This window comes from Varanus komodoensis, unplaced genomic scaffold (genome assembly GCF_004798865.1).
Source record: "Varanus komodoensis strain SLA01 unplaced genomic scaffold, ASM479886v1 scaffold3, whole genome shotgun sequence".
NCBI classification, from domain to species: Eukaryota; Metazoa; Chordata; class Lepidosauria; order Squamata; family Varanidae; genus Varanus; species Varanus komodoensis.
Window position 1 is genome coordinate 12,838,905 of NW_025335761.1, and position 111,346 is coordinate 12,950,250.

General features: G+C 45.0%; 4 protein-coding genes across 7 annotated transcripts; 2 read left to right on the forward strand and 2 right to left on the reverse strand.

The window, feature by feature from the left end:
* Window positions 1-43,031: 43,031 nt before the first annotated feature.
* SLC39A13 (solute carrier family 39 member 13) lies at window positions 43,032-60,540 on the forward strand. 3 transcript variants are annotated; one of them, XM_044436691.1, is made up of 11 exons: window positions 43,032-43,167; window positions 48,056-48,189; window positions 48,353-48,655; window positions 50,002-50,115; window positions 52,057-52,178; window positions 52,955-53,107; window positions 53,231-53,320; window positions 54,035-54,085; window positions 55,268-55,400; window positions 55,532-55,631; window positions 56,515-60,540. In XM_044436691.1, the coding sequence occupies exons 3-11, from the start codon at window positions 48,388-48,390 to the stop codon at window positions 56,588-56,590; spliced, it is 1,107 nt and encodes a 368-aa protein (XP_044292626.1). In that variant the 5' UTR covers window positions 43,032-43,167; window positions 48,056-48,189; window positions 48,353-48,387; the 3' UTR covers window positions 56,591-60,540. The 3 variants fall into 3 exon arrangements, with proteins under 3 accessions (XP_044292626.1, XP_044292624.1, XP_044292627.1); XM_044436689.1 differs by lacking the exon at window positions 48,056-48,189; XM_044436692.1 differs by lacking the exon at window positions 48,056-48,189 and having other exon boundaries at window positions 50,005-50,115.
* Window positions 60,541-67,380: 6,840 nt separating this feature from the next.
* LOC123026270 (transmembrane protein 178B-like) lies at window positions 67,381-79,874 on the forward strand. Its single transcript, XM_044435694.1, has 4 exons — window positions 67,381-67,774; window positions 74,174-74,287; window positions 77,448-77,585; window positions 79,630-79,874. The coding sequence occupies exons 1-4, from the start codon at window positions 67,381-67,383 to the stop codon at window positions 79,872-79,874; spliced, it is 891 nt and encodes a 296-aa protein (XP_044291629.1).
* A 1,878-nt stretch (window positions 79,875-81,752) lies between these two features.
* Window positions 81,753-89,732, reverse strand: PSMC3 (proteasome 26S subunit, ATPase 3). The gene is made up of 12 exons (XM_044436694.1): window positions 89,603-89,732; window positions 89,324-89,404; window positions 87,882-88,007; window positions 86,846-86,950; window positions 85,904-85,966; window positions 84,889-85,026; window positions 84,266-84,409; window positions 83,833-83,981; window positions 83,063-83,159; window positions 82,766-82,911; window positions 82,168-82,249; window positions 81,753-81,974 (listed from the first exon to the last, which is right to left on the reverse strand). Exons 1-12 carry the CDS (start codon window positions 89,627-89,629, stop codon window positions 81,864-81,866), a joined length of 1,269 nt encoding a protein of 422 aa, XP_044292629.1. The 5' UTR covers window positions 89,630-89,732; the 3' UTR covers window positions 81,753-81,863.
* Window positions 89,733-93,183: 3,451 nt separating this feature from the next.
* Window positions 93,184-110,640, reverse strand: RAPSN (receptor associated protein of the synapse). Of its 2 annotated transcripts, XM_044436447.1 has the most exons (8): window positions 110,136-110,640; window positions 107,211-107,549; window positions 104,702-104,860; window positions 103,773-103,871; window positions 103,542-103,664; window positions 101,353-101,406; window positions 98,092-98,291; window positions 93,184-93,359 (listed from the first exon to the last, which is right to left on the reverse strand). In XM_044436447.1, the coding sequence occupies exons 1-8, from the start codon at window positions 110,349-110,351 to the stop codon at window positions 93,287-93,289; spliced, it is 1,263 nt and encodes a 420-aa protein (XP_044292382.1). In that variant the 5' UTR covers window positions 110,352-110,640; the 3' UTR covers window positions 93,184-93,286. The 2 variants fall into 2 exon arrangements, with proteins under 2 accessions (XP_044292382.1, XP_044292383.1); XM_044436448.1 differs by lacking the exons at window positions 101,353-101,406; window positions 103,542-103,664.
* Between the last annotated feature and the right edge of the window lie 706 nt (window positions 110,641-111,346).

Sequence of the window (111,346 nt, forward strand, 5' to 3'; positions counted from 1 at the left end):
GAAGGTGAGTTCCTTCTTAGACTTGGAAGTCCAAGTTTTGATGGTGGCCAGGAATGCTTTTGCTTAACTGAGGCTGGTACACCAATTATTTATCTTTCTAGAGGTGTCATATCTGATAAAATTAAATACTGCTTTACTTGCTAAATTATGTTAACCTTTTAATGCTGTCTTTACATTTTGTATTAATGAAAAATTAATGTTTGGTTTTATTGTATTACTACCCTGCTTAGAACTGTTGAAATCCACCAAGAGAGCTCTGGCTAATGGGCAGCACAGATGTTAAATAAATAAATAAGACAGGGTGCACAAAACTCCTAATTTACAACAATGACTCTAGCCATTTCCATTTCCAGTCCATTTCCAGGCATAACTCAAAATGCTAGTTACAACTGCTGAAGCTCTAAACAGTTTGGGACCAAGTAGCTTGAAGCGTCACCTTCTTCTGTATGAATCTGCATGGGTGTGCAGATACTCCAAAGAGGGCTTTCCCTCTGTACCACCCACTATCTGATCTATATTTGGTGGGAGCTCAAAAAAGGACATTCTTAAATATGGTGCTCAAACTCCTGAACTGCCTTCTGAGCCAGAACTGCTAATCTGACCTCCTAATTTACAGCCGTTGCAGAAACAGATATTTAGCCTACTTGTTGGATGCCTTTTTCTCTGCTACTCTGTTTGTAGCTGTGTTTTTAATGTAACTGAGTTTCTAACACTATCTGATATTTCTATGACATGGTTTAGTTGTTTGTGGGTTATTTATCTTTATTGTGGATTTAATTGCTGTAATCTGCCTTAGACTTTTTGATGTAATTATGGGGTACAACTGTGGCTATCTATTTAGGATACCCACAAGTTCAGAACAAGGCCATGCCATTTCTTTATTATGAATAGTTCTTTGACTCTCTCATCCTCACAGGAATTTGGTTAGGAAGGGCAGCACATGGTGGTAGCAGATGTCTACCTTAGAGACATCCATTGCTGCCACACAGCAGCAAAGCTGCAGGTTGAGATCATTTTCAGCCAAGAAGCAGTGAGTTGGAAGAGGGTGCTGATCTTTTTCTCACCCCCCCCACCCCACCAATCTCTTCCACAAGCTAGCTTTCTCCAGTGAAGCTAATTTCCGTTTGGGAGAAAAATAGCTAATGGGAGACATTGCTGGGAAGAGAGACAGTGGGCCTTACTATGACCTACCAATTCTTTCAGTGGCTGCTTCCTTTTGGGAGGACATAATAATATGGATAAACATTGTGATGGCTCTCTAATCTTTACTGATGTTCATGTTCTTCTCAACTGTCTACCTGATTCTTGGAACTTAATGCCAAAATATATGTGTGAAAAAAACATTAACTGTATTACAGCTCCAATGAGTGACTGATTTAGCTTATTGGAAAACACATTCTGGCATCCAATAGACTTGAAGCATCAGTTTTTGCTGAGTTAAACATAACTGGAGCTCCATTATTCCTTGTGATATACATCCCAACAAAGCAATTAATTCTTTGGACAAAATACAGTACTCCAATTCATTGTTCCATTGTTCATTGTTCTTGCTGAAGACTATGTTTATCAAATTTATTCAGTGATAATAGATATTTATAAATGTAGATTGGTTTAGATGTTCAGCCTCAGTGAAAACAAAGGGGGAGATCTGCCTCCAAAGCTGCAGAAGCAGCTCACCAAACCTAGATTCAATCAATTGTTTCAACGGCATGCACTGGCATTCAGCTGTAGCTGTCAAATTATATTTATTTATTTATTTATTAATTAAAACATTTCTATGCCGCCCCTTGCCGAAGCCTCGGGGCGGCTCACAACATAAAACACACAATAAATTAAAACAATAACAATTAAAATATATACAGTAGAATAAAATAAGCCACCCTGGCCAAATAAAATTCAATAATATTAACATTTAAAATGCTGCTTAAATAAAAAGGTCTTCGCCTGGCGCCAAAAAACAAATAACGACAGCGCCAGGCGGACCTCTCTGGGGAGCGCATTCCATAACTTAGGTGCCACCGCTGAGAAAGCCCTCCTCCGAGTAACCACCCTCCTAATTTCCTTCACTGAGGGCTCCCGGAGGAGGGCCTCTCCCGCTGATCTCAGGGGGCGGCTGGGCATATATGGACGTAAGCGCTCCTTCAGGTAACCAGGACCCAAGCCATTTAGGGCTTTATAGGTCATCACCAACACCTTGAATTGGGCCCGGACTTCAATGGGAAGCCAGTGAAGCTGCCGGAGAACTGGCATCATGTGAACATAATGTCCAGTTCCCGTCAGCAGCCTGGCAGCTCTATTTTGAACCAACTGAAGTATCTGGACCGTCTTCAAGGGTAGCCCCACGTAGAGCGCGTTACAGAAGTCAAGATGGGAAGTCACCAGTGCATGAGTCACTGTCGCGAGGCAGTTGTACTCCAGATAGGGGCGCAGCTGATGAATCAGCCGAAGCTGGAGGAAAGCGCTCCTCGCCGCTGCTGTTACCTGAGCTTCGAGTGAAAGCTCCGGGTCGAGGAGCACTCCCAAGCTGCAGACCTTATCCCTAAGAGGGAGTGCAACCCCGTTCAGGACAAGGTTCAATTCACCTTCTCCGAAGCCTGAACCACCTACCAACAGGACCTCCGTCTTGTCTGGATTGAGCTTCAGTTTATTGGCCCTCATCCAGCCCATTGCCTCGGCCAGGCACCGGCTCAGTACAGCCACTGCCTCACCTGGATTGGTGGAATACGAGAGGTAGAGCTGGGTATCATCAGCGTACTGATGATTCCGCTGCCCACACCTCCTGATGACCTCTCCCAGCAGTTTCATGTAGATGTTGAACAGCAAGGGGGACAAAATGGACCCCTGCGGTACTCCATGGCATAGCTGCCATGGCGCAGAGCCATAGTCCCCCAGCACCACCTTCTGGAATCGGCCATTGAGATAGGAGCAGAACCACTGCAAAGCAGTGCCTCCGACCCCCAATCCCGCAAGCCTATCCAGAAGGATACCATGGTCGATGGTATCGAAAGCCGCCGAGAGGTCCAGGAGAACCAACAGGGACGCACTCCCCCTGTCCTTCTCCCTGCACAGGTCATCCTACAGGGCAACCAAGGCAGATTCAGTACCGTACCCGGGTCTGAAGCCGAACTGAAATGGGTCCAGATAATCAGTTTCATCCAAGAGTGCTTGGAGTTGTCCCGCTACCACTCGCTCTAACACCTTGCCCAGAAACGGGATGTTGGCCACTGGTCTATAATTAGTGGCCATCTCTGGATCCAGTGACGCTTTCTTCAGGACCGGTCGGACTACCGCCTCCTTTAAAGGGGCAGGCACCCGACCCTCCCTCAGAGAAGCGTTAACCACTTCCAAGATCCAGGTTCCAATCCCGTGCTTGGAATCCTTTATTAACCAAGACGGGCAAGGGTCCAAAAGGCAAGTGGTGGGACGTACTCGTCCAAGAACCTTGTCCACATCATCGGGCCGCAGTAACTGAAATTCATCCAATAATTCTGGACCAGACGGTAGCATTGGTGTCTCCCTTAAGACCTCTGACTCAATAGTGGAATCCAGCTCGTGACGAATCTGAGCGATTTTCTCCCTGAAATGCCTGGCAAAATCGTCACAGCGGGCCTTTGAGCGTGGAATCAGATCTTCTTTCGGGCCTGGGCGGACCAGGCCTTGCACCACTCGAAAGAGCTCCGCCGGACGGCATTGTGGGGAGGCAATGGAAGCGAAAAAAAATCTCTTTTTCGCCACCCTCACCGCCACAGCATAGGCCCGATAGTGGGCTCTTAAGTGTGTTCGGTCAGATTCATCCCGTGATTTCCTCCACCTACGCTCTAGCCATCTCCCAACCTGCTTCATCGCCCTCAGTTCTGGAGTATACCAAGGGGAAGAGCGGGCTCTGCCCGGTGGGAGAGGGCGCTTAGGAGCGATTGTGTCTACAGCCCTGGTCATCTCCCCATTCCACAGTTCGACCAGAGCCTCGACAGGAGCACCCGTCTTGTCAGCCGGAAACTCCCCCAGAGCCTTCAGGAATCCTTCCGGATCCATCCGGCTCCGGGGGCAGACCCACACAATTGGGTCCGCACCCTTACAGAGGGAGAGGTCGCTCTTGAGCACAAACCTCACCAGGAGATGATCTGACCATGACAGGGGAGTCAAGCATAAATTCGTCACCCTCAGACCACCCTCTTCCTGCCCCGTTGAGAAAACCAGGTCCAGAGTGTGTCCACGTTCATGGGTCGGGCCAGTGACATGTTGAGACAGCCCCATGGCTGTCATGGAGGCCATGAAGTCCTGAGCCGCCCCGGTCAGTACACAAAGCAGAGAATGGCAGGAAGTTATTGTTGGGAGCTAAAAGCTGGTCCAAAGTAAAACCCAGCCTGACTATTGAAGTCCACCAAACAAATATTTTCATGTCAATCTTTAAATCTGGGTCCCCCTCCCCAAAGTTCATTTTACCTGCAAAAATTAATCAAACTGCAACTGACATGAAACTGCATGCCACGCCTCTGTTACTCTGTAATTTTGGAGGCTTCCTATCTGTTTTAATATATCAACATCCACTGTAGCCCATTTGGGAGAGGATCCAAGTATGAAGATTCCAAAAGGAAAAGTCTAATCTGAAAACAAAAGAGTACAAGTCAACCAGCAGGCTCAATGATATGAAGAGAGATCAGGGAGGTCAAATTGATCCTCTTTAAATGAATGTTTATTTATTTAACAGTTGCATCCTTTCCAAAGATATTTGTGGGGAATAAAAGTTCATAACAATAGAGTGCTTTTAGAAAGGAACCCCAAAGCTTCAGAGCAGTCATGAAGTGGAACCTCCAACTTTTTGGCTCTAAATGGTCCTGTCCCCTCCTCTCAGCTCAGCCATTGTGTGATCTCCTTCTCTTCAGTGTGAGATCCTCAGTGAAATGCAGGTGACGAATGTAGTTTCCTTCTATGGGGGTTTTCTCTATATGTCTAGGTCCCCTTACAATATGGGCCTTGGGGAACGTCTTGACCTCCTTTGCATAGTTCAGAAGCTCCTTGCAGTCTCTGTCTACTCAGTTATTTGCCAGATCACTATTCTAAGCCCATTAGACTGAATTTAATAGTAAGCATTCCATGCAAGTCTCTGTTTTTATGGATCAGGAACATAAGGCAACAGTTATATAGCTGGGAACTTAAGATACTAAAAATTCACACAGCTTTTTTCTTACGCATGAGGTAACTGCTCCGATTTTGCACAACTATGTTATGTGAGTTCCAGGATGAAGCAAGAGTTCTCTGTAACCAACGCAGAGCATAAAATTAAGGGCTACTTTCAAGCATCTGTGCTCCTAGGGTCAGTTCACGAGTAACAACAAACCATGTTTTTTTCATGGATGGGTCAGTATGCAGATAACTTAGGGACACTCTGTGGTGGAGCAAGCTACCTTGGCTACATGCGAACCAGCCCCAGATTTGTAGTTTTACTGCCAAACCAGAAGCACATGTGGGATGGCCCTGAAAAAAGGGGGTTGTTCCATGTAGGCTTTTCTCTATGTGGTGGGAAGTTCAGGGGAAACTTTGTATAGTCAGCCTAGGGGCAAACTAGACATGACAGACAAGGCATTTTAAACATCTAAAGTAGATGTGGGAGTGTGAGGTACTGTTGCTCTCAGAGCAAAGGGAGTGTGCTGGTAAGGGGAGATGAATTGTCCTTGTGTCTGCTGTTTACCTCCATGTAGCCTCTCCTTACAAGAGCCAACCCACTCCTGGTATGGAGATGCAGTAGAGATAGACTGCAGAGCTGTACCCCATTGAAGGAGACCAAGTTTATCAGCCTTAGCTGGTATATCCTTTTCGTTCTACAAATCTGATCCATCCACCCACTTGAGAATTCAATGAGGCTGACCTAGTTTTAAACCGGGGTGGGCAACCTGTGGCCCTCCAAGTGAGCATGACTCAAGGTCCACTGTAGTTGTTTATAACAAAGGGCATGCTCTATTGTCCTGCATCAACAGTGAGGCCAAACCAAAATCAAAGAAGAACGTCAAGCATTGGGCTGTCCAACAAGATCCTGGGCTTCCGAGACGTGGTACGACATTAGACAATCCTATGCAAGCCATGAATCATACACACATAGAAACACAGAAACATAGAAACAGAGCGAGTCAGAAGGGACCTCCTGGCCCATCTAGTCATCCTGATGTAGCAGTGGCTCATTCTGTCCTCTCTTGCCCAGTATCATTTCTGTCTGCTATATGAATGGGAAACCAGCCTACCATGGAGTGAAGGGTCCCTTCCTATGCATTTGTTGGCTAGGGAAAGTCAGAACATTTTTCTGTCTTTTTCTTTCCATGGTGCATAGGATTGCACCCGAATATGCATGCCTGGCACACAGGGAATGAATGCGCAGCCCTACTGCATGCGTTTCCCCACCCCCACCCTGTCTTCCACCCTGAGAGCTCTGTAAGCTGCCGAACCCAGAGGGAGCGTCTAACCAAGCTGACAGCAGGAGGAATCATGGTTTATAAAAAGCTACAGCACTGCTGAGCTGGTGAAGAGAAAAGAGGAAGTGACAGCAGTGACAATGGAGCGCGTACACACAACACACACCCAGCATCGCCTTTAAATAACCCTGGTTTTGAGCTGCTTTTTTTTGGGCTTTGGTGGGGTGACAATACCCTTCAACCCCCAGTAGCCAGCCACCTTGTCCTTTCCTGAACTCTAGATTCATCCCCATTCCATCTTCGCCATCGCTGTGAAGGAGTGATCTGGATAATGCGCTCACTCATGAGCAACAGAAGACATGGTGTTCCTTCACTGTAAACATAAAATTACCACACCGCTGTCAAGTATTCCCCAGAGTACTTTGCACTGCTGCCGAAGATTGTCAGAGGCACACCTGTGTGGGAGAACTTAGTCTCCACCGGCCTTGTCTGCTCTCATCCTCCCCCCACTGCTCTTCAATATACTTCACCCTCCAGTCTAATTCTGTGGCCTCTCAGTTCCTCCATTCTGATTTTGCCTCTCAACAAAGCTGGGGGCAAGCTCTATGCAGGTTTCAGCAGAAAAAAGTCCACGGGGCTGAGTGAGGTGAGGAGAAAGTGGAATGTGTGTGAGGTGCATGGATAGGAAGCAAGAAGCTTGTGTTTCACTGTTTCCTGGACAGCCAGGAAGGGCCCAGGATAGAATTCAAAACACAGTTGGTCACTAAGCCATACAAGATGCACAGTAAGTTTTTTTTTAAGCAGAGTGGAAAGAAAATAGAAGCAATATGAAACTTCAGAGCAATTCACAAACAGCTATGACAAGGCCAAACTACAACTGACACTGAGTCATGTGGATCTTTCCCCCAAATTCTTGCACTAAACCATGGGTCCTCAAACTACAGCCTGGGGGCTGGATCTGGCCCACCATGGCCATTTATCCGGCCTGCCTCAGAGGTTTTCAACGTGCTGCGCAAGCGCCCCCCCCCCCCGCCATGGCCTTCCTCGACCCCCGCGTGGGGAGGCGGCGTCTTGCTTGCGAGGAGATCGTTTTGGACTTGCTAGGAGAAAACGATCTCCAAGCGAGCAAGCCACTGCATTGTGGGGCGCGTGCCTGCCCCCACCTTGCCTCGCCTCCCCTCGCCGGCACCCGCCCACCCGTATCTTGCCTGCGTCGGCCCACGTGTCCCACTGGCACCACCTTTCCAGCCTGCGCCCAGCTCCAGTATCAGCAACTTTCAACTGGCCCCCTGGTGAAAAAGTTTGATGACCCCTGCACTAAACTGTTGTTTAAAACTGTGGAGACCGGGATCTGAGGCAGAAGATTAGCATGGAGGGAAATGAGCTTTTAAACAGTTTTCTCTTGGGTCATTTTTCTACTGAAAATCACATTCCCCAAGCTGCTTCTCCCCTCCCTCTGCTGGGAAAGGAATGATGGATCTGCATCAGATAAGTTCAGTCTGTCCTCAGTTTACATATATGTATCAGTGAGGTGAGGTGGTGTGCACATGGGTTTATTTTTAATTACTGTTTGCTCCCTATCTGCTCTTGGGGGGGTAGAATGTAGGCTGGAAGTGTTCCTGACAGTTAAGACCCCTAGGTATGGAATGGGCTTCCATGGGAGGTGGTTGAAGCCCCATCGGTGAGGGTGTTTCGGACAGGCTGGACATGCACATGGTAGGCATGCCATGAGTGGAGCCAGCTGGAACTGGGGATCAGACTAGATGGCCCAGGAGACCCCTTCTGACTCGCTCTGTTTCTATGTTCTATGTTTCTGTGTTTCCTTGCTTTGTTCCCATCCCTGCTTCACTGACATGATCTGTGCTATGTGAGGGTCTAATTGGACATAGCCAATAGACATTTACAACTGAGCAGACCCTGAAGGGCAGCACCACATTTGACAGTGGACAATCCCTCGCTATTCTGATCCCCCAGGCTGGTTGATAGGAAAGGGGTCATGGAGGAAAGACTTTGGTTTTTGTCTCTTTTGTGTACTCTCCGTTATCAATGCATCTCCTTAAGAAGAACCCTTTTCAGTTTTGTGGTGGGGGCGTGGGTGGCGAATGGTACTGGAGAACCATAAGGACAAAGACTTAATATTAATCACAATTTCTTTTCTCCAAGTGAAACTTTCTTTTTCTTGCCAGCTCCATTGGATAGAGGGGCCAACCATTAATATTTTCACAGAGCTGGATGCCTTTCCCAGTCCCCACTCTTGACACAAGACTGAACTACTCTCAGAGTGGTTTAGCCACACACATCACTACCCTGCATATCTTTGACCCGGAGGCAGATAGCCGAATCTGAATTCCTACTCTGGAATTATTTGGGGGGGGGGGAGAGAGAGAGAGAGAGAGAGGGAATGACCATGTTGATTCATTATTCCTAACGACTCTCACAAGGCTATCATGCACATTTCAAAATCATCAACTCCGCCAGCTAGACTCCATCAGTCTTGAGAAAACAGGAAGCACCATCACCACAGGAAGCTGTGAGCCCTGACACCCTCCCAATGAACTGAGCTGCAGAACCTGTTGCAAAATGTTAACAGAACACTTGACAAACTAGAGAGAGGGAAGGGTCAGGCAGCAGTGAAAATTCCACGGATCCACCAGCCACTGTGCAATTCTAGGCATCATCTCTCCAGGTCCATGATACACTGTCAGGTCAGGCTGTTGCTTGATGGTTAATAATCAAACACCACTGTTCAAGTAGTTGTATAAATGCCTGGTATATACACTGGGAATTAAAGTGGCATTTCAGAATTACCATTTGCACCATGCATCTGACTCCACTAAGATCTGAATCAGCCTGCTGTGCTACAGATGTGTTGGACGATACCTCCCATCTCCCCATCAACATGGCCATACAGAATGCAGATGGTAGGAAGTGTTGCCCAACACATCTAGAGAAAGGCTGATAGAAGGAAACTTCATTGCTTTAGAAAAGTACCGCTCTTTTGCTTCCCTTCTTGGGTATGCATGAGCACTATTTGCCTAGAAGTTTTCTTACCCAGTTCCCAGCTTGTGGCCAGCCCCTGTTAATACCAACCAAGTTTTCATGGGAGTAGGAATTCTGCAATCTCATGGGAGTTCAGCTTTGCACTTTTGCAACCCACTGTGTTGGAGGGTAAAGCAGGCGCATATGGAACACTATAGACTCAAGACTGGCTGAAACAAATTCATAACTTTGTTGATACACAGTTTATTGAAAGTAATATGCTCTTCATATAGAAGACAATAACAATAAATGTGTGTACTTGCAAATAGGCAGAAACTGGTATGATTCTAAACACTCACAGCAAATCAATACACATGGCCTGTGGTTGGCATAAGGACGGTTTTAGAGTGTCGCAAACATGGCAAAGTAACTCTTAGAAGCAACCCCACTTAAATTATAGCTCAGGATCTAACTTCTTTCTTTGCCCTCTCACCTGCCCCACTGCAAATCTGCATAAAACCACCTTTACCCAGACAGAGCGGTGGAGCCAGGTCCAACATCAAGAGTAGGCATGGTGGGGCACCTGCCAAAGGCCCACACTCCAGCAGGGCCCCACTGACAAAAACTCCCTGAAGTTCTTCTTCTACTTCACCATTGCAGCCTGCTAGTTCTCGTGCTTCTTGCTCCAGCCCAGACAATGGCATGGCACGGAGCATTTGCGTGGTGCTCGCCAGGAACTCAGCCTGCACAACTGCTGGGCAAGGAGCAGCCTTTTCTGCATGTGCGATCTGTGGCCTTTCTTTGTGCTTCACAAGACATGGAAGAAGGATGCCGGTTGGGCAGCCAGAGTTCTGCATGTGTTTGTGGACTTCTCAGCTCAACTCGTTTTCTAAGACAGGGCCAAGCATAAGAGGAAGACTGTGACCTGAAGAGGGACAGATTCTGTGGAGCTTTGTCACAACACGAGTAGTGATGCCAAGCAAGGGCAGCAGGTGCCACTGCCTGCACATTCACTGGCTTTCTGCCTGCCAGGCAAACAAGTGGTGGCACTGATGGAAAGGTGGATGAGAAAGAAGAGCAGCTGGTGACAATAGTACTGAGAAGGCAGAGTCAGTGAGTGAGAGGGTCCATTGAGGTGGGTCCTCAAGCAACCTGGTGCTTGCACTGAGTTGGGCATAGGATTCCCATCCCTTCACCCCAGACATCCCAGCAGGGGTGTGGATGGAAGAAGAAGCAGTGAGTGTAGCAATGACAGTCATCTTGGCAACAGCATGCGCCCCAGAAAAACATAGAAACATAAAAACAGAGTGAGTCAGAAGGGGTCTCCCAGGCCATCTAGTCTGACCCCCAGCTCCAGCCGGCTCTGCTCACAACATGCCTGCCATGTGCATGTCCAGCCTATCTTTGAACACCCTCACTGATGGGGCTTCATCGACCTCTTGTGGAAGCCTTTTCCATACCCTCGGGGTTCTAACTGTCAGGAAGTGCTTCCTGGCATCCAAACGGAACCTTGGCTCCCCGAGCTTTGCTCTGTTGGAGCGCATCCTGCCTTCCTCTGCAGGGGAGAACAGGTCTCTACCCATCTCCATGTGACATCCCCTCACATACCTGTATGTCACCAACATATCCCCTCTGAGTCTCCTCTTCTTCAGGCTGAAGAGACCCAGTTCCCTCAGTCTCGCCTCATACAGCATCCCCTGCAAACCGGCCACCAACATTGTGGCCCTATGCTGCACTGACTCTAACCTGGCTATATCCTTCCTGTAATGAGGGGCCCAAAACTCAGCACAGTATTCCAGTTGCAGGTGCACCAGAGTCATATAGAGTGGTAGTAATACCTCTCTTGATCTACAAGCCACACTTCTGGCTATGCAACCAAGGATGGCGTTCGCCCTCTTGGCCACCGCATCACGCTGCTGACTCATGTTTAGCCTGCAGTCAACCAGTACCCCGAGGTCCCTTTCACAAGTGCTGCTCTCCAGCCACTTATCACCTAACCTGTTCTTATGACAGCTATTCCTATGCCCCAAGTGCAAGACCTTGCACTTATCCACATTGAATGCCATCCTGTTGTCTCCTGCCCACTTCCATAGTCTGTCCAGATCCTTTTGGATCTGGAGTACCTGCTCCTCAGTTGTGGCCACTGCTCCAGTTTTAGTGTCGTCTGCGAATTTGATCAGCAGACTGTTCACCCCTTCTTCCATGTCATTGATGAAAAGATTAAACAGGATCAGCCCCAGTACAGAGCCCTGGGGGACCCCGCTTGTCACTGGCCGCCATCCTGATGATTCCTCACTAATGGTTACCCTCTGCTTTCGGTCAGTCAACCATGCCCTAATCCACCAGACAGTGCTTTGGTGTATCCCAAAACTCCTCAGTTTCTCCACCAGGATATCATGGGGCACTTTGTCAAAGGCCTTGCTGAAATCCAGGTAAACCACATCCACTGCATCCCCTCCATCTAGCCATCTCGAAACTTGTCATGAACAAGAGGGAAAACCTTATATAGTGATCAGGACAGTATCAGGGTTTGTTCTTGAGTGTGAGTTTTACATATACCCAGGCAAGTCAGCCTACACATAGATCATGGATGTCTGTAATATCTCTGGCTGGTGGGATGGTAGGACCAGAAGCCTCTTACTTGACTAATTTCTGCTCAGGTCATTTTGCTATACTTCAATATATTCTTACAAACAATAACAAACATTGTTTCTGATTCATCAATCTCTGTGATTATGTTTAGGTACCTGTTAACTTATTATTGAGTTACTAGGGCCTCACCATCAATTGACATACCAAGGTCTTAACTTCAACTGACACTGAAATCATAGAATCATAGACTAGTAGAGTTGGAAGGGGCCATGAAGGCCATCAGGCCCATCCTCCTGCTGTTGCAGGACACCAAGTCACACCATCCCCCTCAGACGGCTGTCCTGTTTCTTTGTGAATGTCTCCAGTGTGGGAGAGCCCATCACCTCTCTAGGCAGCTGGTTCCACAGTCGTATTGCTCTGACAGTGAGGAAGCTTTTCCTGATGTTCAGCCTGAATCTAGGTCGTTGCAACTTGAATTGATTATTCTGTATCCTACACTCTGGCATCAGCAAGAAGAGATCTTGACTTTCCTCTTTGTGACAGCCTTTGAGGTACTTATAGAGGGATATCATGTCCCTGCTCAGTATTCTCTTCTCAAAGCTGAACATGCTCAGTTCTCTCAGTCTATCCTCACAGGGCAGTGTTTCCAAACCCTGGATCATTTTTATTGCCCTCCTGTGGACCCTTTCTAATTTTCCTGCATCCTTCTTAAATATTGGTGCCTAGAACTGGACACAGTATTCCAGATGAGGTCTGACTAGTGAGGAGTAAAGGGGAACTACTACTTCTCATGATTTGGAAGTAATACTTCTGTTGATGCATCACAAAAGATCCAGCCAAACTCCAAGCAGCTTATACAGAGCAAGATTTTTTTTTTCTCACAGTGCGTGTCCATTTTAATACATCATGGATGCTCTAGAATTTGCAAAATGCAGTGGTCGCTCAGGCCTAGCAAGGCCAAACCAACAAGGAACACTTTTGTGGGGCTGTGCCTTAAATTTGTAACCAGATTTGAACAGTAGTAATTAGCTAGAGACTGAGATTATTTCCATTTTCATGTTTGCTTCATTAACATTTAGATTTAGATAACATCACATCAACATTTACATACTATCTGTCCCAAGAAGAAAAAAATGTGATTGAAAATTAAGCAATATAATTGCGTAAAATACAGCCTATTCAAACTGCTGGTACTTACTTTTTAATTCAACATGGCTTGGAACCTAGGCATCTTAAGGAACGTAGTTTTCCACAACACTTGCCATGCACTGTCATCATCTTAAGAAATCACCCTCTGGGTGCTCACAACCATCTGGGGTCAAGCGAGTAGTGACTGAGAGAGGACCCTCTTGGATGTGGCACCCTATTTCTAGAGCATTATTTCTAAGGAGTCTAGTTTGGTGCCCAGTTTGATGTCTTTTGAACCTAAGATCAAGACTTCTTTTAAAAAAACACTTCCTGGCTCATGAAAAGGTAGTACTGCTAGTTTTTTATTTGCTCCTTTTCAAATTGTTCCATTGTGGCTTTATGATTAGATTGTCTTTATATCATTTTCACATATTGTAAATCATTCTGGAAATATTTATGTTGAAAGGTGGGATTAAAATCCACAAAACAGATGGCTGCTCATAAACTCTTACAAAAAATATGAAGTATAGGTGCTTACATTAGACAATCAGGGTAAATGTAATTTCACCATACAAGAAACAGAATGCCATATATCCCAAGTCTCATATACATTTCTTGTTTCATTATGCTTTTTGTAATGTCATCCTATTATTTTCTATGAATAAACACAGAGGTCACCCTGAATCTCCTTTGGTATGCAGCACTGTGTACCTGAGCAAATATTGTTATTGGGATAAGTCTGTACCAGATTTGCATGCAATTCATAAATCTGTTTTCATTCCATTCCTGCATTAACCTGCACTTTTAAAAAATACACAAAATCACATGATTTTAATTCACAAAACATGCATTATGTAAGCATTTCACACTAAAATATGCATTTCATATGCATTTAAACATCAGACATGTATCTTATATGCATGTTGTTATGATTTTTGAGCTGAGAGCAGTACTGCAAGATTCAGAGATATGATCTACGTATTAATCCAGAAATGCTCTTAGAAATACAGACTGAACAAACTCCTCCACCATCCCTAACTGCTTACACATAAGGCACAGTCCTCTGCATGGTTGGACAGATATGGGTGCAATCCTGTGCAGAACAGAAGGAGTGGCAAAGGTGATCTTTGCCTCCCTGCTCCATCCACTCTACATTTTCACTGGACAGCTGTTCTTCTTCTTCTAACCAATGGGACTTCGTGGGTGGAGGAAAGTGGCTGGAATAGCTTTGGGGTATTACTTATCTTGGCCTCTCCAGTTTCCTTCTGCCCCCTTTCAGCCCTCACTGAGATCATTCTTCTAGCATCCAGCACAGTTCTTTCCAGGACAGCTGCTAGGGAGTGGAGTCAGTGGGCTGGAGCTCTGATTTCTGTTTACACCTTCAGTAAAACTTTCAGTAATGTATTGAGTCCATCCTAAATTTCTTGTGGACTATCTTTAGTTTTGCCTATGGTAAAGCCTTCAGCTATATTATAATTTTGTTTTGTCCCCAAAGGCTTCTTTACTAGGATGTGGTTAGCAGAAGTATCTTCAGTTGTTAATTAATCACTTAGCTCAGCAGAGTATTGGGTTCTGTTTGAAGCCAAAATGATGTAATCTTTTGTTTGAAGAATGGGTAGCATAACATCAGAATAGCAGAAATGAAGTCAATAAGATCTTCAACTGTTGGGAGGTACAGAAATGAAATGACTATTAATAATAACAATAATATGGAAGACTGCTTTCCCTTTGTCTGTAACAATTAACCATCTGAGGACAATATATTTGTCTGCTTGTGGGATTGTGGGAGAGTTTGATGAACTGTGTTGGAAAAGCACTATTTACCTGCAGGTAGAGGAAGACAACACATGGCATTATTGATAGAAGAAGAAAGTTCATGACAATTCTTAGAAAGTCCTTGAAAGTTCACTGAAATTGGGTAAGGTAAATAGGGAATGAATGCAGGGTTTGGGGATAGAAAGCTGTTCATCACAATCTGATCCTACCTTTTCCTTCGGAGACTTAGAAAGGTGTATGTTGGCTGGTCTGATGACAACCTTTAGGTTGTGAAACCTTCCATACTCGGGTGACAAGTAAGCTTCATAACTCTGTCAATATTTGAATTCAGGACTCTATGGTACAACCTGCTGTGTACTACTCTACAGTGGCCAATAAAAGACACTGGTTGCTTCTTGAGAAGATGGACAGTAGGTACTGACCAAAATAAGGTGGGGGAGATTGTAAAACTCAATATAGCATATACTGTAGTTAAAAAGCTGGAATGCTTTAGTTAAGAAATAACAGAAAAATATTGATTTGGAGGAAAGAAACTAACTTTATGAAGAGCCTAGTTGTATGAAGATACAAGATAGGGTATGGACAATGCTTAACTTGAAGAAGAAAAGCACGAGAAGAACATTATCTGGAATCTGCAAATCCATATTGTTTAAGACAGGCTTGGGTTCACATTGTTTTTATCTCATTTTTTGCAACAAAATAACCAAGATGAACATTGCAAAGGCCTATCATGTGAGTTGGTTCAGCACAAATTTGTCTATCCAACCCTAACCCTCTGTATTTTGAAAAACAAAAAACACAAACAAAACTTGACATGTTGAGGGGAGAGGTAAGAATGTTGAAGTCACCCAACTGGGTGCTGTTTGGAACTCTCCCTAGTGGTGTCAAGAAAAGCATAACAACACCCAAACAATCTTAAATAGGGTGGAATATTCTTAAATAGGGTGGCTTCAGTAAACCATACAAATGCCCCTGCCCTTCAGATATAAAATGCAGTTTCCTTGAAACAATAAAAGTGGGTGATGATGATCACTAGATGCTGAGATAACATGACTAGTTTATTAAAGGATGTGTTTTCTAGCACTCTTAGTAATAGCTACGTTGCTGTTTCCTTCCACCTGGACCCTTACATTCCTTTTTCCTGCTGACTTAGCTGTCCTTTATAAAGATTCTTCCAGTTAATTTCCACAGGGGTGGCTGATGGGTCCTCTGGCAGTGGGACTTCTTACGCATGTCAACTTTCCTTTTGAACTTTATAGGGGCTAACCATAGAGCTCCATGGTGGACATATTTGGGGGATGGAATTCAAAGGAAAAGCTGCAGTGGATGAGGAGCCCTACTGACATGGGAAACACCGTCTCCCCTGAATTTCCACAGGATCAGTTGAACATGCATCCTTGCGTTAAAACCCTATCACTATAGCATTAACTCAAGGGATTACACAGGGCACAAAGAGCCAGTACAAGACAGCTTCCTGCCTGAAAGAGAGTCCAAGGGGCACACCTTTCTCTCTCTCTCTCTCTCTCTCTCTCTCTCTCTCTCTCTCTCTCTCTCTCTCACACACACACACACACACACACACACACACACACGAGCAACAGTTTGAAGAGTCTTGCTGCACCACTCAACTGCATATGGTTTAGGTTTCCCACTTGAAGTTTAACTCTCCTCCGGCCTTCCCAGTGTCAACTAGTTTTAATTAGAACCCCCAGACTTTGGGACAGTCACAGGCTTTCAGCCGAGCCTACCTCATAGGTGAGGCAGGGGATAAGACTGTGAGCAGCAGGAGAAGAATGACATAAGCTGCTTTGAGTTATTTAAAAGAAAAAGGTGGGCTATAAATCTAATAAATAAATAGTTCCAACACTGCATTTGGACTAGAAGGATGGAGGGCTTTTCCACATGGGGCATATACCACAGTGGTTTATTGAGGCTTTTCTTCCTTTGCAGGAGGAGCAAAGCATCCTCTGCAGGTGGAGATTTTTCCTGGAAGTTTTGCTTTCCCGGTTTCCTGCATGTTCCTACATTCTCCAATACACATCACAAGCTGGTGCTGCAGTATAGAGTGGGACTGTAAAAATGTATAGGCTTCTGTAGCAAATGCTAGTGCCATTCAGGAAAACAGTTGTGAAAATGCCTGGAAAAACTCAGGAGAGGGTTTGGAGGAGGGCGACAGTGTGAGAAGGCCCAACAAACTACTGTGGGTGAGGAATCCAATGAGCACAAAAGATGCCTTGTGCAGAGAAGGGTTGTGTCTCTTATCTCCAGCTCTCTCACACTGAGAACTTAACACAGGACACCCTGTGATGCCTTGAAGCCTAAGAAGTTCATTGAAGCACAAGCTTTTTCAAGGGCTCCAATTTATCTAGTGTGCATATATGTACACACACACACACACACACACACACACACACACACACACACTCCTTTACTGTATCTATGAAAATTCATGCCACCCAAAATGTGGGCCGTTAAGGTGATGCAGTATGTTTTGTCTTTTCCCTTGTTATGGACAGACAGAGCTACTTCTCTGGATTCCAGCTGTAATCGCTTAATTCTATAATGGAATGGAATTGGAAATGCACAGCTGGTTGCCTCAGCAAAAGGAACTTATCAAACCAGTGCTGATCTGTATCGCTTAGCCACATGAGGTTATACAAAGAGCAGCCAATCGGCTGGGGTGTAACAGTTGGTCTGTTCATAACCTCAGACTCTTATCTCTCACAGACAGCTCCCGGTTACTCCACTTACCACAAACTTTGCTGAAATACAGTTTTTCAGAGGCCCGTCTCCAACTGGTACACATAGGAGGAGGCGAGCAGAAGACAGTACATGCAATATGCAATTTGACTCTGGATTTACTGGTTCAGATTGGTCCCCTCCCTTTCTATCCAGGCCACTCCAGATTACTGCACAGAATGAGCATAGGGGTGGTGGGGCCCTGAGACAGACTGGATGGGAATGGGGGCTCCAAACTTCTGTACTAGAGTCTAGGGCAGGGTCTAGGGCAGTGTCCCCCAATCGCCAGGTGGATTAGACTGCAAATGGATTCAGGTGCACCTCCCAGGTGGATTGGATCACAACTCCCATAATCCTCAGCCATTGTGGGAGTTACAGTCCAAGCTATCTGGAGGAAACCATTTTGGGGAGGCTGGCCTAGGGCATTACCTGCATTCCCATTTGATATCAGGAAATTGGTACGCCTCTTCAGTATCAGGGATACAGTGGACTTAGAATACTAGACAAGTCAAATACTAAACAGGTTGGTGGTGCTGTGAGGGCAGGATCTGGGCAAAGTAGTCCAGTGGAAGGAGGAGGTAGCCCCCAAGTGCTGCACATTCACACCTTTGGAAGTATGTGAGAACTAGTGCAGAGCAGTGATTTGCGCGTTGGACTGGGACTGGGGAGGTCCAGGTACTAGTCTCCACTTGCCTGCAAAGCTCCCTGGGTGTCTCTCGGTGGGTCATTGACTTTCAGCCTGGCCTACTTCACAGGGTGGTTTCTCTGAGGAAGAAAATGGAGAGGATGAGAACCTGGTAAGTGGCCTTGTGTTCCTTATAAGTGAAAGAAAGGTGGGTTATAAATGTAATTTAATAATGATAATGATAATTGATTAAATATGTGTTCCCATGTAAAGGCAACGGTGATTCTCTTTCTGTCCATAGTCTAGCATTACTTAACTCAGCCTTCCCCAACCTGGTCTCCTCCTTCTAGATGTTTTGCACTAGAACACCCATGATTGTAGTTCTGTTTACTATTACTTATGTACATTGTACTATCCTACAATAGTATGTATGTGTGTAGGTATGTATTTATTTATTTGATTTTTATCTCACCTTTTTACCAAACATGGCACTCAAGGGAGTTTATAATCACAGTTAAACGAAACTTGATAGAAACTATAATAATAAAGCAAATACAGGAAACTTACGCACGCTTTTACAGAAAGAAGTCTCACAAGTCCCACTGTTCCTTAGCCAGTGGTGTGACCATTGTGTGCTGCCTCATTTCCACAAGTCACATTACTTTTCTCTAAACATGCAAAGACTTGTACCCTAAAACAGAATTAAAAATGGAACAACAGACTAACAACAGCACCCACACCAAGTGACCTACTCACACTCCACATGTCTGCTTAAAGAAAAATGTCCTTTGCCTTAGGTGTGAAGGATACCAGAGAAGGGGCCAACTCAGCCTCCTTTGGCAGGAGGTTCCACAGCCTGGGAGAAGCCACCAGTCTTGCCACCAAACATGCCTCTGAAAGTGGCAGTAGCAAAAGAAGAGCCTCTCCCAAAGATGTTATGAACCAGGCTGGCTTATAGCAGTATATGGTTTTATTAGTCATAACCATCACATGGAAAATCCCTAACTGGTTCAACACACACACACACACACACACACACACACACACACACACACACAAATAGATGATAAACTATTATAAAAAACAGGGTAAGAACAATGTAAAATAATGCCCAGGTTAGGAAAAGAAGCAACAGGGGCCCTGCATGGCCTGTCTCACACACCACCGCATTGCTGTATCTACCTGTGCCTGCAAGGCTTACTCTTCCATCTGAACCCAGTGAGGAGGGGGACAAGAGCAGCTTCTAGATCACCACATGACCCATGGCATGTTTCTGGGTTCTGGTGTGGTTTGAAAGCTCCCCACCTCACTGAGTTCGGACAACATGACAACCCACACCAGATGTAGGCAATTCTGCCTGGAGGCAGCACACACCTGCCACATGTGAAGCAGAGAAGCCACTGCTGCTTCATTTGCTTCTGCGATTGTACAAACCCAGTCAGTAAGTAATTAAAAACACCGCAGCAAAGACAAGAATAAGAGTGGTGTCACAGCATATTACAAGCCAGCTAGAAGCAGCTGCCTTTGTTGCAAGTCCAGCTCAGCATGGTCTTGAGCTGACTTGCCAAGCACATTCAAAATTGTTTTCTTCAAACTAAACATTTCCCCAAAATGTAAAAAGCAAGTTTTCACACCCAGATTCAGTAGATATGTTAAATCACAGACCCAGAACATTAAGATATTGGATGCAACCAAGCAATGTGATGACATCCAGATGGTCAGTGCAAGAGAATGACCAGATTGGGGAATAAGTAAACAGTGGTATTTCCACAGAAATGGATACATGCTTAAGTTCCAGGCAAAGCACACTGTTGAGAATCTAAACCCTATGGATTTCTATCTAAATTTAAATAACATGTTTATTTAAGCCTTTTAACCCACCTTCAGATTCTACTAATTTCAAAGAGCAGTTTGCACAGCAATTGAAAATCCACAACAAAAACTACAACATAAAAAGACAAGACCATAGCAGTAGTAATCCAGAGAAACTGAAAGCCACAAATAAACTTGCAGAAAAACATAGCAACAAATTGCCAGAACAGAGTCCCAAAGGAGATCAAGCTAGGCATCTCAAAAGCCATCAGCAAATGAGATGGACTTCCTTGGGGGACACCTCAGAGAAGATCTGGTCGGGGCTCAGCAGCCAAGCGCTGCATCTCAGATGGCGGGGTCACCAGGAGCAGTTCCTCTGAGAGGGAGCACTGTGTGTTTGGGGTCATCTGGGGTTGTACCCTTTCATGTAAGTGCACTCCTTACCCTTACAACTTCTCTAAGGCCACCTAGTGAGTTCACAGGTGAGGTGAAATTTGCTTGCTTGCTTCTTAGCAGGTATATTAGGTCCGTTCTACAACTCTTTTCCTGTGTTTTTCCACCAACCACAACATGTGGCTTAATGCATGAAAGAGGGACATTTTGCAGCAGCAGGAGCAAATCTTGTGCTGCTGGTTATGACCTATAAAACTTATACCAATATTGTTGCAGTAAGCTGAGCCAAGGTGAATAGAGAATAAGTTAAAGAATGGCAATTTAGAATTTCAGGTTTTTTATACTTGATATTTTATGTAACATTTGTTTAAGATCTCTTGCTATTTTTCTGCCACTTTTGGAATTGTTTTCTTTCTCTTCTTTAAGCATCACTGTTCTAATAGTAATAATAATAACTATAATAAAAATGTATAGCTTGTGATCTTCTAGCTACTGAAGGGCAGTCTTCCCATCAAAGCCTGCCTGGTCTTTAAAATTTCCAGAGAGGACCTTCCTTTGAGGCAGTCACTACAAGAAATACATTCAGTGGTGATCCAAGAGAGGGTCTTTTCTGTGGTCTTCCAGGCTGGGGAGTTCCCTCCCAAAAGAAAACAAAGTTTGCCTCATCTCTCTAGCCTTCTAGCAGCAAGCAAAGGCTGATTCATTCAGCAAGGCCTTTGGCTTGTAAGAGGTCAAAGGGAGGTTTGGGTCCGATGCTGTTCTTATTCTCTGATTGGTAGTTTTAATATATTTTCATGTATTTTACTGTTTTAATCTTTCCAAACTTGTTTTTGTAAGCCACCTTAAGTGCAGTTTTTGCTGGAAAAGAAGGTTATTTTGCAAATAAATAGGTGAAGAAACTTCAGCGAGATGTCCATGTCCCTTATAGCAAAAGAGTTGCAAAGCCGTGCTGATTTCCTGAACAAGTAATTCTAGAAATCTAAAAGCAGTGCATCCATATGTGGGGGTAGAGGGAGGGTTTTGTCTGAAATGCAAAACAAGGCCGTCCACTTTTAGACAGGAAACTCTGAAGGGGAGGGCGTAGAAAGATTTCATTCCTCCAGCATAAATAACTTTCCTCAGACTTTCATCTCATGATTCAGCATCTCTCGTGCCAATTTACAGTAACAAGAAAGACAAGAGGTGGCCTGTATGGGAACAAGTGTTGACAAAGCAGCTTCTTGTACAACTTCCTCTGGACTGTCAAGATTCGGTTAGCTGCACAGCATATCTTCAGGCTCAGAGAGGTGCGTGTGGCCAGAAGGAAAGCTTTGGCCACTGGTGCTGTGATCTTTATGAGTGCAAGATGAGTTGACTCGGGCTGAAGATGGGGAAGAAGGAAGGAGGTCAAACTATTGTTCCCCCTGCTGTAATGTGTTTCAAGTCTTCCATTCCATTGTCAGAGGAAGATCAGATTCATTCACCCACTCTGTTATTCACAAGATGTATATATCTGCTGCCTTTGGTTGCCCTGCAAAGGTCAATGACCAAATCAGGCAGCTACAAAACAAAAATGGCCACTTTGAGAACTTGATTGACAACTGCCTGGTTTTCATATATCACATGATGGAAAACACTGATAGCATGCTTCCTTCCTTTTGCTGTATTTTTTTCATCTTCTTAGAACACGCTGTTAATCAGCTGTTGTACCTACTTCCAGGTTCTTTGCAAAATCAAGATCCAGCCACTGCACATGTAGTGTTGCCTTCCCTGTTTTTCTGCTACAGGATCTCTAGGTAGCACTGTGGTGTAGTCGAACAGAACAAATACAAGAAGGAAATTATGCTTTCTTTCTCTTTCACAATTAAATACATTTTCTTGCTCTAAAAAAAAGCTCTTGGGAACACTGGATAGACACAGAAGTGAAAGTGGACATTCATGATATTTTTTAAAACCCATTAACAGTTGTGAGTACAGAATAACAAGCTTATGATAAATGTCTCATATGGAAAAGTTCAATATCTCAAGAGTTCCTGTGCTGTAACTATCATACTTCATGGCATAGAGTTCATGTCTTTGAGGCTAGCAAAGAGTCTTGGGCAGCCTTTGCCTTCTTCCCCTAACGCCAACTAAATCTGCTTTACCAGGAAGTAATATATGCATAATCTGTCCTTTTGCAAATACTGTTTCACCAGAAAATATAATAGTTATGGAAGAAAAAAAAATCCACCCACAGAGGAAACAGAAACTCTCATTAAGGGTATAATCTTAAACATGCTTAGCCAGGAAAATATCATTTTTCTCTCTAAATATGCATAGGATTACACCTTTATTCCTTAATTATAAAAGCAGTTCTATATTGCCTTTTCCTTCTAACAAGAATCCTCAAGGCAGTTTACCAAACAATTCAGGATTATTCAATGGTTCCCCCAGCACACACACATCAGAAAGGAATAAAATGGGTTCAGCATACAAGGAGGAAACTTTCTGGTAACTCATGTTGGATAGAACTTATGTATGAGTAAACATTGTTGGAAGACCTTGGTCATGGGGGACGCCATTGCTGGATAATGCACTGCAGTGTGTGGAGGGCCTCTATTATAATTCTCCTTCCAGCTACTTGTGGAATGGCAAAGCCTCAGCGGGGTTACAGGGCTCTGGTGTGGAAGCAGTCCAGGCCATCTTTGCTAGGGAACTGGTGGAGCTGGGCAGAGTGGAGAAGGATAGCTTTACTGTATGTCATGGGTGAGCTGTGCCTTTTTCCCAGAGCAACTGGATCTCTTCGGTGTAGAACAGAAAGAAGGCACAGCTTCCAACGTGAGTCAGGAGGCTCCCTGAAGTATGGAAAGCCGGAAGTCACTGTGTAAGAGGGGTTTTGTTAATACTGCTTAAATAAGATGAAATTAATTGAGGTTTTTGCCATTGTTAATTAACTATGGGATGCTTTTCTATCTCCCTAGTTGCATCTGTCTCTTCTGACATCCAGTCAATATTTTTCACACTTTCTGTCTTTCATATTGTCTGCTGCAAAACCCTTGAGAACTGTAGATGATTCGGAAATCTATTCTAGGACACACACTGATACCATGTTGACAAAACAGCTTCTTGTACAACTTCCTCTGGACTGCCCAGATCTGGTTAGCTGTGTAGCCCAACTTCAGAGCTAAGAGAGAAGATGTGCGGCCAGGAGGCAAACTTTTGCCACTGGTGTTGCAATGTTTGTGATGACAGGATGAGTGGGCTTGGGCTGGGGATAGCAGGGGAGGGAAGTGATTAAAGTATTGTCCCTACTGCTCTAACGTGTTCCAGGTCCTTCGTTGTCAGAGGAGGAGTGAATTCAACCACCCACTCTGTTATTCATGACATGTGCGACTCAATCGTCAACAGTTGCTCAAGCAAGATTTGCAGAACAATCCCAAAACAAACAAAATTTTAAAAAACAGATTTTCCCACCTACTAAATACAATCAAACACACTTTGAGCCATGCAAATAATATAGTGAAGTATGAAGCTTGGTTTCGCTCCCAGGGATGGCCCCAAGGTTTATCTACACCAAGGACAGGGCATCTGTGACCATCCAGATGTTTCTTAACTGCAGTTCCTGTCAAACTCTGCCAGCATTACCAATAGTTAGAGTTAATGGAAGTTGCAAACCAGCAACCTCTAGAAGGACTCAGCTTCCCTGTGTCTACTGTAGACTTTTAGCACAGTAGTAGCAACAGTGTTTTTGCCTGAAGGCCTGGCTGATCTCCCAAACTTGCAGTATTTGGAGCCAGACTGAGGTTTCAGTCCTTCATTCCTACTGTACAGCTTTTCTCTGGTTTAAAGGAAGCTTGACATCCAGGAGTCTTGACAATGCTGTCAATACATCAAACTCTTACATCACAAAAAGTCATGAAATTTTAAAAAAACACATGCAGAATTCTTCTATGAAATCCTTTTTGATTTTCATTCGGCATTTCACCTGCTTAGGCTCATATTTCTGTTCAGATATTTCTCTCTAAAACCACAGAACAAGTTACTTCTACTTTAAATGAAAGCAGAAATACACAAGCATCTCCATACCCTCATATCTGACAGACTGAGCAAAAAGCAAAAGGCGTAAGCACACATCTCTGGGAAGGAGTGTCTACTGCAAAACCAAAAGTATAGGAAGCAGGAGTGAGAAAAGAAAGTAGAATGAGATGCAAAGTTTTGTTTTGTGGCCCAGCTCCTTTCCCAGCTTTGAAACCTACACTCGCTAGGCACATGATTTCCTTGTGACTCTCCAGAGGGGGAGCATTGGTGCTCTGTTGCAACAAAAACAACGAAGAGGGCCATGTTACTTCGAAGATAAACAGAACTGCTGTGTTATAAATGTGGGCAGCCAAGAGCTCTCTTCTTCTTCAGGTTCATACTTCTGATGAAATGGCCTCCAGCCCATTTAAGCTTATTGCATAATAAATTGTTACATCATCAAAGTGCCACGATGCTCTTGGTTTCCATGGTTCTTTGGAGTGTGTTGGGAGAGCAACAACACAGGCTGTGCAATTTAACAAACATTCTGTAGGCAAACATATTGTTGTTGAATACATATTTCAATAAGTTTATACCCATTTTCTCATGAAATATACATTTCTGGGAAAGTGATCCTCCACTTTCCCTGGAGTGTTGTACTCTTCTTCATATCCTGACAGTTGCAGGGCACAATTGCGGTGGGAAGTAGGGCTTCCTGGATATGTTCTTTCTCCAGGGATGGAGGAAAAAAACCCCCATTCCTCTCAGTGGGAGGGAAATATTTAGATGGGGTCTTGAAGTGGTCTAACTTTGTCTAGTGACAAGGGCATGGTCAGGAGCCAAGAGGGCATGGCATCCATACCCTCTGCCACCCCACCTACTGGCATGTGCCCAACACACCTCTTTCCCCTCCTCTGGAATCTCGGCTCCAACCTCATAGAGGGAGTCTCCAGAGAGGCTTCTGCAGTGGCTGGCCAGAGCCTGAAGGGCAGCTCCAAAATCAGAAGGGAAAAACCCAAAGATCTCAGAGAGGTTTTCCCTATTAACCCTATGGTCCTTCGGATGTGATCTATGGGCCATAGAAATGTGGTCTAGGACTGCAATACTATTGTGCCTTAAGTATATTTTCCCTGGAAGTTTGCCTCCATACACTCGTTTTATCCAGTGAAAGGCATTTTATATGTATTTTGTTCATCTTCGATCCAAGTAGTGCATCGCAAAATTCAACATGGCACACAATCCAAAGGATAACTGTGTTCACATCAGGACATGTGGACTGGGTGAGTTCACTTCTGAAAGCAGACAGAACAAAATCCTTGAACATCCCTAGCATGGGTATGTAAAGGATCCAATACACTTCATGAGTCAACCCAAGACCACTTGCTTGTTCCTTCAAGGCTCTGCAGAGATCCAGGTGCCATTTTTCCTTCCCCTTCCCCCCTCCCCCCAATGTATGTTGCCAAGGATTCTGATTTTTTCTTCTGTTTTGTCATTTCTTGGCTTTGTCAGCCTGCTGAAATAGATGCAGAAAACAGTCTGAGCACTCGTAATTTAAACTGTGGGCAACACATCCTTTTCTATGGGCAACCACACAGGAAGTTTGTGTGAATTTTATTTATTGATTAGATTTCTATCCCACCGGTTTTCTTACAGTGAGCCCGAGTAGCTTACCTATTTCTCCTCCTCCCCACAATCTTATCCTCACAACAACAACACTGGGAGGTAGGTTGGGCTGAGAGTCTGTGACTGGCCCAAAGTTACCCAGTTGTCTCCATGGCTGAGTAAAGACTAGAACCCAGATCACCTGAGTCCCAGTCCTACACCACTACCCCACTCTGGTTCTCAAAAAAATTTCTGAACAAAAAACAGGGCAGCACAAACATAAACTATATGGATTTGACCTTGATTGGATATACAGCAGAGTGCATGCAACTGCAGTGTGTTTTATGCTCCTGGGCCAGTTCTTACAGGCGTCACAAAGTGGGAAGGGATCAGAGTAGTTGAGATGGGTTTCACGAGGAAGAGGTGGGATTCAGGAGGAAGGGGTGGGATTCACAAGGCTCTCATGTTTCTGGAAGTGGGAAAGCTTATGCTGGACTTTGTTGGAGAACATCTGGAGGACTTCAGGTTGGGGAAAGCTGGTCAAGGTTGTGCAATTTGCACTGTTCAGCAGGAATGAGACAAATGTAGGGTTTTTCAATATTCCATCATTCTTTCATAACAGGAAGAATTCTTTCCTCCACTCCCACTTCCCCAGAAGGAAAGAAAGGATATTAATTTTGAAATATCATTCAGAAGTATGACATATATGGGAACACAATGTAACAATATTTGAAAAATTGAGTGCCCGTCATTTGATAAAACACTTTTTTATTTTTATTAATTTTTTTTTTACAAAAGTTCATGCTTACTCAGACGTAAGCCACATTAAGCTCCATGAAGCTTATACTCTTTAGAAAGTAGGAATGCTGGATTAGAAGCTTGAAGATACAAACGGATATGGAACAAATACAGTGATCAGTATGTCCCTCCCATTACTGGTATAGTTAAAAATGAAAGTGTTGACAACTACTTTTATGATCTTAACTGTCTCATGCTGACAAGAACACTAACTGCTCTACCCTGTAATGCAGTGCCTTCACAATTTCTTGGGGAAGGATATTCAGTGGGTGTTTCCAGATGAAATTTATCTTTCCGCATTGCCCTGCCTCATCCATATAACACTCATGGCCCTTGTGTTTTATCCCACTGCTTCTTCCATCTTTTCCCTTACTGTAGAAAATACATTAGAAAAAGGCTGAATCATTGTACAAGGCCTCTAGGGGTCCTCCATCAGGAATCATCTAAGTCTCCCAAGGTGCTTCCAGAAGGACCTAGGGCCACCAAGCCAAAGTTGGTGTGCAGCTATTCCATTTGTTCCTCCTGAACAGATTTTCTGTGCTAAGAAAAAAGACAGAAGCAGCAGGTAGAAAACATGGGTCTGTTACAGATAGACTTCCTCCACCCCCCCCCCAAAAAAAAAGAGACAAGATGATTGCATAATAAAACCCTCATCAACCGTTTATTCATATGCAGGTCCCAAGAGGCAAAAGATCTGTGCCACCATGCTTAAACTGTTGCCAAAATTCTGTACAATCTGCAGGAAGTAACTAAGCGAAATATTCAGTAATTAAAAAGAGGTTCATTCTCCCCTGAAAAATGAAATCAAAAACATTGCTAATGGGAGGAGGTTGGTTTGACTTTGATGCTGAAATAGGTTTGCTTTCCTTTCTCATCTTCACAGGTTGTAAATTGAAATTGGTGTTTTAATATCATTGCGTTCAATTTTCCAGCTCACCAATGGCAGCCAATTTGGGTAGGGTGGGGGGACGACAAAATGGGGAAATTTGGATGGCAGCATCTCCAGCATTCTAATTTCGGTCAACTCAGAACACCAACTACAAACCAAACTTTCTCCCTCAACAGATAATATTACTCTCACCCTTTCAGAAGTCTCTGTACTGGCTTCTTATTGTGTTTCAGATCACTTTCTTTGATGCTTTGCTCCTCATCAGTATCACTTGACTACATTTCCTTTAGCTAACTGTTTTATTTTTCTCTAATGCACCAGTACTGCCTGTTTTTTAAGAACTGCAATGCCCACATTACTGTTTTTGCCATTCTGTTCCATGTGGACAGAAGAAACCTCTTGCAATCAAGTCATTTTCCTGCTTTTGTTCTTTCTGTTAAATTGTAAATCTGCAGACAGGATTTTTTCTTGCTTTTACAGAACTTTGATCACCATATAACTTAGAGTGCAATCCTATACATGTTTAGAGTGAAGAAATTCCTACAAATCCAAGCACGCCCAAGCTAGCAATGCTGGCTGAAACATGCTGGGAGTTGTAGGGCTTTCTTATGTCTGAATGTGCCAAAGCGTGCATCCTAAAATTTCTCCTTTCCACTTAGAACCTGACTGCCAGTGTCAAATAGATATTATCCATCACCCAGTTAATATTTCTTGAATGGCCAATATGTGATATTTATGCTGGAGCAGTTGCTAGGTCTGACTCCACCCCTGACTCCTATGCCCTAGGCATTTTCTGATCATCGCAGATCAGAGACTGGAGATTTATGGTTTTCTTTTCTTTTTTTCATAGTCACAAGAATGGTTTTAGGAATCTGTCAAAAAAAAAAAAAAAAGTATAGCCATAATTTAGTTTTTTTTTTATTTGTCCTTTTTTCCCCTTTTTTTTTTTTTTTTTTGTAAAAATCAAGGCACTGGTGTTCTTTGGTGTCAGGTTGTCTCCAAGGAATGAGTGCTGTTCAGAATGCCCTGTCCTTCACAGCTTCCTTTCTGGAATTGATGCATGCCATGGTTGGTCCGCCTCTTCTTCTGCCTTCAACTTTTCCTAGCACTTCTGTCTCCTCCAGTGAGTCTTGCCTTCACATGATGCGCCCGAAATACGACAGCCTCGATGTTGTAATTTTTGCTTCCAAAAAACAAAAGTCAAGGTAGAAATCAAAAATATCAGATGGGACATGTTAGCTGTGACTAAGGACTTCTGTACACACAGCATTTGTTGTGTACTTGTGATCATGACGTTGTTGTCCTCCCCGCTCTTCTGAGTTTTCCTGATGTTTTTGCAGGTTTCGCTAGGGCAGGAAAAATCTGGTATTGCATTTTAAATTAGGACAAGGGGAAACAAAAGCCTCATGAAATGACAAACATCTGCTAGACTGTAGTTATGCCAGAGCGCCACCTTGTGCTTGATTAATAGAATAAATAGAAAGGCAGAGAAAGAAAAGCACTGGGTAAAAGGTGCAATTTTTCTTTCACATTGAAAGCAGATGAAACATTTGTAGAGAGGCATGTTTGAACCCTCGTGTAGATCAGCCATAATGTAACTGTCATTAATTTCTGTGGCGCTGAAGCACAACTAAATTTCTCTGGATGAGATTTTGATTCTGAGCCCAAATAAAACTAGGGAGGATACTTAATCATTCCTTTTGCTTCAGATGATGCTTTTTTTTAAAAAAATTATCTGTATGGGTGGGGTAGCAGCCTTTGAATTACAGAGAATCCTCTCTAGTTCATAAACAACTTCAGCCTGAAAAAAAAATGCTGTGTTATGCAACAGGCTTGCTACCTTGTCAAAAAAAGCTGATCATTATCTGAACCACTTACAAGCCACTTTTCTCTCCTGTTCCATGTTTCCTATTAATGAATCCATTAAGATGTAGTCAGCTAAAGGAGCTGTTTGTTTGTTGTTGTTCTTGTTAATTTCAGCCTGCTCTGATCAAATTTGGAGCTCACTTAAGCTGTTTTTAAATAAACATAGCTGATAAATCATTCATGGAACTCCTACATCTCACACAGGTTAGTTCTCACAAGAAGCCCAAGCACAGACTCTGAGTCCTGATACAACAGAAAGGGAGGTGGGAGGGGTAGAAGGAGGATCATATATTCACATGTTTCCCAGTCCATGCAGAGATGGGCTTCAGCCCTGCAGAGGGGAAATGGGCAGCTTTTTGGCCAGGTTGCAGTTCAACCCCTCTGGAGAACTAAGATGAGCAAGGCTAGAAAGCCACATTATGTGCAGTGCTCGGTAGTGAGCTGTTTTGAGGAAAGCCGGCATCTCTTCATACAAATAGTCATGCTTGGAATGCTCAGGAAAATGTGACATGAGAGAGGCCAGGAGGAATGAGGCCTGGATCATACAGAGCTGATGATTTCACAGCTCTGTTGTCCTTGCAAAGACCCTCAGATGAATGCAGCACACCAACTTCAAGAGTTAATGCACTGACAGAAGTCTTGAGGTTTACATCTGAAAAACCAACTATAAAAATAATACGATGAGTAAGCCTAAAATTCCCTGCCTTGGGTTTCCAAGGGGCAAGCAAGCTCCCCCTTCTCCGAAGCCAACTTCCCCTTTTCTGCAGTGAATCCTGGAATGAGTCAGAAGAGCACAGCGAGCCCAAGAACTCAGACTGTTCTCCTCCCACAGCATCTGTGTGCTCAGTCTTGCTGCCTCTGGCCTCACGGTACCTGGAAGATCCATCACTGAATCTCCCAGCGTTGTTGGCATTCTCTGAATCATTATCTTCTTCATAGTGAAAATCAGCTTCAAGGAGGGAAGCAGGTTGTAAAATTGATCACAGCAGTGTCTTCTTGCTCAGAGCCATGCCCCATGAGAGTCTCCTTGTCTGGCAAGGAAAAGGAAATATGCAGGTCCCTTTATTCCCCTGGCCTTTGCATACCGACAGAAGCCTTGGGAAAGTGTGCTGTGATTTTGATTAGGGAAAAGCTACAGGGGGGAAGAGTTAAACACCGACCCCCTTTCCAGCTGCCCCTAGTCAAATTTATACCCTCCTGTGGCTTCATTTTGTTGAAACAAATGAACAAACAAAATCATTTCTTTATGAAATCCAGTCATGGATCTTCCGTGTAAAGCAGCAGTGGGCAACTTGTGGCACTCAAGAAGTCTTGCTCTAGAACTCCCGCCGGTCTCTTAGGCCATACAGTCATGATGGAAGTTGCAAGGAAAAACCTCTGGAAGGCCACAAGTGGCCCACTCCTGCTAGTTTTGCTCTTCAGTTCCTGGCAAGCCTCTTCTTTCCTTGCTGTTGAGAGCTTGGCATTAACTTTCTTCTGGGAAAGAGGCCTGCTTTCCTCTCCCCTAAGAATGGCACGTCCTTTTCACAAGGCTTCCCCGATAACCATCCTTGCGCCTACATGTCATGAGGACACGTCTTATTTTACAAAGCAATGGGCAGTTTTTTCAAACCTGGAAAAGACTGTAAAAGCCACAGATAATTTGCATATATCTACCCATACAATGGCAATGGATTTTGGACTGTATTAGTGGTTACACATGCATGTTCTACTTTGGTCATGACATTTATTTTCAGAATGAGATTAATGATTCTTTTCTCAAGCAGCTTGGGTGAATGACAGCTTTGCTCTTGCTCATCCCAACAATTAAAAATAACCAAAACCATCAAAATGCCACAGATGTCCCCGAAACCAACAGACTGAATAACCTTCACAGAATTAGATGTTTTATTATAGGAATTAATATTTTCTAGTCTTTAGAAAAAATTATTATCCCATGTAATTTTCTTCTCAGTTTCCAACAGTTAGGGGAAAAATGTTTTAAAAGGGCAGGTTGAGATTCTTTCCAAAGTAAGGCTGACTTTTTTGAGTAGCACAGTAGTTTATACAAATAGCGTAGGCCACTCATGTCTTACACTGACAATTCCAAGTAAGTAAGAAACAAATGTTTGAAGACTGTGTTGCTCTTCTATATTCAAGGAGAGACACAGTGTGGTATAGTGGTTAGCATCCTGGACTAGAACTCAGAAGGTCATGGAGCTCACTGAGTGACTTTGATTGACAGAAAGCAGAGGACTGTGTAAGCCACCTTAGGCTCCTTGCAAGAGGGAAAAGGTGGAATATCGACATCATCATAATAAAAATGTAATGATAATATAGATTCATTTCCTTTCATACATTCTATAATATGTTCTGGTCTAGCTTCCCATACTGACGGATTAATTTGTTTAATCAATAGTACACTCAAGAGTATTTTAGACAAGATGACAGCAATGGGGAAGTGCTACTAAAGAAAGCATGTTGGGAAAAGGAAGCAAGAGAAAGTTTTGGCAATGGAGGGTAGAGAGCTTCAGTGCCTAGGAGGCAGAACAATTCCAGTTATTTATCAGTTGTGTTGCAGGTGTGAGGGCAAAAAGACTGATGGCCTCATTCATGAAAGTCACTGGGCAGGTCGTTACACCATGGCAACTCACCAGTGAGTAAGCAGCGCAGGGCTGGTTGTTGATGAAAGAACCCACAGTGTGAGCAGCAGTTGATCCACATCACCACAGAATAACCCCTCCTTCCATCCCTCAGTTCCCCGTGTGTTTCCTGGGGTCTGGCGGCAGCAGCCATCTTGTTTGGCCTCCAAGGGACGACTACCAGCACTTCTGCACTCACTACAGCTTTTTTGAACCCTTCACGCATTTATTCGCCTCCTTTCAGAGATCACTTTTCTCCAGCGAGTGAAAGTCCCTTCAGAATTCCCGAATGATAGCATTTGCAGCTGCTTGGAAGATCCCTGTGCTGTGTAGACAAGGCCATAATGGCAGTGTGAGGTAAGGCTTGCTTAAACCAGGGTGTGAAACCTCTTTCACACTGAGAGTTCAGTTCAGTTTCGGAGCTCTCGTGAACCACATTCCAGGGACAATACAACCAGAGGAAAAAGGGGTGGGACAAAAAATATCCCAAATAGTGTGCTGCCAGCATTCAAACCTCTGGAGGCATTTCAGCCGATTAGCATGGAGAACAAAACTGTGTTAAAGCCAGAAAACCTCAGACGGTGTGGAGAAAGGGGCCTAGTGGGGCTGGTTTTGGTCTGCGGATTGAAGGCTCAGTACTTCTGATTTGAAGAATTGTGAGAAACTGTGCTTGGAATGAACGTGAGGACCTGCTATTAACCCAGTTAGCATTAGATAAGGCACCTCACTGAAATCACAGTTATGTTTACAGGCTTCCTGTTGTGGCACCCAGACTCTATAACTTATTCCATCCCCACCAAGCACCTTCTCTACTGTCTCCGATGTGAGGCAGAGATTTTTTTTCCAAGTTCACACAGACCTTATAGGATATGTCACTCTGAGCAATGGCTTTATCTGGCTTATAAGTGCCCTGGCATTGTACCATACAGATAAATGTCCATTGAGACAGCATTATATTTCACATCAAAACAAACATTTTAATGCAGATGATGTATCACCTATCAGCTATTTAGGGATTTGGCCAGGCCCTGTTGGGTCACGCCATCACTTGGCTCTTCCAGCAATAAGAGCAGGGTGAATTCAAAGCCATGCCATGACAGCATCCTTACTGTCATGGCTCTAAATACCGCTTGGCATGCCTGGCTTAACAACCAAGTCACAGAGTTGCTCCAAGAAATTTGCAGAATGAGCAGCTGCTAAATGCTTGTGGACACCGAGCTTTCCTGCATGAGGCACGCATTGTGCTCTCTTGATTCCCTACTCACAGTTGTTTGCAGGTTTAGACAACTTTGTGATCTTCCAGTTTTCCTTCTGTTTTTAAAAAGCACTTTCCCAGGTTTTTAATGTGCAATAAATTCTAGAGGCATACAAGCTCCAGGCTGCACCCTCTTTTCTGTGTAATTCTTTTCTGATTAAGTCATTCTTTTTACACAATAAAAGAATCACCCAGAGCAGTAAGTTTTGAGCAAAGTCGTATGGAAATGCTGGCTGGGTTTGCATGACATGATGATCCATTGTGGGTAACCACTCATGATGTGGGTAGCTCCTGCAGGACGGATTTTTTTTTTTCCTGGTAATGAGCCAACCTGACATTTTGTGACTTGTTCCAGGGGTTGTTCGATCTGCCATGGGTTGCTATGCTATCTGAACCTGGGAGAGCAATTTCATCATTGGTTGTGGAGAATGGCTAGAGTGAATTCCCTACAAGTGGCAGAAACCACTGCTGATCTTTGGTTCTCTATCATGGAAATTCCAGCAATGCCAAAGCATCACTTTGGAGCAACTGCTTCTGGTTCACCACCCTATTTTCTCACCCCAACAAATTACACAAATTGTAATTACATTATTATTTGTCAGTCCTTTGTTAGTGTGCAAGTGTGTTTTTACAGCTATCCAATATGTGTAATCAACAGCAGATGCAGACAACTTGTGGCCTTCTGGCCATGGGTAGATTGCAACTCCCATCGGCCACAGCCAGCAAAGCCAAACAAATGAACTGAGAAGGGCACAAGGGGTCCACCCCCACATTAGAAAGCTCTGGCACAATCTGAATTCTATTTTAATTCAAGCAGTTCCCACATTTCACAAATCTATGCAGTGAAACATTGTTTTTATGTCTCCAAAGTGCCTTTCAGCCTCGGTTTAATCACTCCCATGCTTTTTGTGTTTTACTTAACACTAGCAACAAAAATATGGGTATTGTATCTGGATAATTTACACACAGGACATAATTTGAGTGAGGGGCAACAAGGCCTTAGTGCTGAGACATGGTTTTTTTTGCAGAAATACTGCTCTCAAACTGGTCGGGAAGTTCTAGATAAATCACTTCTGAGGGTGTGGAGTCCACCTTTTTCGCACAGCCAGTCTCTACACATATAAGATCAAGATCTTCTTGGTCAGAGATCCAAGTCTGAATGTTGGGCTGAAAGCTTTGTCCCACACACTGTTCCTTCTTACTCTTCTCCCTCTTTTCAATGAAAGCCTCTTGTGGAACTTTCTTCAGAGGACCATCGATTTGTGTTGCTTCCTGTTGGATATCCTGGAGTCATTCATTGCCAGGGTCACCATGAGTTGGAGATGGCTTGGCAGCATCTAACAGCAACAGGAAGAACCTATTGGTTTTCCCTGGCTGTTGATACATTTATTTATTTATTTATTATTTACAGTATTCCTGTGCCCTTCTATATCCAGAGTAATGAGCATGTAAGGTTAAAAGAATAAAAGAATAAAATCAATACTGTAAAAATACTTAAAAACAAGATAACATGCAGCCTGTGGCTGGTCAGCAAAAAAGGCTTCGTGGCACATGGTTGTTCTTAGCAGGTACTGAAAATAGCGTGTTTCTCCCTGCACAACCTTCCAAGGTAGGGAATCCCATAGAAATGGGGCTTCCACGCTGCAGCCTCTTCTGGTGGCCTCCAGCTGTGGACAGTTCTGTGGATCCACCAGGGGAAGATCCTCCAATGACCACAGAAGCCAGGCGGGTTGGTGGGAGAGAAGGAGCTGTCTCAGGTATCCTGTCCCAACTTTTTCAGGGTGCTTTAATACTAGTGCTACACCTTTACCCTGGCTTGGAAGGGACCAGGTGGCCAGTTCAGTTCCTTCAGTGCAGGGGTGACCTGCTGAGAAGAGGCTTGGCAACAGCCAAGCTGCTGCGTTCTGACCGAGCTCCAGCTAAAGGCTCTCCAGGGTAATGGCACTTACCTAATGTGCCATCTCCTAATGACCTCTCCCAGCAGCTCCATATAGACTTTAGAGTACTCTGGGGACCAATGGTCCCAAGGTTACTCTCTGAAATCAACCTGGCAGGCACAACAGAACCACTCTAGTGCTTCCAATTCCTTGCTTATGGGACCAGTACAGGAGGATAGCATGGTCACTGGCATCAAAAGCCAATGAGAGGAGGGGAAGAATTAGTAGGGTTGCATTCAAGCTGTTTATCTCTCCATAAAGGTCATCCATCAGGGCAACCAAGGCTGAATCAGTCCCATAACTACATTGAAACAAACACTGAAATGAGTTTAGATACCGGGTTCAAAGTGACTGAGTGATGCTGTCACTGTTTTAATTTGCTGGTGATGCTGAATTTTATATTTTAGCATATTTGTGTACAAACTATGCTACTGATTTGCAGGATGTTGCAAACCGCCTTGTGAATTCTGATTGAAAACTGGGAGGGAAATACTTTAAAGGGAGAGAACAGAGAGCAGAATGATGCAGAGAGTCAGTGTAAAGCTGTATAGCTAACTAGTGCCTCCATGTGGACATTCCTTGATGTTAAAGTCCGTGATTTTTTTTTGTTTTCAGACAGTGCCTATATGATAGAGCAGGGACATAATCCAATTGCCCCCACTCTTTATGGATGTAAGGCTCTGAATTTCAAAGCCAGTGTGTGTAACAGTGGCTATTTCCACTGATCCTACTCCCCTCATCCTGATTTTTACCTAGATGGATGTTTTCAGTGTCTAGCTAAGCACCAGAAGAAGGCCAGGAAGGAGCCTGGGATGGTGAAGAACTGGCCAAAGTCCACAGCCCCAGTTTTCTCCTTCCCATGCTCCTCAGCACTCCCATTTTTACCCTCCAAGGTTCATTTGTGACTTTCGAGGAAGAAGCTGTTGCAGTTCTTTTTGTGCCAGCTGTGGAGGGGGTGGGGGCTTGGCCTTGGTCTCAGCTTGAAGAGAATCTTGGAGCTAGGCCTCTCCATAATTCTGCCACACACACCCAGACAACACTGGACCATAGAGCTGCACCTGAGGCAAGGACAGTAACATTATCTTAACATTACCCCTGGAAGCACCATTTATCTATATGTTTCTGTATCTATATGTGGGGCTGATTCACTACATCTGCCTTCCTCAGCCCTCCACATATTTATTTATTTATTTACTTTATACCCCGTCCAATATCGGAGGCTTCAGCTTCCATCAGTGATGAGTTCAATGGAGCTTACCACAAAGTAAGTCAGCACAGAATCACAGCCACAAACAGGTGGCTTATTTGGGCAATCTCCAAGCATGTCTGTCCATAATTTCTGGCCTCTGTGATTTTTCATGTAGGTCATCCCAACCTGAGGGTCTACTTTTAAGGGTAGAAGTAGTGCTAGTATGTATGCATGTATTTACAGAAGGTCAATACTAAGGATAAACTGATAAGAAAAAAAAACAATGTGTTAAAAACAAAATCACTAAAACTGTGGCTGGTTAGTTTGGGAAGCTTTGCGAAATAAGAATGCTTTCAGGCAGCACAAACACAGTGCACTATTCATGCCTGTCTGACATCCACAAAGAGGTCCAGAGAATCAGAACTATTCTGACAAAGGATCTTCTTCAGTGGATGCCAACTGGCCATAGGTGTGTGTGCAACTACCAGGAGCATCCAGTGACCTCAGTGATAGGACATGTTGATGCGGGAGAAGGTGAGGTATCCTGGTTCCAAGTTGTTTAGGGCTTTCCATGTTATTAGCCAAACCTTAAACCTGCCCTGGTAGCAAATAAGTACCCAGTATAGTTCCTTCAGCAAAGGAGCTGCAGCTGGAAAGAGACAGATGCTAAAAACAGCTGAGCTGCCACATTCTGAACTAGCTCCAGCTTTTGGATCCACCTTAAGACTGTTCAGAGTCAGGAGCCAGGGGAGGGTGGAGGCGACTTGTTCAGACAGCTCAGAGCTGGAATCAGAGGAAGCCGCTCTTTCAGACGCCTCCCCATCAGTCTGCGGAGAGGCTGTTCTCTCAGAGGCTATGGGGTCAGGCTGTAGAGAGGCTCCTTGCTGAGCAGTCTCAGAGCCAGGCTGCAGAGGGGCCATCTGGGCACTGGGCCTTAAATATAAGTCCCCTTGTTCCAAAGCTCGCCTCTCACTGTTAGCTCCTGCCTCTTCCTCACGAGTAGACATCTCTGTCGAGCCGTCAGGCATGACAGTAGCTGATGTACCAGTCAAACCACCCCAAGCTGTCTTATCCACTTGGGACAACGCTGAATCTAGAAGCAATCCCAGACTATGAACCTGATCTTTCCAAGGGAGTACAGTCCCATGCAAACTCTCCATGAGTCTGTTTCCCAGACTCAAGAACCACTCATATAAACTCTTTGTTCTCACCAAATTCAGCTTCAGTTTATTGGTCCTCAACCAGCTCATCACCAAGTCCAGAGTCTGATCCAGGATTTGCACAACCTCACTTGATTAATGGTCCCCACTTGATTAATGGTCCCCAAGACCTTCAGGAAGGAAGAAATGTCATGAGTTCAACTCTCATGAAGAAATGGTCTGACCATGAAAGTAGGGTTGTTTGGGCACATCTCCTTCCCAGATTTCAGATTATTCATCTTCAGAGCTTGGAACGAAGGCCAAATTGAGGGTATCCCTCAGTTCTTGTGTTGGCCCAATGACACATTGAGACAGCCCTGGAGATCATGAAGTTCCAAACTGGGACTGCAGAGGAATTTAAGTCACTCAGAAGCACCATGTTGGCCTCTTCCAATACCACACTTGAGACCATCTCTGCCAGTTCAGTCAAGCAGGTTCTTGAGCAGCAGGATTGGCGGCACACCAGCAGCATCCCTGATCCAAGACACAGTATCAGGTGCAACCCTTCAAAATCCACTCCAAAGTGGAGTAGTTTCCTGGTAAAAACAACAGAAGTTCTGTGAATCATGGCATCTCCATCCAGCCTTCCAGCCTAGATCAATGCTGCACCAAGTATACACTAGGCAGAACTGAGTCAAGTCTCAATAATACATGCATAGAAAAGAAAGAATAAACAAAGGATGAACCAAAATATATTTTAAACAAGTTCCTAATAAGAATTATGCAGCTGTTCAACTTTGAGATTATTATTTTTTCATTACAGCAAAAATTGTGACTGTGAACGTGCAAGAGAGCTTCCTCTGGGATTGTCATCTGATTATTGTGAACCAATCTATACCCACTCTGCTTTATCTTAAAGCAATGCCTAATAAAAGACTGGAATTAGATGAAACTCCGTTAATAATTCTTGATTGCCCCAGAGGATAGCTGGTTGATATCACTTTAGGGGTGCCAACTGTCAAAAGATGGTTTTTTTATATGGAGATAGTTCTGGAATCCTTGGGGAATTTCATCTGACTTTGTGAACAGGGAAACCATCAAAATTTGGGGGAAGTGATTTATCTCACCCTCTTCAGCTAAATGGAGGCTAATTGTGTACATGTGAAGGAACTAAAGAAGCATTTTAGGCCTCGAGTCAAGTTTACAAGAGCAATAACCAAAGTGATCTCTGTTTTCTGTCTCCCTCCTCCCCAGAGGAACCTCTAAGCTGCTTTCTTCAATGACTCCCAGGAGATCTTTCCTTCAAAGCCCACACCCACATCCCAGTACCCTCAACCTGGGCTGGGTCAGCACTGCCCTACAGCTTCTTTTTAACAATTTTACTTTTTATGTATATAGCAAACATTCCGAGAAAATGGTATTTTACACACACACTCACGTATACACATTCCAGTATTGTTGGAGCAGCTGCTTTCTTTCATTTTACTGTTAGACACATTTTGTAATGGCTTCAGGCTCTGTGTCATCAACCAAATATTTCAGATAACACAATGGTACTATCTTGGGATTTGTGGTATTAAGCAACTGCTAGTTTCATCAATCAAATACAGCATATTGTTCCAAGGACAACTGTGTAGCCAGATAGTTCCAAAATATATGCTTCCCACAGCTTCTTTCTGCCTGCAGCCAGAGGGGAGCTGTGTCATCCAGGTTGAGATAATGGTGAGGAGGAGATGGATTGCCTAAGAGATACTGGAGTGCAGGGTGGATCCCTCAGGACCAAGGTTTAAGCCTCCTTGTGTTGGGCAATGAAATGTACATGGGACAGAGAAAGTGGGTGAGTATATATATATGTGTGTGCATAAAGATGTACAGCCTCCAACTGCATGCAGTCCTCAGAGCTCAACAGGTTGCAAACTCCTGCCCTCAGAACAATATAATTGAAACCTAATGCTAAGGAACTGGCTCAGGCTCAAGGTCTCATTGGTAGGAATCCCATCAAGAAATAAAGAAGACTCCTTTTTTGTAGACAGGCACTAGAACTGCTCGTGCCAGGGCTCAAGAGAAAGTAGGTCTCCAGGTGATTTGAGCTCCCAGAGCCCCTTCATAATGGTCAGAAATGCTAGTAAAGCCCCAAACATCTGGAGATCTACTTTCTGCCCATCCCTGTCTTGGCCATAAATGGGGAAAGAATATTCCATTTTCCCCCTCTTAACAGAATGTCTATAGTAAGGAAGGAAAGGGATGAACTAGCGGGAAAACGCAGAAGGGTTTTTAGCAGATGGTGTTGTATACAAAAAGAATAGAGGTATATACAATTTTACATGTAAAGTGGAGTGGGAGATATTATTTCCCACTCTTCTAATATTAGAACCCAGGGTCATCCCGTGAATCTGACTGGAGGGAGATTCAGAACAGATAACTTATTGGACAGCTGAATTACAGAACTGGCTATCACAAAATGTAGTGATGGCTATAAAAGAGGACTGGAAAAATTCATGGAGAAGGTGGCTATCAATGGCCACTAGTCCTGATGGCTATATGCTATCTCCACGATCAGGTGTGGTATGCCTTTGTACATCTGTTACTGGGGAACATGGGCAGGACGGTGCTTTTGCACTTAACCAGTGGTGTTAGGTTATGCTCCATTAGTGCAGGTTCCCATAATCATTGTGGGGCCCCAAATCTCTGGGAGGCCATCTTTGCAACTTCCTGTGGTCTGTGAGCAGGGTTAGTGGCTGGTTAGTGGGTTAAGCTCAGCCATCTTGCCCTTAATAGGTGACCACAAGCCTCACTCCATTAGCAGACAAATAGGGAGCCCAGCATGAAAGCACCAGTCCTTCAAACTAAAAGCAAGACTGCCAGCTTTCCCTTCATGGTCTGCTCATGTTTTTCATTGAGCCTAGGATCTAAACTTGCCTAACAACTTCACTGTCACCAAACCTCTTCAGAGCATACTTTATTCTGCAGAAATCTGCCCAGCCAACTGCTACTGGGCATCTGTATTGTAAGCAGCAAAGCCCTGACAAGAGAAAGAGCTGACACTCTGGTCACTCACATATTAAATGGTGCTTCCTCAAAGCTGGCCCAGGCCCTGAACTTGGGGGAAAAGTTAAGAAGTGGTTTTGCTTGCAAAAAGTGTCTGCATGAGCAGCAGTGCCTGAATTTGTGGCAAGATTATATGTATGGCTTGGTCTGGCTTGCTGGAGCTCTTTGGATCTGCTTGTTGTTGTTGTTGTTGTTATTTTTAGTGTACCTGCTGGTGCATGATTCTGGTGGTCAGATTCAGGTGGGTATGTGATCTTTCTGCCATCAGGAGTTTGCATTATGCTAGAAAAGAATAAAAGATGTGGAAAGTGTTGGGAAAATTCAGATAAATCCTGGTAGAAAAAGGTTGCTTATATGTACCTTTGTGTTATAAAAATCCCTGCACCCCTTTCTCAGAAAGCACCAGAATTCCCAGCCACATTAAAGTTTAGCATTGCTGTTCCTTTAAGAGACTGGAACTCTCAGCTCACCTGAGAGCAGCTGCTACAGTTAAGTGCAAAATGGTTTTGCTGGAGTTAGCCCTTCTATTTTGTGCTAACAGGAACAAAGCTGATAAGAGGCCAGAGAAGTTTTTTTTAGCAGCATTACAATCACCCTAATTTGCATGGTCAAACTCACACCCAAGACCCAGAAGAATCCCTGTGCCTCAGTGATCTTTATGTTAATCTTCTGTTATCAATGCTATTGTATTAAGCCTTCTCTGCAGATCTCTCACATTCTTTTTGACTATGTCCTCATTATTTCATCATCACCTGCTCAGCTGCTGGGTACATGTGACTCAGAACCTATAATCACTTTGTATTATATGTTCTAAAGCTTGTAGGTGCTTTGTAACTGTACCTGGGGGTACACTGTTGTTAGATCTGCAGGTGACTGGGTTAATCTCACCAATAACACCACTGAAGTTCAAGACTATTTAGGTCTTCTCTGTGACTCCATCTGTTCTTTCTACCAATTGAAATTCCAGGACTTTGTCAAAGGACAACAGGAGCTTCCTGCTCATTTGTGTAGAAAGACTACAGTCCCTTACCTTAAAAACTCACAAATTTACTGTGGTATAATAAGCTTTCATGGAGAGGATTCCATCACACAAATTGGTTAATTTGAAAGATTTTGCATTCCATATAACTGGAGAAAAAGGGCCCTTGCTGAAATAAAGGTGCCCCTGCTGAAATCAGCTGCCCTAGTGCATCTGATCCCCCTGGATTAGCTGGCTCTTTGTACACAGCTGCTTCTCCTCCTCCTGTCCCTCCCTCTGCATCTTTAAAAAAAATATTTATAGTTTTTATTTGATTTTTACAGTCTTTCAAGTATCAGGACAAAATCACTGAGGATACAAAAAAAGAGTGAAAACCCATATATAGAAAAAGAAAAGTGTGTGGAGGGGGATACAGCTACACAGTAACAGTCAGAGATGTGTTAAACTGATATTGAATTATACTAATAATATACATGTATACATAAATGCATGTCCATATGCATGCACAAAACAACCAGTTTTGGTTTAACGGTTACTAATGAACTTATGAAATGGATTTTCCCCACTATGGATAATCTTCAAATTTGGAACTTTTCCACCCTACATCACTGGCTACTCCTATGCCGAGGGCCTCTCTGGGTGTGTTTGCCTGTCAACCACGACAGAATGGAAAGGGAGAGCGTGCTTCAGCTAATAGGTACAAGTCTTGCTGTACTTGGCATGCACAAGACAGAGATCACTGTTAGTGTTACACACACACGCTCAGTTTCAACTGACTGAAAACATTTGCGTTATAGAATCGGGAAAATCTGCCCAGTGGGAGATCTGTAAACGTAGTTAGTAAAGACAGTTGTTCGCTAACGAAAAGAAGCCCGCCTCAAATGCCGGTGGGAAGATCTGCATGGAAGCTTGGTCTGATCCAGCTTTGCTCTTGTGCTTTTACCGGCACAGCCCGGCAGAGCAAGGCTACTGGGAGCATTGGCCTGCCGGGGAGGTCGCTGGAGGAGACCTAATGCTGGCTGCTCTCAACGAAGCTTCGCTGCCGATTAACTTCACAACGCGGGTTGGAACAGCGCACCGAGCTGCGCTGCGCTCGCGTATTATCATCTGTACGGCAGAGTAACACCAAGCCCGGTCCCCTGTAATGCCGCTTCCGGAAATGTGTCCCATTTTCTCCAGCTCCCTTCGTGTTCCTTCAACGCATGCTGTGCTCTGACGATCGCTCCCCCAGAGCAGCCACGTCGGAAGTGGTGCGTTGCTAATGTGTCCGTCCGGGAGGAGGCTCTGGAGTGGCGGAGGATGGAACCGACGTGGCTGAGTTTGGGAGGCGGAGCTGCAGCTGCAGGGGCGGGGGTCGGGGAGTCCCGAGCGGAGACGCAGCTGGATGGCAGGGGCAACCCGGAGCTGCCCGGCGTCACACGGTAATGAACCGGCCCCTCCCCGCAGGGTCGAGGGTGCCCCCCGGGAGGACGCAGACCCCCTTCCGCGCGCCGTCCTGTGGGTGGAGGGACCCCGCTTGTCTGGGCCAGCGGCAGGGGTTGCCTGCGGAGCGAGCGCGGCCGGGGCTTGGGGCGGGATGGAAGAGCCGAGGCGAGCGCCGAGGGAGGCGCAGGTGGTGCCCTGAGCCGGGACAGCTTCGAGAACGTGCCTGCAGTCGAAATGGGTCGGAGCCCGAATGGGTCTTTTGATGCGGGGGGCATTTGGCGAGGTGGCGTTGAGCTTCATTAACCCTGGTCTTGTTCTTCCTTTGTTTCCGTGCTGGGCTCCGGAGGTCTCGTATCAATGAGTTCTGCAGAGTTTTGTACCTGGAATGCTCAGCCTCCGGTTTAGCTGCAGGCAGTGGGGTGGGATGCATGCATTGTTCTCCTCTCAGGAAAAGAAATGTCCCAGGCACTCCTTCAGGGAGAAAATAGTGTATGCGGCCGTAATGCCACCAAAGTTCGGACCTAGACTGTGCAGCTGACTGATAGGGGTGCTTTGATGTCAGCTCTGGTGCATCACATCACTACTGTTGCATTCATTTGTTACATTTTGATACTGCCCGATAGTTGGAGCTCTTTGGACATTTCTGGACAATTAAAACCATAAAATACCACCCAATAAAATGTAATATAAATGTAGTTAATTAGATGCATGAAGTTGGGCAGTGTACTTTGCTATAGAGAAAAAATTGTGTGGTCAAACAGTGGGGTCAAATAGTGATGAAAATAGTACATTCTGTGACAGCTCTACATAAAGATTAACTGCATACAAGATAAGCACAGTGGCCCATTCTCAGCAGCAGTGATAGGTGTTATTCATGGGGCCAGGGTCAAGCGTACATCACTTGTCCAAGTCTCACAAACTTTATCTTCACTTGTATCCCTATCAGAAATAGTGTTCACAATAAGAATGCATGTAGAGGTCAGTGAGGAATGAACCTGAATTGCTTGCTGTATTTCCCTGTGGTCTTTCAATAATGCTGTAAGATTTTCAGAGCTGAGGAATATATTGGAATATTCACATTAAGCCTTGGTCAGGATAATCTTTGCTAATGAATGTGGCTATCTGTATTTCCAAAGAGGTTATATGATATGGTGGGCAAACAACAAGTTTTCAACAACCACATGATCCTCTTTTGACCAGAAGGAAATTCACTTGTCAACTTCCTGATGTTTGATGGCCCTCCAGATGTTCTGGAGTACATCTTGCATCATCTCTCACCATTGGTTATGCTGGCTAGGGCTGATGAGGCATTGTAGGCCAAAACCCCTGGAGGGTCACAAATTGCCTGCACCTTCTAATAACAGGCAGTATCTGCTCCATTTTAGGATAACTGTGGCCTAGTGTAAAGGGAGACATCAGAGATTCATGAATAGTGAGGACAAAATAGATCAAAACTTTTTCTGTTTTCCATTTTGCATAGCATAAGAACTTGGGTGATTTTTTCAGCAGTTTATTCAAGACAGATCAAATAAAGTGCATAGCATATACATAGTATAGAATTTATGGGGACAGGATGTGGTGATGACTAGTAATTGAAAGAGGAATTAAACAAAATAATGGAGGATTGCACTGTCCATGTCTATCAGCCACATCAGCTGCAAAAACACTGCTCTGTCTCTTTTATCTGGCTGGATAAGTTCAGGCAATGGTTGCTCTCACAGAGTGCAAGCAGCACTAAGTTGGCTTTGGTGAGTCCATAAATGACCCACCCATACCACTTCCTGAAAATTCATTGTGCTTTGACAATGTTAGACAATAGGGAAGCTGGTTCTGTGTTTCTGATGCAGAATTAAGATTACCTGCATGTAGAATTTCCTTCCTTCCTTCCTTCCCTCCTTCCCTCCCTCCCTCCTTCCCTCCCTCCTTCCTTCTTTCCACAGTTCTACCGGTGGTATCTTGTGCTTCTGCTAGTTTATGATGCAGTGATGTTTGGTATCTGATGTGACTTTCAGTATAGTAACAGGCAAGCCCAGTTCACTGGGTGAACCTGAACAAATCAGAATCTGGCATCCCATGTTGTAAAATTGGAATAATGGCCTACCTCTCAATGCTTTTGTATACATATACAAGAACTGTAGCACTTTGTGAATTAGAAGTAACAGTAAATCAGAAGAAGTTGCATGTGCATGCTCTTTGATGGGAACATTTCTCTGTAGGCATTAAAGAGTTTCCAGATGGGGCAATCCTTCAGGAAGATTCAACCAAGGGTAGCAGGCTGATGCTCCAGATCTCTCAGTGGTGCAGCTACTGTGAATGGGAGCTATGAGGCCTTGTAGCTTTTGGCAAAAGGTCAAATTTCCTGAAGGACTCCAGGCATTTACTGCTGGACTCATAAAATAGCTCTGGAAGAGAGTTTGTTTGCTGCTATTTCTTCTTCCGTTGCAAGGGAATTAGATGACATTTTGTCTGGACTCACTCACATAATTAGAGAGAATGCCTGGGTTTCCAACCAAATAGGAAAGTAGCCCGGTGGTAGGATGCAAGGCTGGGAAAAAAATTACAGCTGGGTGGTTAGCAAGGGCGAAGCTTTCGGCTGTCAGGGAAAGAGCAGAAGAAGCTCTGACTTGCTGGGTAGAGAGCTGAGCTGGACTTTCCAGGTGCTTTGGATTAAGGCCATTTTTAGAATAAGCTGGAAATATTGGGTTGGAGGGACTCGGCAGTTTCAGAAATGTCCCATGTAAATATTCTGCTATATTTCTGCTTTTGGTCTCTGTTTCTTTCTTGGCCTGGATACAAGTTTACATTCTGAGTAGCGTTTGGTGCAGAGCCCACAGTGAGAAGTCTGGAGCAGAGATTTGGTCTCTTGGCTAGAGCAGCATTAGATTTGTCATGGGATTAATAGCACAATCCTAACTGTGTTTACTCAGAATGAATATGTCTAGGATTACAATGCAATCCTGTGTGTTACTCCTCACAAGTAAACCCCATTGTGGTCAATGGGACTTACAGGTAGGTGCTTATAGCAGCGTTCCTCAACCTGGTGCCTTCAAGATGTTTTGAACTTCAGCTCCCCATCAACTCCTGCCAGAATGTCCACTGGTCAGGGATGCTGGGAGTTGTAGTCCAAAGCACAAGGTTAGGAAGGGCTGGTATATGAATTTATAAGCCATATATTCTGTTTTTCCAATCTTTACTGTTGTAGCATTTAAAAAGGCTTTCTCTCTCTCTCTCTCTCTCTCTCTCTCTCTCTCTCTCTCTCTCTCTCTCTCTCTCTCTCTCTCTCTCGCTTTTTCTTGTGGCATCTTGTCTTTCTGGAGTTGGGGCAATCTTAGCTGCAGCATTCATATTCCCGTCTTCCTGGCAGGAGCTCTTCCCAATTTGGATAAGTGCCTCCAGGGAGCGCAGCTGTTTTCCAGCAAGCTGCTTTCATTCTCCTCTGAGACAGTTTTGTCTCTAGTACTCCAGTATGGAATGTGCTTTGAGTCAATTTTTTCTCTGCCTGTGGGTTATGAGATCAAAACAAGTCCCTGGAAATTATGAAAAGGTCACAAAGCTAGATATGATTCTTTTTCCATAGAAGCTATTTCCTAGACTGACATGAGGGGATTTTGTGGGTTGGTTCACACATGTGTTTTGTCTGCCTGTCTGTTTGCATTTGCTTATTTGATGCTTGATGGTTCCATTGAAAAACATGGTGTTTGAGCTGTTGCAAGGAACTGACAGCCCCATCTACAATATCTAACCTAGGATAGTTCATTTGCTCATACAAGTCATTGCTTCAGGGTGCATCTGCTAATGGAAGAACAGGCATGTGTAAATTGGCTGCAGGTTGTACAGGTGTAATTAAATCCTGGAGTACCTGTTATATTTACAATGTGGATGCAGTACCTGTGGTGTTCCCCCCATAGTGTTTTTGGAAGGTTATGTCAGGGGAGAACCCCCTCCTCCAACCTGGAACCCTCTAGATCTGGTAGACTACAACATGCATCACCCCCAGCCACCATGACTGTTGGGCATGCTGGCTGGGGAAGCTGGAAGTTGTAGTCCAAGGCCTCTGGAGCACACCATTTTGGGAAGGTGAGCACTGAACTTCAATGTTCCCTAACTAAGAAGGCATGACAGGAAATCCTCTGGTGTTTGTCAGATGTATTGCTGCCTCTGAAAAGAGAAGTTCAGTTTTTAGCTGTTCTGGCCAATAACTGTTGCTTGAGGTCAGTCTACTCTGAATTGATTAGATCCTCTTATAAGCAGCTGCCTTCTGGTAGGTGAAGCCTTTCAAAGCTGAGCTCGCTAAAACGTTACGTCCCTGTTCTCCTTTACTAGTTAACGTCACAGCCGGAGTGCCAGTGTTCCTCAGCCTGAAACACTGCACTCGACCCTCCTCAGCAACAGCCAACATGGCCAATGGACAAGAATGCTGGAAGTTGTAGTCAAGAACATCTGAACTTGACTACAACATGAACCCTGGAACTGATTGAGGAAGGCAGCTCTAGTCATTACAGTTGTTGTGATTTCATATCTATGGAAGCCATGGACTCTGGGCTGGGTTCACATGACCATTCAGATGAGTGCTGTTCTTGAAGTGGTGGTTGCTCTCATGCAGAAGCAAAGGGCTGTCTGAGCCTCAATGGATGTCCTCAAGATGTTAGATGAGCACTTTGACTCCAATCCCACTGTTGTCATGAACACGGGTGCCCTGTTTGTAATGGGTGGTGAAGGGTGGTGAAGATTCACCTCTTGGCTTGGCAGCACTGGAGAGATCGACTTTTTGTCTGATTGGGCTACATTGCCAGTTTCACATGGACCATCAGGTCGCTGTAGAAAAATGTCACCTGCTTATCTCTCACACAGGCACTTGGCTGACATGATTGCCTTTTTCTTTAGGACTTGCTCACAGTTGCTCAACACTAATGTGATATATGTGAGATTCAGTGACAGAAGGGGGATTCTGAAGTGCCACTCAGGAAGCGCAAGAATGGCTTCATGTTATAGTGCCATTTCCATGTAGGAAAAAAAGTGTAAGTCACCCTTGCTCCCCTTGAAGTAAAACATAGAAAGTCTGAATATAGGACCAGCCAGGGGATAAATTCCTCCGGGGGCTGATTTTCATTTGTGGCTATGGGAGAGAAGGACAAGAGAGCCTAGGACGTGGATTGCTCATGTTTTCTCTCTTTCTTGCAGGCATAAACCAGCCAGGCTGAAGCGGCACTGTAAAGATGTGGGGAAAGGTCCTTCTCCCGAGAACTCTCTCTTTCTTGCTTCTTTCTCTTGCCTCCTGGGCCCATGACCTTCCACTGGGCCAGGCTGCCGGCGGGGCCAGCTCACACTGCGAAAGGGAGGGCAGCTCCTGGGGAGCCATATTCAGCGAGGAACGCCTGGATGCCTGGGTCTGTTCTCTGATTGGTTCCCTTATGGTGGGGCTAAGTGGAGTTCTTCCTCTGCTGTTCATTCCTCTGGAGATGGGGGCAGCTCTGAAGTCGGAAGGTAGGTCAACCTTTCTTTGTATCCATGGTATTCCTGAGGACTTCAGCTTCCTTCCCCGCTAGAATCGCTCCATCAGCTATTGCTGGGTAGAGCGTATTTTAATGCAAGAGCTGGGATCCAGCTTATCCCCAAGAACTGCTGCCTGCTGAAACACTGGGGCACACCACCCTGTCAGGTCATCTCATTAAACAAGGTAGTTAGGAGTAGTGCAGAACTTCAGAACTTGAAGATGAATATAAGGTTTTCTAAGAAAGGACTATTGCCTATAACTAAAATTTCTGAACTGATACTGCAAGAAGCAGAATTCTATGACTTGTGTAAATGATGTCAGTATATCAAATTTGCATTTTGTGCTGAAAGGGCACAGCATTGTGCTGAAAGGGCACAGTTTTCTATGGTTTTCTCCTGTATAGCTCCCAAATATGGAATGCACTGCCTCAGGAACCATGACTGACTTTCTCTTGGGAAGGATGTAAAGACACTTCTTTTCAGTCTAGTTTTCTACAGTGTGTGGTTTTAACTTTCAAATGTGCCTAACTTTTCAATGATCTTATTTTTATAATTTGCTTTGAATGGTTGTATATCAACCTGGTGGCTTTTTAGCAGGCCAGTGGTAGATCTTAGAGCCAATGTGTAGTATCTTGGGCTGGGGCTCAGGAGACCTGGATTCTGGTCTCCACTTAGCCATGGAGCTCACTGGATCACGTTGGGCCAGTATTAGCCTAACCACCCCCACTGGGTTGTTGTTGAGAGGAGAAAATGGAGAGGAGAAGAACCTGTAAGCCACCTTGGATTTCTTGCAAGAGAAAGAGGTGGAGTATAACTAGTATAATAATAGCAATAATGCATAAATGCTATGGGGTAGGGAGACAGAGATTGGAAATGCCTCTTCCTGATATTTTTTGACGTTTCTCCAGGTATTGGCCACACACTTCTAACTGGTATCCATAAGGGCTGGAAACATGCACATATACCACACAATGAAAGCAATATTGATTTATGTGCCATGTTGTGTGTTTGGGTGCCACTTGCTAGGAATTGTGGAATACGCATAGCCCTGCTCTCTTCCCAACACACTGCTCAGGCTCAGTCTTGCTTTCTTCTTTTAAAGGGCGCATGATCTTGTGAATGCCCAACTTTTCCCACTCCCACAAGCGCTGTTGCCAAGTGCTCTAAACAGCATGGGAATCGCCTAGTGTTAGTGTTTCTTTGGAAGCAGAGCAAACCTTCTAATCCTGTGCCAGAGCAGCAAGTTGTAGGCATGCACCATCCCTTTTAGGTTTCTCTGGAGTAGCACAGAAGGGGTGACTGAGCTCTTCAGTGACTGGCAGCTATTTGTCTTTCAGAAGGATCCCATCGAATGAAGCAGCTGTTGAGCTTTGCTATCGGGGGGCTCCTGGGCAATGTGTTTCTGCACCTGCTCCCTGAGGCCTGGGCCTACACCTGCAGCGCCACCGCAGGTAATGCTGGAAACTTGAGATCCCGGAGTTAGGCATGAATGGATGGGGCAGGCTGCAGCCACGTGCTTCCACATGGCAGTGCACATTCCTGGCAGATCCTGTGACTGGTTTCCTTTGGGGTGTCTTTTTGCTTTCTCTGAAGGGATGCTGGATACTGGACATTTTTTGTCCTGTGCCTTGGCCAGTCATCTGTACATTCTGAGTCTGGCTTGGCAGGTAGAAAGGATCAAGCACAGAGTGTTTGAATCCTCTGGACCAACCTTCCCCCAATACGGTCCTCTCCAGATGCAATGGACTACAAAGGGGAGTTGCGGTCTGGCACATCTGGAGGAGCTGTGGGAGTTGTAGCCTAGCACATCTGGAAGTCTGGTCTGGAGATGCCGTAAAGCGAAAGAGAAATGCGGGAGGAAGCTGCCACAGCCAGCTGGGCTCCTGAGCTGCATGCAGTTTCTTCTCTGTGCTTTAGCACCACTGAGCAGAGCTGCCGCGCCATGCAGAAGTCTTCTGACTGTGCAGTGCCACAGGAGAATAGCCTTCCAGAGGAGCAGCTCTCCCTGTGTTGCTGCAGGACTCTCTTCTCTTCTCTCCTCTCCAAAGTGCCACCCGAGGTGACTCTTCTGGGAAGTGTCTCCGTTTTTTCTTGGCCCTTTTCTTTCCGGAGTGCATCACCTGGCACCTGCCCTTTGCTCCTGTTTCTCTTGCCTCTAGGCAGGCTGAGTAGAGGGTGTGAAGCTGATTGCAGCAGGTTGAGTCAAGAGGCACATTTTATGTCCTTAGGCTACGAACTCGCCAGGGTGTTGTCAGACAAGCTTTTCCAAGGCAAGGCCTTCATGCCCCGGCCTGCAGCTCAGGCAGGCTCCGAACCTGCCATGCTGAGTGTGCTTGGCTGCAGCCCAAACAACCGGTCTGTCTCTCTCTACCCCCCACCCCATTTTTTTCTAAAGCATGCGGTGTTGATGGAGCTTGCATCTAGTGCTGCCTGCGCTTTCAGGTTTCGATGAATCTACGTTCTGTCCCAAGGACTGGGTTGGCAGGGGGGGCAGGTGGGTGAGGCAACACAGGGAGAGAAGGGCAGGCGAGCAGTGGGAGTGGGGGAGATGAAGGCGAGTAACCACAGAGAGGAAGCTCTGCAAAGCCCAGAGACCCTCTGCCTGTGCTGTGTGCTAATCTTCTTTCTCATGTTTTTCTCCTGCTGTATAAACACTTTTTACACTGAAAGCTGAGATTTTCAGGACTTCAACTCCTATACTAGGTCCTAAATTCCAGGTGATACATTGCCCTCCTTTCAACCCTTCCATGTGATCCTGAGTACAGCAGTTGGTCCTATCACTACAAAAATGCCACATTTGGCTATTTTTCAAATGTTAACGAACTTAAGGAAAAAGGCTGCAAAAGCTCTGCTGGTGGAGGGTGGAGTTGTAGGCCAACACGTCTGGAGGGCATCAAGGTGGGAAAAGATGCTGTACTAGAACCAAGTTTGCCTTTTGTGCTGATGAACCAATGGCCTGGTTCACACATGACAGCAACTCAAAGTATGGGTTGCGTATCGATGATCATCGACTTGTGAACTGGCATCACGTGTGAAGCCCACCACCTGGTTTAATTATGGGCTGCTAACCACCAACAATTGGGAAGAGAACCCAAGATTTTTTGCTAGCTTGTAAACTCTGGTTTATTCTTGGTTAACTTAATTAAACCATAGTGCAGGATTTGCATGTAACAACAAACCACAATTCAATGGCAACTCATACACAGTGGATACTTTTGGTTGCTGTAATGTGTGAACCAAGTCACTGAGAGGTTGTCTGCAGGGTCAGCTTTCTTTTGGTGTGCCTTACAGCTCGGGGGAACAGTCTTGATCTCCCAGTATTTACAAGTCTCATAATAGGAATGGTTTGCTCTACCTTGTTTCTTTCTTTTCCCTGTACCCACCAACTCAAGGAAGAGGGCAGAGTTTCCATCAGCAGAAGCTTCTGGGGCTCTGGGTGATCATTGGCTTGCTGACCTTCCTGAGCCTAGAAAAGATGTTCCCAGACACTGAAAAGCGAGGGAGCTCCAGCTTGGTGAGTGGACAATGAGAGGAGCGCATGAGCCTGGCCTGGAGATGGCATGGGGGTGGGAGTGCCCTTTGACCTCAGAAATGTGTGTGCGACTTTTTTCCCTGCCTCTCGGGCTTGCTCCCTTGGAGTCAGTGGGCGAGGACCCAGCCGGGAGAGGGAAGGGCTCGATCCCAGGTGCTCACACCAGGCCTTGTTGCCCATGCAGTTCTGTGAGCCATGCTCGAGAGAGGAGATGGACTGGGCCCATCACCCAAGATGCCACCAGGGATTTTTATCTCCTCCCACAGCCTCTGCACTTGGCATAAACCACGCACATGTCAAAGTGTGGAATTTTCAGGACTGTAATTGTGCGTGTTTGTGCGTGTGGGTGGGTGGGTGCAGTAGTGGGGGTTGTACAGCAGCCTGGGCCTCTGAGAGTCTGTTGTAGGAGCGAAGTAGACACAGAGTGCTCTTACCTGTGCATCTTTGCCTAAAGCAGCCTTTTGTCACCCAGCCTGATCCAGCCGTGCTGGACTGCAACTCCCCTCATCATCATGCTGACTGGCAGGGTGGAAGTTGTACTTAAGCACATCTGGAGGGTGGGGAAGGCGGGCATAAGTATTCCCTTCATTAAATACTTGCTACAAGGGCAACTGGGCTTCGTGTAAACCTTTCTGTTACCGTCTTTCCTCATCGATGATGAGCCAGTCCGGAATTAGTTTAGGATAGCACACTCTGAAGGGAATGAGTAATCGGTGTTTGTAGGACATGGAAAAGGAACTGCCCCATCTCTGTCACAGGCTGGTGATCCCAGGGCACCTGTCCAAAGGATTCCCAATGGGAGGAGCGTCTCTGTGCAGGAGGCAGCTGGCCCAGCCCACAGAAAGAAGTTGGGTGCAGCTCAGCGTAATGGTTCTTCTCATTTTCCTTCACCATCAGCTCCAAAAATCAAGGTCGGTGTGTCGGCTTGGATTTCCTATGTTGTATCCATTGTTTCTTCATGATAAACAGAGCCTCACATTTTTCTCCTCTCTCCCCTCTGCCACCCTGCCGCTGACCTCCTCATCCCCCTGTAGATCAGCGGATACCTCAATCTTGTGGCCAACACAATTGATAATTTCACACATGGTCTGGCAGTGGCAGCAAGCTTCCTCGTGAGCAGAAAGGTAAGCTCCCTTTTTAAGAGACTTGTGGGACTCTTCCACATCCAGATGCTATAGGCTGGTGTTAGAACCGGTCTTGTGCTGTTCCTGTGTACAGTTGGCCCTCCACATTCATGGGGTTATTTTTGCTATTTTTGGTTTCAGGGGTCATATTATATGCCGATATATACAGTCATTATCTGTGGAAAAGTGACCAGGGGGTCTGTTTCAGAAAAATACCCATATATATCGGCATATGACTTGCATTTAAGAAAAGATGGCAAAACTCCAAAAATGATTCCATTTAATTATTGATGGCAAACTCATGAATAATCAAAACCATGAACATTAAACCCATGAAATCGAGGTTCGACTGTATTGGGTTTGCTAACACTTTTACTCTTTAGCACAGGACTGTAGAAGCAGGTGGTCCTTCAGATGTTGTGGACTCCTGACCACTGGCCATGCTGGCCAGGGCTGATGGAAGTTGAAGTCGCTCTGCATATAGAGGGCCAATGGAGCTTCTGTCCTCAGGAGTCTTCCTTTAAAATGCAGTATTGAACGCCCTTCTGCCACCCCTGCTGGTGGTGCTCTCAGGCCGCCTTGGTCCTCACCCAGGAGGGGTCAGCATCCCCTTTGGCTGCATGCCAAAGGGATAGGGAGGAATCTTGCGTTGCTGCTCATAGAGGCCTGTGGGCTGCATAGATGGTTTTAACCAGTTTCTCTCACTGGCTGCAGGTTGGGCTCCTGACCACCCTGGCAATCCTTCTGCATGAAATACCCCATGAGGTGAGTGAGGTCTGTAGGGAAGCTGGGCAGAGGCCTTGTCTTGTTTGGGAGGCTGGGACTTTTCCAAGAGGCTGGCTTCTAGGCTTCACTGGTTATCAAGCACACTACACAACTTTGTGCCAGTCATTGACACCCAGCCTAATCGATCACATGTTGTTGTTGTGAAGGTGACATGGAGAGAAGGGTCATGCAGATCACCTTGGGCTGCTTGGCAGAAGGACAGGGCATAAATAATATGGGCACCCATACAGCACCCATAATAATGTCCTGGAGCTTTGCAGAAGCCACACAAAAAGTGTTAGGGACTGAAATTTGACAGGAGGCAGAGGAGATGAGAGGGAAAGAATGAATGTGCTCAATTTTTTAAATTTTATTTAAGCAATATTTTAACATGTAATTGGATTTTATTGTTTGTATTTTATTAATTACAGCCAGCGTGGAATAGTCAATTTATCTATTTTATTCTGATTTATGTTGTAAGCCGTCCAGAGACGCAAGTAATGGACGGCATACAAATTTTATAAATAAATAAATAAATAAAATGCGGCCACACTCACCCCAAAGCTTCCTGCCAGCCCAAAAGTGCCAACATGAGAAAGGGCCTTCTCAGTGGTGTCCCCAATTATAGAATGATCTCCCCACTGAAGCCCTCCTGGTACCACTTTTATCATCTTTTCAACTGCCCTCCCAGGCATGTAATGGCACATGATGAGGCATTTCTATAAGCTATCTTTAAGACATCTGGTATTTTACTGAAATTGTTTTTAGCTGTTTAAATTGTTATATATTTTGTAAATTGCAATTTTATGCGGTATTATCTTCTTGTTTATATTTTTGTGATTTGTTGTGAACCACCCAGAGGGCTTCACCTTGGACTGTATAGAAATGAAATGAATCAAGTGAATGCATAAATAAAATGGTGCCGGTGATGGCAAAAGGTGACAATTTCCTTTGCTTAGAACCTCTGAATCCCTTCTCACAACCAGACAACTTGGAAGAGCTGTTCCCTCCTGGAAGCTCGAACGTGCGAGCGAACTCCATGTTCCTTTCCATGAGGTGCCCGCATAGTAACTCTTGAGGCTGGGCATTGCTTCTGTAGATGCTCATGGGAAGGAGCTCACTTTGAGACCATTTTCAGCTTTGCTGTCTTGCTGCCGTACTCAGTTGTTCATGTCTTTGTAGGTCGGAGATTTTGTCATCCTCCTGCGTGCTGGGTTTGATCACTGGAGTGCAGCCAAGTTGCAGCTCTCCACAGCCCTAGGGGGAATTCTTGGCGTTTGCTTTGCCATTTGTGCCCAGTCACCTAAAGGGACAGGTAAGACTCACAGGCTGAAGAGGGGATTGATGTCGGACTGAGATTCATCCCCCGTCCCTTCTTGCTTTGCCTGGATGGGGTTCTCTTCTGCCACCTCTTGGTCACTGACGTACTTCTTGTTGTCCGCGCAGAGGAAACCATAGCCTGGATTCTTCCTTTTACTTCTGGGGGATTCTTATACATTGCCTTGGTGAATGTTGTGCCTGATCTCCTGGAGGAGAAGGACCCTTGGTAAGTGTCTCAGCCATGGCTATTTAGGAAGGAAGTATCAAGCTGCTGAAAGAGCAGAGAGTCCTGCACTGCCTCAGAGCCTAACAAATACATTGTGACAAGTTTTCTCGGGTCAGTGCCCACTTCATCAGACACATGCGTTTCAGCTTAGAAAGGAAATGGATTTGTGAATGCAGAGAGAAAAGGGGAAATCATGCTTTTACAGTTACAGAGGAACAAGATCACTTGCCTTGATTAGCAGGAGTGTAAGAACATTGCTTCCTTAGCATAGGAGCCAATAAGATATTCTGAAGAAAGTCGGACAAGCAGATTCTTGAGTGCATGAGTGAGAGGAGGAATGCTCCTTTTTTTAACAACTGGCCTTAGTTAACTAGGCTTGATTTGCAACAGGGTATGGTGGAACTGTTTCACTGCCAGGAAGCAGGACCTTCGCCACTCTTGCAGCCCCCTTGTGCAACATTGTCTCAGAAAGTCCAGAGGACTACCATCTTTCAAAAAATAAATCACAGCTTTTAAAACTTTATTTGGCAGACTTTGCCTGCCTGTGCTGCTGATAATGCTTTCCTTCGTGTTTTGTTATTTTGCTAGTTTCTCAGTGGTGTAATGCTTTTAAAACATTCTACTGTTATAGATCGGGGTGGGCAACTTGTGGACCTTTGGATGTTTTGGCTTACTACTCCCATCAGCTCTAGCCAGCGGAGTGGTGGGGGAGCATGGGTATTACAGACCATGAAACATTTTGAGGACCACAAGTTTTCCACCTGAGTGACAAGCTGCCTTGAGGGTCCTCACAAGGATCAAGAGAAACCTCAGATAAATATATTGCACGCTTTGCTTCAGCGCATACTCTTTTTTTCCTCCCTCTCCCCATTCGTGCACCTAGGAACTCCGTGCAACACGTCCTCCTCCTGTGTACAGGCATCATCATCATGGTGCTTCTCTCGCTCACCCCGGAATGAGCTGCTCCTGCTCAGGCCTCCTGCTGCTGCTTCCCGAAGCTGCCTTCATTCAGGACTGTCACAAAGCAATAAGGGACACCCATGGATTTGTCTTCCTTGTGTGACTGTGGATCTGGCTGCTAGCATGAGAGGTGGAAAAGGGACATGTGGCTGTTTTGTGGGGAGGAGGTGGGGAATGCTGGACTACTTTTCTGAAGTTCAAAGTGTCGGAAACCAGGACTTCCAAAGTTTTGGGGAAAGGAAGTGTGGATGGTTTGTATTTTTCTAGGGGTGTGTGTGTGTGATAGAGCGAGTGAGCATTTTTAAAAACTATTTAAACAAAGTAGCAATGAAGAGAGGAATGGCGTTCAGTGGCATGGATAGTGTTGCTGATTGGCCTGGGTGAGGCTGATGTGCCGGAATCTCTGGGGCAAACCTCTAGAACAGAATAAAAGGCACTACGGCAGTAGCTGGGCAGAGATGTCAGACGGCGCTTCCACCCCAGGCTCAAAGGTAGCGGAAAAGGCTTTTCAAAACAGCAGCAAGGTACCTTTTCCATGTTTGATTTGAGAGTAACATAGGAAGCTGCCCTATCTTCCTCGGACTCTGTTTGTCCAGTACTGTACCCTGATTGGCAGCAGCTCGTCAGGGCCTCTGGTGCAGAGGGGTCTTTCCCCTCCCCGCTCCTGGAGAAGCACCTTGAAACAGAAGCAGCTGGGATTACACTTCTGCACACACCACTGAGCTCAGCAGCCTCCTCATAGAGTACCTCTCCAGATCTTCTGGGAAAAGGTCTTCTCCTGCCTGGTCCTCTCTGTCTTTCCAAGCTGGTAACTGAAGATCACTTTGGACTGTGCTGCTCCTTTCCTGGGCTTCTTTGGTGCATATGTGTTGTACTGAAATCAGGGATCGTGGCGGAAATTTCTGGAGGCCTTGTTCACTAACTGTGTCTCAAACTAGGACCCTTTCTCCTTCCTCATCTGCAGGCCCCCAGGTGTTTTCAGGCTCCTGCTCCCATCATTGATGGCATTGCATTGATGGGTGTTGTAGTCCAGCTGCCCCTAGGGGCCCAGAATGGAGACCAGTGCCCCAGAGGGAGTGTCCTACCCTGCTTCCCCTCTAGTTTCCCTTGGAAAGAGTTTCTTATCCTTCCTGGCCATGGGGCAGCTTGACATTAGCAGGTCCAGCCCCTGTTGGGGGACACGTGGCCCTCCCTATATTGCTGGACTCCGACTCCCATTGGCCTTGGCCAGCCATAACCAATGATGAGACAGGTTGGGGGTTGCAGTGCAGCAACAGCTGAGGCACTGCATGTTCCCCTTCCCTGTGGTGAGATCGTTCACTCCTGTTTTGGCTTGCTTGGCAGCTGCTTGTGAAATAGCCTGGGCCTGGCTCGGACCCTGGTGAGTGAGAGAAAACATCGGTTGGGAGGCCGTAGCTGAGCATGGACCAGCAGTGTGAGGGAAGAGAGATGCTTAAGGCCTTGCTGGCACATCTGTGGGAGAAGAGCAGAAACTGTAGCTGCTTGTGGCCCTCCAGATACTTTAGCCTGCAGCTCTCATCACCCCATGTAGCAAATGCCCCAAACTTGGGAGGGCCACAAGCTCCCCACCCCTGTTCAATGGGAAAGGAGAAGAAATCCTGAAAATGGAAAGGTCTGTGCATATTCTGTGCTTATCCCACACCAATCAAGTACAGATTTCTGCAGCTTTGCCAGGCAGGAGGCAGGCAAAGAGCTATGCAAGGACACAGAGGAAACTCCTTAGCCAAAGGAAGTGTGTCTCAGGGAAGAGGAAACTGGCTCTTCCTCATACTGGTTTTTAAGAATTTAACATACTTTCAAGCCATCCCCTTAGAAGCTGCTTTACAGCCAAAAAACTGAAAAGGCAGGGGGGATCGAGATTTTCGGCATTCACTTCTTTTGCCATGCTGCCTTCGCCAAATTGGACCGTATAAAAACAGAGCCCTAATTGCTACTGGGCCACTGAGGAGAACTCTTCCTGGAATATCTATTGTCTTTATATTTAAAATGAGGGCTGGCAGTGGGTTAGACTCTAACCGTTAGAGCCTCCCTTCACCCCTCACCTTATCAGGGGACAGAGGGAGCAGGAGAGATGGCTGGGAAAGCAGCAGCATTGGTATTAGCCTGACATGAAGGGAAATGCAGGGCTCTGTCGCTGCCTTGTTTGCCCCGTGGAGTGGCTCCTAGCATTTGCCTCACCATTCCAGGCCAGGCCAGGCAAAAAATAAGTGTTCCCTGATTGAGCAGATGGCCAGCCTTTTCTGCATCTTGCTCCATGCATCTGTACTCCTCAGTGTTTGAACACCTTTTTGCAATTCAGCACCCATTTTCTGAGCAGCCTCTTCCTTGGAATTCACCTCGCTGTTCTGGAACGAGCCGCAGTGGGCCCCCGCCGTCCCCAGCCTGCTACTATCTCGGTGCCCCGTTTCTCTTCCAAAGCATTCCTGCAGGCTGTGCTGCTCTTCCCACTCCAGTCGACACCTTAGGGTGTCATTTCTGGGATGGTTCTGGCACAGTTTAGGAGCGCAGTGGAGAGGGATGTTTAATGAGACTGGAGGGTGACGTACCCACTTGGTTTGGGTTGTTACAATAAGGCTGTCCATGATGACGTTTGAGATGCTTAAAGGGAAGGTCAGATGAGTTCAGACTGTAATAAGTTCTTGAGGGTTTTCTCCCATGGGCTTGGGATGTATCTTTGCGCTCAGAGACTAGAGTCCTCAGATCGATCATCAGGACTGTGTGAACTCCACCGAGGGCTCCAGTCCCTGAGACTGCTCTGCACCATTGCTCACTGGGCCCCTAGGACAGCCTCATGCGCAGTGCCCTGAACATGGTCTGATGTGGTACGAGTGACTTCTAGGATGCAAACTGGCCAGAACAATCTGTGGGACAAGCAGGCAGCTGCCATCCAGCACTCTGTCCCTTTCTGGACAGCCATCGCAGTTTAAGGAGGGATGGATAACCGCACGCCAGCTTTCTGTCACATTGAAGTGAAAAAACATCTCTAGAATAAAAATGCCATGAATTTGGTTTGGTGACAGTAGCTAAAGGGTGTTTGCCATACAGAGGAAAAATGCAATTGCCTCTCCCACAAAGCACCAATGAATGCAGCTAATGTGGCTCATTGGCTTTAATCATGAAACATGCTATCTTTCTTGTCTCTCCTCCCGCCTTTCTTTTTCTTTGCCCTTCAAAAGTTGTCTTTCCTTAACAGCTGTTCTCAGCTGTTAGGCGTTCAGCTCCAGAAAAAGATTATTCCCCCAAAGATACCCTTCCTCTTTGAGGCATCCTGATTAATTGGCATTAGGCACTTAGTGATGCTTTAGAATGCTAATCTGCCACAGCTGAATTTACTCCTGTCTGGACAGGGCTGCTAGCAGGCCTCCTTGGAGGAGGTAAAAGAGCCACACAGGGCATGGCATTTGATATTTTCCAAGAATATTTGTTTTCTTGAACACTCTGGTTGGCGTCGGTAAGAGGCTTTGGTGCATTCCCAGGACGAGTACACAGAAGCTCATGTTATTTGCATCAGGGGTGGGTCTGGCGTAGGCTGCAAGCTACAGCAGGAATTCTTTGCTCACGGTTCAGGAATGCAAAGTGGGTGACATTGACTCATTAATCTGTGAGTTGTTGCTGTTGGCTTGCAGCCCAGGCTGCCTGGATAGACTTTGCAGATCTTTCAAAGCTTCACCTAAAGTGGCCATTCGGGGTTCACAGGAGGAGGAGGAGGCCTCTACTGCATTTGGCACCAGCTTGGCAGTGTTATGCACATGATCTGGTGGGAAGTACAGTTCCTATCTCCACGTATTTGTCACTTTAGGAAATGCAGAGAGAATCCTATTTTTCTAGCTTTATTTTGCACTGTCTCTTGTGCATTCTCATTCATCTGTATTGATCTACTTTGCATGGAGGCAATAGAGATGAAATTAAAAAACAATGTCAGAACAGTGATATGAGTGTGGACTCTTTTGTATTGGTATAGAGTCATCAAACCCAACTGAAATATGACAAATGGTTCCAGTCCAGTCCCTGCTCCAAAGCATGATCACCTAAGTCACAGTACACTTTTACCCCACCCTTCACTCCACAGGGCAAGAATTCATACCACAGTATGGCATAAGCACAGACTAAGTCCGTTCCAGGGGTGGGGAGAAGCTTGTTAACAAGAATATCCTGCTGGATCAAACCAAGGTCTCACTATCCAATTTCAAACAATTATTGTATATATTTGGTACCTTTATAGCCCAACTTTCCTCCAAGGAGTCCATCCTGACAAAGATGACCGTTCACTCAGTTTTATCCTGGCAACAACATTGCACGTAGGTAAGATGTATATTAGGCTGAGAGTCAGTGACTGGCCGAAAATCATCCAGTGAGCTTCATGGCCAAGTAGGAAAAGAATCCAAGTCTACCAAGCCCCAGTTCAATGCTCTAACCGTGGTACCACTGGCCATGACTTTCCAGCTTGTAAGCAGAGTTAGGAAGGCAAAAGGTCCCCCCTCCTCCATGTTTGTCACCAGCATCTTATATTCACATTGTTCTGTCTCTGATCATCGAATCTCTCCATGTAGTGATCAAGGCTTATAGATCTCTCAACAGCTTTCATTCACAGATGTGTCTAATCCCTCATTTTAAAAGAATGAGCTCTGGATGACTGAAGCGGTGGAGCTGAGCCACAGGGAAATGCAAACAAACCCACAGAGACAATCAATTGGACCGTGAATATTCTCCATTCCAAATGTGAGGAGTGAATAGTATGAATAGGAGCAGAAGCCAAGCAGCCAGGCTCCCTCAAGGGCGTTGAGGGAAAGTGACTGCTGTGCTGATGGGTGAAAAAGTCTGGCCCATTGTTTCAAGAATGTTAGCTCTATATGCTTTCTTTTCGCCTTGAGCATACCAGCCCCCTAATAGGAACCTAATTCATGGGCAGGTGACTTAGGGCCCTCTAGATATTTTGGCTGACAGCCCCCTTCAGTCCTATCCTGTAATGGGGAAGGAGGTGTGTGTTGAGGAGGGGGTTATTGCCAGTAATTCAGACTTCGTGCAAGCGTTTCAATGTTTTAAGTGTGGGAGGGGGGAGTGCACAAAACAGCTAGGTGGTTGGTGTTTGGGGGAAATGAGGGGGGGCAGGAAGGGGGTGTGGCCATCTGTGACATGCCCACAGGCAGTATTGGACCCTTGAGCTGAGGCTCTGCCCCATTGTTGTAAAACCTCTGATCTCATCTGAGGTCCCCCACCCCATAGCAGAGCTTCCACATAGTTATTCATGGAGGACGAGCCTAATCCCTTTTTAAATGTCAGCTAAACTAGAGACCGTCACCAGATCTTGCGGCAGTACATTCCATAACTGAATTATGCACTTGGTAAAAAAGTATTTTCCTGACCTGAATGCTACTGCCAATCAAGTTCACGGAGCTGTTATGAGAAACATTTCTCAGTCCCTTCTTTACATATCATGCATTATATTATAAACCTCTGTAATTTTTATTCCTTATCTGACTAAACTAAAATGCCCTAAATGTCTTAATTACTTCTAATACCAATACAGTTAATAATAAGTGGGGGGAGGGGGTGCTGATGGGGTAATTAGCACACAGACAGGCAGTTGGAGATATGGCATTGGGTGAAGGGCTAGCCAGGTAAGGGGAACACATCCCAGTCAATGACTGTATCATGTTCCAGCTCTGCTGCCAACCACAGGTTCAGTGGTTGCGCTCTCAGCTTGCCTTTGTGTCCTCAGATGCTGCTTTTGAATGCCAGATCTGTGCACAACAAGACCTCTCTCATCCATGCTTTAATAGTGGATGAGGTGGCTGTTCTGGCATGCATAACCAAGATGTGTGTGTGGGCGGGGGGAGTCTCTCCCAGCTCTGCCCATCCGGATACCTGCTACAGCAGTCATGGTAGACTGGGAGACTGGGGGGGGGGGGGGGGGGGGAGTTGCTATGGTCTATAGGATTTCTCTTCTGACTCAGGATTTCACGGACTCCATGGCAACCATGGGGCTGTCCCAACATGTTTTTGGCTCAACACATGCATTGGGGCACTCTCTAGATTCTTTCTTTTTCCCAGTTGTCCAGGGGGATAGTGATCTTGAATTGGTCCCCTTGTCATGCTCAGATAGATCACCACCTGTTGAGATTTGGACTAAGAGTGACTTCCCCTGTGCAGGTGTGAGGGATCATTTAAGATGGTACACCCAGAGATGCTGATAAATCCAGATGTTTTCCAGAGAGCTCTGGAGAATTTTCCAGCTGATACAGCTGGTGATCCTGTCAAATCCCGGGTTGATCACTGGAACACAGAGATGACTTAGGTGGTTGACACAATTGGGCCTGAGTGCCTCCTCTGAAGTAGCACCATGAAATATCTCAGGGCGGAGAGTTATGAAATTATTCAGGAGAATGCCTAGTGAATATAATCAAGTCCTGGTTTTGGCTTACAGTTGAATATATTTGGAGGCAGTGAGAGCAACAAAGAAGTAATATCTGACTGTCTCCATTCAATCTTCTATTCACTGCCCAGGAGAGCTCTCCAGGATTGCCTGGGACATATTACATGGTGGCTCAAGGACATCTTGATGCCATCTGATGCCCACTGTAAAATATTCGCTAGGCACTTCTGAGGCAAATTCTCTTATATTCTCCAGGACGTGCATTTATTTATTTAGAAAATTTGTAGGCTGTCCATCACTGTCATCTCTGGATGGCTTACAACATTATTTCAATCCTCAATAAAATAAGTTACCTGTTGCACACTGAGCATAAAACTAACCTATTTAAAATAAATTAAATAAATCTAGCACAATTAAAATTACTATATGTTAAAATATTGGTCAAATAAAAAGATCTTGACCTGGCACCAAAAAGCATATAACGACAGAGCCAGGTGGACCTCTCTAGGGAGCGCATTCCATAGTTGGGGCGGCACTGCAGAGAAGGCTCTCATCCGAGCACTCTATCTCCTGACCTCTTTCAAAGAGGGTTCCCAGAGGAGGGCCTCTGCTGCCGATCTTAGGGGCAGCAATGTTACTTCTAATATTATAGCAATGGAATCGGGTGAGATATCAAGAGCACAGTCTGATCTAGTTATGTTGAATGAATTCCCGTTCGTACAGCTGGAGGATGTTGACAAGGTGTTGGACAGGTTGTTCAACCATGCCCATACAGGTTCCTTGCCCCTCCTGGCTAATAAAATGCTTCTTTACAAGGAGTGATTCCCCGGCCACCTGAAACAAGCAGTAGTAAGACAGCTCCTTGCCCTGGACCCCCTTGCCCTCAACCATTTTAGGCCAGTGGCTAGCATTCCCTTTGTGGACAAGGTTCCTGAGCAGCTCCAAGCACTCTTGAATGAGACTAATTATCTGGATCCATTTCAGTCAGGATTCAATCCTTGATTTGGCATGGAAGTAGTTTTGGTTGCCCTGTGTAATGACCTACGCTGGGAGAGAGACAGGGGAAATATGACCCTGTTGGTTCTCCTGGACCTCTCAGCAGCTTTCAGTACCATCAACCATGGTATTCTTCTGGCGCGACTGTCTGAGCTGAGAGTGAGGAGCAAAGTATTGCAGTAGTTCTGCTCCAACTTGGATGCAAGCTCCAGAAGATGGTGCCTGGGGGATATTGCTCTGCCTCTTGGATCTCCAGCATGGTGTTCCTCAGGGGTCAGTATTGTCCCCCATGTAGTTTAACATCTACATGAAACATCTACATGAAACCGGAGTTTTGGAGTTCGTTGTCATCAATATGCTGATGACACACAGCTCTATCTCTCCTTTGCATCCTTAGCAGGTGAGGCTGTGGATGGGCTGAAGCAGCACCTGGCTGCAGTAACGGATGGATACTGAAGCTCAATCCAGAAAAAACTGAGATGCTATTGGTGGGTACTTGTTCTAACCAGTTGGAAGAAATTCAACCTGTTCTAGATGAGGTTGTGCTCCCCTTGAAGGAGCAGGTTTGTAGCTTGAGGGTGCTGCTTGAGCCATCTTTGTCACTTGAGGCACAGGTGGCTTCAGTGGCTCGGTGTGTCTTTCCCCAGCTTCAGCCGGTTGCTCAGCTATGCCCCTATCTAGACAGAGACAGCCTGCTATCAGTGCCCTGTGCTCTGGTAATCTCTAAGTTAGGTTACCACAATACACTCTACATGGGCAGCCCTGGAAGACTGCTCAGAAGCTGCAAATTGCAGCAAAATTGTGCAAAATGCAACAGCCAGACTAATAATAAGGCTCAGATGATCTGTTCATGTGACACCAATTCTGACCCTCTTGCACTGGCTGCCTATATTCTTTCAAGGTGCTGGTTTTAACCTCTAAAGCTTGGGAGCATGATACCTGATGGAATGCCTCTCCCAACCTTCTTTACCTGGACACTACAATCTAGCTCTGGGGGCCATCTCCACTTGCCGCCTCCAAGGGAGGCTTGGTTGGTGGCAACAAGGAAAAGGGCCCTTTCAGTGGTGGCTCCCTAGTTATGGAACAAGCTCCTCACTGAGTTCTACCTGGTGCCAACATTAATAACTTTTCAGCACCAGGTAAAGACCATCCCCTACTGCAGGGCATTCAGGTAGCTTCTGGGACCTGCTAGCTGCTAACAGCTCTGAATCTTCCTCCTCCTCCTCCTCCTCCTCTTAAGTTATATATCTCCATACACACACACACACACACACACACACATTTAACTTGTTTAATATGTGGATTTAAATTTTGCATTGTAAACTTTTAATGATGCTTTGATATTTTTATACAATGTATCTTTTTTTTTTTAAATGTGCTGTAGGGAACTGCCCAGAGAGCTTCACCTATTGGGTGGTACAGAAATAAATAACAGGGAAAGAGCTCCACTCACCCTGATAATTTGACATCAATCCTATCTGGGATGGGGGAAGAATTGCATAAGAATAGGGCTGCTGAACTTCTTTTGGCCTGAGGCCTGAACTCCATTTTGGAGAAGCACGTGGGGGTTCCATGCCAACAGTGGGTGAGCCTTAGGCAAAAAAAGACCTGGCTAAAGGCAAAAAGGGTGGAGCTGAAATCCCCTCAAGTACCAGTGAAAAGTTCTTACTGCTACCCTATAGCCTTAGGACAGGAATCTGAATCTTTTATTAGAGGAAAAGCTACATAAATGCCAGAAACCCACCAAATGATTGATGATCAAGGAAAGAGCCATGGCTTTCTAGAGAACTCCAGGCAGTCTTGATTTGGTGCCTGGACCTGCAGTTCTGCATCCCTGCGAATGGGCACCCGCTACAGAGGATGAGCAACAACATTTCTAATTCCCAAAGAGTAGACAATGTACTTTCATAAAATTATCCTTTCTCCTTTTTTTCATGTTCCACAGGTGCCGCCCCCCCCCCCAATTATCTGTGTGCCAAAGCATGGAAACTGTGGTGCTCAGAGAAATGGGCATCATGAGCTCTCTGCAGCTCACCAAGCACCAGGACTGAACAGGTTGCAGGAATTATGTGTATACAGTGTACACCTGTTTTCCTGGACACATTTTAAGCATTGGAAGCTCAGCTAATAGCAGTGCCCTTTCCCCTGGGCTATTTTTATATCAGAGAGAGATGCTTTAAAGCAATACATAAATGAGCAAGGATCAGGAGGGGAGGGGCCCGCCATGGTGCGGAGTGAAAGCACCTGTTTGGCATACAACCCTTGTCAGGCCCAGGTAAAAGATCCCCATTAGCAGGGCTAGGGAAGCCTTCACTATATGAGATTGACAAAGAGCGGCTATTGCCCACCTGTCAGAGCAAGTAACACTAGACCGGAAGCACCAGTGGGCTGGCTGGATAGAAGGCAGCTTCGTGAGCCACCATCCGTGGAAACAATTCTCACCAGGGCAGTGCAGGGCCACCCCTCAAGTAGAGACCCCCCTCGAAGTCAGCAGGTGCTTTTGCCCTGGTAAACTCACCATGACTCCCACAGCACTGCTTCGCGCCACATGGTGGCAGTGCTGCATTTAGAGCAATGCACCGGAGCACTGGCGTTGGGTCAAGTGTAAGATTTCAGCCATCCTCAACCTGCTACCCTGCAAATGTGTGGGATGGCAACTCCCATCATGGCCATGTTTTCTGGGGTTGATGGGGTTTGTAGTCCAAGGCACCTGGAGGGGACCAAGGCTGTTTGCTGTTTGCTTAGAATGTCAGTCTGGGGTGGATTCCTGTTGCTGCTGCTGCTGCTGCTAACCTGCCTTTTTTCCTGCAAGGAACCCAGGGCAGTGCAATCCACGTTCTCTCCATGCTCTCCTCACAATAACGCTGTGAGGGCGAAAGTCTGCGGCTGGCTCAAAGTCGCCCAATGAGCTTCTTGCCTGACTGGGGACTAGAAGCGGGATCTCCCGAGTCCCAGCCTAACACTCTCACCACTGTGCCACAGTGCCTTTCCAAAGCAGAGTCCTCCCGATGCGGAACACCCATGCCGGGAGCTTAATGCGGGCCTTTCCGAGGCGGAGGGCTGGAACTAGGCAGGGCTCGTGCCAGAGGGCCAGCTCAAGCAGCCGCCTCCGGCCATGCGGGCTGAGGAGGGGCTGCTGGAGGGCGCGGGGGCGGCCTCTCTCTCCCCTTCAGCCGCCGCCGCCGCCGCCGCCGCCGCTGCGAGTCCCGGCCCAGCTGCCGGGCGCTGGTCCCGCGTCCGCCGGCCCGGAGCCCCGCGGGCCTCCTCCCGCGGCAGGCGGCGCCGCGCCGAGCCGCGCCGAGCGAGCGAGCGAGCATCAGGCGCGGCTGGCTCGCTGGGCTGGCGGTGCGGCCCCCCGGCCGGGCTGCAGGGGGAGCAGTGGCGGGCGGCGCGGGGAAGATGGCGGCCGCGGCTCAGGCGCTGAGCTGCTCGGGGCTGCTGCTGGCCGCCGCCGCTCTGGCTCTGCTGGCCGTGGCCATCGGCACCGACTCCTGGTACGAGACGGACGCGCGGAGGCACCGCGAGCGCTGCCGGAGCTTCGGGCACAAGCGCCACGCCAACAGCGACCCTCCGGGCTCCATGTCAGCGCCCAGCCCGCACCTGCCCCTCCGCGCCCGCCCGCCGCGGGCCCTGCTGCCCGGCCGCGCTCCGCCGCCGGCCACGCTCGCCGCCGCCGCCGCCCTGTACCTGGAGTCTCCCTGCGGCCGCCGCTTCAACTCCACCGTCTCCGGCCTCTGGCGGCGCTGCCACCGCGCGGGCTTCGAGCCGGAGAGCGAGGAGCTCATCCAGAAAGGTGCGCAGGGAGGGAGGGAGCGAGCGGGCGCACTGGCTGCGCGGGGCTGGGGGCCCCTCCAGCAAGCCGCTGCTGTCCAGGGTGCTGAAACCTGCCGCGCTTCCGCCTTCGCCCAGGCTGTGACGGAGGTGCCCGCGGCGATGCGCGCTTTTGCCGAGCCGTGGAGCTCGTTGGGGTGGCGGGTGGCGGAGAGCCATTCCCACCCGTTGCTTTCGCAAGCTGGGCTCCGCGTTCATCCCCCCCCCCGTGAAGTGCCCGCCGTCCAAGGACCCTTAGCATTGCATGGTGGCAAGAAGGCCCAACAGGACCCTGAGGCGGAAAGGACCCTTCACAAGTATGCGGTTCCGCAAACTAGGGTGGGTGTGGGGTTAGCTGCATCTCCCAGGATCTCTGCCTTCCCATATCCCTGGGGTTTACAGTCACTTCTCACTCTGTCATCATCTACAGGAGAATAACCACAACTCTCTGCTTGGGTGAAGCAAGTAATCTTAGATATAATGGTATTGATCATCAGCTGTTTGACACAGAGAATGAATGTGAAGTAGAGTGTCGGGCTAGAACTCAGGAAACCCCAGTTCAGCCCCCATTTGGCCATGAAGCTCATGGGGCGGCTTTGGGCCAGTCACAGCCTCTCAGCCTAACCTCCCTCACAGAAATGTTGTCAGAATAAAGTGGAGAGGATAGACTCTGTAAGCCACCTTGGGTTCCTTGCAAGAGGGAAACAGGCAGGACAGAAATATATGTTCCATAAGAATGCTTTCTTCCACCTGCCCACTGGTCAGGTGGGCTGCACAGCCCTAAAGGACAGTGTACCTAAGTGTTTAAGGTCAATGCCTGATGATACAGAGGCAAGGTTACTTTAGCTGTTGGCAGCCCTACCACTCCATATAGGAGCCAGACAGGACAATTTGTATGAGAAGGCAGGGATGTTCTCTCGGCTTCTCTCTCATGGTGTAGCTTGTCTTGAAGGAAAATGTGGCTCCAATTTCCAGGGCCACCATCTGCTCCTTTTTTTTTTTTTTAGTGTCAAACCAATACGCTGAACAGTTGCCATATTATGTGTCTTTAGGTCTATTTATTTATTTATTTGATGCTTTTTTAATCCTGCTTCTCGGGCAAGTATAGTGTCCCAAAATGGCTCTCATCAATCAAAAGGAGAGACAGGCCATCTGCCATCAGGCTCACAAACTGAAGTGACAAGGCACACAAAGGAAGGGGAGTGGAACAGAAAGGAAGAGGAGAGAGACCAGTCTTTCAAGGCCAGAACAAGGTGGGGAGTTGGAAGTGTGCTTCAGGCCAGGCTGGACTTTTTGCTTGAGTAGTCATGGGTGGCTCTTGTTCTTTTGGCTCAAAGCATTATTTTCCTTGCAGTGGACCCAGGGCAATGGTCAGTTTTGGAAGATAAACCTGACTGATAGTGGAAGTGGCTATTTTCCCTCGAGTACTCCACATCCAGCAGCTGGCCAATTTCAGGACACTTCTCCTGCTACTTAGGCAAAACACTGTCTCTGGTGGGCCACCTGCCAGGATGAGATGCTAACAAATGTATCTGGTATTCTTGACATGTGTCCAAAAGCTGTATATAGAAGGCAGCTGTTGCTTTGTGCCGCTCAAATTAGAAAACTGTTATCTTCACTGCAAAATATCATTGACTCACAAACCAGAGTTGGGAACATAGGACTTCTGACTGGTTCTAGTTGAATCACACACCTTTCCCAAAGGAGTTCCTTTACCTGTAGCCAGGGGTGCAGTAGTACATTTTGATGTTCATAGGTGCATGTCCAAAAATGCAGGCATCTGTTCTGATCCGTAGGAAAAACCTATCCTAGTAGTTTTCATCTCCAGGAGGAGGAGATCACTTGTTAAGCTAATGGGTCTTCACTGTTGTCAGGAAAAAGTGATCTTCCCCACCCCCAGCTACTCTTAGGACTGCAGCTAAGCTCAGAGGGAATGAGAAGCTCTGGGAAGTGGGGCTGACCCCACTCAAGCAGCAAGCACAACAATGCTTGCTACTTGAAAGATGCTGCGCCACATCTTTGTGAGCCCTGGCTCCACTGCAGCATTACCTGGAACAATCAAGGGGTGCTGTCTAGAGGTACTGTCTAGGCAATCTAGGAAGATTGCCTAGCGATGGTGACACACGCATTGGTTACTTCCCAGTTGGATTTCTGCAACGTGCTTGACGTGGGGCTGCCCTTGAAGACAGTCTGGATACTTCAGATGGTGCAAAACAGAGCTGCCAGGATGCTGACGGGGACTGGGTGTTACCCCAGTTCTCCGTCAGCTCCACTGGCTTCCTATCGAAGTCCGGGCTCAATTCAAGGTGCTGGTTATTACCTATAAAGCACTAAATGGCTTGGGACCTGGATACCTAAAGGAACCCCTTCTTCCCTATTTGCCCTCCTGCCCCCTGAGATCGGCAGCAGATGCCCTCCTCCGGGAACCCTCGGTCAAAGATATTAGGAGGGTGAGTACCCGGAGGAGGGCCTTCTCTGTGCTGACGCCCTGTCTATGGAATGCGCTCCCCAGAGAGGTCCGCCTGGCGCCGTCATTATATGTTTTTCAGTGCCAGGTTAAGACCTTTTTATTTGATCAACCTTTTAATAAGTTTTAATATTGTATTTTTACCATTATATTTTAACCACAGCCAGAGTGGGTTGATAATTTATTTATGTTTGGTGATATTTGTATTTTATCTTTGTAAACTGTCCTGAGGCTATTGCAAAAGATGGCATATAAATATTCTAAATAAATAAATAATACCATGACAAAGTAGGCTGGCTCCAATAAAGGTGAGTATACAGCATTCTGTAGGAAGTTTCAGCCCATTTCAAGAACACCAACATATGGCACAGTCATGGAGCCATGTTAATATCAAGCACAGCTGCTAAGTACCTTGGCAAAGAACATTTAATACAGGCAATGTTTGCAAATAGACCCACAAGCCAAGGGCACAAAACTGGCTGCAATACGGACTATGGACATTTGAAGACTAGTCCCTGGGCAGTGCAGGTGTCCTGTGGATTGTATAAAAGGAATCTGGGCAAGCTGAGGACCCACCAAGGGTGATGCTAACCTTGCCAGCTCCAAAGCCCCCCCGATATGCCCTCTGAAAGGTTCTGACACTGCTCCAGCTCTGGGACTGTCATATCACATCTCCTCTCAAGTGGGCTACTGTAGGGTTCAGTCCTGGGCCCAGTGCTCTTCAACATTTTGATTAATGATTTGGATGAGGAAGTTCAGCAACGATCTGGTAGATTTGCAGATGACACAAAACTGAGTGGGAGAAAAGCTCTGGACAGTTCACAGCATGCTGTGAAGTGGCCAGAGAGTCGTGTGGCTTTTCTGATGGTCTATAAAAGCTTGAAATGAATGAATGAAGAAAGAAAAAGACAGAAAGAACATTCAAGGAGATCTTGATAGGTTGAAGCACTGGCCTGAGAACAACAAAATGAAATTCATTAGGGACAAATGCCAAACTTTGCACCTAGGAAAAAGAAACTAAATGCATTGTTCCAAGATGGGGAATACTTGGCTCCACAATACTGCATGTGAGAGCGATCTAGGAACTGCTGTAGATCACAAGTATGAGAATATGTGTCAACGATGTGATGTGGCTACAAAAGGGGCAAATGCTATTTTAGGCTGCATTAATAGAAGTATCACTTCCAAGTCCTGGGCATTACTAGTTCCCCTTTACTTGGCACAGGTTAGACCTCATCTGGAGTTCTGTGTCCAGTTCTGGGTACCACAGTTTAAGTAAGATGCAGACAAGCCAGGAAGGGATCAGAGGAGGACAACAAGGGTGAGCCAAGGTCTGGAAACAAAACTCTATGAGGAGAGATTGAAAGGGGCATGTTTAGCCTTAAGAAGAAAAGACTGAGGGGAGATATGATAGCACTGTGCAAGTACTTGAAAGGAAGAGGAAGAACACCTTTTTTATTTTTCTGTGATTTTAATGTTTAATATTTTAACTATGTTTTATGCTCGGTCATGGCTTATTTCGTATTATTTGGGTTTATATGTATTTATTGGATTTTGACTTGTAAGCTGTCCAGAGACTCACAATGTATTGGACGGGGTAAAAATACCCAAATAAATAAATGAAATAAAAATAAATAAACATAATCTCTTCTCTTCTCAATCATCCCAGAGTGCAAGTCATGGAATAAAAGGCTCAAGTTACAGGAAGCCAGATTCCAGCTAGATATCAGGAAAAATGCCTTCTTGTTTAGAGCGGTATGATGATGGAACCAATCCCCTAGGCTGGTTTGGGCTCTCCCACATTCAGAGGCATTCAAGATGCAGCTGTACAGCCATCCGAGAGGCTGGTTTAACTTGGAGTCCTGCACTGAGCAGTCCGATGGACCTCTGGCCCCTTTCAGTTCTAGTAGTCTATGATTCTGTTTTCATGGGGGACATCACTTGAAGAAGCGAATCAGTGGGGTTGGGTACTCTTGGGTGTTCTCCATTGGATACTGCCTGAAGTATCTACTTTTAGATTGTAAAGCCTTGGGGTAGGGACCTATGAAACCTACACGGATGGCATTGTATGAGCACCCTAACTGCAATAATGTTGATGCTGTTTGTTTCTAGCTCTGTTGCCAGGATATGCAGTAGCTTTGGCTTCTGCTTACAGAATACAGCTCAAAATGATCAGCTACTTTCCTGCACTTAATCCATTATCATCTAGCTTCTGCATTTTTGTGTTGATTTTATCCCTTAAAAGATAGTTCATTTATTTCATTTTATTAATTGGAATCTTCCTACATTATGTTATTTTTCTTCTCTCTGACTCCCTCCTCCCTCCTAGTCAAAGGCTTTCTACTGACATGATGTCACCAGGATTTAAAACAAACTCTGTAGCTCACCCACTAAGTGCTGCTTTCAGTGCATTCTCCTGTATTTGAAGCTTTGTTAAAGGTTAATTCCAGTCAAATCACAGGGCCACCATCCAGTAACGAGTTATGTGTGTGTAAGCCCAGTAAAGCAAGCAGTCTATGCACACCTCTGTGTTGGACTGTGGTCGCAGTGTCTTCCTGGGTTAATGTTTACTCCAGGTTGGAAAGCTTCCAGGCTGCCCAACTAGCATGTCTTTAGATTGCCTTCTTCCAAAACACAGTCGTGCAATCTTTGTTAGCAGGGACAGTTATCTGTGTGTGGATATAGATTAATTTGCTAATCAGGTTGATAAAAGGAAGCAGATTTCCTTTCTCAGTCACTTCTTCTGGCCTTTTTGGTTCAGTATTCCTGTACGTTCAGATTCCCTCCCATCAATGTGACATTCTCTAGTTGTTTTGGTCTTCCGCTCCCATTGACTGTAGCCAGTATGGTCAGGAGTTCTGAGAGTTGCAGTCCACAACATCTGGAGGCACCATGTTGAAGAAGGCTGTCTTAGGAAGGCAGCTCATCCACTGGAGATAGGCTCTTGTGCAGCTCTCCATGAACTGCAGTCTTGTGCCTTGGATTTCTGATGGTTCGGCCACCTGCCCAAAAGAGGAAATGAGATGGCACGCTCAGCTCTTTCATCTGAAAAGCACTTGTTTTGAATCGGATTTTGCTTTGAGGTTTATATCAGGGTGGGCAACCTGTGGGCCTGCTGCCCACCTCAATGGTGTTGAATTCAGAGGCATTGGCAAGAGATAATAATTACTCCCCTGCCCCATTGGTACTTTCAGCACGATGGAGCTGCCACTGAAGCTGTGTGTGAACCTTTTAGCTCTATGGAGCGGTAGCAAATGTCATGAAAAGGATAAATTTAACCCTTTTGGTGCTGAAAATTGGTGGGTCCAAACATTCATGTATCTTCATAGAATCATAGAATAGAGTGGGAAGGGGTGAAAAGGCCATTGAGTCCAACCTCCTGCTGCTGCAGGACACCAAGTTAAACCATCCCTTCCAGATCACCTAGGATTAGTGTCCAGTGTAACCAGGATCGTGCCAGCCTGCCAAGTGTCACTGTTTGTGTGATACAATTATATTATCAGTAATAAATCATTTAATGCTTATGTAGCAGTTCTGAATATTAAAGGTTCTTCATGTATTTGATCTCCTTATAATTTTGCAACAACGCAATAACACAACTCACATATTATTCTTCTTATACTGTAGGCATAAGACTGGGGCAGAAAATCTGTAGGTTACATGAAGCCTTGTAGACCAATCCAGGAGGTGAAATTCAATGACTTCCTGAATTGTAGCTCAGGCTGTTAGGGTGCAATCCTATGAATGACCCAGCTAGCAAGGCACACAACTAAATGTTCATGGGATTGTACCCTTAGCCGCCGCACTAGAGATGAAGAGTGGGTTTAACACAGGCTAGTGGGCAGTAGAGGGAATACAACCGCTAGCCTCAGACACAGTGTTGGCGTCTGAATATTCCCTGTTTGTCCCTTTCAGGGGTCATTCAGCGTTGCACAGCTGTGAAGTATCACTACACCTCCTCTTCCCTGCCACGCAACTTGCCTGTGAATGTTACCAACACCATCCGCCAGGATGAATGGCACGCTCTCCGTAAGTATCCCAACCCCTTCCTGATCATTCTTGTTTTAATTTTCAGCAGACTGACCATTCAGTGGAATGACACATATAGCCTTTCTGAATGCCAAAGAAGGAAAAATGCACATGAAAGCTATCACATCAAGTGTGGCCTTCTTTGTGATGCATTAGCTTTCCATTTACCAGGCCATTTTGAAGCCAAGAAGCAAGTGAAGAACATCTAATCCTTTCCCCATCTCTTCTCAGCTTCATGGTCTGTCTAACTCCTGCTACACTCCTCCAGAACACTTGGAAAGAGGCAGTCCAGGTTGTACCTATGCCAGCATAACAACATAGCATCCATCGTCCATGGATTAGAAGGGTACTCTCTGCAGTGCGTGTCTGCTAGAGGCCTGCAGAAAAAGGGGATGCTCTGATTCACATAACTTCCATCTTTATCACTAGGAAACCACTCCAGCTTGGAGCAGGCCTGGGGAGGAGCACCTATTCTAGGGCTGTAGTGACAGACTGGGCATATTGCTGGTATTCTCCACCTCATCCTGCTGCCCAGCATCCTCCCCGGCCAAGCTGGGTCTCAAGTGTAGTGTGGGAAGAATCCAGGACGGTGGCCCTGAGTGGCTTCAATTGCCATGCTGAGACTGTCCCTGGAGTTCCAGCTCAGAATTTCATTGCTCCGTGATGTTCATAGCACTGTCTTGCTTTGTCACTGACCCAGCATTTGAAGTGAGGCATACCCTTCACCTGGTCACTGCTCTAAGCGCTGAAACTCGTAGCCTGACACTGGGGGTCCTAAGAAGCACTGTTGTCATGGTTAGACCATCTCGTGGTGAAGTTTGAACTCACTGCATTGCTTTCCTCCTCCAGGGATGGCAGGACCCATTTAGATGGTCTCCCCAGGAGATTGACTGAATCCAATGAATATCCAAGTGCTCTTGGGGATGCCCCTAGACAGAGCTGGTCATCCAGCTAAGTCTTTAGTCCCACCGTGTAACAGCAAGGTGAAGAGGGCCATAACTTCATTTACATCTGAGTACCCTCTGCAGTGTGGGGAGCTGCAGCCAGGGAGACAGGCTGGATGTCAGCTAAAGAACCAGAAGTGTAAGACTCAAAGCAAAGATGACCAAACTCCCTCTAGCATGCATAATTGGACCTATTATCTTGCATTACTTGGTTGTCTTTGTTGCATTCTCGAGTAGCTGTCCAGAGAAGCTCTTCCAGGTGGTCTGGGGGCTGTTGATGCTGCCCCGAAAATGCAGGACTCCCATCCCACTGTGGCCTCTTTGCATTGAACTTTAAGGACAAAATCAGTTACCTCCACAGTGAACTTGATGCTGTTATGCAGCATCAGTCAAGGTGTCTGATACTGCCATCTACCCAATTTTTCGAGATCAGTTTCAATGACTGCAGCTCGATGATGCGGACAAGGTACTTGCAGCTGTGGCGTGCTCTCTCGGCCCTTTTCCTTCCGGGCTGATACAAGTTGGCTGAAACCAGGGCTTAGTCTGGTGGAGACAGAGAGAGGTCAAACACATCTTCGCCTGAAGGGGTGGTTTCTGTTGTACTTATGGAAGCAGCAGTGTGACCACTCCTAAAAAAAAAAAAAAAAAAAAAACCCCTCACAGCAGACTCCATGTATTTCGAGAACTACCACTCAGTTGCAGATGGCCCCCTTCCAGGAACTTGAGAAGACTGCAGGAGAGCAACTGAGGGCACTCTTGGTGGATACTGATTATCCAGTTCCATTTTTATCTGGGTTTTGACTTGTTTATGGAACAGATTCAACCTGATCACCCTGAGGGATGACCTTTAGTGGGAGAGAGTCAGGGTGAGTTCAAATCTGCTAATTCTCCCCCTCCTCTCATTGGCTTTTGATGCCAATGACCGTGCGATCCGCATGGACTGGTCCCATGAGCAAGGAATTGGAAGCACTAGAGTGGTTCTGTTGTACCTGCTGGGTTGATTTCAGAGAGTAACCTTGGAACAATTCATCCCCAGAGTACTCTAACGTCTATATGGAGCTGCCGGGAGATCTGGAGTTAAGTGCCATCACCCTGGAGAGCCTTTAGCATCTCTGGTCACCAGCACTGGCCTCTCCTGCACAGGGATGGCTTTGCCACGATAATACAGGGGATGGGTAACCTCATGATGGGATTATTGCCATACGTCTCATGTCAGGCTGCCCTTAAGGCTGGCCCAGAAGCTGGAACTCGGTCAGAACACAGCAGCTTGGCTGTTGCCGAGCCTCTTCTCAGCAGGTCACCCCTGCACTGAAGGAACTGCACTGGCCACCTGGTCCCTTCCAGGCCAGGGTAAAGGTGTAGCGCTAGTATTAAAGCACCCTGAAAAAGTTGGGACAGGATACCTGAGACAGCTCCTTCTCTCCCACCAACCTGCCTGGCTTCTGTGGTCATTGGAGGATCTTCCCCTGGTGGATCCACAGAACTGTCCACAGCTGGAGGCCACCAGAAGAGGCTGCAGTGTGAAGGCCCCATTTCTATGGGATTTCCTGCCTCAGGAGGTCACTCAGGGAGCAACACTCAATACCTGCTAAGGACAACCATGTGCCAGGAAGCCTTTTTTGCTGACCAGCCACAGTCTTGATGTTACCTTGTTTTTAAATGTTTTGTTGTCTTTTTATCATTTTGCTTGCTTTAATTATCTGCTGTTCACCACTCAGAAATCCACTTGGATGTGGAACAGTATGCAAATATTTTAATTAAATAAAGAATAAATGAAGTAGTCAGAAGTCATGCTTCTGAGTACAAGATAGCCTGATAGGACTGGATAGAGACTGCCCATTCAAGTGCTTTCTAGCAGAGAGCTACAAGTGATCCTCTGGGTGGCAGAGGCAAGTTTTGGTGTAAATGTGTTGCAGTACACACCCAGCATGGCAGATTTCCAGAATCAGGACAACTTTTATTATCTTATTGACTTTGATCCAGCCATGAATGGACAGAAGGTCACTTTTTAGAAAGTGCCATAACTTGGCCTTCATAAATGCTGCACATGATTTCACAAAGGGGGAGCCATCATATTCACTGGTCCAAATGCAAGGCTCTGTCTCATCTTTTCACTTTCTTGTAGAGCCTCCAAATTACTCTTCATGGATTTTCTCTCCCTCCCCCCTTTCTCCATCTTCTTACTTCCCTACACCAAAACCGCCACCCTTCCTCAGATCTGCGCAGAATGACGGCCGGTTTCATTGGCATGGCAGTTTCCATCATCCTGTTCGGCTGGATCATTGGCATGCTGGGCTGCTGTAAACAGCATGAGCTCATGCAGTATGTAGCTGGACTGCTCTTCCTTATGGGAGGTGAGAGTTCTTCTTTTTAATCCAAGAGACATGCAATTTTGAACAAATGTTCTTGCTATTGTGTGCTATAGGGAATGAAACAAAGAGTTGGTGGTACAGGTGGATTCATAAGACAGGAACAGTGCAGAACTGGTAACTTTGGTTCTTTGAACCAACCACAGTTTGAAGTGACGGGTGAAATGTTCAAGTGACACAAATAAATAAATGAAACAATAGAAATGAAAATGTTGCTTTGCCAGATGATGCTTAGCCAGCTATTTCATCAGCAATACATCTCTATTCACTAGTGGCTTCACGGGGGTGTGAAAAGAGTAACCAGCATGGTCCCATTGCTAGAGAGAGGCCTGTACTCTCCATGTAGGTTTTTAAAAGCAGTTTGATGGTCTTCCACAATTAGCAGGTGATTTTTTTCCCTCTAAAGATATTTTTAGGCAGCAGCTGGAATGCCCCCTATCGGGGGATATGGTAGAAGTGGATTTCCTGCACCAGTGGGGTGTTAAACTAGATGGTGTTTACAATATTAGAATTGTTCCTGCTGCAGCACACCTTGACAATTAAAATTTAAAAAATGTTTGCCAACTTTTCAATGGTGCCCCTGTAGCTGTGTCTTAAGCAGCAGCTCACTCCACAGGAATCAGCAGGTAAATCTTTCCACAGAATGAAATTCTAAGGGTTGCAAGGACTTCAGGTAGTCCAGTATGCAACTGATCCAGGAAATCCACTGCTTCACATGAGCATCTAGCCTCTATGTGAAAACTTCAGTAGAAAAAATGAAGCCACTAACTGTTGCAAATCAAACAGATGTTTAAAAGCAGTTATAGCAGCCTGTAGAAAAATTAGCAGCTCTCATTCCCAGATGGAGGGAACAGATGCATGTAAACTGCATACTGTTTTCCTCAGCAAGGCCCCTGCTGATGGGATCCTATGGCAAAACGTTAGTGTGAACATACAGACCATCTGCAGCCATTTTTGCAATCACCGTGACTACAAAGCACTGTGACTGGTCATGTGTGTCCAGCCCAGTGTTTGGGCGAGTTCTTTATTCTGGGAAGCATCATGTGCAGAATGTATGTATTTCCGATTCCAAGAAAATCATCCCGGGCAAAGCAGTGAATCAAGAGCACAGTTTTTGGAAATTTAAAACCAGCATTAATGCACTTAAGTGTATCTAGCACTTTTCTGAAATTACAGACCAATGGCAATAACCCCCACCCTTATATTGTAATCCTTGGTTTTAGAAATGTGCGAGGCTGAGTCAATAGATGTCTATGGTATCCATTACTTTGACATCTGGAGTTACTGGGTAGTAGTTTTGGACAGCTGCAAGCATCACTATATGGTGCCAGTTGCTGGAAGGAAGGTCGAGTATCAATATTAATTGATTGATACTTGAATGTAATGGTCTTACATTCGTAAGGCCATTTGAGTCTGCTAATTTCAGGGGAGCGATGTCTATGAAAAGGACAGAATTACAGCACTGTGTGTACTCTTCTATAATAAGAAGTACCTCAATGAGTCATTTCCAGCATTTGGACTGGAGCATTTGATTATCACGTTAAAACAGCACCCAGTTCTTCTTCTTTTTACAAAACCGCCGCTTCTGGTGCCATTGTATGAACGCAGTACAATCACATCAGATAATGTGCCATCTCTTTACTTGGAAGCCTTGAAAAGAGATGTAGGAAGTATACTCTAAAGGTATTAGATGAGGCCAAAAATATTGTGCCGATTTTAAGGTCCTCTTATACAATGTGAAAAGATAAGTGTGCACTCCTTAACATTCGAGGAAAAGCAGCTGATGGGGAAGAAAAAGCACAGGTAAGAGTTTTAAATGTTTAGTTTACTGAGAATGAAGAGTGAGAAAGAGAAATGATTATGTGAACTTAGGTGAGTTTGCAATGTAGTGAGCAATAATAGTGTGATGCAAGAGTTTAATGTTCATTTTTTTCCTGTGTACAAATGTAAAAACTAGTAATTTGATCCTGCCTTATGCGGAGAAGGGTGAGGTATTTGTGTTAGTCAAACTTCTCTTTCTTCTCTGCAGGGACCTGCTGCATCATTTCCCTTTGCACATGTGTGGCTGGGATAAACTTTGAGCTATCTCGTTACCCTCGCTACGTCTATGGGCTACCAGAGGACATCAGCCATGGCTATGGTTGGTCCATGTTCTGTGCATGGGGCGGCCTGGGGCTGACACTTCTGGCAGGATTCTTATGCACACTGGCCCCATCTCTCAACACCCCTCGGACTGTTGTACAGAAACCCAGACAGGAAAATGGTGCTGTGTGATGAGAACGCAAAAGACTTGACCTAGCACACTCCAGAACTAGGTTACCACCCATGCAGCATGGGCATCTGAGATTCATAAAGCAGGGTGGCTCCCATGGTGGGACGAACTAAGGGATCTGATTGCTTTGTGAAAACCTTGGGGGACCACCACCCCTTGCTTCTTCAGCCTGCAGCTGCTACCAACAAACTGAGCAGGTTACTTTTTATTCCTGGTTTGCCTAAAGGAGAGTTTTCTGTTAAATAGGGTGTATTGCTGTAGGATCTGTGTACCATTTAAACTGAATCAGATTTCTGCTAGGAGCAGAAGCCACTGTGAATTCCACTTGGCACCTGATGGCTCCAAGGAACTACATTCCCAAGAACACTCGAGGACCAGTCAAAGGTAAAGGCTAAAGGGAAATCCAGCCAGTCTCAGTGTTGATTCTCCTCTGCGGCAGACACCCTGTGCTGTTACAGGTTTAGTACAACCTACTGCACTGAAGCATTTGATACCAGCTTATTTCGGGGGAGGCTTTAGACAGACAGAGAGGTAAGAAAGCTTTTCCTCTGGACTCTTCAGTATATGAACCTTGTTCATTCTGGAAGCCAAACAGTAGCTTGTGAAGTACCTTCCAGGAAAATACTTCCAGGAAGTGAGGGTAAATAGAATGCGGTACGACATGAGATGCTCAAAAATTTCTACCACAAGGGGGCAGGCTCCAGTTAGTGATCTAAAGTTCACCAGAACTGTGGAGGTGATTCAACTTGAGACAAAACCAATCAGGTTACTTACTTGTGACATTCCTGCTCACCAAGTTAAAGCTTCGTGTTCATTTAAAGGATGAAACCACAGATTTCTAGCTGAGGCCAGAAAGTGCACCAAAACTGCTGTCATAGCAACTGCTGCAATGGGTGATTATGAACAATGCAGTCTTAGCAACTGCTCTAAGAGGCAAATTTGAGATGGGAACATCTCTCAAATATTTCCAGATTAAGTGGGGGAGAAATATTTTGGCAGATGAGCAGAGAAACTAAAAACCCAACAGCCCCTTGGTGGCATCCTCTGATAACTGAAAAGGAAGACCTCTTGATTAAAGGGGCTCCCAGTATGCAAATGAACAAGAATAGCCGGGCTTAAACTCAGGAATATCAACAATGGTGCTGAGGGGAAGTGCTGGTCTTTCCTCCTTGTACTCCTTCTGTCTCCCCAAGACTGCACAGAAGCCTTTGTTGGAGGACTGTTTACATTGTATTTTTAAGTGGCATGTAATTACTCAATGTATTCATGGAAGGTGTGATTTTTAAATGGACATTGTACATTTCAAGAGGCATTACATTAAAAGGCTTGGTTACAGTGAGAGGATGGGAATTCTCAGCCTTTGGGATCTCTGTAGAATGGGTCCCAATTTTCTATACCTGTGTAAAAGCCACAGCTGTCAGAGAAACCCTGTCCCACAGGTAGGAAATACCACTCATTTCTGCAGTCAAGTTCAGATAATCACTCCCGGCAGATGAGCTCTGCATTGCAGTCACTGTAATATGTAGACACCTAAAAAGAATATGGGCCATGTTTAACCTCATAGGAGGCCTCAGAGGTCGAGACGACTTGTCTGTGTAGGGATGCATTTAACATACCTCTTGTATTGGTGCAAATACAGAATAGGGTTTGAACTGTGCAGGAACTGAAGCAGTGTGGATGGTGACAACAGAGGAGGTGTTTTCAAAGATTATCCAGAAATCAGTCACACAAGCAGGATATGAGTTTGTGCTGCTTGTGCAAACGTGGGTGTTTTAAGGGCTTAAAAGCATCACATATGCAGCTGCTACATGAACAAGGGCATCAGCTCACAGAATTAATTCTTCTTTCTCCAGTTGTTGCAACATTAACAGCTGCCTTAGTCAAGGTAAATGCTTTATTTTTGCATTAGGTAAAAGAAAGAAACAGTTCAGTCCCAACTGCATTGATCCTGGTTTTGCAGTCAAAGCCTTAACAGGTTTTCGGTGAAATAATCAGGCATAATATTGCAGATTGGCTTTCTTTTTGGCTTGCACTTCCAAGATTCCTTCCATGTAATCCTCATGAGTGAGCTCCGTAGCTCCATGCCGCAAAGCAATCATCCCCTGGCCCAATGAAAAAAAGCAGAGTTCAGGAAGTGTCCTAAGTGCATCCCATAACTGGACACAGTAAGCGGCAGCTCTCAGGCTGAAATCTCTTCCTCCCGACCTCTGTGTCCCCGCAACCAAATCAGCGCTGACTGTTGAGGGGAGAGCCTTGAGTTCTCCAGTGAGAAGCAGTCTGGCAGAACCTACTTACCGCTTCCACGCAGACAGCCTTGCACTGTGCACCATTGAAGTCATCTGTGCAGCGAGCCAGTTCTTCATAATTCACATCAGGGCTGCAGAAAAAAGAATTCTATTTTGAAAAAAATATCTCAATTGGGAACTTCCTGGGAAAACATGAAACGACAAAGCCCTGTGAACCCTGTGATAAAAGTAATTAAATCCTTTACCAAAATTTAAACCAAATTATGCAAATTTGCTTGATTTAACTGAGCATAATTAGTTCTGGTTTTGCTAGACACAGGAAAAGACAAAAATGATGCAGAATACTAAAACCCTGTCCAAGCACTGGGAGTCTTGTTTCCTGACATCTGAAATTTCAACAGGTATCACTCACACAGCAGCCGTAAGGTCTAAAAACTCGCTCCAAGAAAAAGCTAAGATTCTTAAGCAGGTTGACTCTATGCCAAATATCACATTCTACACTCCTAATGAAGCATGGCATACCACACTCTCTTAACAACAACAACAGAGAGTAGACAGAGCCGAGGACACAAAGGTAGTAGGTACTACAGCCCAGGACATGCAGCCATTTTCACCACAGACAAGCTGGCTTCTTGTCTTTGCAATACCTGACATTCATCTTGCGTGAATGGATCTGCATAATCCGGGCTCTGGCCTCTTCATTGGGCATTGGAAACTCAATCTTGCGATCCAGCCGTCCTGAGCGGAGTAAAGCAGGGTCGAGGATATCAACACGGTTGGTTGCCGCAATCACCTGCGTGAGCGAAAATCACTTTGGAATGGGGCAGACAATAGATCTTATAATCCGAGATGCAACGGACTCTGTTAAGACCTGCCTCATCAATACGACTTTCTCAGGCCATGCTGTAATACCCACTCACAGCATCACCTAAGGGCAAAGTTACCTTGACTTGTGTATTGGGTTGGAATCCATCAAGCTGGTTCAGCAATTCCAGCATGGTCCTCTGTACTTCCCGATCCCCAGCCTTTTCACTGTCAAACCTGGAAGAATACATGCTGGAATGTCAATTTAGCTCACATAATCCATCCCCTGCAGAAACCCTCATTTTACCCTTTTGCATACATATATAGACTTACTTCAAAATATTGCTACAGTGGCACAACAGTCAATGAAATAAACCTTCCCCAGTGGTCTGAATGAACATATCCATGGCAGCATATAGATGCTTGGACTGTGTGGGTGTAACTGCAAATAAATGGTTACCCTCCTTTGCTAGCATAAATGAAGCAGCTGTTGGTAAAAATTCATTTGTATATCACTCAGAACATCCCTTTAATATGCTACATAAATATAGCCAAATACAAAAATAAAGGTGCAATTCTGATGTCTGCAATTCTCAAGGGGGGAGGGCGTCATAGGATTTTGCAGAGTCCAAGCGGTGAGATTCTATGATCTCTGATCTGAGCCCCTGTCCCCTTCCAGTCGGTGTGGAAAGAACCATGCTGGGGTGTTGCAGAGTGGGGAGGCAAGGAGGCTGGGCCCAGAATTATGCCTGTTCTATTTGTTACCCCAACCTCCCTCCTTCCCTTGCTGGTCCCAATCAGGATGGCCAAGAAGAAGAACCTTCTAAGCTATGATACAGTTTTGTTTGCAATGCATAAGGGACCTGGGTATTTATCCTGGATCTTACAGAAAGGAGCCCAAAAATCTCACCTCTTTGTGCCAATGGCGTCAAGTTCATCAATAAAGATGATAGAAGGTGCTTTCTCCTTGGCCAGTGCAAAGGCATCTCGCACCAACTTGGCTCCATCTCCAATGAACATCTGTACCAACTGTGGGCCAGCCAGCTTCAAGAAAGTAGCCTTGAGAGTGAAGGAGAAAATGATTTTATATCTGCCCAACTGTGGCATCCCAGTTAACACCAAATTTAGCACTAAACAGAATATTTTGCAGCCTAACAGTCTCCATTTCCTAAAGCTTCTTAAAAGTCAAAATATGAAAATGCAGTGTTAAAAACAGGATATAGATTTTTGACACTGACTACAGAGCTATGTTGTTACTATTCAGATTCTAACTAAATGCAGCCTCTCCTTCCCCTAAGAAAAAAGACAGAGGAAATTCTTTAGGAAACCAACAGCAAACATACCTTTGTCTGCGCAGCACATGCCCTGGCCAGAAGAGTCTTTCCTGTTCCTGGGGGTCCATACATTAGCACCCCTTTAGGAGGCTGGATACCCAAGTTTTCAAATTTCTCTTTATGATTCATTGGCAACACAATGGCTTCTACCAGCTGTCAAGGCACGAAAGAAAAATGATGTCCTATTAAAAACTGAATCTCTGTGTGAACAAAAGCAACTCCTCCCCACACTCCACCCAGGGAGCTGTGTGGCTAATAGGGCAGGCCAGAAATCCAATAAATAAATTCTCCAGGACAGATTATTATAATTTATAAAGCACCCAAAATGTAATTCAGATTGAAAAGGAAACCATCTCTGCCTGCAAGGTTAGAGCACTGGACTGGGGACTTAGGAAATCTGGGTTCCAGTCCTCACTTAGCCATAAAACTCAGTGGGAGACATTAGGCCAGTCACTCCTTCTCAGCCTAATCTACCTTACAGGGTTGCTGTTGAGAATAAATGGAGTGGAGGACTATGTAAGCCACCTTGGCTTCCCCATAACGGGGGAAAAGCAGGATATAACAGCAGTCTAATAATAATAAATGGAAAGGTAATTTAATCTTTTTTGCCCAGAGCAGCCTCTTGTTCTTACCTCCTGGATCTGTTTATCCAGTCCTCCAATATCACTGTATTGTTCTGTAGGCCTCTCGTCCACCTCCATGGCTTTCACTCTTGAGTCATACTCTGTCGGCAAGGTCTCCAGAATCAGGTAAGAGTCCTTGTTCACTCCCTAAAAATGCAAATCCTAAACACTGGCCATTTTTACTCCAAAAAAACTCATCATTTGTACCAAAGTCATGCCTTTTGTTACTGAAACATTCCCGTTATTGTTGCAAATCCACCGAGTATTTGTAACCTAGGCTGTGAGTCGCACCGCACATCATTATGAAAAAATTGGCGAGCATGGGAGGTGTGAGAATGAAAAAAAAATGTTGCAAATAGTTCAGGAGAAACAGGTCACTTCACACACAGAACTATTATTTCAATACATTAGAAGACCTAGCAAATACTGTGCATTGGTTTCATTGTGGACCTTGTGTGAAGTTAGAAACAAGAGGCAGAAGCTACAAAATGGAGAAATGGAATAATATCCATAGATCTTCAAGAAATAATATGATCTTCATTTAAGCTGTAAGTATGATTATTTTGAAGGACTGGAAAAATTCTAGTATGCAATATATCAAGAACCCTTGGGCCAGCATACAAATGCTGCAGACAAACAGACAGACCCAACATTAGAAAAGTAAATAAACTATATATCATATAACCCTTTGAGGCAAAATGGGTATCTCACTCCTTAATAATAATTGAAATGTTTGACTGTGGTATATTAAGTGCTTCACTGTACAGCATTTGCACTGTAAGTCACACCTGCATTGCAAAGGAGGCCAACCCAACGCTTAAAGGAAGCAGTTGATAAATACAAAGTGAAAGATTCCCTGGCATGATAACCAGGCTACTAAGGTGTCCATACACATGCTCAGGCAACTAACGTAGGATATATGTTTTATGGTTAACCCAAGTGTATTTGTTCAGATGATTTACTTATTAGAAAACAAACCAGGTATTTGGGCTACTCATGTCTGTGTAGAACAAAAGCTACTCACCACCAGGTCTCCAGGCTTCAGCTTTTCAGCATCAACTAAGCCAATTACAGGCAGAAAATAAGTCTGTTAAAAAGAGAGGGAGGGCAACAAATTTATTTATTTTATTTCTATGCTGTCCAATAGCCAAAGATTTCTGGGTAGTTTGCAACAATTCATAATAGGCAGAACAAACAACTTGACTTGGTCTAGCTGCCAAAAATGCCAAATTTCCCCAAATGCCTGTGAGTACAATTTTCACTTTGGGTGTGTGTTTCCTGGATGCAAATTTCAGATAAAGCCTGCTAATAGTAACAGAGTGATCCTACATGTGGATTTAAATAAACAAATACATCTAATATACAGTCTTAAAATCACCACAACAGAAACAGAAGCACAAAAATTCTTAGGAGTCCTAAAAGTTTTAGGACAAAACATTTGGAAGAGAGGATTAGAAGCTTGGGCTAAAAAAGCCATCTGGTGAAGTGAAAAGTTTTTAGTCTATGCTTGTGCAAAGACTATACCAGGGGTACTTGCTCAATGGAAGAGCCACATATGGTAAATGCCAGATGTTTGAGAGCTGCAAGCAGGTGCCCGTGGGCAGGGGCAGTGCGTGGCAGGTGGCAAGTAGATGCCTGCAGGCAGGGTGGTAGGGGTGGCAATTGGCAAGCGGATGCCCACGGCACCCATAGCAGCAAGTGGCAAGCTGCAAAATGAAATTTTAAAAAGCCACGTGTGGTTCATGAGTCTCAGTTTCGCCACCGCTGGACTATATCATGCTCTTTATGGTGGTGAGTTTCATGGAACCAGATAGAAGAGACCATAGCTCATGGGGGAAGCATACTTTTTGCAGATTCAACCATAGGGCTCTCCAGTGAAGAACATCTAAGGCAGTATATACACTCGGGGAGCTGCTGCCAGCTGAAGTAGATGGACCAAAACACTTTCTTATCATGCTTCTCTCACCTGACGAGTGGAGGTTTTGATCACGGCACACTTGCCCTTCCTTTGGGAATCGAGGTCAATATTTGCTCCATCTTCCTCCTGGTCATTGGGATCAACATCCAGCAACTAGAAGTGCAAGAAACCATCAGCACATTTTTTGAGCATTTCATGAGCACAACATATTCCTGGCTCCTAGTTATATATTGCAACGAAAAGAGACACTAGATACTTAATCTCCATTAATGCTAGGGTTCTAATGGGAAACCTCCAAAATGGTCTTGGCTGACTGAGGAATGCTGGAAGTTATAGGACGTTTTTGTCGAAACACGCATAGGATGGCACCCTAAGAGAACTACTGCACAACAACAGCTAGGAAGTATTGTGTCAGACATCTGAGTATTTGGAACAATGAAATGATAAAAAGGCAGCACAATAATTTGGTTTCTTTGAGTAGCTAAATTTAATTTGCTAAACAAACCAAATTTAATTTGTTTTCTCTACCACCATTTAGCCAAACAGTTCCACAGGTGCCTCACTGTAAAAATGTATACTAATAACTAGTGTCTGCAAAACTAGTTCTTTCAGTATTTCCCACAATGTTTTAAAATGGAAGGAACAAGCCATTAGAAATAGAAAGTACATATTCAGTCTATTGCCTTTACTAAGAAATCCCCCTATATGATTACATCTGTTTATCAGGCTAATGAATAAATCTCAGGGAAAAGACAAACCATTCATTCATATTCTTGTTTACTTGGGAAAAAAATTCCACTGTGTTCTATAGTACTTACCTCCTAATATGTGCATTTACTATTGAAGTGGAGAAGTCATATCATAACATTTTATGATGTATCAAGTCACTGGCAGTCAAGAAAAGGACTGGCTTATGAATGATCTCATATTTATTTACGTTGTTTTGTCCTTTGATAGGGCCAATTTACCATCACAACATCAGAACAATTATTGAAATTGATCCCCCAAAACACCAAAGAATCATCACATACAATCATAAGAAATTCTAGCCATTCCAATTTTATTATTAACATAAGAAACTCACCTCTATGACATTGGAAACAAGGTAAGGTAGCGTTTTATTCACTTTGATCTTCTCACTGTTCTCCTTGATCTTATCTTTCATGGCTTGTAGCTCATGAGTTACTCTGAGCACCTCACTCTTCATGATCTATAAAGTCCATAATAATGTCTAGGTTAGAATTAGTTTAAACAGTAATAATCAATATATTTATGTTCATACAAATCTGCATGGAAGAGAAATAAATAGAAGGGGAAAAATCAGTTGAGAAGGAAACAAAGCAGGAAAGTCATTTTGGTCTAACCAAAAAAAAAAGGGGGGGGGGAGGAACATAATATTTGCACAGTAAACAAGCTCAGTATTGGGCTGTAAGTCTAATTGTTAAAGACCTGTAGAACATAGTCTTATTCTGAGGCAGGAGCTACACATTAAAATAAGGGATTATAGCTCTATATTTAATTTACAGTAAATAATCATATTGGGCCAACCTGGAACTGAGGGAACCATTTTATGGTGGTTCTAGTCAATCCTGAAGAACAGGCCCAGGCATGTGGTGCTGGGAGACTATTGCTCACTGGCTATATGTAGCGCCACAAGGTTCATCTTGTTTCCCATGCTTGGTAACTATTGGGCTGCTAGTAAAGTTTGGGCTGAGGTATTACCAATAAGCAGCAGCAAGTGACTGGAGGACTTGCACTTTGTCATGAGCAAATCCTGGAGAGGTAGTGTGAGTCCTCCCCATTTTAAAATGGATGAGAATGAACAAACAAACTTAAACTGTGTATTTCAGAAGTACAATGGCTAATGATTCTGAGGAACTCAGAGAAAATATTCAGCTAATTTTGGATGGAGCAGCACTCACTCTGAAGCAGCCGGTTTGCAGGTTGGTGGTACTTCTGAATCTGTGGCTGCCCTCAGATGCACAGACAGAGGTACTGGTTATGACTTCCTAGGGCTTAGACTAAGCCACCATGGTTCACACTCTACTTATTTAGAGACAGAATGTCTACAATGGGGCTACCCTCAAAAATAGTCCCATTACTAACAAGTGCTCCCACAACGTACAGTATTGTGTCAGTTGTACACCAGCTTCTGGTTATCAATTTGTTTGTGGATTTCATCCAAAATATTGGCATGACCCTTTAGAACCCCACAGCCTTGGCTCTGGATATCAAGGGGTTCTCCTCCTCCCTCTTAAACCTGCTTAAGAACTGGCACCAAAAAGGTTCAGTTGCTCTCTCCTTGACTGCCTTCAAGCAGTTACAGAAAACTGTATCATTGCAGCTGGCATTTAGTCTAGACAAGTAGAATAAGGAACAGGTATACCACGTCTGGCGGGAGCTGGTGGTTACGAGAAGGGCAGTATTGGCTTGGAGCGGAAAGGCTGTGCGTGCGTGAGGAGGGGTGGTGTGGAATATAGCCAACTAAAGCCACGAAGTAGCCTACTCAGCCTAGGCCGACCGCACCTTGATTTCACTGTCCAGTAGGCGGGTACGCTGTACGATTTCCTCCGTGGACATCTTCAAAACCTCCTCTCCGATTCCATCCTAGGCAGGAACACACAGTCATGGTAAGAAGCAAAGGAGGGTCATCTGTCCGCTCGTGGACCTTACTCTCCCAAGGCTCTCCTTCAGGAGAGCCTGAGAGGGCCAACTTCTGCCCATGTCAAGAGCGAGGCTGCGGCCTCTCCGCTCTCTCCCTTTCAACACCTCACAACCGGCATCATCCGCGTCAACCATCCTTACCTCCGCCTCATCCCAGACAGACGCCATCTTTCCTCAGCGAAAAAGAGAAACTCTGTGTTCGAAATAGCAGATTCCACACGTTTGACGGCAACAGCGTCAGTAGCGTTTCTCTCCGTCACCACGTCCAAAGGTTTTCTTCGAGAGTAGTTACTTTGCTCACCCTCTCAGCCTTTCTTCTTAACTCGACATGCCGCACTGGACTGTCGAATCTGCTAAATTAGTTGAAATAGACTTTCCCTAGAGTCATATGACCATGCTCAAATTTGCTGAGTGATAGCCGTTCCTTAGTGAGGAACTTGCCGCCATCTTACTTTGGGGCAAAAGCGGATGTTTTGGACGGCTTGTATTCGTAGAGATAAAAGAATAGAGCGATACATAAGTCTTCACTCTCTTCCATTTTGATTTGGGATGTCCACTTTATAGTGTGCATTAAGCGCACTACTTGTCAGTATTCGGTGGATTACTTAGAATGAGGGAGAGATAGACACAGCTCATCTAGATATTCTTGGCCTAAAACTGAATTTGTTATTGTTATTAATTTTTTAATAACAAAGTTTTTAATTTTTAACATTGTTGTCTTCGTTTTACAGAGGTGTTGATGAGGTTAAATGTTTGTAGGCAAAGATCTATTTATATCGCTAATAACTTTACATTTATATCTCACCATTTTTCTTATAAGGAACCTCAGTCAGTTTATGGTGGCTGTTTTATCTTCAGAAAACTCTGTGTAGTAGGTTTCAATGAAAGTCAGCCTGTATTCACCCAGTAAGCTTCATAACCCTTGAATAACTGGTGCTAACACCCGCCATCCAAACCCAACGAAGAACTGCCTGTAGGACCTGCAGAAATTTGTTTAACTTTTGGTTATGTGTCAATGGTTGCATGATTTAACCAATGAAAGTGCTACCTATTGATTTGTGCATCAAACCTATATTGTACCCCCAAACCTGTGGAAGAAACAACTGAATCTCTGCACTGCACTGCCCTCGATTGGATGCTCCTTCTGAATAGGCATATATAGAATTGTGCGTTTAGTGCTTTATGAAAGTAGGGAACAGCATTTAAGGTTTAGGCTAGCTGGGCTATGATTACAAGCTCAGTAGAAGTGAAGCTCCTGCTTTCCAGCTCAGAATGAGTTTCTCTGCAATGGTAGGGCATGAGAAAGAACTGCTTTTGCAATCAAATAAACTGTAATTCTATAAATGCTCATAAAATACAAAATCAGTCCATCATAATACTGCTACATGGCAACTAAATCTGATGTGTGATGTGAGTGTATTAATTCTGCTATATGGTAATATAAAAATAAACCCAACCATTAACTTTAATGGACTCCCTATTAAGCAGCTTACAATTATCAAAGAATGTACAGTTAATGGCTGTTTATTAGCTACCAAGACATGTTCAAGGGTTTGCTGTTGACATACAAAGCCAACTTGGGGCCAGGATAGCAGATCACTTTCCCCTGTATATATCCAGCCAGCATTTAAAATCTTCAAAAGAGGCCTCAAAGGTTGTTTCATAATCAACACTATCATTAGATTGTTATCATGTACTATCTGAAAGGTCGGCATTCTTGGAGGTGGCACTCTCCCTCTGGAAAACCCTCCTACCTGCAGTTTTGGAGGCATATAATGTGGAATGTTTCAAATGTATCCTGAAACTGCGCTTGCTCAACCAGGCCTTCTCTGTCATATTTCAGTGAATTATATGCTGCTCCATCTTACTGTTCTTTGAATTGTAGTTGTAATTGTTTTTAATAGTGCATTTGAATGTGAATTAGATTACTGATATGTGAATTAGAGATTTCATTGCAGTAAGCAGTATATGAGCATTGTTAATAATAAGTGCACAGATATTCCTTGCACACTGCATATACCTTAGTTGCATCAGTCAGTGATAACTAAAAGCCAGTCAAACTTACTGAATACAGGAGCTTTTCTTGCAATTATTGAATTCCCTGTGCCCCCAGTGTAGAATAACACATACAAAACATTAGAGACCTGAAATTAGCTACTGCTCCATCTGTCCTATAGGTAAGTCTTAATAACGTAAGTATCCAGAACACATCCACTCCAGTTACTGAGGGAAAGAAGATTCTCAATTCTGTTTCCCAGCTGCAGTGAGTATTCCTAAATGATTTCTTCTTTAGTGTGCTGGGGAATAAAACATAATTTGGGGACAGCTGTGAAAACACAGCTATGAATTTAGTCTGACATGCCAGGTAGAGACCATTGTTCAAGACCTTCACCATGAGGCAACTCCCATGTTCCCTTTGCAATCACATGATGTGCACAGTAGTCTTGCCTTTTACAATATGCCTTCCAGAAGGTTCCCCACCCCAAATTATGCTCTCTCGTAAGACACTCCAAAAGGGTCCTGCAAAAGCTAAGTGCTGTACAGAAACGGAAGGGTTTTTTCCCTCTTCTGATCTAACTCATTATCAAAGATGAGCTGGGATGGCAGCAAAAAATGTAGGGCTTTGAACAAATCAATCTGTTTTGATTTCACCTCTGTAGCACATAAGAAACACATTAACACCTTATCAAGCATACCTGATGTATACCTTCCTGTATTGGTATTTATGGAGGCCTGTCACATTTTTCTTTCTTCCCTCAAATAGTTTTTGCATGTTAAAATGCTATTTTATATTTGCTCACAATAATTCCTTTTACCACGGCATCAGAATTTCAGGAGACCGCCTTGTCAAAATTAATATGAAGAAATGGATCTAGAGGCTGATATGACTTTATTGATTCTAGTATAAATAGATTACAGAAAGTATAAACATATTGCTGACAACACCATGGACACAGACAGATCGCTGCCGCTGCCTGTGTGACATCACAATACTGTGGCAAAGAAAGAGCAACACAAATACCTTTGCCTGGGACTTCCCCACCACCTGCTCCCCTGCACCTGCTTCAGTCCAGGTGCCAACTGAGTGTTTTATGGGGACAGATTAGATGCAGCAGCTCTCAGGTGAAGGGAATCCAATCACCTGGGAAGAATCCAAATGTTTAATAGTACATCAGAAGCAGACAAAATAAGGAAGCACACTGCCGAAGGGCATGGGGACATCACAGGTTTGAAGGAGACCTGTGCAGGATGAACTATTTTGCATTATCAAGAGTGTGTGAATTTTCCAAGGCACCCAAAATATGTTTCGAAGAAGAGTCTAAACTACAATATCAAGGGGAAGGAACTTGCAACAATATCAAGAAAAGGGTTGCTGCCTCTCCAAAGCCACAGGAAAAGAGCATCACGTCATCACAATCATTTTGTTTCTCATGAGGAATGAATAAAAACAAGATGTGGGATGCAAGTGTCGGAGCTGGACCTGGAGGAAGCTACCCAGAAGCAGCACAACAGAAGAATGAGAGGAGTGGGATTGTGAGAAGCCACCCTGCGCTACTCCTCCGAAACAGCAGAGGAGTCACATCTGTTGCAGTTACCTGCCTTGGAGGAAGGAGATGCCAGGAACTCCTGGCACGCACCCACAATTCAGATGTGCAGAATATCAGGTGTCAGAGGTCTAGGCCCACCTGTTGCATCCATTCTGCAGGAGAACCTCTCCCTATGCACCATGGGTTCCCCCTCTCCATATCATGTACCAGAAATGATCCAATGGCCTGCTTTTTACAGCCTATGAAATGAGCTTTCTTAAATCACGGATTCGACAGATCACACAAATCCTGGTTTAACGGATAAGCGCCGACAGTTGGGGCAACCACGTGTCCCGTTGGTCTGGAGGCACCTGCAGTGGGGAAAAACAGTACAGCACATTTAAAACAGGAATCCGAGATTTAAATTGCTAATCCTTAAGGAGGAAGAAGACATGACTGCTTGTCTTAAAGGGTGAATAATTGGTAAGGAGAATTTTATCATGGGTTTTGCTCCTAACTTGAGACAAGGCAGAGAATTGCACCATTAAAAGAACCATAATCTAAAAAATCTACAACTTATAACAAACACATTTTAAAACTTTAATGGAATTCATCAGTTGAACTTATTTAACTTCCTCCCCACTAACTGTGATCACTTCAAGACAGAAATCTGTAGTGTGAGTGTTCTTTTAAGTGCTGCAGCTGTGCTTTTAGTGTTTAGGAGATGTTTTAATAACATACAAGTATTGCTAATTCGCGCTTTTATAATCTGCCTAGAGGTTTTAGGAGACTGCAGGTGGTACAGTGGTTTAAACCGCTGTGCTGGTTGATTGAAAGGTTGCTGGTTTGAATCTGCACAATGGGGTGTGTTCCTGTTGCTCCGTCCCAGCTCCTGCCAACCTTGCAGTTCGAAAGCCTGCAAATGCAAGTAGATAAAAAGGTACCACTTTGGTGTGCAGGTAACAGCATTCCGTACACCTCGGTGTTTAGTTACGCTGGCCACATGACCACCGAGACTGTCTGCGGACAAACGCTGGCTCCCTCGACTAGGAAACGGAGATGAGCACCGCCCCCTAGAGTCAGGCATGACTGGACTTAACGTCAAGGGGAAACCTTTACCTTTAGAGGTTTTAAAAACACATTCAGCAGCGTGTAAAGGGTTTGATCCAACAGCACATAAGCGGGATTCTGCTTGTGCAATGGAACTTCCCGTATCCGCCCACTCATGTCAGCCTCATAGATCTGCCCAAGAGGGACCCCAACCCTCCAGAGTAGATTTGGGGTGTGTAGGGTGGGGTGCAACAAGAGGGGGAATCCTATTCTTCAGCAGTGGCCATTCCACAGGTCTACCCACAATTGGATACCGCCCCAATGTTTCCAGCCCTCTGCTTACTACCCTACTACTCCCTCCTCTCTTCCCCCACAACCACATACCTGGGAAGGTCTCAAATTACCATCTAGACTTATTTTGAAAGAAAAATAAAGACAGTTTTTGGTATTCGGACTATAAAAGTAAAAAAGGACCCTATGATTAAAAGATGTCTTCACTGTCTAGTCCAAATGTTGCTGCAATTGCTTTACTCCGTCAGAGCTGTGCTCTTCCTTCTGCCTGCTGCAATATACCTTGTGTCCCTTTAAAGGAATGTTCCTACAGGGAAATACAATAATCTTCTAGTTATTCCCATTTGATAACTACTCCATTCTACTCCTCATGAGATATACTCCTTGTAGCTACTATTACTCCTTATAGGAGAGTGTCTATCAAAGCAAGCAGCAAGGTGAATGTTTCCAGGCACACATCAGGAGTAGAGACTGGATGCCTTGAGCAGCTGCTTGTTTTGCTGCTTTGAACCACCAACAATAGAATAACTCTCCATGGTACAGATGTCGTAACACACAGCCCTGGCAGGTACAAACCCTAGAACAGACTGTTGTGTCTTCGTGTTGATAGCAACAGTGTTGCAATGATCAATCCTCACATCCGGGTTCAGACAACATGACAAACAATAGATTTCAATGGTCAGCCATGCTTTGTATGCAGAAGGTCTCAGGTTCAGAGCCCATCATCTCCAGGGAGATCGAGCAGAGAAGCCTGCTTGAAGTTGCTGCCAGTCGGTGTCAGCAATTCCGAGCTAGATCCATGGCCTGAACTCAGTATAACACTGATGGGCTACTTGGCCCTGAGACAATATTTTCAAGTTTAGATGAATACATAGTATGATTTCTGATAGGCTGAACTGTGTTTCGGGGTGGAAAACTGGATGCAGTCAAAATCAAGAGATTTGTCCAGACGTTTTAAAGATTCTACTGCACTTGCTTTAGGTTTTTTACACTGAATGCATACCATGTGGTATAGCTTATTTTCTAACTGAGAGATGCTTGGTTTTTGTTTGGAAGTTATGCTCAAGCCTTCTTGCATGAAAAACTCTACACCTGTGTATGTACAAAAAAATTATAGTTTCTTTTTAAAATTTATAAACTGCCCTTCATCTACAAGGGAGCCCAGAGTACACAACATTAAAACAAATACACATTCTAATATAAAACCATACAACTGCAGATTGAAAGATACATTGAAATTACTTGTCAGTCAGTAAGCCAAACAAACAATGACAACACACTTCACAAAATTAACAAAATCCATTGAAAAGTGCACATTTACATGGTAAGATGCTGAAATATTAAAAAGCTTGGCCAAAGAAAACCTTTTAATTTGGTGCTGAAAATAAAAGTTGCTACCTATCTTATCTGTATGGTGACTGCAACACTCTCCAAATGTTCAGAAGTGCTATACAAGTCATGCCATAGATGAGAAGAATTCAAAAATTGCAAATCCAACAAACTTCCAAAGGCAGCAGCTACCACTGGTATATTAGTTCTTGGCACTGTAGGTTGACAGCCTAGGACCACCCCGGGCTGCAAGTCTGCTGAAACCAAGATGGCATTATTTAAGGTTATATAAATTTGTAAAGAGTTTTGGCTATGGGGCAGTACAGAATTTAAATAATAATTTTAAAGGCAAATCATCTAACTGTCCAAAAAATAAATATGCCTCAAATAGGCTTTTTGGTCCAACTAAGTTCTACATGACTCTTTTATAGTATAAGGGCAAATTATTCATAGTGTCTTGGGGAGTGGTTTACATAAGTATTTGCTTTGGAGTATGTCCCACTTTTTGTCAAAAAATGAATTCAGTTTATAAAAATAATTCAAACTCGAAACATGAGAACAAACTCAGTAGGTTGGATTCAGAGATGTAATGCAATCCTATACAGATCTATTCAGGTGTGCATCCTGTTAATTCATTTGTTCCCATGTAAGTGCAAAGGTTTGCAACTTAAGGCCACAATCTTATGGCTGCTGGACACTGTATGGACAGCCATGGGAAAATTTGGGGCCTCAGTTCTCAAATCAGAGAAGTGCTTGGAGCTTGGAGCGGTGGCTCTGAATTGAGAAGGCCCCAGACCTCTATCCTCACAGCTGGTGCTGTTCTTCCAGCGCTGGCTGCAGCTCTGAAGTCTGAAGGGCAACTTTGGAGCCAATGCCAAGGGGAGGCTTTTGTGGGGTGGGAGAAGGAATGAGGCTCTGCTGGGTTATGAGGAATCCTGGCAGTATGTCAGTCCCTCCTGCTTGTGAGCAGAGGTAAATCACTTAGCATGCTTGGGAGGGTGGGAGGAACACAAGGCATCTTGCCTCTGCAGTCCTCTTACCTTCCAGTGGATTCCCCTAGTCCTCCAACTTTGGAGGCATGGCCCTGCCCATTTGTTAAATTTAGTTCATGTTGCTTTCAGTGAGACTTCAGTCATGAATAACCCAAGTTCAACAACTGTTGTCCGGATTTAAACCAGTGTCTTACACTGAATTTCCATACCCCATCCCAAATTTAGCAGATCGATGGAGGTGCAAGGTGTCCATAGGACAATCTAAGAGATCCTCAGTATTAAAAACTGACCTCCCCAAGCACTGATGGCTCATTTTACCACAAGACATAGTTAAGGTTATGCATAGAATTACATGCCATGGTTGCATCCAGCCCTCATCCATTTTGCAATTTCTATATTCCAAATCTCTTATAAGAGTTTCTTTCCCCTTTATGGAAGAAAACAGAGCAATTTTGCTGCAATTTGTGTTTTGTGAACTTGCAGTCCTGCTAAGCTACCAACCTGTTGAGAGAAGTTTTTTTTTTTTGTTTCATTCCAGAATATTTACTTTGCTAATTACGACATACTAAAGTTAGCCTTGCCTCACAGTGTCTGCCAAGATCAGTTATCCATGAGTTCACTTGCTATTTTCCTTCTGATGCTGGTATCAAGGCCATCTTTGTTTACAATCCGACTGCCAAGCTTCTCCTTTCACTTCCCTAATTTTATCCCATGCGGCTGCAGAACATGGTGACGTCCTGCCCACTAGGCCAGTCTAGCTCCCTGCACTTTCCACCAGGCAGTAGGATGCGCTTGTTCTAAATCAGTGACCAATGGAAGCAATGGACTGAATGGCGCCATTTGCACGTAACAGCAGCAAATTGCAGAGATGCCAGGTCAGGTTAGGTACATTCTGTGCCTCTCTCTTTCTGATCCTAAAATGACAGGTTTCACTCTCTTCTTTGGAGATCTCCCAAGAGTTTAGGGAAGCAGAAACTACCTGACTGAGAGGTTCTTGTTACAAGCTGCAGAAAAATCATGGACCACTAGCTGGTAGGCCTCATTCCCCACAAAGTGCATGCACCGTTGAAATGGCAGCCACTGTCCACCCTTCTAAAGTGGCCAAGCAGCACCCTGTCAGTGATGTGCCACCCACTTTTAGTACTTTTTAGTACATTAAATGTGTGCAATGTGTTTTATAAACTTTCATTTTCTTTTCTGGCATTTTTCCAGACTTGCGCAAGTGCACTCATCTGAACAGCTGCAGTGAGAAGGCTTGTCTGGGTACATCAAAGTGCACCAGCATCAACCACAGACATTGATTAAGAGAGCCCCAAATAGGTTATTTTGTAACTTCGAATCTACTGGACAGCTGTCCAACGGAGCCATCAAGGGAACGCACGGTTGCAAGAATCTTTTGCTCAGTTCTTTCATCTGATCTATGCTCTCTTTGGCTCCTTACTTTAAGTGGAAGACATGTGAGCAGGGCAGTGCCTGGAGCTGGTGGTTCTTGTCTCCGATGGATTCACCACACATGCCACAGTAAAGCTCCATTTCTTCCACGCATTCATGAAACTTCACCACATGGTTGCGAAGCTCCTGCTGCAGCCCCTTTGTGCGATAGATCCGTTCACATAAGCAGTGAATCTTCAGCAGACCAAGCTGTGTGGAAAAGAAAGATGGAAGGGGAAAATGTCACGGGAAAATGACAGAGGATTTGGCTGGTGCCTCCTAGATCCAGTCATCAGATTTCTTGACCACCAAGAACATTTTCTCTTCTAAGCCTTTTGTCACCTGGCACCCTTCCTTTGTCTCCTGCTTGCCACTACATCTAAGTAAAAATGTATCCACTGTCCGCCATGTTAGTCTTCGGTCACCAAGCCTTTACCATCTCTCTTCCAGATTTTTAAAAAGAAGTCTTATTATAGCAGAAGTGTGTGTAGTACCACAACCAAGTGAAAATGTTGGTGAAATTTGCTCTCCTCCCAGGCTCTCTATGGAAACATTACTGAGTGTCCTAAATAAAAGCCAAGTTGGCTTCTCAGTGTAACAGCCATCAGGATAAACCCATTGTCCCCCAAATAGAAGAAAACCAGGCAATAGCACCTTTCTCACTCTATTCATCTAGATAGCGCTCTTCCCTAAGGTTGCACCTATATTGTCAAGGTGTACTGGTTCTATGCCACTTTAATTGCCCATGGCAAGGGGTGGGGAACTGCATGTGGATTGTACCATGGGCGGATTGTATCAGGTAGTGAGGTTTCTCCTGGTGACTTCTGGCATGGGCCTCCATCCCTGGCATCATTTGGTCCATGGCCAAACTGGCTGGAGCTTTCAGTTGGCCTTTGGGCATCAGTCATTCTTTGCCTTCCCCATGCAGATGAAGAGCAGCTGACCGGCAAGTGAAACGTGGTCTTGGAAATTGTATTTCTGAGGTGCTGTGGGTTATTTATGCAATCTATCTCCTGTCTCCTCGTATTTCCGAGGGTTACCTGGTGATTGGAATGGCCTGTTGAACCAGCAGAAGTGTATAAGATAGACACAAATATCCTTGTCAAAATTTGCTTTTTAAAGAAAGCTTTTGCTGGACTCCTCTGGGAAATCTTTATTTGCTTCCCAAGGTTGTGCAACGTTGCCTTATACTCTGGAAAAGTAGCAATTTAGCCAGTTGCTGAATTAATGTACATGTTTCTTCTGGCCTTTGGCTCACCCATTCTGCTCAGTGGGATTTTTTTCTTTGGCCATCCCTTGGCCCCCTTTTCCTAAGCTACTGTGTTCCATCCTACAGAATACGGGGATGCTGCACCAATCCTCAACGGGCTCCTCATCTGCTGCATATTGCTTCCACCTGCACACTCATGCCTGACTGAAAGCTGCAGGAACAATTCACATCCCAGTCTTTTGTAATGTTATGTCCACAAGCTCCTATTAAGGATCAGACTAGTAGAGAACAACTCCAGATTGTTCACACCAGAAAGAATTAAGGCTTGGGAGCAGCGATTTCTCTGTCACCATCCCACAGAACCTTCATTAGGCCCCTCATATCAAGAAGAGCCAAGAGCTGCAGACTGTCCAATTGCCCAAGTAAGAAGATGGCTCATTCCACCTGGGACCAAAATATTTGGTGCGATCTGGTGCTAGTAGCACCCATGTGGGGGCTACTCTTTCCTATGGTTCTGACAGACCCTACAAAAAACAGCAGCTGAAACACCTGGAACGTAGTCATGTTCTACCACTGTTACCCCAGAGATTTCATAATCCACCACTAATGTTTAAAATAATCTTATGTGTCATTGCGTATTAATTTTCTCTTCTCAGCTGCCTTGGAGGCCTTGTTATGAGGAAAGATACAAACATTTTCAATAAACAAAGGAGATGCCCTGTAATTGGTACAGTAAGGATATAGATGATGAAACAAAGAAACATGGAAACAGAGTGCGTCAGAAGGGGCCTCCCGGGCCATCTAGTCTGACCTCTGGCTCTGCTCACGATGTGCCCACCATGTGCATGTCCAGCCTATCCTTGAACAGCCTCACCGATGGGGCTTCAACCACCTCCCATGGAAGCCCATTCCATACCCTCAGGGTCCCAACTCTCAGGAAGTACTTTCTGGCATCCAAATTGAACCTTGGTTCCTTGGGCTTGACTCCGTTGGAGCCAGAACAGGTCTCTACCCACCTCTGTGTGATGTGACATCCCCCTCACGTACCTATATGTCACCAACAAATCCCCTCGGAGTCTCCTCTTCAGGCTGAAAAGACCCAGTTCCCTCAGTCTCGCCTCATACGGCATCCCCTGCAATCCGGCCACCATCCTTGCGGCCCTACGCTGCACTGACTCCAACCTGGCTATATCCTTCCTGTAATGAGGGGCCCAGAACTGAACACAATACTCCAGAGGTGCACCAGAGTCATATAGAGTGGTAGTAATACCTCTCTCGATCTAGAAGCCACACTTCTGGCTATGCAACCAAGGGTGGCATTCACCCTCTTGTTCACTGTGTCCATGTGCCTGGGTTGCTGGCATCAGAGCTGCATGCCCTGCTCAGTGGTTGAGAAAACCATGCAGGCCGCTCTCCAGCTGCAGCAAATGCTGAATGCTTGGCATATCTGTGGAGCCCCATCTGCCTGGCGCCTTGGTTGAGGAAGCCCTTAGAGCACAGCATTAGGTGAGTGGACACCCCAGGAGGCCCTAAGGACTGGATGGCCAATGGTAGGACCAGAGTTGGGGGTGGCAGGAGTCAAGACAGAGACATGGGGACCTGGGCAACTGCACTCGAGGCAAGACAGAATCCAAAGTAACAGAACAGGAAGCAGGAGTATATTTCAGGGCAAGACAAAGAGGCGGTCATGGACAAGCAAGGGCTGAGAACCAGGAAGAAAAAGAGAGGTGCAAGTTCATTAAGGTAGGATAACAGGGCAGGATACTTCGTAAGGCAGGATATATGGCAAGTATCAGACAAGATGCAGGAGCTGAACTAGAGCTTGTAATGAAGACCTGCATTTGTTGAGGCAACATGGCAAGGCAAGGCAGAAACCAGTTGTAGGAACTGACTCTCAGGTAGTAGGGAAACCTGTGCTGCTGAGGCGAGATAGCAAGGCAGGATACATACAGCAAGGTAGAGTCTGGATCAGGCATGAGGTGAGAGGAGAGAGAGAAGGTAATGGTACAACCTCCCACCTCAGGGGGGTGGAAGACTTGCACCAGCCCCAGAGAGACTTACCTTGTTGCCAAGTCCCTCTGCCAACTCATGAGCCTTCTCAATGCTTTCTAGTGCCTGTGGGAAAAGAAGCAAATTCCATAAGCTGGTACTGCAAATGGCTGAGACAGATGTATAAAGCCAGGGCTGACATCTTGCATGCCAAGACACGCATTTGGTGAAAAGGCTTTTGCTTAGCCTGACATTCTTCTCCAAAGCAGATTTCTTTGTGCTCAAGGTGGATGGTGTGTGGTTGTGTACAGAGAAAATAATCACAGCTTTGCTAAGGTACCACCTCAGCTTCGAGTCTAACATTGTGCTTTGACTTGGATCTGAAGTGCAGCTGAGCCTTGGTGTTTTGAAGCCTTTGATATCTTTCTCATTAACTATAAAATGAAAAATCAACTAATGGCTATACTTTTGGCCGAATTGTTTAATATTTGTTTTTAAATAGATTATTATTAGATATTTTAATTATATTCTGTACACCATTCTGAAAGCTTGTCTAATTGAATGATATAGAAATACCATAAATAAATAAATATTTTATTTATTTAAATATTTATTTATTGTGGGAAATAATAAATATTTATTTATTATTTCCCACAATTTCCCACAATAAATATTTATTTATTGTGGGAAATTGTAGGCCCTCCTGAGAGGATAAGGTATGTCAGACTCAAACAAATAGATGCAGGCTAATTTGTGCAAGGTTAAAATTAGAGGTTTTCTTTGTTGAAATCATCTTTTTTTTTTAAAGGCAAAATGCCTTTCTCTGTTTTTTATCTGTAATTTGCACAAACATGGATTTCAAGCTACAAATGCCTCTAGGTAAATTCCCTGCAATATTTCAAAAGGATCGGTGCAGAAGTTATAAGACAGTAGTTAAGGCTTTTGAAATATCACCATTTGTTCCTGCTCCACTTGCAACAAAGGTACGGCATTTCTGTTTTTCCTAGAAGCACTCTGGTGTGAAATAAAAGGGCAGTCAGGCAAAACAGCCACTGCATGCCTAATAGCGTGACCTGTCAGTGAACCAACTAACCTCCACCCCACCTGATGTTTTCCATTTATGATGAAATCGGGGAGGGACAAAAATGCATCAAATTGAGCAAGAAAAATAAATAAAAGCGCTCTTCCAAAGCTTCAGGACAGTTTTAAAGCCTCGGGACAAGGAAACGTCACTTGAGCCTGCTTCAGAGCTGTGTTGTCTCTGATCCAGAATGGTTTCAATATCTCCCCCATGGGGGCTTTGCCTTGGATTCATGCCTTGCCTGAAGCAAACGCAAGCTCTAATCAACAGCTTGATGAAAATGTTAACTCTGTGTCTGGTGGCCATGAAAACAAATCGATGCTAGGGATGGTTACACATGGAATGGAGAATAAGCATTTAAAGAGTTGATCCATAAATGGATGGTGTGGCCACATTTGGAATACTGTGTGCAGGTTTGGTTTCCTCCTCTGAAAATAGACGCCATGGAATTGGAAACGGTGCAGAACAGGGCAAAGGGATCAAAGGGTAGGAGCAGCTTCCTTATGGGAAGATATGCCGTGAGGGCAAATGGGAGCGAGTAAGCAGGCCATCTTAGTATCTCACTGTTATCTTTTCTTTAGTCCTACAATCTTTGTCATTCCCCCCCCCCCCCCCGCCCGGCCTGAGAATAAGGAAATGTGCAATCCTATGTAAGTTTAGATGGAAAGAAGTCATGCAACTCCCAACAAGTCCCAAACGACCATGCAGCACAAAAAGAATTGCATCCTAATGACACCCTTTGATCATTTCTGTAAAATAAACAGAGAGGTCTAGAAACAGCTGTAATCCACCCAGAGCATTGCAGTTATTGGGCAGATCAGAAATGGACTAAATGAATACATAGCAGTGATAAAGGAGCACTGTGACGATCCGTATCTTATCTATTTATGCAAATTAAATGGCACAAGAATTTGGAAAAGGTGGAAAAAGCAAAAAGTTGGAGGACTTTTCTTCTTCCAACTGTATCCCTTTCACTGTGTTGGTATCTCAGGGTGTTTTCTATGCAGTGAAAATCAGACCACCGGGAAAAGCTGCTTAGGCTATCTATACAGTATTAAAAGGTTTATTATGATACCCACAACAATCCCATGATTACGATTCTGGGGCCACAATTGAAATGGAGGAGACTGGGAGGGATTCCACATCTCTGGTCAACTTCTCGGTCCAGCCTGCCACTGACCTTGTCCAGTTCCTTCTGAATCACCCAGCACTTGGCCACACCAAGCAACACCTGAATCTGTCCCAGCCGGTTTCCAATCTCAGTCATGATGTTCATGGAGGAATCATAGCGAGGGAAAGCTGTCTGCGGTGTAAGAGAGGCTGTCAATTGGTGTCCGAGGCTTGGAACCCTCCCTTCAGGCTGCCTCCACACTCCTTTTCCAGTTTCATAGGATGAGGCCATCGGTCCTACCTGTACATCTGCACGGCTGCGGTGGATATCCGCAAAGCAGAGCAGGCATTGTGCTTGCAAAGGACGATCGCCATGCTGAAGAGCAATCTTCATTGACTCCTAGCAAGGAATTATCCAAGTCATGATTCAGAGAGTGCCAGCAATCCCAGATGCTTTTAAACAGCACGACACCCCTGGACTCCAGTGCGCCCTCCGATTTCTTCATCCCTGCCAAAGTGCCTCACTCCTCCCTTTTTTATTCTCTGTAAATCAGTTTCAAATTGTCATCTGGGAATTCCTGAAAGCAAAGAGAGGTCCTTTTGCTGCTCTCATCCTCTTTTCCTAGGCTTCTGGGTCTCCAGTGGGACTTTGAAAACATTTGAGGATATGAAAATGGCAGGTGGCTACAGACTGATACTTTCATCTGCAGTGTGCCCAGGACAGTTTGTTCAATGGCCAAATATGTCCATGGGTCCAGAAAGGTTGCCCACCCTTATCTTGTGCATGTGCCTGAAAGAAAGAAGCAGTATCTGCTCGCTCCCAGCCTGCAATGGAGGAAGCATCCCTTGCCCTTGAATGGCTTTAAAGATTCAGCTGGGAGCAAATGGCTGTAGGAGTACGTGAGATACAGGATGGATTCTGCTATCTCAGCAGCCTTGCTCTGCACAGGAATTTCCCTGTACTGGGACCCACTATTTGTACATTAAGCCTGGTATGGTCTACTCTGACTGACAGTGGCTTTCCAAGTTCTCAGGAAGAGGCGGGTCTTTCTTGGCACCTAGTGTCTGCTCTTTTAACTGGAAAATGCTGGGGCCTGAACCTGGAACCATCTATGCTCAAAGGAGGTGGCCCACCCTGACTCGCTTACACTTACACACACACACACACACACACACACACACACACACACACCCCATCACTGCTGCCAGTGCCTCACCACCAGTTTGTACCTCACAGCATTCCATCGCATCTGCCAGGCACCCCAGCTTCTGATAGGCCACAGCCATGTAGAACTGGCTCATTGCACGGTACTTGAGACTCCAGCCCTTTCCATAATCGTTCACCAGCTCAGCTGCCTTACATGGGAAGAACAGGGCTTTCTCATAGTCCTTGAAAAAGTGAGATGGTAAGACAGTGAGCGGACTTACTAAGCAGGTAAAGGCAGTCAAGGTTAGCACAGTAGCACCTTTATCTGCTTTTACAAGCAGACTGAAACCCAGGCTCTTTTAGTGGAAGTCCCTAATTTGGTTCACGTCACAAGCTTCTGTGATCATCGGGGTAAGGGAAAGACCAACCTGGCCCCGGATATCAGCCAGGATATCCTGTAGCAGGAGCTACAGGAACCTGTGTCACCTTTTCTGGCCAGAAGAGTGCTTGGCTCCAGCTGACAGTCGCCCTGGGACTATATCCTTTGGCCTCATCCCTGCATCTCCTGTCTCCCAGGCAGAACATAACAGCAGGGATGAGAGCAGCCTGACCTCCTGCCTTAGCCACAGAAGGGGAAGCTGCAGCTAGCTGGCTTTGCTCATTCATGCCAGAAAAAAGAGCTACAAGAACTGTGTAAATGAAACTACTGACTCAGCTTGCTTTCCCCTCCTCTCTCTCCACCTGATTTTCTGAAGGTGGAGAGTATCTCAGTGCTGATTTTTGTAAGCTACTCTAGCAGCCTTTTCCAATAATTTTTATTTTTTAGCTTTTTTGGCTGAAGAGTCAGGTGAAAAAGTGCAGTGGACATTTAAGTTTCATCATGTCCTCAGTAAACTTGGAAGAAGAGATCGGCGGGAGAGGCCCTTCTCCGGGAACCCTCCGTGAAAGAAATTAGGAGGGTGGGTACTCGGAGGAGGGCTTTCTCTGCGCTGGCGCCCAATCTATGGAATGCGCTCCCCAGAGAGGTCCGCCTGGCGCCGTCATTGTTTTTCAGCGCCAGGCGAAGACCTTTTTATGTAAGCGGCATTTTAACTGTTAATATTATTGGATTTTAACTGGCCAGGGCGGCTTATTTTATATTGGTATTTTTGTATTTTTAACCTAATGTTTATATTTTTAAATTTAATATTATAATTATTTTTTAACTTATTGTTGTAAGCCGCACCGAGGCTTCGGCGAATGGGGCGGCATAAAAATGTTCAAATAAATAAATAAATAAATAAAATAAGATACAACTTGGCAGCATTCTAGATCAGGCACTGGTGAAAAAGAAGGACATCTCTGTGTCTACCTGTTGCTGTGCTTCATTGTTCTTCAAAAGACTTTCACCAAACTTTGAACTGAGTGGTTTTTAACTTCAGCAGAAACCAACATGGAAGAAGAGTTTACTTTTTGCCTCAAATGGGCATACAAATCCATAAATTTAAGCAAAAAGTCTTCTATATAAGTGTCTCCAAATTTATGCCTTAGGAGGTGTTAATACCGCAGAATAGTTCTTATTTCTCCCAGAAATAGGAATAGCTTCCTTTTCAGATATTTAAAGCATTAGAAAAAACATCTTTCTCAACCAGGGAAGCATGGGTGCAATACTTGGGATTCATGCACCCAACTGAAGATGATTCTATTTTACTTCTTTGATAACTTTGCCTAGCCTTCCCCAGCATGGCACAGTTGGCTGGGGATTATGGGAGCTTTAGTCCAACACAACTAGAGGATGCTAGATTGAAAAGACAACCTTGCTTCATTCATGGGTACTTCACTCATTTATAACAAATCTGTGTGTGTGTGTGTGCATGTGCACATGTGAGACACAGAAAGAGATGCTTATAAACAATCCTCACACCATATGATCAAGCTATCATGTTACAACTACAATCATAATAAAGTGGAAATGGCCAGGCAAAAACATTCCTAGAAAGATCAGATTTCTTTTTCTTTCTGTGGTTTTCAGTGGCAAATAAAACTGATGTGTCTTGTTATTCCTCAAAGCTTCTCCGGGCACTGAGAAAACTGTCCCAATGTACAGTGTCCGATGGTAAAAAGCTATTAACAAAGATGTGTCTCAAACAATCCTTTTCAACATTTGGCGCGTCCAAACTGTGGTTCTTCTCATTGTAGAGAAGATAACGGGAGTCTCCGATTTATTTTCAGATACAGAGATAATGCCCATGTACTAAAGTGGCAATATCTGGAGCCATGTCAAGGATCCAGGCAGAGGGCCTTTCTTTCAAGAATGCTAATTCAGCAGTCCCAACTCTTCTAACAAGATACTGAGTCCAGTTTCTGCTGGCCCTTTTTGTTGCTAAAGTTTGTTGGAATCTGTTCTGTCTACACAGGTGGCTTCCCACATGCCATGAAGGTGTCCTGGAGAAAAAAGCCAGTTATCTGCCTTTCCTTGGGACACTTCCCTCACCTCAGTATATGCACTAAGAGGCCTAGCCACAGGCCAAGTGCTTCCCATTCCTCTCCCTCCCCATATCTTTCTTCTCCCATCCCCAACACTTTTCTCTTTCCCATGTGAACAGTACTCACTTTGAGGTGGGTGTAGAAATTTCCTAAGCTGCAACAGACACGGCACTCGAGCATCTTGTCATCATTGTTGTGTGCATAGCGGAGGGCTTTCTCAAAACACTCCAGTGCCTTCTGGAAGATACTGAGGCCAAGGTAGGCATTGCCCATGCTGAGGCTGACCTGGCCATTCAGTTGCAGGCTCATGGTAGTACCTTGCATGCTCAGGCAGGTCTTACAATAGGAGATAGTTTTTTGGAATTCACAGAGCTTCTCATTGCTCCGTGCCAGATTCAGGTAGCTCTCTGTAAGGTAGTCGGGGTCTTCCAGCTCCCGGGCTGTGTTAATCTGCACAACTGCAAACTTTCAGCAAGAGAGCACAACATTGGAGAAGCATCAGATCTGTTGCTAGAAATCAGTCACAATGCATTCAGGGAACTAACCATGTACACACTACATTACAAAGATTAAAGTTATGCAGATAGAGGTATCCTACACCAGGCGGGCAAGATGCTAATCAACCTTCGCTCCGACAAGAATCTGCGATCCATCCCAGAACAAAGCTTATGGGTTCTGTCACATAAAGATCCCATTCCCGTTTTTCTCCCTAGCATCCTTTTCCAGCATCCTAACTTAAAAAAAAGATTTGATTTTGTGGCAAGAGTGAAAATCTTTGTCAATCTACTGCAAATCACTGAAAGATCGACCATTAGATTCTATCTTCTCCTCAGCCATCCCTGTGCTACAGTAAGTGTGTGCTTGGTGAATAGCACTCAGAAATTGTGCTTCAAGCAGGTACAGGTAAATGGAAGAACATGACTAAGGCAAAGAGCTTTCTTTCAGGTAGGTGGAAGGTGCTACCAAAATGGTCACAACATGAGACAAACGATGGAGCGACCTGTATGCACAACTTAACACATCCCTTCACCTTAGCCATACATTTCTGCACATTCCTGTTATTCTACTCAGATGGCTGCAGGTTAATTTCATGCTTCTCCAACCCAAGGGTTGCTCTCAATGTTTGTGCTTGAAGAAATTGTAGGGAAGGCCCACCAAGTTTGGGTAGTCAGTGTAATACTGCTGACTATATTATTCTTCTAGGGGAATATGACTGCCACCCACTACTCATTTCCTTTCATTCCATGTATTTCCGATCTTCAGGAAAGATTTCAGTGACTCTTTTACTAGCATAACAGCAGTATTCGTGCTGACTGAAATGCCCCCTAATTTATCCACTGTATCACATAGCTTTAATTAATGTCATTAAATAATGGTGCCACCTCATCAAAATGCTGTCATAGACAGGTGTAGCTCTCCAGCATGCCACCATACCCTCCCAATCCGTGGCTTTCTGATGCACAGCTTCCCTGAAGTAATTTGGATGACGACTTTGCTGGCAGTGGGGAAATCTGGTGGGCATTTTCCAATTTCCGTTTTAATTTTTAAAAACTTGTGTGAGGTTAGAGATGATAAAGACCAAACGGAAAAAGAGATGCTTCAAAAGTAGCCAGCCAGAAGGGAGCAATGCCGTACTAGGTACCCTTCCTGGGTGGGTCCTTGGAGACTGGGCCCTGTTTTGTAAGCCTTTTGGGTTACCCTGTTGTATGTGGGTGTAACCAACACAGGACTGTGTGGCTGTGTTTCTTTAACTGAACTGATGGGGGTGATTATAGCTGTATCTTCTTCCTATTGATATTATTCATTGTGTTATGTATCACATTGTATTATGTACTGATATTATGTATTGCATTAAGTATTACTGTATTAAAGTTTGTTTTGATTTTGCTTACAGTTAAATATTGTATTGCCTGATTTTATTGCTCTAACGTATTGCATTTTCATGGAATATGTTGTTGTTGTTCAGTTGTAAGCCATCCAGAGAGCCCTGTGGGCTATGGGGCAGCATACAAATGCAATGCAATGCAATGCAATGCAATGCAATGCAATGCAATGGCTTAAGATGCTGGTACAAGCTGGGTGAGTGGGAATGGTGGATAGAAGAGAGAGGGTCTTCCTTGTATGACCAAGCAGCAAAGGAGGAAAGAATGGATTTTACGGCTTTGATTTTGTTTAGCAGGCTAAACACCAAATTATGATCTTATTCCACAAAACAAGGCATCTATTTGGTGATAGAGCATAGGCTGTTTTATTCCCACAAATTGTGTCTTGTGTAAAATAGCCCTGGTGACTTCATCAACAAACAGATGTTTGCTTCCCTTCTGTACATCATCATTAATAAAAAGATATATTGCAGCTAGGTTGCTGATCACTAGGATCTCATGCTAGGCACGCCTCCCTTGAACTCACATTGCTTGTCATCTGCATCGTTTGCCTAGGGTTTCTCCTTCGGTTGTAAACAAGTACAACAATGTCCCTTTCAAGGTAATTCAAGTCAGGTTCTAGATTCCCATCAACAAATTCAGTGCTTTCTTAAGAGATGTATAGTGTTTTGAACACTTAGGAAAAGTGCTATATGACTACTAGTATTACATGAAAACCTAGTGACGTACCATTTGGGAGTCACACTGTAAATGATAACAGTAATGAAGAAAGGTGTTCCTGGCTATTGTTCCTCCATGCAACTGATGATTCACTGATACCAAGGCTAGCCATAAGGTAATATTCCCTGCATCAAAGCAAATTCCTCTATGCAAAAGTAGCACACTGCAAAATCAGACATTCTGGAGGGCTTCATGCTATGCCTAGCATCATAACATTCCCAAGTATCAATACTACAGTTGATCAATCACAAAAATTTCCAGGGTCTAGAAATGCAGGATGGCAATTTGCAAAACTATACCATTGCTAGTACCTCACATCAGCAATTTGCAGAATCAAAAGGCTGTATTTGAATTTGGGATGTTGTAAGTGCTGTCCAAAGCCCCATCTGTCCCAGCTCCCCATGTGGTACAGCAGGAGAAAAGCATGCATGCAATCAAACGGCTTTACCTTCAGCATATCTTTGTACCTGCCCATCTCTGAATGGGCAGTGATGAGACATCCCAGCACTCGAAACCTGCCAGCAGCATCTGTGCTCTTTTCCAAAACCCTCAACCAGACCTGAAGAGCCTTTTCTGTTTGGCTGGACTGGTAAAGTTGGAGTCCTTTTTCTATCTGCTGTTTTGTCTGGTCCTGACCCATCTCTGTTGTGCCTGAAAGCTTCATATACCAACCATACGCAGGGAATGGCTGGTTCCAAAACAAAACAAAAAACAAAAAAACTGCAGCCAAGTTGGAACTAAAAACGGAGGAGAGACAGCATCGTGTGTAAGTTCAGGCCCCCAGGAGCCTCAAGAAGATTCAGACTGAAGGAATGTTAGCAGGCAATGGCAAGTGGGACCACCAAGGTTTTGGGGAAAGCATCCCAGCCTTCTAGGATAGGCTCTTGTGGCTTGCTGTTCAGAGCTTCCTACAACCACCCAAATCTATGAACAAAGAAGTGGAAGACAAAACGAAATACAGCAATTGAAAGAAAGAAAAACCCTTAGTGGCTGGAGTGAAATTCAATCGGAATGGCCCCTCCCCTCCATTGGTGACAGCTGTGCCTGCCAATCCAGGTCACATGACTTTACCGGAATGTCAGTCTTGGTTACTCCCAAGGTCAGAAAGCAAGCCTGAGCCAGCCGTTGTCCCTCCCTGCATGCTGCTTTTATAAATATACCAGAGAAGCATATTCTGTTGCTGCTGTACAGTGAAAATCAAACCTTTCTTCAACAATTCCTGACAAATGTGGCTCAGCACAAGTGTAGAGTGATGCACAACTGGAACAAACCACACAGCTGTAGCTTCATACATACACTAACTGGGTTGTGATCATGAAAGAGCTCTTGAGGCGTATGGTAACTCAGTGAATGCATCCAGGAGGCATGCATAAGCTATGGCACAGCAGACTCCAGGCCAGGGATTAGAAGCAAGTAGTAGAAAACAAATCCCAGTATTGTAATTCTTTTCTGCAAACACATTCAGAATATCAGGTACAGTTCTGGCCATTCTATGTCAGAAAAGGATATTATGGAGCTGCAAAAGATTATGCAAACAGACAATCCAAATGATCAAGGGACTGGAATATCTCCATGGAATGGCTAACTCATTTGTTTGCCTTTTTTATTTAAGAGAGACTCCTTAAAGGGGAAACTCCAAGAAAGGTTAATAAAATTATG

Bases quoted from the DNA above. Each gene is read 5' to 3' on its own strand.
- PSMC3 (XM_044436694.1), bottom strand. From the start codon at position 89,629: ATGGCGTCTGTCTGGGATGAGGCGGAG. The intron at 83,160-83,832 runs GTGAGATTTTTG...GTATTCTTCCAG, and splicing joins GACGCCATTGGCACAAAGAG to GTTTGACAGTGAAAAGGCTG. The intron at 81,975-82,167 runs GTAAGTAGGTTC...TCATTGGGCCAG, and splicing joins AGGCTGTCTGCGTGGAAGCG to GGGATGATTGCTTTGCGGCA.
- RAPSN (XM_044436447.1), bottom strand. From the start codon at position 110,351: ATGAAGCTTTCAGGCACAACAGAGATGGGTCAGGACCAGACAAAACAG. The intron at 107,550-110,135 runs GTAAAGCCGTTT...TCTTGCTGAAAG, and splicing joins GGTACAAAGATATGCTGAAG to TTTGCAGTTGTGCAGATTAA. The intron at 104,861-107,210 runs GTGAGTACTGTT...CACTTTTTCAAG, and splicing joins ATTTCTACACCCACCTCAAA to GACTATGAGAAAGCCCTGTT.
- SLC39A13 (XM_044436691.1), top strand. From the start codon at position 48,388: ATGTGGGGAAAGGTCCTTCTCCCGAGAACTCTCTCTTTCTTGCTTCTT. The intron at 50,116-52,056 runs GTAATGCTGGAA...CACCAACTCAAG, and splicing joins CACCTGCAGCGCCACCGCAG to GAAGAGGGCAGAGTTTCCAT. The intron at 54,086-55,267 runs GTGAGTGAGGTC...ATGTCTTTGTAG, and splicing joins TGCATGAAATACCCCATGAG to GTCGGAGATTTTGTCATCCT.
- LOC123026270 (XM_044435694.1), top strand. From the start codon at position 67,381: ATGGCGGCCGCGGCTCAGGCGCTGAGCTGCTCGGGGCTGCTGCTGGCC. The intron at 67,775-74,173 runs GTGCGCAGGGAG...TGTCCCTTTCAG, and splicing joins CGAGGAGCTCATCCAGAAAG to GGGTCATTCAGCGTTGCACA. The intron at 74,288-77,447 runs GTAAGTATCCCA...ACCCTTCCTCAG, and splicing joins GGATGAATGGCACGCTCTCC to ATCTGCGCAGAATGACGGCC.